Source organism: Coccinella septempunctata, chromosome 3 (assembly GCF_907165205.1).
Source record: "Coccinella septempunctata chromosome 3, icCocSept1.1, whole genome shotgun sequence".
Taxonomy (NCBI): domain Eukaryota; kingdom Metazoa; phylum Arthropoda; class Insecta; order Coleoptera; family Coccinellidae; genus Coccinella; species Coccinella septempunctata.
The window spans coordinates 35,073,743-35,184,686 of NC_058191.1; the positions used below are offsets into that span (position 1 = coordinate 35,073,743).

General features: G+C 35.0%; 10 protein-coding genes across 21 annotated transcripts; 3 read left to right on the plus strand and 7 right to left on the minus strand.

Annotated features, from left to right (window-relative positions):
- The first annotated feature begins 303 nt into the window (after window positions 1-303).
- Window positions 304-9,227, plus strand: LOC123309631 (nidogen). Its single transcript, XM_044892832.1, has 12 exons — window positions 304-578; window positions 3,294-3,781; window positions 4,013-4,095; window positions 4,207-4,353; window positions 4,546-5,211; window positions 5,434-6,222; window positions 6,281-6,532; window positions 6,894-7,274; window positions 7,570-7,932; window positions 7,989-8,160; window positions 8,214-8,498; window positions 8,645-9,227. The coding sequence occupies exons 1-12, from the start codon at window positions 387-389 to the stop codon at window positions 8,925-8,927; spliced, it is 4,101 nt and encodes a 1,366-aa protein (XP_044748767.1). The 5' UTR covers window positions 304-386; the 3' UTR covers window positions 8,928-9,227.
- Window positions 9,228-10,759: 1,532 nt separating this feature from the next.
- On the minus strand, window positions 10,760-57,376 carry LOC123309276 (anaphase-promoting complex subunit 11-like). 7 transcript variants are annotated; one of them, XM_044892300.1, is made up of 6 exons: window positions 57,157-57,376; window positions 56,107-56,352; window positions 47,711-49,005; window positions 32,932-33,202; window positions 11,882-12,169; window positions 10,760-11,076 (listed from the first exon to the last, which is right to left on the minus strand). In XM_044892300.1, the coding sequence occupies exons 3-5, from the start codon at window positions 48,991-48,993 to the stop codon at window positions 11,888-11,890; spliced, it is 1,836 nt and encodes a 611-aa protein (XP_044748235.1). In that variant the 5' UTR covers window positions 48,994-49,005; window positions 56,107-56,352; window positions 57,157-57,376; the 3' UTR covers window positions 10,760-11,076; window positions 11,882-11,887. The 7 variants fall into 7 exon arrangements, with proteins under 7 accessions (XP_044748235.1, XP_044748236.1, XP_044748237.1 ...); XM_044892301.1 differs by having other exon boundaries at window positions 11,859-12,169; XM_044892302.1 differs by lacking the exon at window positions 47,711-49,005.
- On the minus strand, window positions 52,627-54,101 carry LOC123309277 (uncharacterized oxidoreductase YjmC-like). The gene has a single exon (XM_044892308.1). It carries the CDS (start codon window positions 54,011-54,013, stop codon window positions 52,730-52,732), a length of 1,284 nt encoding a protein of 427 aa, XP_044748243.1. The 5' UTR covers window positions 54,014-54,101; the 3' UTR covers window positions 52,627-52,729.
- A 216-nt stretch (window positions 57,377-57,592) lies between the features above and the next one.
- On the plus strand, window positions 57,593-58,198 carry LOC123309108 (protein dpy-30 homolog). Its single transcript, XM_044892005.1, has 3 exons — window positions 57,593-57,646; window positions 57,682-57,795; window positions 57,855-58,198. The coding sequence occupies exon 3, from the start codon at window positions 57,867-57,869 to the stop codon at window positions 58,110-58,112; it is 246 nt and encodes an 81-aa protein (XP_044747940.1). The 5' UTR covers window positions 57,593-57,646; window positions 57,682-57,795; window positions 57,855-57,866; the 3' UTR covers window positions 58,113-58,198.
- A 101-nt stretch (window positions 58,199-58,299) lies between these two features.
- Window positions 58,300-69,247, minus strand: LOC123309107 (UHRF1-binding protein 1). Its single transcript, XM_044892004.1, has 19 exons — window positions 69,035-69,247; window positions 68,759-68,960; window positions 68,492-68,686; window positions 68,186-68,411; window positions 67,923-68,089; window positions 67,714-67,867; window positions 67,414-67,661; window positions 67,108-67,285; window positions 65,162-65,254; window positions 64,787-64,968; window positions 64,429-64,725; window positions 63,978-64,340; window positions 62,834-62,993; window positions 62,547-62,780; window positions 62,147-62,463; window positions 61,955-62,089; window positions 60,676-60,954; window positions 59,933-60,119; window positions 58,300-59,879 (listed from the first exon to the last, which is right to left on the minus strand). The coding sequence occupies exons 1-19, from the start codon at window positions 69,076-69,078 to the stop codon at window positions 59,602-59,604; spliced, it is 3,939 nt and encodes a 1,312-aa protein (XP_044747939.1). The 5' UTR covers window positions 69,079-69,247; the 3' UTR covers window positions 58,300-59,601.
- Window positions 69,248-69,936: 689 nt separating this feature from the next.
- Window positions 69,937-75,965, minus strand: LOC123309570. 3 transcript variants are annotated; one of them, XM_044892753.1, is made up of 7 exons: window positions 75,777-75,965; window positions 75,590-75,714; window positions 72,264-72,353; window positions 71,942-72,007; window positions 71,179-71,265; window positions 70,815-70,961; window positions 69,937-70,226 (listed from the first exon to the last, which is right to left on the minus strand). In XM_044892753.1, exons 3-7 carry the CDS (start codon window positions 72,348-72,350, stop codon window positions 70,161-70,163), a joined length of 453 nt encoding a protein of 150 aa, XP_044748688.1. In that variant the 5' UTR covers window positions 72,351-72,353; window positions 75,590-75,714; window positions 75,777-75,965; the 3' UTR covers window positions 69,937-70,160. The 3 variants fall into 3 exon arrangements, with proteins under 3 accessions (XP_044748688.1, XP_044748687.1, XP_044748689.1); XM_044892752.1 differs by having other exon boundaries at window positions 75,773-75,965; XM_044892754.1 differs by lacking the exons at window positions 75,590-75,714; window positions 75,777-75,965 and adding an exon at window positions 73,857-74,008.
- A 1,849-nt stretch (window positions 75,966-77,814) lies between these two features.
- LOC123309391 (probable protein phosphatase 2C T23F11.1) lies at window positions 77,815-80,031 on the minus strand. Its single transcript, XM_044892492.1, has 5 exons — window positions 79,877-80,031; window positions 79,428-79,730; window positions 78,998-79,182; window positions 78,704-78,842; window positions 77,815-78,523 (listed from the first exon to the last, which is right to left on the minus strand). The coding sequence occupies exons 2-5, from the start codon at window positions 79,720-79,722 to the stop codon at window positions 78,162-78,164; spliced, it is 981 nt and encodes a 326-aa protein (XP_044748427.1). The 5' UTR covers window positions 79,723-79,730; window positions 79,877-80,031; the 3' UTR covers window positions 77,815-78,161.
- A 1,041-nt stretch (window positions 80,032-81,072) lies between these two features.
- On the plus strand, window positions 81,073-85,549 carry LOC123309390 (T-complex protein 11-like protein 1). 3 transcript variants are annotated; one of them, XM_044892488.1, is made up of 10 exons: window positions 81,073-81,225; window positions 81,454-81,580; window positions 82,357-82,630; window positions 82,697-82,840; window positions 83,081-83,200; window positions 83,278-83,401; window positions 83,577-83,740; window positions 84,089-84,273; window positions 84,334-84,500; window positions 84,652-85,549. In XM_044892488.1, the coding sequence occupies exons 2-10, from the start codon at window positions 81,459-81,461 to the stop codon at window positions 84,852-84,854; spliced, it is 1,503 nt and encodes a 500-aa protein (XP_044748423.1). In that variant the 5' UTR covers window positions 81,073-81,225; window positions 81,454-81,458; the 3' UTR covers window positions 84,855-85,549. The 3 variants fall into 3 exon arrangements, with proteins under 3 accessions (XP_044748423.1, XP_044748426.1, XP_044748425.1); XM_044892491.1 differs by having other exon boundaries at window positions 81,145-81,164; XM_044892490.1 differs by having other exon boundaries at window positions 81,164-81,298.
- Window positions 85,550-85,719: 170 nt separating this feature from the next.
- LOC123309392 (glucosamine-6-phosphate isomerase) lies at window positions 85,720-87,717 on the minus strand. Of its 2 annotated transcripts, none has more exons than XM_044892494.1 (6): window positions 87,344-87,717; window positions 87,139-87,297; window positions 86,787-87,071; window positions 86,548-86,732; window positions 86,169-86,342; window positions 85,720-85,878 (listed from the first exon to the last, which is right to left on the minus strand). In XM_044892494.1, exons 2-6 carry the CDS (start codon window positions 87,260-87,262, stop codon window positions 85,831-85,833), a joined length of 816 nt encoding a protein of 271 aa, XP_044748429.1. In that variant the 5' UTR covers window positions 87,263-87,297; window positions 87,344-87,717; the 3' UTR covers window positions 85,720-85,830. The 2 variants fall into 2 exon arrangements, with proteins under 2 accessions (XP_044748429.1, XP_044748428.1); XM_044892493.1 differs by having other exon boundaries at window positions 87,139-87,285; window positions 87,344-87,716.
- A 459-nt stretch (window positions 87,718-88,176) lies between these two features.
- On the minus strand, window positions 88,177-98,899 carry LOC123309389 (golgin subfamily B member 1-like). Its single transcript, XM_044892487.1, has 8 exons — window positions 98,747-98,899; window positions 98,320-98,675; window positions 97,158-98,224; window positions 97,009-97,104; window positions 89,251-96,212; window positions 88,777-89,117; window positions 88,501-88,667; window positions 88,177-88,447 (listed from the first exon to the last, which is right to left on the minus strand). The coding sequence occupies exons 2-8, from the start codon at window positions 98,664-98,666 to the stop codon at window positions 88,368-88,370; spliced, it is 9,060 nt and encodes a 3,019-aa protein (XP_044748422.1). The 5' UTR covers window positions 98,667-98,675; window positions 98,747-98,899; the 3' UTR covers window positions 88,177-88,367.
- Window positions 98,900-110,944: the final 12,045 nt, after the last annotated feature.

Sequence of the window (110,944 nt, forward strand, 5' to 3'; positions counted from 1 at the left end):
TTCCACGAAATACAAAGTAAATATTCATGGAAATTAAAAAACGGCGGAATGACAAATTATCCTTTCGGCAAGCTTGCGACATGTCCACACAGACCAGAAAGCTTTTGAAGCCTTCGTGTCCACATAATTAGGAACATATGCGTGCACCTCATAAAATTTTCTACTCTGCGAACAGAGAATATAAAGAAGGGTTCACATTCGGAAGATTTAATTCCTTCCTGCTTACAGAACAGCGCTAAACACTATTTTTAACCAACATTCACTAATTAAGTCCACTGATAACTCGATCCGTATTTATTCGAGTGAACTATGGCCTTCTTTCGATAGAAGATCCAGCCAGTGTTTGAATTTTGATAAACAGTATAACGGACGGTGCGAGCAAGAACATGGGGAAGTTGCTGATCGCGTGGTGTATTTTCTGCCTGTTTAGTGGTAGTTTTGCGATTCCCGCAGCGCTGCTGTACGGTTACAATGTTAAGGAAGCTGTAAGATTGCCGAAAGGAGATGATGTATCTTCGGCGCCGGTGAATTTGAAAGTGCCGATTATTTTTTTTGGAGAAGCCTACGATACCATTTATGTAAGTTATGCCTGAAAACCTGGGGAGATTCACAGGGTGTTTGAAAGAAAACTAAACAGGGAGTTATTGGAATAAACACTTCAAACGCTTTTTTTTTTTCTCGCTTTGCCATACATTGAAGTATTCATTACTTGAATATGCAATTTGAATTTTGGTTTCTTATTTAAATAAAAAAACTTATAATCTTCGATTTCGAAAAGGAGTAAATATATTTTTTTTATGTACAACGCAAGAGGTCAATTATTGAAATTCAGCATAAAAACCAAGTGCTATCTTTAGTTATTCTTCTGCCTTTTGAATACATTTTAAAAAAGGTTTTTTGTCTGGGCCTCGCTAATATAGTACTTGATAAGAGATTTTTTATTACCTACATTGTTTCAGGTCAATTATTGAGTGCATACTCAAAATTCCAATTTTGTATTACGGCTTAATTGGTCTCAATTGTTCTTAAATATCAGATCTTGCTATCGGAAACAAGCTCTTTCTTTTCAATATAGGTACACATTTTCATATAAGTATCTTCAAGCAACAACACAGATACAATTATACCTACAAGAAAAGAGTACACTAATTGTATACTTCGCAAATATACAATATCAATGTAATTTCCAATGTTTTCATATTCACCATCAATTATTGCTGCAATATAACTGAAATATCTAACGAATATGGGGGAGAAATTCACTGAATTCGAAAGGAGCCGTTTTTTTGTACTATATCGGTAGGTTAGCCGATTTTTTGTCATCCCTTTTGTCCTAAAACATTCACAGCGATTAAAAAATTAACGTTTTCAACTGTCTTTCGTTTTTTATCCCTCTCTAGTGCGAAAAAGTGATACCTACTATAGAAAATGAAATTAATAATGCGGGAATGTTATATCTTCAACATAAAGATTAAGGAAAAGTTACTCTCTTCATGAAATGCTATCAAAGTTGGCATAGAATTTGATATATCTCTACCACAATCAATTGAAATTTCTTATTATTGAATGATATGAGAGATAACACAATTGTCTCATCTTGTGGACAGTTCAGAATATCATTATAAAACTTGATAGTAGAAAATATTTATCACTCTTGTGAGGTTCTCAGGGAATCGTTATAGAAAATGCAAGAATGAATTGACACCGGTGGGTATGGAGAATTTGTCGATATCTATGTGATAATAGTGTTGGATTTGTCACTAAATGCATATTTATAGGGGTTAAAGGCCGGCATTTCAATAGGTTCTGTTTACTGATGAATAACTCCTAAGGTTATTGATCGGTCCCATTTTACGTCATAATTTCATAACTGGAACTAAAAAAAAAGTTCAATTCACTCCTTATTTTATGGTTAAGTGAAATTTCGATTGAGTCTTCATTTACTTAAAGAAATATTTATAAAGTAAAACTGCCAATTCCACAATCTTTTTGAATCAGGAGGTCTAGAAAAACCCTAAGGAATATTTCATCAATTTCATTGGAAGGTAGAAAAAACCTTCCTGTATATTAAAAAAGTATATCTCAGTCATGTTAGCATCAAACACCAACAATTCTGCGATTTTTTAGGATGGGTCCATTCCCAAACACGCCAAAACCATCTATATCTCGACTCATCTGTAAACAATCATGTTGGTTTCAGTTTTTCATAGCAAACATTCTTTCTCACAAAACGACAAACTAATAAATATTCCACTAATCATCGCTCGATATGACGCTACTGTATACTGTTGACTTATTTTTATTTAAGTTTTCTGTTTGACACAAAAAGATAATCAAACATACCTCCTGACATTCCACACTCAAACTGCCTGAATTATTTCTTGGAGATGAATCCTTAATTTTCGAATTAGTTGATATAGGCTTAAATATAAGGTATACAGGGTGAGTCTTTGACTCGTACAAATATTCTAACAGTAGATTCTTGATGTCAGAAAAACACTTTTTTCCTGTACCATTTTTCCGATTTGGCCCTGGTAAAAAGATATAGCCATTCTAAGTTTTCATAATGAGCTGTGCCTTCTATGGAAAAACAAAATGATCTTCAGAATAACTAGCTCAATCTGTGATTCTACACATCTGTGGATCTTTTTGAACAGAGTTGCATTCAGCCAAAGTTCCCAATTTTTCAAATTTCACAAATAATTTTTAATTTTTGACTATCAAATCACTCGAAAACGGCGCATTAAACGAGAAAATAAGAAAAAATACTTTTATTTTACAAAACGTTCAAATATTCATTAGATAAGCGTCCAACTTAGTTTCAAGATTTGGGTTCTGTAAATTTTTGGTATTTTTATGGTACGTAATGGTCATAATGAGAAAACTGGAAGACGTGGGTGATATCTTGTGTTCGTCTAAGATTCATGAAATGAATGAAAAACTATATTCCGAAATTCATTTCATTCGATGAAACCGTTTGTGAGATAGAACTAAAAATAAAATTCTTTTATGGTTCTTCAACAGTATGTATCTTTTAAGCCGAGCTGATTTGGAAAAAATGGTAAAGGAAAATAGTGTTTCCTTTGACCTCAAGAATCTACTATTAAAATATTATTATGAGTCAAATAGTCACCCTGTATATCCAATTTGAACTTGCTGTAGTTACTGAAATACTAATCGACCTGATCGAGGAGGTTTACTGAACTAATTCCAAGCTAGAGACTTGTATAATATTGAATGAATTTTATAAAAGCCGATTTATTTGCATCATATTTTAATTTTTTTTTTTACAGATCAACAACAATGGCCTCCTATCTTTCCGAACAGAAATACCCAATTTTCTGAACTTAGAATTTCCCCTGGACTATCCCTCCATAGCCCCCTTCTACTCCAACGTAGACACAACCAACGCAGGAACCGTATTTTACTACGAGACAGAGGATCCAGGTCTTCTCCAGAGAGCGACAGAAAATGTGCATGACCAATTCTTGGAGTATGGCAACTTCCAAGCCACCAGTCTGTTCATCGCCACTTGGGAAGCTGTGGGCTATCACGACAAAGGAACGGATAAGGTGAATACTTATCAAGTGGCAATTGCAACGGACGGTGCCAATTCTTTCGTCGAGTTTCTCTATCCAGAGAATGGTATACAGTGGATTCAAGGAACTGGAGATGAATCTGGTCTTCCAGACGCACGAGCACAAGCTGGATTTGTTTCGGAGGAAGGAACAGTGTTTACTTTGCCAGCTTCCGGTACTGAGCAGGTCAAAAACTTGGAGAAGTAAGTACAAACAATATTGGATGCATAAGAGTCCATTCCAGAAGGCCTTGAAAGTCCAGACGAAGCTTAATATCTGGCCACAAAAGATCTCTAATAATTTCTATGGACAAGAAAAAAATTAAATTTTGTTCTCTCTTGAATGAACATTGGCCTAGACGCGCTTGTTGCAAGGCCTTGTAGAATCGTATCAATAAGTACCTATTTGCAAATTATTTGATTCAAATTTTCCAGATGGTCAAATATGGATCTGCTTGGACAATGGACCTTTATGATTCACGAAAGTAATATAGTTGAACCAGATCAGAATAATGAAGGTAGGTATTCAAAAAGCTGTCAATCAAGTCTATTTTTTCCTTACTCCTTATTCTGGACCAAGCTTCCTTGATTTCCTGAAGACTAAATAAAAGACTTTCGATAACTTTCAGAAAAACCCAGTAAAGTACCTGGTACCACCTGTGCTTCCTCCCCTACATACTGTCACGTTCATGGAAAATGTATAGATTACGATGAAGGTTTCTGTTGCGAGTGTGATCCTGACTACTATGGCAATGGACGAGCTTGTGTCAAAAAAGGTATGTAAATGTTAATCTTGTAGATATTGTAGATCTACATATAACGTTACGCACAAAAAAAATTCAACCTGAGTTGTTAATCATCTATCAAGTACCTACTGATTAATGCCAATTAATATCCCCAGAGTCTTTTGTTTAAATATTTCGAGTTTTTATTGAATTCTCTAAACATAAGTATTGAATTTTCAACAGACGCTCCACTAAGAGTAAATGGAAAAGTAACTGGAAAAATAAATGGAGAAAAACTAGGAAACTTAGACCTGCAATCTTACATAGTAATGCAAGACGCAAGGGCATATACTGCGATATCTAAAATACCCGAATCCATCGGTTCCGACATCCAATCTCTCCAGATCTTAGGAAGTTCCATTGGTTATCTATTCGCCAAACCAATACGTGGAGCCACCAATGGCTATCAGCTAACTGGAGGAATATTCAACCACACAGCCCAACTCTATTTCCAGAACACAAACCAGAGCATCGCTATCATTCAAAAGTACCATGGATTGGATCTTTTCGACCAGCTTAGATTGGAAGCTAATATCCAAGGAGAAATACCAAATTTGCCCGACGATGCCAAGGTTATCATAGATGAATACCAAGAGGAATACACTGTTACAGCACCGGGTATCATCCAGTCATCATCTAGTCGAGTGTTCAAATATCAGGATGAAAATGGCACAGAAGTTGTCCATCCGTACTCAGTTTATCAAAGTTTTCAATTCGAAGAGTGCAAGTACAGGAATTCTTCATTCGGGAATTCGTGGAAATTGAAGGTTGGGAAGAATTTCATCAGCTATGAGGCGACTGAGCAGATTATTCGATTTGGGTTGAGTAATAAGGTCACCCCCATTGGTGGTAAGTATTCAGTAATAGCTGCCAGATAGATAGTCAATTGAAGGAATGATGCATGTGTTTGAAAACATTTTTAACATTAACCAATCTTCAAAAAAATCTCTAAGACGCAGCCAGATTGTTCTACCTCTGTGAATTTGCGCCCACATTCATTCCGCAGTCCCAAAGAAGTCTCTATGTTTTTGGTACCCCTCTATAAGGTTTAAAATTCTCTCTTTTTTTCAGACTACGATCCTTGTGAGGAGGGTCGATCAAAATGCCAAGAGAATAGCGTTTGCGTAGTGGACAACGACTCATACAGGTGCGCCTGTAGGCCAGGTTTCCAATACCAGATGGCTGAAGGCGGAAACACTATCTGCGTCGACACCAACGAATGTGCCATCGGAATCGCAGACTGCGATTACAACGCCCAATGTACCAACCTCATCGGCAGTTACTCATGCCGTTGTAATCCAGGATTCGAAGGCGATGGCAGAATCTGCCAAAACGCAGTCAGCTGTACCAACGTCACTTGCAACGAAAACGCTGAATGCGTGGAATCAAACGGCCTGGCCTCGTGCAGATGCATAGCTGGCTTCACTGGAAACGGACAGGTGTGCCAACCGAAGGTCGGACACAGCTGTCACATTGCCAACAACTGTTCGCCCTACGGGATGTGTCAAATAGACCCGGCAACAGATGAGTACCATTGCTTGTGTTTGCCTGGTTTCGAAGGTGATGGATATAGGTGTACACAGGTACCAACATCTACTGAAACCCAGATGAATACTGATCCAAATACAATCACTTCCACTGAGGGAAGAGTTCCACCACCAGTTTCTTCTACAGAAGAATTTGAGTATACGTCCGAATATGTGCCAACAGAAACAGTGATTCAAACGACCACTGATAGGGTTCCGAAAAATTGTGATAATACTTCATGTTGGTGCCCTGAAGGTTTCACACTAGACGAAGACGCCCAGTATTGTGTCAGAACAGAGAATTTCAAGAATCCAACTACCATACTTCCAAATGGTAAGTAGCATTTGAGTCCCAAGTCATAGATTATATTAGTGTATTTTTTATATTACAGTCACATGCAATGAACTCAACAACTGCAATGAAAATGCTGAATGCAAATTCGTACAAGCAATTTCATCATATGCATGTGTCTGCATTGATGGTTTTGAAGGTGATGGGACCACTTGCTCCGAAATGAAGGTTTCCTGTCTTGTCGAAAACAACTGCGATGTTCATGCTAGTTGCACCTACGATGAGACAATAGGACGTTCCAAATGTGTCTGCATGAGTGGTTTTGAAGGGGATGGATACACTTGTACCCTTGGTAAGTTGATGTTCACTTAACCAAAGTAATTTTAGATGAGTTAACTACTGCCAATTTATCTATTGTACAAAATAATTGGACTAGCAGAGATGTCAACCAAATTAGCACCTGGCATTCCACCGCTCAAGCTTTTTGCCTTATGGCTATTGGAAAAGTAGATTTTGAACTAGCCATGGATGATGATTCTCTTTGATTACTCTTAACCTGTATCGTTGCCAGTAGTGCCACTCCACTGTCCCAGTTCATTTATACAATTAAATTTCGTAGCCATAGTCTCATGTCTTTGGCTAATCCTAATCTGTGCCAGTCCAGTTCTTTTGTAGTATAAATCAGAGCCATATTACTATTTTTTCATTTCCAGCTATATGTGCAAGTAACAACGATTGCACAGCTACTGAAGAATGTTTATACACCAACGCAAACAGATACGAATGCGTATGCAAGGAAGGCTTTGTGAGGGACTCGCAAAACCTGTGTGTTGATGGCAGCAATACTTGTGGAGGTGGTACCTGCGTAGAAAATGCCGAGTGCTTGTACGATGCTACCTACGAAACCCATTATTGCAGTTGCAAAACTGGCTACGTCGGGGATGGTATAACAGAATGCAAATTGAAGCCTATAGGTTGCAACGTTCTGAACAACTGCGGTCTACATGGTGTTTGTGTCTACGACGAAGAAACCGAACTCTATATCTGTCGATGCCAAGTAGGATTCTACGGAGATGGATTCGTTTGTCATTTGGGTATGTTCATAACTGTAATTGGTAAATGAGACATTTAATACATCTTCTTAGATGTCGACGTTTATTTAGTTAGGTTCCACTCCCTTATTTCTGTAATATTACACGTTCATTTCATTACTTCCAACTTTAACATCCAATCAGATAACAATATATTGAGCAGGTTTCTGTTGGGGAGTTTACTGGCACTGTTAAACCTGGGCTAAGCATCATGTAAAGTTCACAATCTAAAATCATCTCATTTATTCACTTAGGCCTTGTCTTCAGCCCTATTAACATGGCATCATTTATATTGCAGAAGAAAACTGTCTCACCTCCCCCTCAATGTGTGATCCTAACGCAGCCTGCGTTGCTGACGCAGAAAGAAAATACAGTTGCCAATGCAACTACGGTTTTGTGGGCAACGGAACGTCTTGCCGAAGAAATCCAACACATGAAGGCGGTTTCCTCTTACTGAACCAAGGTATGGCCACTTTGAGGATACCCCTGGAAAACTCCAGGGAAAGATATGGAAGAGCAGTTCAGGTGAAGGGTGCCCAAACTTCCGTTGGTCTGGACATTGATTGTTTCGATGGAAAATTCTTCTGGAGCGATATAACCGGAAGGGCCATCCGCACTGCCTTCTACAACGGCAGCTCAAAACAAGACTTTATAACCGAAGGTTTGTGATATTATTCAGTGGTACAATCAAATATAAATATGTAATTTTCATGTTAGGCGTTGGATCTCCAGAGGGTATAGCTGTGGATTGGGTATCGAGAAATATATACTGGACAGATTCCACAAAAGATACAATAGATGTAGCCAGCATAGACGGTAAAAGAAGGGTAACTCTGGTCAACACAGACCTTAAAAATCCAAGAGGTATAACAGTTCACCCCCAGCGAGGGTAAGTTGATCCGATGTGTTATGTTCGAATAACAATGTGGGAATTCTTGACAGGAAAATTTTCTGGACGGACTGGGATAGGCTGCATCCGAAAATTGAGTGGGCTAACGCAGACGGCAGCGAAAGATCCATATTTTTCGAGGGCAAAGAAATTTCCCTTCCGAACTCCTTGGCTATCGATTATGATACTGAAGAATTGTGTTATGCTGATGCCGGAACTAAAAAAATCGAATGTATACAAATTGATAACAGACAAAAGAGGACGATAGCATCCAATTGCACATATCCGTTCGGAATAACGGTGAATGATCGTTATATTTTCTGGAGCGATTGGATAACGTGAGTATAACAACATCTCTTCTTCTGTTTATAAGACATAACCTTAAAACTGATATACGTACATACATTTTGGTTTTGAACATTATCAATAAAAGACTAATCTCTACATCTAAAGTTTTCCAACATTTTCTGCTTTTCTTCCACAGGAAACGCGTGGAGAGGGTTGATAAACAAACGCTCAAGAGACTGGAACCATTACCTCTTCCAATAGTTGGTGCTGGGAGGTTATTCGAGGTGGTTGCTGTGCCAATGAGGTGTCCCCCTCTGCAAAATATCTGCCAGTACAAAGATCAATGTCCTCCCGAGCATATTTGCTTACCAAATGGTAGAGGAAGCAAGACATGCACTTGCTCATACAAGGCTCATTCGCCACTGGAAAAGCCAACCTGCACATTGCCAGTCACGCAAAAACAAGTTACAATTTTCTGAAAGTCAATAGGTTATGGGCCAATATTTCAGTCAAGCATCATTAATAACTTGATGGTCATGCTTGTTCGATTAGATTTTAATTTTTGTAATTCAGTGGATCAATGGAATAAAACTATTAATTATTTCTATTATACATATATAGCTTTTAGATAACTCTTATTTATATTTCCAGATTTTTTTATCATTTTTTCTATTCATACTTACATCACCACAAATAATTCCACATCAAATGTCGCGCGTATTATAAATTAAAAGTCGAACTATGTCTGAATGAACGTATGAATAAAATTAAAAGTAGAATTTGTCTTTTTTTAATATACCTATTTTACAGAAAGTAGTTGAGTTATTCCATGGCAACGCCAATTTTCTGTGCAAGAAGTGGATAGAATTTTTGTTGCTGAATTCTATTTGGTGGTTTTTTCAACACTTTTTCTATTAAGTATAGGGATGAAATAGTTTGAACCCATTAAATTACTCTTCTGCTGAACCTCATTGAACATTTCATTCCTAAAATAAAAACCCCATCAAAAATTAGTTAGGATTAGGGTTGTCCTTCAAAAAAACTACCCTATACATCTAGTAGAGGGTGCATAAACTGATTATAAATGGAAAGTTCCGTGATTTAAAATGAAAATTGGACTGTTCAAGAATTTTTTCACAAAATAATAAGTGAGTTGAAGAATTTACTCACTCTACATTTAAATCTGACATTGCGAGTTTCTGCAGGGGTACATTTTCGAAGATACACACCAACATATTTACAATTAGAGTACAAAGAGTTGTCTTCCTTATGGAGAATTTCTCACCTCCAGATAGTCTTACTCATTCAATTATGTCATTATCTTCTACATAATCATGATTCCAATAATGATAATGGTGTATACCAGATGAAGATTTCGGAAAAAAAAACGGAAACGGTACAAGAAAACAATGTTCTCTATTGTTTTTGCAAATTGCTCATTTGTTTCCGGTTAATGATCTACGCGAATGGTATGCTTAATTCTGTTTAGAATATAAAATAATAACCATAACTACACTAATGGTTCTTCCAAGAGACAATAATGATAATTTCAGATCACTGATGATGGTATTCCATAACCTCAAAAGAAATCCCTGAATAGTTACATCATAATTATTCGTGACTAGTTATCTCAACATTCCTGATATACATTCTTCGCTGAAATTGTCGCAGTGAAGTGATGCATGATGCCATTAAAATTATCATGCAACTCATCGATTTCCGGGTTAAACTGTCTGGTGTTACAATACATTGAGTTGATATCCAAACATTCTTGAAAATTTGGTGTTGATATAGTGTCTGGATCTAATGCCATGCCTTCATGAATTTGATGCTCAAGAAAGCCTACAATTGAAGCATCTCTAAAACTTAATCACCACAAGAATGTCTATCAGTAATCAATTCAGCGGCTATTTAAGATTTCTCCACAATTATACGAAGGGAGTTCAACTTCGCTGTTAGTACACATCCCAAACATTTGCAGAGATCCATTTAGGTGTTCTTTTACTTAATTTCCATCCACACTTGGTTCCATATTGATAACGAAAACATCTCTGTTTTTTCGATGAAACAAATTATTTTTAATCACAGTTAAAAACTTCATAATTTCATAAAATTCTATCACTTCTTTGCCAAACCTACATAGCTATCGTGGATCACTATGATTCGCCCAAAATTCCCTGGAGTATTCTGAATCACATTTTTCACAAAAATTCCATGAGGGATAAGAAAATACTGTATCATAGTTATTCTACTCTTACAGCTCCTAAAATCATTTTGCAGAAAAGAAGGGGTTGAAAGAATATCTATCCGATCGGTCACATATACTTCTTTCTATTTTCAGTCCACAATCAATAATTACAACCTTAAATTTTACAATTCTGAAATACCCACGCGGGGATTTCAAGATTCATATCACAATGAAATTATCGGATTCGATAAAGAAACGAAAAACACATCACGTACAATCAGAATCACAATGTGAAACAGTTGTTCGGTTTTTCAAATCACTCACACGACTTACAATCCTAATTCACTACACAATAACATCCTTATGTTGCACAAGGAATATTAATCAACCTCAATGTGTTCGGACAATCGGTATATACAGGATGTCGGTGGCCTAGTTATCTGAAAAATAACCATAGATTAGAAGAGAAAAACGAAATTCATTGTGCTTTCTCAAGCCGGTAAGATGTCTCCGAGTTGGGTGGGGTAGAAAATAGAATCGGTACTTTCAGATTTCAATAAAACGTTCAGGTTCGTCCGAATGAGGTCAATTTCAAGTGAGGATATCTGAACACCGGCTTATTTAGGCCTTTCCACAGGCAAATGGCAAAATTTATCCATTTGTACTCGTACATTCAACAATTGGGATGTATTCTACCACACGCTCATATCAATATTAACAATTTATAGGAACTAAATCCAACCAGAACAAGAACGCGAAGACTACTCCATCGAAGAAGAATTAATGCTGACCATGGTTCTTATTTGATCTCATCAGATCAACATAACTCCCTCATTCCTAGATGGAGCATGGCACGGAATAGACGGTACCTAAGTAAAGGCTAGTAGAAGCTTAAGAAGTATTAGAAATACCCCAACAAGCAATGAGATAACTCGTGTTGCTCTCCAGAACAAAGATAGTAAATAGCATGTTTATATTTATATCAGCGGGTGGTAGACGTCTGAATCATTAATATTTCTCATACAGGAAGTTGGTCAGTATCTACCTGGTGTGTTTGCTAGTTATATTTAGATGTTAACATATTGTGGCTATTTATATTTTTTATAACAATGGGCGTTATGAATCTCCTCTGATTTCTATGCTAGAAATTTTTATTGAGCTGGAGCTGTAATCTACAACCGATCTTTTTTTTTTTCAAATTTAAAATTAGGCGATTAGCTACCTAATCATATTTCGACAACTCACGTCTAATTAACCACAAGTCGATGCATTGGAAGAATTACTGGACTTCCTGATGGGAGGTGGGGGTGGTGCGGGTCTGAATTTGACTGAAGGAGTTGCCGATGGGGCATTCATGTAAAACTGCTCATCGCAGTCGCCTTCGTCATCTGACGAGGGGGACGGTGAGAGGGAGGGTGGTGACAGCACGCGGCAGTCCTCTTGGTCCTGCAGGATTTGTCGAAAATCTTGGATGGACTCGTTCAGCGACCATAGCTGCGATAGGAGGGAGAGATCCAGCTGGCGAAGGCTATACTGAAAACAAAAATAAAAAACATTAGGTAAAAAAAATAATGAAAATAATTGAAATGATAAACACAAACGCGGATTAGACATATTCACAGTGATGAAACCAGGCTTCATCAGAATAAAAAATGATTCAGAGTATCAATGAATGGATTCTCATAACACATCAATACCAGCCAGTTGGGGTGAAACCCCAACAGAAGTTCGTGAAGCTTCTGCCATATTTTCAACATTTTCTATGGACTCTGGGGTTCTAAGCGAAATTAGTAACCTAAACCTTCTTTCAAAATTTCAAAGTTGATTGAACTTTTTACCAAAGAGTAAGAGTTTGCTTTTACAGAGGGCATTGATTTTGATCACTTGCTTTTTTGTGGGAACAGGCGATAGCATAAAACCACTCTGCAGATATGGTTGAGAAACAGATAGTTTCCTATCCTGACCATTAATACTGCGTGCTCTGTATTCTATGTCACTAAGTATTTGTCCAAAACAACATATCTGATCATGTGATTAATTAGTATAACATTTTGAAGCTGTGTGCAAAATTTTGCTGTTATCTTATGGTTTTGGCGGCGCAGAAACTTTTTCCGATATTTTTTTTCATTTTCTTCTACCAGATTCCTACGCAATGTTGCTTCGTATCGAAAATAGAAAATTAGAAACTTAGTTCCAATTCAATTGGATTTGTATTTCTTCGAATACTGAAAAAAAATCATTTCATATGTCTACAACTCCAACATCATTCAGCAAACTATGCCTTTGGCTCTTTTCTTGAAACAAACCTACTTCGGGATCTGAATCTGGTGTATAAACACAATTCTCTCTCGTGTTTTGCGCCCAATTGATCGGATTATCTGCATCGCAGTAGGTCATGCAGGCATCCACCTGATGAAATTCCTCCAATTGCCCAACTTCAATCTCCAACGAAATCTCGTTCGTTCTCGCGTATTTCGATCTTGACCTATTACTTCATGCCTCGGTGATGCCCCGGAAACCTGCGTCCTCCCACCTTTCGAGGAGATACTGTTATTCGACTTCGGCCTTTTAAATTGCGGACGTTCATTTCATGCATACCTGCCTCGGCAAGGGTTTGCGCCAACGTGCTCGTTCCGACGGAGTTCAAATCTATTTCGCTCACGATCTCGACTTGCTTCACTGAGAATTTTTTTTCATCCTGCGATCCAGGCAGAAAGTCTCTGCCGCTGTTTAATTCTTCACAGACTTATTCAACACTGCTCAACCATTGATAGGTACCACTGACCTTCCATCTTTTTATTTCAGGAATATTTCCTTCAAGATGTTTATTTTGGTTAGATACCATGGTTATCTTAAATATCTCCCTTCCTGTACCTGTAATCGTTTCTGTATTCATTATGGAAGTTGAAGATCATAAAATTCTATACAACTTTTGTCTGAAGCAATTTGACATACTCTAAACCGTTTTCGATTTAAGGGCGATAAGGGCGAGGAGCATAGCCACACATGCGAAAGGCCAAGGTCAATGTAGAAACCCAGTATAACGCACATATAACTTCATTCACTTTTATTTTAGCAGTCGGTTGGCCATGGAAATTTGACACATTTCACTCGGTATAGTACGAAAATGTGGGGTTATGAAGCTTGCCAAAACAATCAACGCTATGTTGCCCGTTCTACGTAAAAGTTTCTGTTATTACGTATTTTATCACAATGTCGAATCTCTTCGGAAAATATGTGACGAACATAATTGAAGTTTATACAAATTGATTGAAGGCATACCAAATCCAGTTGTTTGCATGGAAAATACAAGAGATCAGTATATCATAATATGCACTAGCTTGAGGAGAGTTAATGTTCGTTATCTTCCTTGGCTTACATCATTTGTAGATTTCAAAAATAATAACTCGAAGATGAAATGCATGTGATGCAGTGGTTGGGAATGGGTATCTCCCGAAGGAATTAACAGATAATTTCAAGAATGTTGAATTCTTCAACAAAAATCATCTTGCATCAATATAATTAAAAGGAATTGAAGGAAGTTTCAAGTTAAGATGAAACCTTTTAACAAAAATTTCACATGAATAAACAAGTAACAGGGCAACTTGCGCGTATTTGTGGCTATTCATCTTGATACATTGATGTAATAATAAAAATTAGGTATTTATTAGTACCTTAAGACATTTACATTGTATAGGACAAGTCAAATGAAAAATAGAAAAATCTATTTCAGGAAACTTATTCTCCGATGACATTTATCGAAAATCATGTAGTAAACTTTTCGCATTAATTCAATCAAACATAAAATTCTCAAATGGCACCACTTTTTTGGGTCTCCCAATAGAAGGAAATTCTTTGTCATCCTCTTCATTCACAATCTTTCTGATTGTGGAAATATCCAGCTGAAATATATGTCGTTTAGATTCAGATGAAACATTATATAAATTCTCTTACATTGAATATGTTCGCTACCGTCTGACGTATTGTGGATTTTAAAATATCAGGGTATGACTATTTGAATGGGCGGACCTGAATTCTAAATAGCACTTCCTGAAACCCTGTCTCTTTTTTCAATCACTTTCGGCATTTTCGTAATAAAAATTGATATTAGTTGTGGCAACGGCGTTATGACATTAACGACATTTCATGAGTGCCAACCTAACTTTGTTCTAGTTACAAAAACTTGAGAAAATTATTTCATGGCCAACCGACTGCTAAAATAAATTTGAATGAAGTATACATCGTCATATGTCGAAAACGTTCAAACATAGAAAAAATTGCTTCGGACAAAATTAATAGAAAATGTTAGGCCCTACAACTTTTATAATGAATGCGAAAACAATTTGTCCAGGAGTAGAGATAATTCAAAAAAACTGATTTTCGTGACCTTTATTGTCAATTTTTATTGTTTCGGCTTGCTGAAACTGTCAGATTATATTTTTACCGCAATTCTTGAATCAGAATTCAATATAAGAAAAAAAGTCAGCACGCTCGAGAATGTACACGTAACGTTTTTTTGCAAGTTAGGCGCCCTCCCACACATTTTCGTCACGCTTAAATTGTCAGATTGAGAGTATATATATCTACTTTTTATCATGTAATTAACCATATATATCTTAATCTGACACTCTTAAGTATATACAATTTTTTTTTTACTATGCTGACTGGCTGTCCTAGACAATTCCCTCTATATACATTTTTGGTAGATCCCGAATTTCCCTCTTGGGCTCTCCAACTACCAATAGTAGCAACAGACGATGAAATGATAACACAAGTTATGAAGTTCAACTATCTAGGAATTAGAGAATGAAGTAATACATCTACAGGAAAATACGCATACAAGCTAAGGACACCAGAATCTTCAGAAGTTTGCAGCTACGACCCATATTAACTTATGCAGCCGAAATGACAGCGTACACAAGCAAAAGAAAACAACTTCTTTGAACAACATAGATGAAAACCTTTAGATCAATAGCTGGAGAAACCCCTTGGTACAGAAAACGGGAGAGAAGACGAAAGTGGAAGGAATATGTCGACAGAGTGGGGGGAAAGCTTGCAAAGAAAGCATTCAAGGAGAGGCCAAGTACCAGGATACCAACAGGCAGACCTCCAAAGAGATGAGCCGAATCATGAACATCAACATTCCAAGAATTGGAGAATATAGGGTAAGCCTATTCTTCAAGAAGGAGAAAACCAATAGCTGCCTCAGAATAATTTGTGGTCAATTATCATATACTCACCCTGTATGTATAAAATAAACATCAGAGGCTCTAGAATACTACTCTGAGGTACAGGGTACACCTAAACCTATATGTTAACGAAGAGACAAGGCCAATGTTATTTAAAGCTGACATCGATAATACCAGGGCTTAAGAAACCTATCAGATGAACTTGCCGAAAAGCTTAATCCCAGAGTATACAGAGGAGCTTCGAACATACTACTACGTCTACTAGTACGGCTTGATACGACCACACCTTTATATCTATAGCATCACAGATCCACGGCACTATCAGTATTTAGGTTTGACCTACGTAGATCGTTTTAAGAGAAAAAAAGTTCAATTTGCATGGTTTTCTGGTTTCCCAAATGAAAATATGATTCTAATGGGGCCGTTATCCACCTTTCGATCAAACAACCATTGTTTTGTGAAACCGCTGTTTCTACACCGAAATTCGAGCACACCGCTGAAGATTAAATTCTGCTTTCAATGCCAAAAGGAAGCAAATTAGCAATGACACAATTATCAGAAGCAGGCAGCGATGAATCACCGTCCAAGATAGGTACGTTCGAAAGACCACAAATAAACATAATTCAATTGACTTAATGCGTTTTTTTTCTTGGCCAACGTTTTCAGTTACATCACTTTCTAACTTTTACTTTTCTTCACACTAGATTTGATCTTAACTGAATTGAAACCGTGCAAATAAATGCGTTTCAAATTATGGTCAAGAGCCAGTTTACACGCAGCGGAATTCTGTATTGTTGCATTTTCTCTTGGGAGAAAGATTAACCTCGGACTTGTGGTAAATGGAGCCATTGCAGCATAAACTCTTTTCTCAGTTTTATGCTCCGGTTGATGATCCACAGTTGATTGGCAATTAATACATCATAATCATCAGAAAAACAAATGGTCGGATTACCATTTGTTCGTTCAAAGATGTTAAGAGAAGTTTACACCACGAGACTTTCTTGCCATCCGTATAAGGCGTAAAGGGGGAAAGACTACCAAAATGTGGGTTGTTGCCAGAACACTTGAACAATAAGTAGAAGTTACGAATATTACAATAGTTTCCACTTTCGTCGAAAAGATGGCGGAACTTAACGAACTTCCTTTTTCAATTTCGCCAGGATACGAATTGTAGCCAATGGCTAGACTTTTCGAGAAATTTTTTCATGTGGAAGTTGATAGAAGAGATGCTTTCACCTCGGAAAGTTAATAACATGAATGAATATTTGTTATTCAATGAAAAAGTTTTTATAATTTTTTTTTGTTGGACGAATAAAAAAAATTCTGACTATCCGAGATGACGTAATGATTGAATTGAATTATAATGAAAACCTCATATAAATAAGTAGTTTCTGACGTAAGATTTTCTCTCTTTTGAACTAAAACTTAAACGGTGTAGACCCCTCTCAAGGAGGTAATCAAATAGTGCTATTTAAAGGGACTTTTTTTGGAAAATTTAATATTTCAAATCGAGTAAGGAGTGCATGAATGGAAACGGAAGATATACATTATATATTCGCAAGAATCATGTACACTCTCGTTAATTTCCATAATTCGGTGTACGTACACCTTCCATCATAAATGATAATGGATAATTGCTGTTTTGCTTCTGTGCTGCGATTATTTTCTAGTTTTGAACACCTCTGATGATGACTGATATAGAGCGAACTCATTTTCGTAAAGTCCCGTTTTTAATGACGCCTAATACGTGCAATCCGAAGATAATTTATGTTACTTCACAGTTACACAAAACCTGCCATTACCTTTTTCAATTTCTCGCGATCGGATTCAGTTACGATACAGTTGTGAAACGACGAGACCTGTCAGTGGAAAAATCACTTAAATGACATGTAATTGAGGCTACGGAAGCTACGAGAAGTGTGAAATACAAACTACGAAATGTATTTGTGCGGAACTTGTATGATTATAAAGTTAACTTGAACACTTGTAATGAAGTGAGTGTCTCTCTTTTTTTTCTGCTATGAGTACAGCTCAATGTGGAAAAATTTACCTCCAAGTTCAATAATCTCTGAAATATTTGTGTAATGAGGTCAAAATTTCCAAGGGGTGATAAGAAACATATTATAACTAACATTATCGTTAATGGTAATAGCATAAGGGATATGATATCACATAATTAAAGTAATATCTATTAGGGGCATTCAAGGAAAAACTATTAGAATATTTATTCAGTATAATAACAAAGTTGAAGATTCCACAAGGTATAGTCATGCGTTTATTTGCAGTTGAAATATTGGGGTATCATTCGATCGAACCAAAGCAACAGCGTGATAAACTCGGAAACTTAATTTCCTGTTAATCCTGTTAACCATCTTTATGCTTTTCTAATCAGAGTAAACTAACTTTACCTCGCCCTCAACACTTTATCATTCCTGTCATTAGAAGAAACACGGCATAGCTTCAATTAAAGCTATTTTCAGCTTTCTGGGCATTCATGGCTGTCACCAGAAAGAAATATTATTTATTCAATTGATGAAGATCACAGTATTGTTTAACATTGTCAAAACATGATAAATCGTAACAGAATTCACCGGGGACCATCACTGGAAGTCATTTTATTGAATGGAAATAGTTATTTTTGTTGTAAGTTATTATTGTGAGATAAAATATCATAAAAATATACAACAAATTACAACGGAAAACTTATTTAACAATCACAACATTAGAACTGAATGTGATCAAATGTTGTAAATACCCTACTCCAATCTTAGTAAAAGCTTGTTCTTCTCCTTATGGACCAAGGAACACACTAAGAAAATACCTTATTATTTCAAAGGCGTCTATCATACGATTTCTCAGTTCGTTTATATTATTCACTAGGGATTTCAGATTCCTCCTTGAAAACAAATAATAAATACTATTTAAATCTGTAATCTGGCAGGCCATTACTGTGGTCCACCATCTATTTGGAGATAAGGATCCATAATGATGAAAATCGCTACTTTTAAGTCAGAATCTCGAGATTTGAAAATGAAATACCGGTAGATTCGGGCGACTTGGGACTATCCTTAACTTGGGACAATTACCCCCTTGCAGATTTCTGTGCTTCTTACCATTTATGAGTGACGGGACAAACTTAGAAGATTGTGTAGCGTCTTTTCGGTTAGTTTAACAATTAATTCCTGTTGAGTTTGCCGTGATCAGAGCGTTTGAATTGCCAGGAAAAATTAACGAATTCAGGAGAGTACAAGCGCGATTTTTATGGCCCTTATACTTTCTAGTGTCCTGTACATGTGTTTCTCTTTGTGCATGTGGAATTTTTTTTTCTGGATACGTGGGATATTGCGATATAAGATATGCCATGACACAAGGTTGTTCACAAATCAAAGGCAACACGGATCTCGTTCATTTATTTTGTTGTTTCATTATGTTTTATTATTTACGTTATTTGCACGAAGAAATCACCAAAGAATGAAAGAAATCAAAGTCCCCTTAGTTTCTTTAGTTTTTTTACATTTGAGTTGCAATATATTTATTTTCGCTGTAATAGGGGTTTATCATTTAATTTCTCTACCCAATTTCAACTATATAATCACAAACTATACACCGTCCCAAGTCACCTATTTCATTTGAGAGTTGAGAAATCAATAGATTTTAGCTTGTGAGACAAGACTCTCAAATCGGTGGGTGACTTGGGACAAGAATATTTCATTTTTTTTATATTTATATCCGAATTCTGAAGCATGGTATATATCTTAATCAATAGTCTGAGTCATTAAACATATTCGAACCTCTTTTTCAGATAAAAATAGGTCACCGTTTTGAAAATATGACAAGTTGAATTCAACAATCATCCCAAGTCACCCGAATCTACGGTAATTCCTTGGCCTTCTACGCTTTTGTAGTGAAGTGTCACTCGACTCGTTCGAAATCATAAGGAAGTAGTTTATGATAAAAGCTGAAGTTCATTCCGAACCTTAACTGCACGGATTTGCTTCAAGGGTGGTATGGCAACGAACCATCTGCTCTTCAAATGTTAGAATTGAAAACAATGCCTTCAACCGTCCTTCAACTGCTCCACCTACAGCACCACCTGTCGCTCCAGTTAAATCAGAATTCACGAAGCGTTACAAGCAGCTGAGAAACGAAACCTTTGAATAATACAATACAGCAGCACCCGTACAAATGTGTTGACAACGACGAGCAATATCGATACTACTACACCATTATCTTAAACTCAATTATTCCGAGTTGTTAGGAAGTTGCAGTGAATGGAAAATAAACAATTGAATTACAAGAAAACTGGGCGATTGCATTTCAATCAGTCTAGATAAAACAGAAAAAGTCTGCGGACACATATTCAGTACACAGTCCTTCATTATCATCTTATTTTTATAGGCACATTTAATAGAATGATAACTACGTGATAATGGACAATTATTATAAAAATATACCTAATATAATTATAATGTTTCGGTAGAAGAATTCACTTCAGAAAAAGCACTGAAACAAAACGATAGAAATAGTATAATCTAATGGACTGTATTTCACATATAGTTAAAAAATAGAATGTAACCGTGTCAATGACCTCCGAAGTCGAGATACTTAAACTAAATAAATAAATAAATAATGGACTGTATAAAAAAATTTTTATAGGAAGAGTTTTATACGAGTAGAATGTCACATTCGTTTTGTTCTAATATAATACTAGATTGATTGAAAGTTCACTTTTTCTTACTGAGAAACATTCGAGATAGGTGACAGTCAGAGAACAATTATTATTTCAAAACGGTTTCAATCAGCTTAACGATCTATAAATTGCAACATTACACCACTTTATAGTTTCATCAATCATTCTGGATGTAAACTCTCCTTTTCAATTCCTTGGCTCAGTGCCTCTGACTTTTACCAGAATGCAAATTTTCTAAATAATGATATGTTCTCAGAAATATTAATTGAATTCATGTAAATTATTCGTAGGTGTTTGATATGATGATCTAATGCAGGTAGAAGGGTTCTTAATGGAATATTTCTTCGCGATAAATATATGCAGGTAAATTTTAATAAAATGTGGGACGAACACAGCAATCACACATTTATTCATAATTGCAATTGCACTACCATTATATTCATTCTGAATCGTAATTGAACTTTTTTGTAACAGCATTATAGTTCATGGAAAACAGAAAGGGATAATAGGAGAATATTCTCATGACCATACGAAATTCATTCAAATATCAAGATCTCTCTCATTTTGAAGACAGAAGATAAGCCCAATTTCATAGTGATAGAGTCAACAAAAGGATTCTTCAAAACAGCCAAGCCTTTTAGGAGATAATGCTCAAAAATTAACATATTTTCCTTGAAAAATCCTTGATGTTGCATACCTTCTAATGTGTTATTATTGCATTATTGTGATGGTATTCGAACGTTTTCTATTCTTTTACGGTCCATTTCTTGGCAATAAAATGGATGCTGCTGAAATTAAAAGCAGTAAAATAGACGAAATTGGTTAACAATGCCTTGACCCTGAATGGACAATCAAAAACGAGTCTTTGATGATATAATAATCATATTATAAAGTTTATAGCTCTATTGACACAGATCAATCCAAGTAATGAATTCATTAGTGTCATCAAGCACTCGATTTATTACTTCTCATGATGCCAAGGATACGAAGAGATGAATTACGATAGCTAATTCTTAATTGAATTGTATGATGTTATTGAAAGTATCACTGCGAGAGAATGAAATGAAAAGTTGATTGACAGAAATTAAAATTTAAGGCATCTCTTTGAGAATTCGTATTTTTGTGACTGCATTAGAATAAACAATATATTGGAGCCATATAAAATCTAGAATTCTACTCAATCAACGGGTAAGAAGTGCAAGCTACCGTGAGAATTCCAGAGAATAACGGTATCGACACTAATTAATAAGATTCCGAAGTTCTTTTGATGGACACATTGAATACTCAATGAGGATTGAATTCATTTGGTACCGTCTAGACATATACTAACTGTAGAAGGTGTGTAAACGCTGTAAAATCATGTCATTTCGCAAAAAATTTCTCGCAAATTGAAAGAAGAAATAAGCACCGCAAAAATGTTTTTTCAAGGGTGATAAATTCGTGCAATCTTATATCATGTTTCGATCCTCACAAACTTTCTGTTTCAAATAACAAGAACAAATTCGTCCTCTTGATTATTAACCCTAATCAAGCCTCCAACTTCAAGGCAGAGAATCATTGTTAAAATGGTGAAAATGTTATACTGCAATAAATCACTTCTACCAACTTAACCTAATGAGCATTGTTTCAGTGGGAACCGTGTTTCAAGCTCATTCAGACAAGTTATAATTACGCATTATTCGAACAAGAATAGATCGATGATTGATGAAAGTAGAAGCAAAATTATAAATTACATTGTGATATCTGTTCATGGTTTCATACGCTTTCCTTCGAACAGAGTGAGCGCGTTTCTATCGATACAGATTTCGTTTTCTCAAGATAATAAACGAGGTGACAATATTCTAGAATCTACGTTTTAAAAAATGAGTCGATGGCAATTTGCGAGTTTCACTTCGGATCGAACCACAATGTTAACTTGATTAGTTTCGATTTACTTGCCGCAGCTTTTTATCAACAACTTCGCCCCGTCTGCAAGGCTTTCTTTTGAAAATTAAACGATTAAATTTCAGTGAGCATTGTGTAAAAGTTGAATTTTATTAGTTTTTTAAAGGTATATTTGTTTCTACACTCACTACATTATCAATACCGTGAAACCTAGTATCTTGGAACAGAGGGATAACTAGGAACGAAACTTTCCTTATGTAGTCCAAGTCCAAGATATTGCAACAGTCTTTGTTTACCAACTGTCACTTGCTCTGGCGATACCACAATTCTGAGCACAATTCTGAATTGAATTCGTGTCTGAAAGTGTCTAGATATCAACTTTTCCAGATATGAGACAATATCAGATAATTTGTTTTGTATTGTTAGGTTAGGTTAGGTTAGGTTACCAGATATGAGACAATATCAGATAATTTGTTTTGTATTGTTAGGTTAGGTTACCTTACTAACCTAACCATGTAGTGTTGGCGCGAATTTGTAGCTCCAAAATTCTACACTATTCAAGCGTAGGGACTCCCAAAGAAGTCGAAACACCAAACACAACTGTAGACCGGTTTCGGGATCATTGTCCACTCATCAGTACAGTGTAGTGCAAAATATTTCAACAGGAGGATACCAGATTTAACTCCTACCTGCAGTCAACGAATGTACTCCATATCAACGTTCTACACTTTTGCCAAACTGATTTGAAGATATTATTGAAGATATAGAATCAGATTTTTGTCGTAAAATGGTAGGGGGAGCACGGAAAACTTTCTCAGGTAGGAGACTTGAACCACCTCAAATATTTCAATTCAAATTTCGCGCTACCGATATCATAAATACCTTGCGACCGAGCTTGCGACATACTCGTAACAAAGCACGCTCCATTTTTGCCGCCATCAGAACAGTTCGAGAGTGAGAGGGTTGAACGTGATTTTGTTGTTAGGAAGTAAGAAATTGAATAATTTTTGTTTGTCTGCAAAGTTTACGTGGTGTTAATGAGTTTTATTGCTTTCATTGATTATTATTGTTTCACAAACGATGAGCCTTCTTAATAATAATTGCAAAAGTTTCAAGAAAACATCTGTTGAATAGACTAAAAGGGAGTGCGGAAGACTTGACCCATGCTATGGTCGGGAGACATAATCAGTGGTACAAGTTTCCCGCACTGAGCTTAGATATTAGTCTGCTTCTAAAAAAGAAAATTGAATAATAAAAATCAATATAAAAAGTATAAAGTAAAGTAAAAAACATATCGGAAATAAGTGAGAGTGACTGATGATGAAAACCTAGACAATCGTTGGTCATTGGAAATTGTTTTTTTCCATGTTTTTCCTGATAAACTTATGGTCAAGTCTCTCTTGCCCCCTGTTCAACTCTCCCACGGATAAGAGAGACATGAGTCAATTTTCGGTTTCTGAAAAAAGAATTGCTGTACTCGAAATGTTCATCTCACCATCACTCTACTATTATCTATCGTTACTTATTTGGGCATGATATCTTCACACAAAAAAATGAAATGCTACCATTTACAGATACAACTTAAGAGGCTTGAGAGTGAAGAGGGGTTCAACTCTCCCGGACTTCCCATAAGCGTTCCAATAGATTGCTCCAAAAAAAAGTTCCTTCAGAACTTTGAAACTGCAAGATCCAAAAAGTATCTGGATATTATACATTTTCTGCTATGGGAAAAAAGAAACACTTACGAAATGTTTCAGGGCAGAATAATTCTGGATCTCAGTAAAAATATACTACACCTCCTCACCCGTTTCCCCACTGGACACTCCCTACTCAGAAAGCACCTGATGAAAACAGGTCTATTAGAAAATTATTGATGCAGATTCTTTGAGAAGTAGGAAGAAACTGCTTCTTCGCCAGCCAAAATGGTTTGGACAAGACATAGTCATCTTATATACTCATGGAGTTATTTAGGACTCTATATAGAACTGGAGAGCGAGCTGTAGATGGTGTAGCTATGTTGGGGATACAATAGACCTCGAGGTGCAGTGTAACCACTCAATTCAATCTACAGTCAAAACATGCCTTCGCTTGATTCAAGTGATAAACTCAATTTTTTGAAGAAAATAATGATGGAATGTCCCTATAGCTTTTGAGGCAAGTGTGCACCGGCACTAATCCATTCTTTCCTAGGTCAGAACCATGCTTTCCTCACCGCAAACTGCGTAGTCGAGAGCGTAGGTATGGAAATAATTGGTCGAGGTTGATTGACCTTATTATTTGGTAACATCCATCCGTAAAGTACGCGAACCATCCATACGAGTCTGCGAAGAGATCAAGCGAAGGTTTTAATGAACGTTCACCGACTTCGGAAGTAGGTTAGAAGACGCAAAGGTTCATTCGGCTATTCGGAAGAGCATTTTTTGTTTACTGAAAACTGGAATAGTAATCAGGCGACTGAGCACGAACGATCCATGGTTAATTCATAAGGTGAATGCTTCGCAACGAGTTGATACAGATTATCACACTTTAAGATTGAACCAAAAATATAGCGAAAAAAAATTCTAAACTTATTAGGCATAATTTTTACTGAGATCAATTCCACGATATACAGATGAATTGGTCCCTTTTTGAAGGGAGATTTGAATTTGATAGGAAGCAGTTTTTAGTCTTTAATACAAAGTATGTTTTTTTTAATTGAATCATAAAGCACAGGTTGTCTGTTGTCTGCCACTCCATTATAGGAGTTACAGGAAAAATTGTCAAACTAAATTTGTTCTGGATAAATCAGTTTTCAATAATTTATTGATACAAACCGCCCTACTGGTTTGTATAAAAGGTGACAATCAGTGGCGGTTCCAGGAGTAGTTGTGGAGGGGGCATTATTTTATATTTGAAATTCCCTAAGAAAATCATCGTTAATCTGAATGTGGTATACTCTAAAAGAACAACTCTTCCAGTAATAAATTTTGAAATTTTAGAAATTTCAGAAATATATCTAATTGTGTGCTCTTTTTAAAATCAGAACTTTTCACTCAATTCGGAAACAAAAGAATTGAAGATTTGAAAATAATGAAACAAGAATGCATTTCAAAGAATAAAGTTAATAAGATTTTTTACTTCACAAATGGAGTCAAATTTTGCGACACAGAAATTGGCGTTTATTTATTGCAGACAATTTCAATTGAGCACATTGAGTAATTAGTAATAACTCCTCTCACTGATTGATTTCGACAAATATGCCAAAGGTTAAGTTGACGCAACCTATTAGAGAATAAATTGATGTACAGCTTGAAGAACTGAATTGATTTTCCTATCTGAATAACGAAAGTTTGAAGAGAGTGTACGATCAATTGAAAAGAATTATACTCAACATTTCTCAAACTCACTTGATAACTTGGCTAACCTAATTAAGCAAAAGTAAGTTGATGAAAATTATAATTAGATCATTTTTTTCTTTAGCTTGTTGTTGAGAGTCTTTGATGGAGTTCTTTGTATTATTGCCATGTTAGATTTGCATGCCTTGTAAATGAGTATTTTATTATCAATTGTAGTTCTTCTGATGCTTCGATTGGGTTTTCATGTAAGTACAGCAATAATTGCTTTTTCATCTCCGAAACTTTTAATTATTGTGTTTGGATTCGTTGGTAGATCGTGTATATGCAGCACATAAAAATACCACAATTAATACACCCTTGTATATCAAACACACACATACACACACAGACACACTTACATACAATACAAGGACCTCAAAATTGCCTTTGTTAATATGGAAATCAAAAAGGACATCAAAACCTTCCACTACAGCCATTTACACTTCAAAAAGACTCAGAAGATGTTAACTAACTGACTTGAGAGAAAACTAAGGAAACTTCAATAGATGTTCACCTACCATGTCACCATAGTGCATTAACCCATTAAGTCCCAGAACTATTTTTCATCGAATTTTTTTGTGAAACTTCGCTGATTTCATGTTTTCGGTGACATGTGACTGAGAAAAATATTTAAAAAAATCCTAGCCACTCCTCCGCGTTGATATTGAAGGTTTTATAAACGTGCCATATGGCATCACGGGTACTAAGAGAGTACCGGGTTTCGAGAAGGTGGGAATGAAATGAAACTCGTCAGAAACACAAAGTAGAATTCATTATTACATGAGAAATATATTTATTGAATGGGTTTGTTAAAAAAATCATATTTCAGACATATCACTGGGTGTGGTAATTCGCAAAACAGTCTAAACACAGTCCCACACCACATTTTTGGCATCCCATGCGCGTTTGAGATGTGCACCTTTCCAAAGCACATCTCAGTCTCTTATTATTTTCATTTCTTGTTGCGTTTTTCAATTATCAAGTGAGGTTGAACCTTTCAAGAACGTGTTCGAACGTGAACAAATACAATAGCCCGCGAATCATGGCACACAGAAATAAATAAACGGACTACAGATTGTTGTGCCGTATGACATCACGGGTACTTAATGGGTTAATTCATATATGGTGTACTGGTCATTAAACTGGCTTGTAGATAATATAAATTTGATTTTCAAAAAGAATCATTTAATAAATCAAAAATATTTTTTCTAATGCCTACTTCATCCATAAAAAAAAATTTTTTGGCTTTCGGGTTTTTCCTATCAAAGTGGTCACTGAGACCACTCATTGGAAAACCTTTTATGTTGAACTAAGTCTTGAATGTCTCTGATATTATTCATGGCGACGCAACTGGATATCCCCCCTATAATGTCCATTCCAGAAAGGATCTACGCTCTTGATTCATCGAGCAGGAACTCTGAATCTCGTTGCACAATCCGCTTGCTCGAATGATCAACTGGTTATTATCCTCATTTTTCTCGCGGCTTAGATTACAACTTGAAGCATACTTCCTAGTCGATATTACATCGTGCTGCGTGTGGTTGATCAATCTCCTCTAATAGCACTTCCATAAATCTCGAGCATGGGAGCTAGGGAAGACTTCAAGGGAGTTCTGATAATAGTTCTTCGTTGAGCTCGAATTGCAGGAAATTAGAAATCCATCGGTTATGTTTTTGTGCGGTGGTATAGATTGATCTTTGTGCATAATGATCATCTGACCATTTGAGGTTGTTCAATGGCTCTTAGATGAGATAGGTACTGCGCAAAAAATAAGGTCCGTGAACTTATTCTGATGAAATACTGAAAAACTTGTTTGTTTCCATTGAACTATAAAGATTATGAGAATAACTTTGATTTTTTTTAGTTTATCCACTCGGTGAAAGGGAAACCTATCTGGAAATCCGACAAAAACATATTAGATAGAAGAGTGTTTCACAATTTCTTGGATTTGTGGAAGCTGGAGAGAGAACCAAGAAGGATTACTCGAATGCCATATAAGGATTTTGCACACCTCACGAGGAAGGGCTGAGCAGCTTTGGGTTACCAACTTTCGAACACAGACAACTGCGTGACGATGCCATCCATACCTACCCTAAGGAGTGGTACCTCTGTGTATACTCTGTTATCTGTGTGTGGTACTACTATAACGAAAAAATAAATATGGATCACTGGATCAGGAAGAAGGTGGATGTCAAAACTGAGCCTTGGGGCAGTAAAAACACTTGTGATATGATATGTCTTTTTTGTCACAAGTTCCAATACTGATAAGTCTACTCCTTAAAATGTATCAAACATTCAGTATTCGAGAAGACTTTTACGAGCAACCAAAGTGAGTTTTGTATTAGTAAATAGGATTATGATACCAAGTGTACTGATTCTAAAATGGAATCTTTCATGTTGTCTTTCAAAGTGTTAGATCTCCATATTGATTGAAGTAAAGTCTTGCATACAAGTAAATATTGAATCGCCACTATAATCAAGTTCGCAAATGCATGAATTGCGTTAATGGCCTATTCTATCCTTAGCAGGATATAATACAGGTAATAGCTATCTTCCGAGCCAATAACCTCCAGCAAAATACTCTTAAACATCGTTTAAACAATCTTTCCCACAGGTGCATTATGAACAGTTATTCCTGATAAAAACTGACAAAACAAAGGGAAATTTACTTGCTGTCCATTATAACGTAGAATAGAGATAGACTTTTTGTTTCACTACGGCTGTTAGGTCATGGAGCTTATGAAACGTTGTCAATTTTCGATTATACGCATAATCCTCTGTGAAATAATCCCATTGCTTTATAATATGATATCGAATTACAAGGTGGAAAGAGAACACAACCTTGAGGGTCAGTGGTTCCGTGTAGAATTTCTCTAGGAAATATGAAGATTGGAGATTTGTAACATGTAACTAATGCTGAGAAATGTATTCTAGAATACATACAATATAGGTGATAGACTTTCATTGTTTAGTGATTCCCTGGAATTTGCATCTATACCGACTAAACCGGCTTCAGCTTTAGCTCACATAAGTAATTTGATGAATAAATTACTGCCATGTATTCCTGTACAAAAGGGAAACCCTGTAAAATGTAGTTCGCCACGATCAGCGAACAGGGATGTATTGATATCTAGTTAGCCTAGACCAATTCCATGCATAAAAAAAAATATTGCGTTACCATAGCAACAAACAATAACTCATTAGAAGTGGCAGTGTGAAGTTTTAGGTAAAAAGAAAGAAGATATCCACCGAAATTGTGAAAATCGAAAAATTGGAGTATCGAGCCATCATCAAGTACCTGCTTTTAAAAGGGTTAAGAGGTAACCAGATTTAAGAAGATATGCTTAATATCCTTGGTGATCAATGTCCTTCGTATGCGACCGTGAAAAATTGGACTGCAAACTTCAAAAGAGATCGGGAAGGCCAGTTTCCGTGTCAGTTCCAGAAAATATCGATGCAGTTCATGACATGATTTTATCAGATCGTCGAATTTGGCTAAAACGGATATTCTGAATATTTCATACGAACGCATTCATCATATAGTTCAGGTCAATTTAGACATGAGAAAAATTGCTGCAAAATGAATCCCATAAATGTTAATGTTGACCAAAATCGTGCAAGGGTAGAAGCATCGCGTTCGATCTGTGCTGGATTTGAAAACGATGTATACTTCTTAAACCGAATTGTTACTATGGATGAGACTTGGGTACATTTCTACGATCCAGAAACAGAGCAACAATCGATGGAATGGCGATACTATGGTTCTCCAAGACCTAAGAACTTTCGTGTCCAAAAATCTGCTAGAAAAGTTCTTGCTTCAGTTTTTTGGGATTGCTATGGAGTAGTCATAATTGATTTTTTGGATGAGGGTAGAACAATAACCGGAGATTACTTTTCGATATTACTGACCACCGGGAATAAATTAAAGAGAAAAGACGCGGAAAGCTATCCAAAGGTGTTTTGTTTTTGCATAACAACGCCCCTGCATACAAATCTCATGTTGCCATGCAAAAAATTCTTGATTAAGGGTTTGAATTACTAGAAAACCCCCCTCATTCACCAGATTTGGCACCATACGACATAATCTCTTTCCTCAACTGAAAAAAAGTTCAAAAGGTCGTAAATTTTCTTTCAACAAGGAGGTAATAAAAGCTGTGGAGGTCTGATTTGTAGAGCGAGAAGAAACATTTTTTTTAAAGGTCTAGAGACGTGACAGGTTCGCTGTAATAAATGTGTCCAATTAAGAGGAGAATATGTTGAGTAATAAAATATTTTGACATTGAAATTTTGTTTGGTTCTATAGTAGGCTAATAATTTTTCAATATATCCTCTTAAGTCATTCTCCCAAAGGCTGAAGATTAGGAGAATTAATGAAGCCGTAAGCCTCTGCCTGTCGTGAAAATTCACAACAAGGGTAGTCACCTATCCAGGTACTGAGGTCGATCAACACTGCTGGGCTCCTAAGATAAATATTTATTTTCCAATGTTTCCAAAATACACATCCGATCAAATTGAGAAGAAGTGCTTGTCTCTTCATAAAATTTTCTTCTTCTTTCTCTACTAATAATAACAAATTGGATCTTAATGTTATGAGATAATGTAAATGATTGGAAAGTTTTCACCTTCTGCTAGCAAATTAATGGTAACATTACAGTACGATACTATTTCTTGTTCAATTACACTTTTGAGATCAAATTGAGCGTTCGTTCCGAGTTGTCCTCGCCATTTCATTGGTACCAATCCTGCACGCGATCTTCAGGTCGTGAACCTACGCTCAGCTCAGCAGTTTATGGGTTTGGTTTAATAATAATGTTCTGAAGACAGCATACGGTTAATATATGAATTACATAATGTTATGTGGCGATTTGAATGTAGTCGTGCAGAAAATTATTACATTAATGCAGCTGTACCCATAGCCTTCATCATCTGAATTAATTATTGTTATCGGTAGTTATTTTGGTTCAATTACTTTTATTTCACAAGATATTGTTGAATTCAATAAAAATTTAAACCAAAGTGAAACATATATTATAGCAAATGTATTTTCATCCAGTCTCCAGTGTTCATGTTGAGCAGTAAAACATTCAGATTTAATTAAATTCGCACTAATGTATCAGAGCAAATCAACTTTTCTATTTTTTTCTTTTTAATTTTTGTTGAACCTAATTTAGGAATTTTAATAATCTTGTTTTTATCGACACAGACAAAATTGACTGATGTATCTGCAAAACCCCTGCTTAAACCTAGCTTATCAACTACACGTAAATCGACGATCAACCACACCAACGTGATGAAATGAACCTTTCAATAGACGATAGGTCGTTTATTTGGGTCCCATAAAACACGACTCAGCTCTTCGTGACTGGATAGGGAAAACGCCCAACCGTTACCAAGAATGGAAGTGTCAGTTTTTCGCATCTCTAAATTAAACACACCTTCTATAAATCTTCAGTTTCTTAACCTTTGCCATAGACGGCATGCCAGCTGTACAGCTTTACGTCAGATTGTTATTCAAGCGAAATGGACTTCGTAATCGTGTTTAATTGTCGCCAAATTCAGTTTTGAGTCTCATTGCTGGAGCCATGATTGAGATCTTCCAGAAAAATATGGAGATTGCTTTATTTCCTTGAAGATCTAGGTGCTATAACAGACTTCCCCTCAACCAGTGGTATTTTTTTCATTTTTATTCCTTTAAAGTACTTTACATGCAGGTTCTCATTTTCAAATTATGAAGGTTTTTCGAAGCCACTATTTCGAAGTAAAATCTAAAAGTGATATTTTAAAAAAATTCTAAGCTGAAACTTTCTTCTCGATTGCAAATATTTTTCAATATCCATTTTTCTGATCGTTATTTACTTGATTTATGTAGCTGTGTACTGTAGATCTACCACGGTATTGTTGTATGATTTATTCCAAGTATAAATGGAAGTTCATCACTGAAACAATATTTGCGAAGCCATCTTCAACAATGCCTCTGACTCATTGGAGTTCATATTCAACTCTCACATGACTATTTTGATACGTAACAGTAGGAAATATTGATTCTGATAAAATATTCGTACGAATATATATTTTTTTATTTGAATTAGTTCATCTTTTATTTTTATATGTGACTGAAAAACAAAGAGTTGCGATAGTTAATGAACATTTTTTTATATCTCTGACATGCAAACAATTATCTAATGTTTCTGTTTCCAACAAAGTATTGTTTAAACCAAAATGGCAAGGCTATTTGGCTCTGTGGATTATGAGGATATATTGAAAAATTCTTAGGCGACTATAGAACCAAACAAAATTTCAATGTCAAAATATTTTATTACTCAACATATTCTCCTCTTAATTGGATACATTTATTACAGCGAACCTGCAACGTCTCTAGATCTTTCAATAAAACCAGACCTCCACAGCTTTTATTACCTCCTCGTTGGAAGAAAATGACCTTTTAAACTTTTTTCAGTTGAGGAAAGAGATGATAGTCGGATGGAGCCAAATCTGGTTAATAAGGGGGGTGTTCTATTAATTCAAACCCTGAATCACTAATTTTTTGCATGGCAACATGAGATTTGTGAGCTGGGGCGTTGTCATGCGCAAAAAAACACCTTTGAATAGCTTTCCGCGTCTTTTCTCTTTAATTTTTTCCCGCAGAGTGGTCAGTAATGTCGAATAGTTATCTCCGGTTATTGTTCTACCTTTATCCAGAAAATCAATCATAATTACTCCATGGCAATCCCCAAAAACTGAAGCAAGAACTTTTCCAGCAGATTTTTGGACACGAAACTTCTTAGGTCTTGGAGAACCAGAGTGTCGCCATTCCATCGATTGTTACTCTGTTTCTGGATCGTAGAAATGTACCCAAGTCTCATCCATAGTAACAATTCGATTTAAGAAGTCTACATCGTTTTCAAATCGAGCACTGATCGAACGCGATGATTCTACCCTTGCACGCTTTTGGTCAACATTCAAACATTTGGGGATTCATTTTGCAATTTTTCTCATGTCCAAATTGACGTGGACTATATGATGAACGAGTTCGTATAAATTATTCAGTGCTTCAGATATCCGTTTTAGCCAATTCAGCCATGATAAAATCATGTCATGAACTGCATCGATATTTTCGGGGACTGACACAGAAATTGTGTATGACAAAATGAAACTCACCATTTCTCGCTTCAAAATAGCAAGTTGCGCGTCCAAGTTCGTCGATTTCCTCACTTGTCCAGTGGACGATGACTCTGAAGCTCCATTGACACCTTTGTGATGATGGTACCCCAAGTGGCCACTTACGAAAGGTACTGGCACTCCTTGGTGACTACGCGTGGAAGAAGTTCGAGCAGGGGTGGAAGGGTTGGAGTAATTTTCGTCAAGATTGAACCCGCTCAGGCTTTTCGGAAGGGGAGGCAAACCGTGTAGGGAAGACATCGTTCTCAACCTGGAAATGATAAATATTAAATTATAGAGGTTAAAGCTTCATTTTAGCGTCTTAATACGCTCCCCAAGTCCGTAGCTTGGTGGTTAAAGCGTCGTATCTCAATGAACTCAGTACATTGCGGTCAATGTACTCAGTACATTGCGGTTGCAATATACTGAGTTCGATCACGGGCTGGAGAAGAAATTTTCTAGTCGATACGGGTCACTGTTGGGTTAAAAATTAACAGTGCTGTGCCTAAGGTGGCGTAAGAACACAGTAAACAATACAGTGACTATTACCCCCCACAGTGGCGACATAGGCTGTCTCATTTTCTATTGGTTGATCCGCCATGTTTCGTCGGACGTCAAAATGACTGGTATTTGCATAGAATTTCTAACCTATATCATTATTTCCATGATTATTTGTCTACGTCCTTGACAAAACATGGCGGATTTTTGACAGTTTTATGACCCGTTGTCGCCACTATGGGGGTATATAGTCACTATAGTAAACAAAGCCTACACAGAACACAACTGGTTCTCCGAACTCCTACAAGCTCACAGAGCTTCTTAGGGGGTTCTTCGGTATCCTACGGAGAATCAGGATAGAATAATAATAATAAGAACGGCAGACTTAAATGAATAATAATCTCGAGTGTATTTCCTGTGAGCCTATTGTCTCATTATTGGAAACAACGGGAATCACTTAAAGTAAAAATTTTGATTAGGTACATAATAATAATCTTGACCAGTGTCATCACTCAAAAATAAAGCTACAAAGTACTACTAAGACAATTTTTATCATAAACATTCAAAACAATGAATGAATAAGTTTTCACTGTGGTGTGATATTGAGAACGAGACCAAATTTTTTCTTATCAATTATAAATTGATCATAGAAAAACATATGGATGAAATTATCGTTATGTATAAAAAACTACTGAAATATTCTCGGAAGCTTTCACGGAATCAATTTTATGATAATTCAATCATATTAAATTAGACTGATAATTAGATGAAGTAGGTATGACGTAATCATCTAGTTTAGATAAACACAAGCATGCCAATTATTCCTACAAGTTTTTCCTCCATTGGTTTCATTTTTATTTCTTGGGCAGAATTCCATTTTTCTCGTTCTTAAAAAATACTTTTTCTCTCCATGTCATAGAATATTTCTCTAGGGTAGGAATTTTTTCCATTTTTACTCTACGCCAGAGAAGAAAAATATTACTTCTCTGGCCTAAAAAGTATTTTTTTTTCAGATTCTGAAACATTTGTCCGAAAAATATTTTCTATTAGATAGAAAAATATTTTGTCTTGGCCAAAAAACATTTCTAAGGGTCCGAAAAATATTTTTTCTTAGTCAAAAACTATTTATTCGCGGAATCTGTTATTTTTACTCGGGGACGAAAAAGTATTTTGTAACATAGCGAAGGAGAAAGTTTCTTCGGGATAGAGAAATAATTTTTTCACGAGTAAAAAAAAATTTTTCGAGATCCAAAAATATTTTCTCATTCAAAATAAAAATCACGATAAACTGAAAAAACAAAGTACCCACTCCAATCAATATAAATAACACATGACATGAATTTGCGTATAAAGATGTGCCTAACAGAATTTCCACAATAATTAGCCTTTAGATAAATAAATTGCCGGTACTTTCCCCTCAGTATGTAAATTTCAAACAAAGTCGAATTTTGTGATGATAGGTATAAAATGAATTATGTGTTCAAGAGGAATGAACCAGATATTATATATTGCAAGATAATAACATACTTACTCGGCAATTTCAGTGAGCAAAGAATACGATCTCACTCAAAAACGAAACTGAAACTGCATTTCCATTCTCAGCATGTATGTAAGGCATCAGTGGGAGTGTTGAAAGGAAGAAAAGAAAGTAGAATTCATACAATCAGAAGAATCCGACGAGAATAGACCGTATTAAAATATAATCTCCTGACCTGACCTACCTTCACTAACTTATACTTTTATCTGAGGCTATTCATTAGCAACCGAAACGTGTTCTATCTTCGTAGAAATAGTGTTGATTAAGTGTTTCAGAGATTAAACTCATGCAGTAGGATATGTTTTATAGGAAGGGAAGCTCATAGAAATTATTTTATTTAACCATTCCCCGATCAGACAAAATTATTGAATTTATTCTGATCAATGTTCATCCCTGAAGAACTTAGAAACTGCAACTGCAGTTCTATCATAACTTCTTCTCAGAAGAACAATAGTTCTTCTTAGAAGAATATTATTCTCAAAATACGCGTTTGTAGCGTCATCCACTCACGCCTTCTTCATGTACCACTTTTTATAATTGACATCTTCATGGAGATTTTATGTTTATTCCCTGTTTGTAGTAACGATAATTCTTGTGAGAACACCTTGGATCATTGTCAATGATTGTTAAAAAAAAACATGTTATGAATAAAAATTACACTTGTGGATTGGAAAATTAATGACAGCAAGATTTGCCTTTTTGGTTTCATTGTGATAACTCCAAAAAATGAGAAAAACTCTAAAGGATACAATTTCACAATGAATGAAAATACTTAAATTATTTCTAAGTAGTTGATTTTATGTAAAAGATAAATTCTCCGAAAAGTAAATGTGAAAATTTCGAGTAGAAGAATTCGAAATTGTTCTACGATCAAATTCAATTCTCAAAACTTTTCACCTATTGGTGTAGATAAAAATTAAACACAAATTTCGATTATGAAACTAACAAATACATAGGCATAGAAACTGGTGGCAAGTAAATAAAATGTTTCGTGATAATGATAAATGAATTAGTGGAAACATATATTTGATGATTATAAACCAAGGTTGGTATCTCATTGATGATGGAAGTACCTGTGTACTTGAATTTCTTTATTGGCATGAAACAGCTATTAATTGATTCTTTCATCCATAAATAAATATTGTCAGATAGGTAGGGTGCTTATCAATTATCTCACGATAAGTGCAGCAAATATTGTAACCGGTTTAAAATCATCATTTCCTTCATCGATTCAATTTTTTACATAACATGCACAATGATTTTATAAACATTAAAAATTTCGAAGATATTCCAACAGACACTAAAACTTCTATATTTCAAAGATTAGTGTTAAACTAATAGTTTTATCATTATCATCGATTTTTTCAAATTGAATTAAAATGATTTCTACCGTGAAATTTTACAATAAAACTGGTGAACGAACGACAATATCAAAGCGAATTTCTAACGAAAATTCTAATTTTGTCCATCAGCTGACTGAATCAATTGAGCTTTTATTCTCCACTAACTCAATCCATTCAGGGAACTCATAAACTTTAACAAAAAAGTTAGAAATAAAATTCTCATGCATTTTATGTTAATTATAACTCAATTCAATTTGCAAATTTTATTTCATGGGAATTCCCAAATCAACCAGTTACACAATAAATAATGATGCCCAAATTACGAAAGTATTAATGATAACAATGTGCTGTTTTGTTTTTCGAGACATTCTAAAATTAAGATCGCATAATTCTATACAAATAAACAATTAGAGCCCAACATGAGGCTTTTGTTTCGCGACCAATTCTTAATCACATTTTTTCAGATCAAAATCAATCAGTCTTGAGTGTGTTGAGGTAAGAAATGCGGAAGTACAGCAGCATGTTATCTAATAATAAACGCATTCCGCCAGTTCTTTTGACATCGCTGGACTGTTGAGCATTCACATCGAAGAGAGCTCAGATACACGTTGGTATTTTGACATTTAAATCTGTGTATGTTTCAACTCTGTCGGATCTTTCAGCTGATTCAAATGACCGTCGAGTTCGTTAACATAACTTATTGGTAGACAATCTGAGATAAGTCACGATTAATGCATTCAATTCCGATAATTTTTACGTCATCAGTTGAGCATTTTAATAAATTTTCTAAGCGAAGAATAAATATTCAATTTTAAAGAGTACTGAACATTTTGAAATTTTGAAGCTATTTAAGGCTGAAGTTTGCATATTTTGTCTTGTTGTATTCCTGGCAAGGTAATCAATCCTTCCACGAAGCAAAAATTCTGTAAAATTCTTCTAAATATACGAAAGATAACATATTTTCAACCGAAGGCTATGGAAAATGTTTTGAGCTCAATTTTCTTGTTCTGAAGGCCTCTATAGACACGACATCTGTAGCATTATACCTCTGAGTCATTATAAAAAGATTTTCCAATGGTAAGACCAGGGATTCCGCGAATAAACATTTTTATTATCGATTTATACCATATCATTGTCATCCAACCTTGATCAACTTGTCCATTGCATGGTAGTACCAACATCGAAACAATGTGAGTAGTCTCTTTTCCAAGAACAGACCTGGTAATTCACGTTCCAAATGAGTTTTGGTGAATCCATTCATGGACTGGGAGGTGTTGACCTTCAAAAACTTGATCTATTATAAGGATGAACGTAGGAATAAAAACGGATCAATTTCGAGAATGGCATCGAACTTTATCGACATGAAAAAATTGCTTTAAATGTATTCATTCTGTTACCAAAGGATCAAGATGAAAAAATTTTTCGTTCTAAGTTTAAGTCTTATTGAAATTCCTGATATATTGGCTCAGTTAACGTATAGTTAACATCTCGTGATTACGAACAAACCAAAATATAGGAAGATGGGCCTATAATGGAATGGGATACCGAAATCACTCAAACAACTATCATGAACAAATAACAGACCAGCGTTTTTCGCTTTCACAAGAGCATCTTCAGATAGGTACTACCATAAGTACACGCAAGGTACTTCATAACGAAACATACGTTGTGGTTTATGAAACTCATTAGAGTGAAAACTGCTATTTTGAATTGGCAATCCTAACTATTTTTGAAGGGTTCATCACATTTCATTATACCTAAGTACCAAATATCAATTTCTTATTCTTCGTACAAATATTTTAACAGATTCTTGAGGTCAGAAGAAACACTTTTTTATACTAATCTTTCCGTCTCGGCCCTGATAAAAAGATATAGCCATTTCAAGTATTCATAATGAGCTGTGCCACCCTTGGAAAAACAAAATTACCTTCAGGATAACTATCTGAATACAACTGTTTGAAAGATCCACAGATTTGTATCAATATTGTTTTTCCAATTAATAGATTGAAAATAACACCTACCACGATTTTGTAAGAGAACCATCACAAGATCGATAAGAGATTGCAGAGGTTTGGAATGCTTAATACGTTCACACTGACAAATAATATGTTAGGCGATCAAAAAATTCGTCTTTGTAATGATAATAACCGTTTTTCCGGTGTATTCGTGTATCATTATTCCCGAAATACTAAATCTAGAATCCCACACGCATCGGGATATTCCTATTCAAATGATTACATCACCCCAAATGTATTTTTAGATGAACAAAAGTTTTGAAAAATGTGTATTATAGCTTTTCCAGGAAGTTATCGACAAAAACAAATTTGGCACTTTCAATTGATGGGTTAGATTAAAATGGGCGGGATTCATCATTATTCTCCGATTTCTCAACAAATTTTGGCCAAAATTTTCCCTAAGCCGAATAGTATCGCATTATATAAAAACGATCGCAAACGTAGATTTTTATTCCAGGAGGACTAAGATCAAATTTAAAACCGTTTCACTTCAGCCCTTAGTGTTGCAGCCCCATCGCCTATAATTTGAATAGAGAATATGGGGCGAGTGATACTTCCAGAGGCCTCCATATTCTGAGTCCAATTATTAAATTTTGTCTCATTATAACCGCGAACAACACCAGCTTTATTCGACGAACGACAAAATGTATCCGATGCTTACGTTGTGCAACTGGTTGCGTTGGAAATTTACAGAGTATGCATGAAAGAGACGAAGCGAGGGACGTGACTGTTTCAGGTCATGTAGCAATGTATCCGACCTTTAGTACTAGGAAATTGTCAGATGTATCTGGTCTGGTGTTTCACGCGCAACAATCATGAGAATCCTTAAACAACATAAATTCTATCCTCATAAGACTTTAGCTTAACGGCATTGTTAACCGGCATAACTGTCGGAATTCGTCAGATGAAAATCCTAATCTTTCGTGAGGTGCAGACTCAGCTTCCCCTAAAATTTTATGTTTGGGCAGATATTTATGGAAATCACACAATCGGCCTTTTTTTATAGGTACCCAGTAATCTAACAGACCAAATTTATTTAGATCTATTTATCCAGCCCTCTTGCAAGTATTGGAGAATAAAGAAGACCATCAAAAGATCATTTTCCAACAGATGCCGAACCATCTCATTTCATTCAACCTAAGCATCAGTTCTTAGATAAAAATTTTCCTCACGCCTGGATTGGAAGAAGGGGGCATATTGAGTGGCCACCCAGATCACCTGATTTGGCTCCACTGGATTTATTTCCTTAGGGTCACCTGAAATCCAAGATTAACGCTATCCAGCCGGAGTCACTGGATGTTTTGCGAACTCGAATCATTAACGAATGTGGTCAAAGTACACCAGAAATCTTGAGTAATGTACATGAACGTTTTCAGCAAAACTATATTACTACATGGAAGTGAATGCTGCCCATTTCCAGCATTCAATTTAGTAAAAAAAGTTAGTACTCTTTTACTATTTTACCAGTCATATTTGGTTATCGATGGAAATTTTGAAGCCAATTTTCAGGATCAGATACTACTCGATATGATCTTTAACATGAGGTATCGCAACATCCCTCATCCCTATTAAAAATCAAGGGTTTGTGCTCACCCCCGTTAGGGGGTTGCAGTTACGGGGATGCAGAGAGCGAAAAAGTTGTTCCCCCTCGAATCAGAAATTTTTCACCTTTTCATTTTTAAGCTGGAAAATCAAGGTGTTAAATTTTCTTCTGGACCACACTGTATTTCTGATCTGCCGCTGTTTTAAATGGCCCACTCTGTATGTCTCAAACACATGCTATACCGAGTTTGATGTCCATAAATTTTCTGCTCATACTATACTATTTTTTCATGGCATTTCAAGTTATAAGATTACTTATAGAGTAATTTCATCAGAACAATCTGACATCCTATCTGGCTGTGTTTCGAAATTGACATCTCGAAATGGTCATACGAGGAATTACGTGTGAGTGATAACCATAAAAGTACGTAAAAATCCATAAATCTATCGCTGAAAGGTCAACCGGCAACCACACCTGCTGCATTCACAACATTAACGTGCTCATGAACGAGCATACATGAATAAAAAATCAACCATCGAACAGGTGAATATTTTCACTGGCTGATGCGGTGACGTAGGGGAATTTGATTGATTCCTATGCTCACGTTTATCGGTTCTTGCGCTTTTCCAATCGGAATTTTCATAAGGTGTGTTGGAAAGTCGAATTATAATTGATGATCGCCAACCGTAATGATTCTGCCACAATGGTACACGCTCGAATTTGCATCAGTCGGATTGATGCACATTTAAATAACAAAACAGTTAGATTGTCATGATTTTGTGGCGAAGACAGGCTCAATTTATCATCGAGAAAGCTCGGCCGATTGAACTTCGACAATTATTATTGAGAAAAACCTGTCGGCCGCAATCTACGCGTTATTCTTGGCGATGAATAAGACATGTATGTGCTGAACAAAAAAGGAGGTACCATTAAAATTCAAGATATCTGAAATCTCCATCTCAGGAAGGTAGAAGATGATTGAGGCCCAATGAACCCTGTCGAATGGAGCTACTTCAACAAATTACTGCCCACTACACCTTAATCAAAATACAGGGTGTATTTTAAGGTGAGGCTTTTTTTCAACAGAAGGTAGAACTGGTCAAAATGAAGCGTTTCACCAAAAATCACCTAAACAAAACTTTCAAAATGACAAAATTGAAAAAAAATTGAAAATGATTACTGAAATAGATCCTAAATACTACCCTTGACCGTTTGTTAGCTGAATTATCGCAGAACAGTGGGAAAAAACATATCTCCTGATTCGACCATGTGGTTTTGTTTGGGATATTGGCTCGTTCGATATTTACGTGGTAATGAAATTGGATACTTAGGATTGCCGAATTGTTCTCATTATTATTTAGTAACTTACACGATTTTATGAAATGGCTCATTTCGATACCAACTGACTGAAGAGACTTAGGACACAAGTGTAAAAATATGGAATAATACTTCAAAATCTCACCAATAAAATTCGTCTAAATTATTCACGATTTTTTTCATAATGGGCATCACAATATTCTTGTTCGAACATTCCAACAATCGTCGTAAAAATGGGATGAAGTGGGGAAACATCATAGCACTATTTCAACATAACTAAAATAAGCACTTTCAAGAAACTGCCTCGATTTTCTACATTTTTTTCACCCTGAATAGCACGATGATTCTCTCAAAAGATGGTGCATCTAATCCGATGAACTTGGTACTGAACCATTCATTGTCCAGCCATATGTTTATGTTTTGTTTTTGCCGGAGTAACCTTCGACAGTCCCGTACTTGAAATTCAATTAAATTTTGTCGAACTTCTAGGGGTTGCATTTCAGCCATCTTAGATATTTTATATAGACACTTTTTGGTTGAACAACTTATTTTGATGAGTTCTACCTTCTGTCAAAAAAAAAGCCTCACCCGTGAAAACACCCTGCATTTCGGATCATATTTATCGAACCTTCGATAAAAAATAATCTTTCTACTAATTCAGCCCAATCATTGAACGAATAAATTTCGATAATAAAAACAGTAGAGGCCAAAATAAATAAAATAAACTGGGGAGGAGTAGAAATTGTTCCCACGCAATTCACACTCTCCAAAATGAATTTTCATGAAGGATATCCTTTCCATAGGCGAATTCAATAAAAACATTAATTCATCTAAACTTCACGGCTGGCTGGCCAAAACCAAGTATAAATCGTAAATCATATTAAATTTTCATACAGATCGAAATCTAAATTACTTCCTCTGCTACAATGAAAGTTAACTCTCGTTCTCGTCACAAAGCTATACAATTGTCTAAATAATCATGACCAAATCAAGTGATTCGTTCGTGATAACAGAAGAAAACATAAAGAAGAAGATGGAACACAGCCTCAATTAAACATCTATCTCTGTTCAGATTGTTACATCTACGATTTTCGTTACGTTATGCTTTTCGATTTGAAATGCAAAATTATTCTCACAATTAAATTCTTGTTACTTAACGAGTCTCATCAGTAAATGAAATGAGGTTTCCAGTGTTGCAAAAAAATAATTTCGTCATTTTCCTACAATCTCGTAACTAGTTAACTGGTCGAATAGACAGACCATTTCTGCTTCTTGAGGGGGGGCAAAGTTCAGAGTTCACAAATAATAACTGATAGGTTGGGTGGGGCTGACAAAATTTGAAATATCAGAAATTCAAGGTTTGAAAAACACGTAAGCTAATACTTGGTTGGTAACCCAGAGCAAGTCTTGAATATTCTACTCTACGAGGCATACTATCGCCTATTTGTCAATAGGCATGCAAAAATTTCAAAATGTTTCTGGAAAATGACGATTGAAAAAGTAATATATTGGCAACAAACGAGGTCTAAACTAGGTCTATTTAGCTAAACACTCGGTTGAACAGGTAAAATTTTATACCCCATCAATTATTCATACCTAGAATTAAGTGGCGTTTGTGGGTTAGAACAGAATCTACCTGCTTTATGAAGTACACACAACCGAACCCATAAAATCACCCAATATTAGGTGAAACGAGTGGTGAAAGCTCTGTTCATAAAAAAAATTCACTCACACGTGAATGGATATACTGAATTAATGTGGCTGATACATGGTGGAAATCATTTTCTTAAACTGAAAACGAATTTCCTGATTTTCAATAGGATTCTCCAACCACTGCATGTGTTTTTAGATATAACAATAGCCTCTTCAGTTAATTTAGATTTTAGTATAATGACGAATATTCAAAAAATCCGAAAATTAACTGAAGACTGAATTACCTTGGCATGTAGATGCTATCATTATAGGGAAACATGTGTAGTCATTACTCATCCTAGTGAAAATCAGGTAATTCAGTTTCACTTTAAATTAGTTTCTAACGGTAATAATTCTTAAATTAGTTGGAAATAATGCCATATTTTTATTGTTCATTTTATGATTTGAAGAAAATTAGTTGAGATACAGAAATTAGAGAATCACCTGAGACAGGTTCTTTGAATGATCCATTGGCTTAATATGTTATGAGATATCTCTTCCAACATCTTTAACTTGAGAAGTAATAATGAAAAATTTTATTTAAAAAATACTCCAGCTTTCCAAGTTATGCAATATTTGTCAGACGGTTCATCAAAACAATTTTACCCATCAAATAACATAGGAACAATATAACTGAATGTGATGCCACTATCAGACACCTACCTCGAATTGGCAAGTGGAAGTTATTAAAAAAAAAACACATATTTTCATCAGCCCAACAACGTTGGATATGTGGATCTCAAAAGACTGACATTTTAATGGTCAGTGAATTTAATACGAAGAATAACATGGGCGTGACTATCTATGTATCTGGAACACGAAACTGATGTGACCTGTTCCGGAAGCAGCTTCAAATAAGGAAGACGTGCACGACTTTTTTCTCCGTTGTCAGGTCAGGAAACCTAGTCGTGACTTTGGAAGCTAAGCCAACTTCTTCCTTTGAAGAGTGCCGCTTCAGCTTCCCACGATTTTCGCCATAAAATTCACAAAGAAGTCGGACCTGCACTGAAATCTGATCTTTGGACCTCTAACTACAAGTAAGGAGGTGAAAGTGAAAGATTGAAGGGAAGATTTCGAATCATACTGGGATTTTCTGGTAGCCATAAACGAATTAAGATTATATATGATTTATTTACTATTCTTCCATCAACTAATATTAAATTTTAGAAATCGAACAAAAAACTTATACAGTCGAAAGAAACACTTTTTCCTTTACCATTTTTTCCGAATCAGCAGTTATTTTTAGTTCTATCTAACGAAAGGTTTAATCGAATGAAATGAATTCCAGACTATAGTTTTTCATTTACGTCTTCCAGTTTTTTTATTATAACCATGACGTACCCAAAAAATACCAAAAATTCAAAGAACCCAACTCTTGAAACTAAGTTGAACGTTATCTAATGAATATTTGAGCGTTTTGTAATATAAAAGTATTCCTCATATTTTCTCGAATAATCGCTGTTTTCGAGTAATTTGATGAAATCAAAAAGTATCTGTGAAATTTAAAAGATTGGGCACTTTGGCTGAATACAACTCTTTTTAAAGGATCCACCGAGGGATCCACAGATGTGTAGTGTCACAGATATAGTTAGTTATTCTGAAAGTAATTTTGTTTTTCCGGAGGTGGCACAGCTTATGACACGGTATGGAAGGATGGTTTAATTTTCAAACTTTATACTCATCTGAAGTGTGGAAAGATGGTTCGCTTACTGGAAAATATGCTGTCAGATAGAAGGTTTCGTGTTTTTGTAGATGATAACAGTAGTAATTTCAAAACTTTGAATAACGGTCTTCCACAAGGATCAGTTTTAGCATCTCTTCTTTTCAATTTATATTTGTGTGATATCCCTACGACTTCTTCTGAGAAATTTATTTACGCTGATGATATTGCCCTCGCTTTCCGTCATTCTGATTTTAGATGCATAGAAAATAATTTATCTACGGATTTAGAAATTTTGAGGAATTACTTTTTCGAGTGGCGTTTGTGTCCTAACCCAAATAAAACCGAGATTTCGTGTTTCCATTTGAATAATCATCAAAAATATAGAAAATTGGGTGTAGTTTTCGCGAGAGTTTTCGGTAATTCTTTTTTGGAACATAACTTCAATCCGAAATATCTAGGTGTTAAGCTGGATTCCTCGCTGAATTTCAAAGCCCATTTGGAAAGTCTGCGTCTAAAGTTAAAAACCAGGAATAATATTCTCCATAAACTAGCTGGTACTTCATGGGGTGCTGATGCAGCCACTCTTCGAACGGCAGCCCTAGCTTTGGTTTTTTCGGCTGCTGAATATTGTTGCCCCGTTTGGATTAATAGTGCTCATGTGCAGAAAATTGATGCACAACTGAATCTTTCCATGAGAACCATAACTGAAACTATTAGATCTTCACCTATTCAATGGTTACCAGTGCTTTCAAACATTTTACCGCCTCATATTCGTAGACAGACTGCGGTTATGAATTCCTGGAAAAAATTCCAATCCTATCCAGACTCGTTCCCAATTCTATCCTATATTCCCGAAAATACCATTCCAAGACCTTTATGGTCCAACTCTTTTCTTAATTCGAATATAAGGGACAAAGACCTTTGGCAGTCTGAATGGAATAGGTGCACTATTTTCAACAAAGAATTAGTAACTGATCCTTCGAATAGAGTTCCTGGTTTTGATCTTCCCAGGAAAATATGGTGTATTCTGAATCGTATAAGAACAGGTCACGGACGTTGCAATAGCATGCTTTTCAGGTGGAATTCAGTTGAAAGCCCTAGTTGTGAATGCGGGGAACCAGAAGAAACCATAAATCATCTAGTTAATCATTGTCCAATTTATAAATTTCAGGATGGTTTTAGAGCTATACATGCAGTTTCCGAATCTTTTTTGAATTGGGTTGTCAATTTTAGGTCAATCTGACATATTGAATCTAATTTTATTATTTTACGTTTTTCTGCTTTTGTTTTCTCTTTATTTCAGATAAAAGTTTCTGGTATCTTGGAGAAGACTTTCTGGATCCTTTTTGTTGGAGAAAGAATCAATTTTTGCAGTGCGAGATGTCCTTCAATATGGAATATTTCAGCTTATTTCGTAAACAATTACAATCCACTACACTCACGGGGAGAAAGGGTTTTTTTACTGAGGTTTTTCCCTAAGCTCTTGTATCATACACCAATTTGTATGGTACCCCGTTACGCTAACCTCTGCTAAAACTGTATCTCATACACATGCTATAATTATTGTTTGCTGTTCAAGATTGTAATGCTTTATATCAAAAGAATATATATATATATGAAAACTTAAAATGGCTATATATTTTATCAGGGCTGAATAGGAAAAAAGGTATAGGTAAAAAGTGTTTCTTTTGACCTCAAGAATCTACAGTTAAAATATTTGTACGAATCAAAGACTCACCCTATTTATTATGAGAAATGAAACAGATATCATCTTTCGGTTAGGATTAATCCCCATCAGACAGGTAAGTACTAAGTACAGAATTGAATTTATGTATATATTAATTACATATGCTGAAATAAACATATAAAAATGCCAGCATTCGGAAAATTTTGTCTTGTAGTTCAAGCACAAATTAACTGCAACCCTATATTATGTTGATTTAGGGATTACAATTCATTAACAGATAACCATTTTCGAATTAGAATACCATTACACTGTGAAGGAGTAGATAGTTTCTTTTTCATTCAATTATAATTCGAGAAATTAACGAGAAGTTCAGCCAGTTTAATGAAATAAACGATACGATAATAATAGTTGGGACTTTATTAGTTCATGATTTCCATTCGACCCACTGTATGACTCAATCATCGACCGAAGCCAAGCACTGGATTTAATTCATTTCGTTAACAATCTAGATGTGATAAACACTTTGATCGCATTTTTCATTTCGATGCAGAGAAAATGTCTTTGTTCTGCTCAAACATCGATTTTACGAGCAACATACATGATAGCACAACTTTCTGCGAATCAAGGTTGAATGCAGCTTCATCAAGAATAAGTATACATAATCGATATGATTACCATTAAAAAAAACAGTCTCATTTTGAATTTGAAAACTTCAGGAAATAAGATGCAGCCTCGGATGCAGCTTACAACTCAGCGAATTAAAAATTTCGTGAAAAACTAACAGAGGGTTTCATAAAACTTTGATTGTCTGATCAACGATTTGACAGTCACTCGATTTCAAAAACGAAATTACTGAAACTTTTTAATTTCTGAATATATTGAAGGAGTAGTAATTGAGAATAATTAAATTCACGTATAAACCTCGGTATAAACATCATAATTTGATGCGAGAATGATATTCTGATTGATCATGACTGAATAATCGATTGAAAACAAACTGAGGTCTATTAGTCAATCAAGCATTGATTCCCCGATCAAGCTTTATGGAACCCGGGGTAAGTGATGCAACGCTCCCATATAATGTCTACTTAGTTTCATTTCTATCAGCTTTCTGGTTTCACAGAGGAAAATTAGAAATTGCTCTTCAGGTGTCATCCGAAGTATCATCTTCAGGAGGCTGTATCTAAGCAAATCTCAAAGGCACATTATTTTTTGGCTAGGAATCCCCCATCAAATTTTTTCCCAATTATTCGTTAGCACCCAGTAGATTTGCATTTCAAAAAGCGTTTCCCATGTAGTATTCAAACTCGTATTCAAATAAACGATTCAAAAAACATTGGCATGGGATGGGATTGCATACTTTGAATATAATTCCTTGAAAATGGAACCTTTCCCGTTGCATATTACCAACGCATTTTGCAGAAGCTATGACCTTCTGAGGACGTATTATGATACTCGTTGCGTAAGTTGTGGAATTTCCCTACCTGTCATAATCCAATGTCGCTCCTTTCCCCAAGTTAACAATATTAATATGGTAATTCCTCATGTTATCCTCGTTATCACATTCCTCACTTTTGACACTATCGTAAATATCCAACGAAGGCTTCCTCTGCCTCTTCATTATTTTCTCCTGCTCCATACGCATCGACTCCAACTCCTGGATCAAAAACTCAGCATTTTGCTTGTCGTCGAACTTGACACTTTTCTTCTCCATCGTCGACGAGTTGCTTTTCGCCGTCTGGTCGATCTTCTCCACAGAACCCCGTATCTTGGTCAGAGAATTTCCATGCGTTTCGATTTTTGCGTTATCTCCACTTTCTATAATGAGCACAGTCGAACCATTCGTTTCCACGTTGCAAGTTGACTCATATTTGTTGTTACCAGCGTTTATCGTAATTGTCGTACTATCGGCAGATACCTTATTGGGCTTCGAATTTGTCATTTGACAATTGTTTTTGGTTGTTTCTTCCCCGTTTGATGCCTCCAGAACACCGGCAAACATTTCGTCGATCAGCTTGTTGACGTGGTTCTTGTCTTTCAGCACATCATCCCATTTTTCGTCGGGTTTTTGAGTATCGTCGTTCGCGGGGTTCCCCAGGGTTCCAGTTGGTGACACCGAGAGTTTCTCCACACTGATCGACGGTTTGGGAACAGCGGCGTTTTGATTTGGAACGGTGCATGTTATGATTTGGGAATTAACAGTTACTTCATTCGATTGAGGTTGTGCAAGATCGGGTGGTTGTCTCGCTATTTTCTCCTGCGCTTTAAGTTGAGTTATTTTGATTGTGTTATCATTGGAAACATCGCGAGAGTTCAATTTGTTCATCGAGGTTACAATAACGTCGTTCTTCGTCTCCATCACTCCACTCAGAACTTTGTTATTGGAGATTTTATCACTGCAATTCACGTACGAATTGTTGATCGTCACTTTCTTATCGTTACAGTCCCTTTTCACTAAAACGTTATTGTTCGCACTCTTCATGTTGGACGATTGGAAAATCAGCGTCCTCGAGTTCGATTTCAGCTCATCGGAAATTGACCTTTCGTAAGCTGTCGGCCTTTTTAATGCGAAATTCACAGTCGACTGGGATCTGGACAGGTCTGTTGGTGGCGGTGGTGCTGTTCTTACCGGAATGGTATTGGTGTCTTCCGGCGTTCTCCTTCGTTTGGCCAACGCTTCCGCAACGATAGTTTTCGACGGTCTGGGCGGAACAGGTGGTGGAGGTTTGGTCATTTTGGTCACCGAACTGGAACGCATAGTGATCATCTTATTTGATCTCTGCAAATTAGAAAGGGTTATCCTGGAGGATGTCAATTCATCGTGGGGTGCTTCTTATAACTAGCTGGGATGGATTAATGGTTCTAAAATTTGAGCGCATTTTGGAGCGTGGTACGAAAAACAAATGACAAGCGATGTCGCCTTATCACTAAGTATGAACTGTCAGGTAAAACCACACAGTCAACAACAAAGATCTGTTTGTATGTTCAAATCAGCCAGTAGACGAAGCTTGATGTGTCTGTCGCACTGAACCGCATACGATTAGTTATCGTAGGAAAATTGACGAATTAATCCTCGTTATTCTGGATGAATCACACACACATACACACACAAACAAACGCCGTGAAACTGAACGAGCCGGAATGAACGTAAAAGTAGAATCGGCGCTCCGCAACTACAGGACAGGAAATAACAGAGTGTGGTGCTTTGGACTTTGGAGAACAGATAGCGATTCCACAGGTGAGAGAGGGGATCCGCACACTGACGTAACAGAAGTCTCGTTCGAAATGCAATTAGGATTTTTATCAGCGGGGGTGGTACGCCAATAAGGTGATATTCGCCGTGTAACGACCATTCTGTCTCATTGTTTATTAGTTTCCGCTTTGAAATAGATGAACGAAAGGGAATCGAAATTTTGTTCATTATACAGGGTGATTCTGGAATAGGTGGTCAAAAATTGAGAGCATATAGAGCTATCAAAAATATGACCATAACCTCAATAACATTTTGCTGTAAAATAAATATTAATTATTGATTAATAAATTTTTTCCTTTCCAAGAAACTCTGTGTAAACCCACCATAATAGTGATAATAGCTCGCCACTCAATTTGTATTTTGAAATTCATTAATATGAATATGCTCATATAAGGTAAGTCTCTTAACTAACTCGTACAAATATACAGAATTGGAATTCATGATAGAAGCTGTAAATTTACTATACGTCAGAAATTATATCATAAAAGGAGGAAGTTGGCACTTCAGCAATTTATTTATTTTTGTAAAAACACTACAAATAGTAATAAGGATAAATTCAGATGCATACCACCCGCCGATATTAATATCGACAAGTTTTATTATGATCTGAATTGAACTAGCCGATTTGCCATCGTCAAGGCCCCAAATGGAGTACGCTCCATCGAAGAAAAGCAGATGCTGACCTACAAATAGTATTTTCCAGAAGAGCACATTTATACAGGGTGAGTCTTTGACTCGTACAAATATTTTATAACAGTAGATTCTTGAGATCAAATGGAACACTTTTTACCTATACCATTTTTTCCTATTCGGCCCTGATTAAAAGATATAGCCATTTTAAGTTTTCATAATTTGCTGTGCCACCCCTGAAAAACAAAATTACCTTCAGAATAACTAGCTAAATCTGTGACACTAGACATCTGTGAATCTTTTAAACAGAGTTGTATTCAGCCAAAGTGCCCCATTTTTCAAATTTCACAGATACTTTCTGATTTTTACACAAGAATATTTTTATTTTACAAAACGTAAATATTTCTATAGATAGCGTCCAACTTAGTTTCAAGATACTTTTATGGTACGTAATGGTCATAATGAGAAAACTGTGAGACGTAGGTGATATCTTAAGTTTGAAAAAGATTCATCAAATAAATGAACAACTATATTCCGAAATTCATTCCATTCGGTAAAACCGTTTGTGAGAACTAAAAATAACATTTTTCATGGTTTTTCAACAGCCTGTATCTTTCAAACCGAGCCGATTCGGTAAAAAATGGTAAATGAAAAAGTGTTTCATTTGACCTCAAGAATCTACTGTTGAAATATTTGTACGAGTCAAATCATTGAACTCAAAAAGAACTGGAATGGCATCTCGATGCAGGCAAACTGAGGAAGACTGAAAGGGAAGATGTAGAGCAATCTATCTCTCTGTGCGCTCTGTCAATTGGTTTATAACGATGTAAACAAAAACAACCCGGGGCGTTGAAGTGAGACAACTGTTGCGTCTGACGTCTGATGCGGTTATTCGATTGGTTGCCGAACCATTAGAGAGAGATGGGTTGCTCTACATCTTTCGTCTCAGTTGGACACACTTTTCGTCGTATTTCGGTACCTAAGAGGAGCAAGAGGCCCTTCCAGTTCTTTTAGAGTTCAATGAGTCAAAGGCATACCCTGTATAATCAGTGCGTCATTCGTTAAATAAAAATGTCGAAAAGTTAAGTTACTAGCTCGCCGTCTCTTTTCAAGTTGCCAAATTAGCTCACAATATCGAAAAGGTTGGAGACCGCTGTCAGAGGTATGACAGCTGTCCGTCATACCTATTGTTTGAACTCTTCCCCAGGTATACTCATATTTGACGGTGGGGAGGTTTCTTTTCTGAATATAAGCTCTTTTCTTCAGCACAATGCATAATGTTGACCAGTACCTTTCGTGTAAACATTTAAATGTTAACTGTCAAATAGCAAACAAACGTTAAAATTTTTAGAAGGGTAGACATTATTCGGCCAAACTTCACTTGAAACCGAATGGTTTCATCTCAGAAATTATCCACCAGACAGATAAGTACTCCATTTGAACACAAACGGATCTGTAGTTTCGGAAATATTGAAAAAATAATTTTCCTGGGAGCAGCTCAGAGTTGATCGATATCTAGATGGGTGACCGCACAAGTTCCCGACTTCACATCAGTGCCTTTTTCATTTTTCTCCCGATTCAATCCGAATGTTTGTAAATCTACATTTCCTTCAATTCACGCCTGAATGAATGCAATAGGCATCGAGCAAATGGTTATTTACATCGACCATCATTTCGTATTAGTTTATGTGTGAAGTGTACTTCCTAATAGCGTTCAAGAGAAGTTGAAATATAGACATAAACAAAAGTCGATAATTAGCGCCGGAAATTGGCGGTGTTTTCCTGTTTTTAGAAGGGAAACATAATCGTAAATATGCACGTATGCTTGGTATGATGTAAGCAATGAAAACGTTAAGACTATCATTAATTATAGAATTCTACATCGATATCGGACGAACTAATCGACAATTCATTTCGTTGAGACATACGGAGGAAATGCTACTTGGGTAATGAAAGATCATGAGGGTATAATTTCGAGGAAAAACGATTCAAACTGGTCCTACAGATCCATCACTCTACATGCAAGACATTAAATGACGGGTAAATGTATTAATCAAGGGTAATATGGATCCTTCGACCTCGGATGCAAATAATCTCTCTTACGTAGTTCTCTTCGAGAAGAGGTTGTCCAGAGCCATGCTGCGATTGGATTCGATACTCAAGGCGTTCCACAGGGTACTATGTTAATGACCAAATTTCTTGAACCGACAGTTTTAGGACTCAATCTTCGTTTAGTGAAACGGTTCATACAGCCATAACATAAGACCTTTTCTTTTCATAATATACCTACGTACCACTACCTTCTACAGCTCTATAGACGGCTGAGATAGGTACCTATTGTGATTTTCGACAGTAAGCTGAATTGTCAATTGAAACATTTCGGATCAGATATCTTTGATAGGACGCCATTTTGCCTGAGGTGCATACGATTGTTGAGTAAATTTTTTTTTGTGATTTCGAGTGTTTTTAATAAATCCTTAATTGAGAATTCGTGTCATATCAAACTGAAATGAATCATTAAGTTGTCCTATTGTTTCCATCTTTATTATTACAATAATAGCTTACATTCTAGTAATCTTCACTAGACGTCCATGATAAAATTCTGCATATTCTTGACTTATCACTTCAACATCCAGTCAGAAGGATCTTCATCCAGCTCATACACCGAATACAGGGATATTTTGTCACTAACTTCATCATCCATGGGAACATCCTGGCTTACACTAGCATCCTCCTCCTTCTGCATAGACCTCGACTTCTCTTCCATTTCCAGACGCTGCGCCAGCTCTTCTGAAGGCGTTAATACGATCGTGGTAGGCTTAGGAATTAATTCTACACACTTCACCCTCAAGAATTTGGCAACTTTATTCATAGATTCTATCACGAATTTCGGATATCGTATCCCACCCCATTCTTTCACCTTATTGCCGATATCTTTAGTCATATCACCTGGTACCCTCACACAATTGTCTGGATCCAAAGGTTCCAGATTCCTCAAATGGACCATAAGTTCTGTCATCCTCATTTCAAAGCCAGAAGCGAAATATTTGGGATCGACAATGATGAAGCAGTGACTGATATTGGCCTTTCGCTTCACGCAGTCTGTTCCTACTATGCCTACTTCAGTGCCATAATACGACCCCCCAAGTATGCCGCAAAGTATATCCATCATTAGGGAAAGGCCAGTTCCCTTATAATTAGAATGAATCTCTTCGCTACCCAAAGGTAGGAAATTTTTATACTTAGCAGCTATATAAGAGTCTGTTTCTGCTAAGCCTGAGGGGTTAATTGCATAGCCCAAGGGAAGATATTCGGAACTGAATCCTTTCAGAGCAATTCTGTTGGGAGAAGCCACACTTGTCGACATATCGAGGAGAAAATAATCACCAAATATACCAGGTGCACCTACTGATATAGGATTAGTCCCAATACTGGCATATTTGGCCCTGTTTGGCACCATGTAAGGGCTGGTATTCGAGCAGGCCCACCCTATCAGTCCTTCGTCCAGAGCTAACTTCGTATAGCGTGAAGCAGCACCAAATGGATTAGAATGCTTGGCAACGACAATCGACGCTCCTACTCGTTTCGCCTTCTGGATGGCTAATTTTATGCAGAAATTGGCGACAACAGGACCCAAAGCATTTTTGCCATCCACCCATGCAGTGGCCGATGATTCCTTATCGATCTTAGGTACGGCTCTAGTGTCTATAAGACCTGAAAGAACGTCCGTAACACATTCCTCCAACATGAACAATCCTTGACCGTTGCGACCCATGAGGTCTGACTCGATAAGAGAGGCAGCCATTATTTCGGAATGGTTTTTCGGAACTGCTGCAGCTACGAAGCAATCTGTCACGAATTTTGTTAGATTTTGAAGTGTTATAGTCTCGAATTCGGTTTCCATTTTTTACTCAGACAAAAATAATAAGAGAAAAAAGTTTTTAATTGAATCTCCACATGAAGTTTGAAATAATTTTTTGACGTGAAGGTGCATAGAAGGAGTAACATTTTTTCTAAGATGTCTAAAAACATCTCAATTTTTTCAAAGCAGTCAGTGCTCGAAAATTTATTCCCGCGAAAATTACCAAAATGGATCGCAGTTTTCGTGCCACATTTCATAATGTTTCCAGGAAAAACCTGTGTGCAGGTGGTAGAATTCATCTTCATCCATATAGCAATGTACTATTGAAATATACATAGGTACAAGAAAAAGGCCTCCCCCTATTTAAATAGTTTCAAGTACTCTGGATGATATTGCTGTAATATAATCATGAACTATGTTCAGATCGAAGATCGAAGTTTTTGCAGCGAATGCATCAGCATGGGGCATAATTGCACTGTAATCACGAAGAAATCTATGCCTGCAGGATAACCTGATTGGCCTTCAACCAGCGATGGTAATCTGCACTCCAGGTAATAGGAAAGGTATGAAAAGAAAGCGGAGGATCAATAAATTAACAATTCTTATTTGGTTTCTCACTCCTAGAGATATTATAGTGAATTGGATGAAAAAATGTGTTTTTGTTTATGATGAGAAAGATATACACCTGAAGAGAAAGGTCATTGTCTTTCCAGATGAAACGTTTGAAAAACGAAAAATTGTAAATGAGCAGCTGCCCAAAGTTGAGGATATTTTTGTTGTTTTCTGAGGAGGCATATTTTCTGTATCATTTCAATTTTTTTTCATTTACATAACGATTAAGGAAACGTCGTTCAGTTCATCGTGAAGCTATACAATTCAATTATTTTTTCCAATGTGTTCCAGAAATACACAAATTAACGAATTTAAAAAAAAAATTAAAATCAGGAATTGAACAGGATTTATTCTTTGAAAGATGTACAAATGAAAAAGAAAATGAAAACTACATGAAAATTATGAAATTACCTACCAAACTGAAGAAACATTAAAAGCTGTAAATCAACTCTTTTATCAATAGAAATCAGAATACACAAAATGAACAAAGTCACATAATAAAAAATTAAATAAAATATTATTCAGTCAAAGTTCTCATGTATCAGTCGTCAGACAATAAAATCATCATTTTTTTCTTGTTCTTCTGCAAAATTTCAAGTTACCCTTGTATAATCACCATGTGTCATCAAACAGGCTTGGAAACACAGTAACAGAAGCCTATTAAAAGAAATCTTAGTTTTAATCCCGTCAGGGTTTTTTACAGGGCGTTTTCAAAGGCAAGTCTTTTTTGGAGAGAAGGTTGAACTCATCAGAATGAATAATTTCACCAAAAATCGCCTATATATTATTCAAGATGCGGATTCATCGTCTCCCGAAGTTCAACGCGATTTCAAGTACGGTACTGGACTGAGGAAGGCCAAGTCGTTAGCGGAAAAATAAAAAAGGTGAACTGCCATTGTTTACAATGGTTAAATACAATACATACTATCCGAATAATTGTATAGAATTAGATAGAAGACGATTTTTAACGAAAAAAAAATTGTATACCGTTGCTTTCCGATAACTCAGATCACAAACGATCTATGATTATTTCAATTTCGTCATTTGGTTTAGGTAATTCTTGGTGAAACTCTCTATTGTGACCTGTTCTATTTTCTGTTGAGAAAAAGACTCACCTTTAAAAGCGCCTAATATTCAAATTTTTGTCATAAATTAAAAATTGGACTAATAACTGAAAAAATTCATACAAATTACCATAGTGAAAAATTTTGTAGATATCAAATACCTACAACTAATTGTTCTCCTTCATTTAATTATCACCTACATCAAATGTTTAAATATACTTTCCGTTATTCAATCAGCACTGCTGCTTACTTCCTCAAAATTATCGAACCCATTCATTAAACAGTATAAAGAAAATTAACAAGATAATCAACATAATCTACGCTACAGTTCCAACCTCAATAACAAGATCAAAACAACTTAAACTTTTTGATTCAAAAACTACTTGAAGTAAAAGACCTTCATTCATTCCACCAGTATACCAAATATACTTCTAAACTACTCTGAAATACATCACTAACCTTGAAATTATCTGTTATTGAATTTCCACTCTTGTCTGCACATAGGACACTGCTGATTAACCGGTTGAGACTGCAGCCACTTTACAATGCAATGCATATGAAAGCAATGAGAGCATTCTCCCCAAACTAGAGGACAATCATCACCAGGTTTCTTACAATCTGGACAGCAACCATCAAAGGGCATACGGCATATTCCACAGTTTTCATCATTTGCAACCCATTTCCAGGTTGCAACACCTTTCCAACCTAAGATGTTTGAAAGTATTGTTATAAGAATTTGTTCCTAGAATCTTTCCAACACATCGAATGCATTTTGTCTATTAATTTCAATACTCATTTAACAAGATTGTGGTATCCCAAAGTACAATGATATATTTTCAGTAATATAAAAGACATAATAAGACAGAGTTAGAGACTCAAAGAGTTATAATAATTTTTCTTAATGGTATGGGGTATCGTCATCTCAGAAAGCATCTAATAAGATTATGCTGAGCAAAAACTGAAGAGTGTTGAATGTATAGGGAGGAATTAACTCCTCCAGAATACAGAATACTTCATCATTGCTCGACAACACAAGAAATTTGATCTAATGATGCAAAAGATATAAGCCATCCCAGATACCAAAGTTTATTAGAACTCTGGAACTTGGGGCAAGTCGCAGATGAGAATAGATCTATAGGTTGCAGTGCAGGGTAACCCCCTTGAAACAATCAACAATCTGATTAAACATTTAGAACATATACAACTGAAAAAATCAAATGTAGGATGTATAATGATGAAAGGCTATGATGAAAGGCCTTTTAAATCATAATTATGGAAAAAGAAAATTCCACATGTGATAATATTGATGCATACTACCAGAACAACTAATTGATACAATAAAACCTCTAAGAAATAACATTAACTTCTGTTACCAGTGTAAAAACACTTTTTAATGTGAAAAATAACTAACCTTTGATTTTAACCTTCATATTATTTCCATAGAAATTCTACCAAATATAAATAAACAGTCAAAATCGACAAGCAAGAAAATTTTCAATTAGTTCAAACCTGGTTCAAATATGGGGTCAAAACTAGAAATCAAAGAAAGCAGATCGAAGCAAAGCTTAAAAGAAACTTCCCTTGATTTAAAAAAATCCGCATCTGGAATTACAAAAGAAGTGTCATCACAGACAAGATTATCCAAACAAAACATTACAACTACTGATCAGAATGGGGACACTCAACAAAAAGAACCAGATTTAAAAACGAAAATTTTAAGCGGTAAAGTTTACCTCAAATTTAATGTTAACTCAAATTTTCAGTTACTTTCGCAGGATATTAATTATTTGTCATGTGGAAATTGTAGGCGGTAGTCGTATTCAGTGCTCTTGAATCTTTTTTTCCAGTAGTTCTAAAAGCTAACAATAACGATCCTTGAAAAAAGAATTGAATTCGTTGGACAATACTAAAATAATAAGTTTTCATTTATAATAATCTGATAATATTGAAAACATCAGTGGAAAATAACAAAAAACTGAAGAATTTGTCAGTTGAAAAAGTACAACATAACCTCAAAAAAAATTAAATCTTAAGTTTTTTGTAGGATCACTTCCTGAAAAAGAGCACTGTACACTTTTAACAGAAGAAGCAAGTGCTTCAGATATTTGTAATTTAGCAGGACTTCCAGCTTATTGTAAAATTGTCAAAGTATGTATTTTCACCATTCAATATGTAATTTGTAGGTACAACGTTGTTGTACTTTTTAGGCAGCCATAAAAATGGAAAACCAGGATACACAACCGAGAAAAAGCCGTATCGATTTAGCATCTTTACCAACAAGACAATATTTAGATCAAACTGTAGTCCCAATCCTAATGAACGCCCTCTCCCATTTGGCTAAGGAACGACCACCAGAGCCAATTGCAGCACTTGCTGCTTATTTATTGAAGAATCGATCTAATTTTGAACAAATTCCTTCGGAGAGCAATTCACCCCCAGCTGAGCCAGAAACTGCTAAGAATTGAGTACGATACATTTTAGTTGAATTTAAAATATCTTGAATGATTTACAATTTTAACAGCTATTCTGTGAATAAACTAAATACTTATTTGCTAGTTGTAAGTTATTTTCAAAACCAGTTGACAGTTTTTATTTGAAAATTCATTAGAATGCTCTGTAGGGGTTTTTGAGTTTCTCTTGAAAATATCAAGGTAATAATGCAAAAAATTTTATTTTAAATAACAAAAATGAGCTGTAATACATATTTTCAAGAAATTTCAACATTCACTTATGATTTGTTATAAGTACTAAAGTATGTATTGCATTTCAAAGTCGTAATATCGAAAATTGAATATTTTACATTAACAAAAATTATCAAAATGCCACAACATTGTTACACATTCCACATCGATAGCAATATCACAAAGCAAGACTTAATTTTCATCCAAAAATATCAGATATATAATAAATTTATAGTTACACCAAATTTTCTGCACTTCATAACAATTGAAAATATAATTGAAAAATTTTTAGAAATCAATAATGAAAATCTAATGGTTCCCATATGAAATTGAAAATAATTTTCGTAATTTAGATTTGGGACGGAACAGAGTTGTCTGAAAAACTTAAGTAACAATATAAAAATCTCATTGAATTTTGCATATAAATAAAATCCTTAAATTAATTTTTGTCATCTATTCTCTTGCATTATTCATTCTAACAGCTGATTGAGTTGTTTTGATTGTTATGTTAAATGGGATTTTAAAGGAAATCCAAAAATTCAGAAAAAACAGTTTGACATAAAATTACACATGAATGAACAAAATTTGGCAACCTGAGCATTCCCCTTTTTGTAATTTTAAATGTATCTTGGCTTAATCTCGATTCACATAAGTTTTAATTTTCTTCATGGTCGAAAAACTTGTCTAGATTTTATAAAAAGTGAACAATTCAAGATGAATAAAGTCTAAATGAATTCATGAACTTTATACTTATTGAGGAACGTATAGTCTTACATGCTACGAATTATTTGATATTTCAGAGAAAATTTATGCTCGTTTCATAATTTTCGAGAATCCTGAATATGCACCATATCTTAATAACCCTTCGACATTCGCATTAGTGTCTCTAATCGAAATATGCAGGGAAATTTAAAAATATCCGATTAAAAATCAATGTTGGTAAAAACATAAAAAAAGATTCATACCAAGAGAATATACAGCAGAAGTAATCTCACCGTTTGACAAATTGATTCAGTTGAGTATTCAAAAAGCTAATATTCTTTCTTGTATTCTGAAAGACACAAAATGGAAATAAATATATACATCCTTGAATCAAACGCTCCTAAGCGCCATAGCTATCCAGGTTGTCAAAAATATATTTTTTTGGCAAATAATTTCAAGAGAAGTTGCTGAATTCTGGCAACTACACTAACTTCTACAAGTAAATCCTAGTGACTAACCACTATGATTTTCTTATATTAGTACAGCAACTAGTGCAGTTGAAACAGCATTGTTATCTCTTGCTGTTCCATTGACGCCCTCTCTCGCTCAATTGATCTTGCAATCTCTTCATATCATCCAACAGTTTAATTTTTTCATCTAAAAGTCGCATAACTTCATCTTGGGCAGAAGTAAGGCATGCTTTGAGTGTTTCCTTCTCCTCCTTAGCCTTACGAAGCAACCTATTTTCTTCAGATACCCTCTCAAATGCTACAAGTCTTCGTTGAAGTTCTTCATTTTCCGCAGTTAATTGCTTGTTCACTCTCACTAGCTGCTGCTCCGCTTCTTGTGCTACAATGAAATATACCTCAGCCAAAAGATTGGAGAAATATGATTTTACAAACCCGAAACGATTGACATAGTTGATGAAGCTATGTTAGGTGGTTGTGGTAGAATATTGAAAACTCCATCCCCTTGTTGTGTTATATACAACTGGCATATATTCAAATCTACCGGTACCGGTCCTGGTGAAGTTATGTTGGCTGGTGGTCTATCCTCATTGAGGGTGATATGAACATTATTCAAAACTAGCTGAGGAAATCATTTGCGTTAGGACCAAATTGGCATTCGTCATACTTGAAGGTTTATTTTTAGAATTTTGAAGAAAATCATTAAGGCTCCCCCACATATTCCTGTTTTGCAAATACACCTATACAGAAATTGTTTGAAATTTTGTCCATGTACTCTTCTGAGCGTCATATTATCGAGAACCATGTTGAAATGTTGTAAATTATTGTAAAAAAACACATATATGATAGATCTGGCGATCAAGGTGCATTTAGGATAAACTGTATCTTAAACACCCTGTTAATTCGAAATGCAGCCTTTTTGGCCTATAATTTATTGAAAAAATAGAGATATTTCTCGATTTATAATCCATAGTTGACATATGGCTGTTTACGTTACACTCTGATAGATATTAGAGCCTTTTTATGGAATGTTTGCATTCAAACACTCCAATGCACCAATCAGACAGAACAAATACTCGAATATGTGGGGGCTTTGCAATAGACTCATCAATTTTGTTTATAACCAGCTGAAATAATATGAGAGCACAAACAAACCACCATTATTCATATTTGCTTACCTGTAGTGGAATCGGAGTTTGAATAATTTCATCTTCTATCAAATCTGTGAGACCGGTCACAACACTCATAGATAAAACTAAGGATAAATCATCGACTTTCACGATCAGATTATCTTGGAATAATTTCTTAATGTTCTCTCTATCTGTAAAATCGAGTTCCATCATACTTTTAGAGTTTGGCAAGGTCAGATTGTGATTCAGTCTCAGCTTCACCTTAGGCGTCGTATTTGTATCAGCAGGATCGTCTGACCAACCTCTGGAACGGGAACTGAACTTTCTCTAATTGGAAATGAAAACCAGAAACCAACCAATCAGTTTACACAGAAAAATAATTCATGGAATGTTTTGAAGCATTAATGAACAGAGAATGATAACATGAAAAAAAATTATTTTATTCCAGTTGTTGAAAAGCATTAAATCTAAATAAGCTCATTTAATACCAACAGAAATAGTTGTTCTATTAGTTTTATATGCCTAACTAATGAGGGATTTCATTTTTAATCAATTGCGCTTTTCTTAACGCATGGCAATCTGATTAATTTAAAAAGTTTTCTTTTCCTGCAGTGAAACACCCTGTATATATTGTAGTATTGCTTTACTTACATTCCATATCAGAGTAGAGAAAATATGTAAATTTTGACAAGATAGACCTTTTCCAAATGAAACCTCCTAATTAGGAAACTTTATATTTTTGAAACTTATGTGGTGAATTAACAGAATTTTTGAAACAACTTTACGTGTTTTTTAGCAATTTCTTTATAATCAAAATCTTGTTCAATCAAACCAGTATTTCTACTTCTATAATTCCATGCTAATATATGACACTACTTAATATTTTGTTTTAATACCTTGATCTTGGTCTGTGCCACACAAAACATTCAGATGCATGCAAAAAATTCGAAAAATCGGGTGAAGTTTCAATTTAGCAGGTACTTTGATATTTTGAATATCTTTATAGGAGAATAGTAATTGATTTGATGCTCAAACTCAAGTGAGTTCAATTAACAAGAACAAAGTTTTTGTTTTTAAGAAGATATTTGTGAATAAATCAAACTCGAAGTAAGTTCACAATTTTCAGAGAAATTCCTGTAAAGATATTCGTTCGGAACATCAAAATATAGAATCAATGAAACAGTACCAGGATTGTTAACTTTTAAGGATAAGAAAAATCAACCCCGCAGTCAGAACAATGAACCAATTATGAATATCGGATAAAGTGACTAGCAATATGATGAAAAATTCAATATACTTAATCATGCTCATTATTATCACAAATTACCTGAAATTCATCCCACGGAATTGAGTTACAATCGTCACACTTGATATTGCCAACTTGTAATTTAATTGATGAAGAATAACCCACAGACTGATGGAGAAATTCCACCTTACTCAATTTGAAAGTTGCAACAGATACCTGAAAGCATAACAAAAACATTGATTCCGAAATCGAAGTGAAATTTGATAACCTCACCAAGTCTTTCCTTCGACAACTATCGTGCATAGAGGGTTCACTAAGGGTTGTGACTGTACTTTCTTCCTCAATGACCTCGCTGGCCATTTCAATCAAAGCTGCAGCCCCCGACTCAGAGGAGTCGTAGTTAGTCTTCAGGGAAAACATCAAGTCACACGTGGTTCCCTCGTCTGCGATATTCACCACAACATAATTTTCGGAATCACTCGAATCGCTTCGGATGGAAAGTGTATCACTTGCGTCGTCCCCGCCTGGTTTCAGGGCGCTGTCTATTGAAGACATGAAGTTGGAAAATCCTTTCTTCATGGAGGACAGACCTAGAAACCAGTCTCAAGTGAGGTACTGCACAATATAACTTTTACGTTCACTCAGTTGGACCTACAATTATAACCTTCTTTACCTTCATTTATGTTATTCTGTATAGTCTTCACGTCAGACTTTGCACCAACAGTTGTTTCCTGCCTTTCTTTCGATAAAGCTTTCAAAGGAGGAGCATGATTCATGTAATCCATAGAATGACTGGCCGACATAGTCATCGCAGCGCTTGATCCATTTGGAATAGATTTTTTTGGGGGTGGATGATCAGCTTGTGTGATGGAAAGACTGCTATTTTGCCAGACAGTAGCAGCAGAACCTTGAAAAACGTTGATAAACCGATTTGATCATGATTTTTCGATAATGTTATACCATGTACTAGCATGTCATCCATGATACTTGAAGAGTCCGGTAAGAAAGACTCTGCATCTGCTCCGGATGATTCTTTTCCAGGGCAATGTGAAGGCATAACAAAGGTCACTTCTACTTGTGGTAGTAACGCTCCCACTACCAGTGATCCACTACTTTCCACCTTGAAAATTTTACCGATGAGGATTCAAATTATTCTGCTTTAAATTCTCAACTTCTGATTAATGAACTTATTGAGGAAAATCAAAAATAACCTTAAGATGAATAATGTAAAGACTACATACGTTTCAGAAATTATGATATACCTATACGGGGTGAGTCTTTGACTCGTACAAATATTGAAACAAATTCTTGAGATTAAAAGAAACACATTTTTTCCGAATCGGCTCGGTTTAAAACATACAGGCTGTTGAAAAACCATAAAAACATGTAATTTTTAGTTTTATCTCACAAACGGTTTTATCAAATGAAATGAATTTCGGAATATAGTTCTTCATTTATTTGATGCATCTTTTTCGAAGACAAGATATCAACCACGTCTTCCAGTTTTCTCATTATGACCATTACGTACCATAAAAATACCAAAAATTTAAAGAACTCAACTCTTGAAACTAAGTTGGACACTCATTTGAATGTTTTGTAAAATAAAAGTATTCTTTACATTTTCTCGTATAATGCGCCGTTTTCGAATAATTTGATGTTCAAAAATTAAAAAGTATCTGTGAAATTTGAAAAATTGGGTGCTTAGGCAAAAATGGTATAGGAAAAAAGTGTTTCTTTTGACCTCAAGAATCTACTGTTAAAATAATTGTATGAGTCAAAGACTCATCCTGTATGAATTAATGGAGGAAAATAGTAAACAACTTCTGGAAAAACAAAGTAATGACCAAACATATAAGTACTCCTTAGCAAAAAAGTTGCATTTAAGGTGGGCTATGCCCCAGAGCTTGACGCACTGGAGCTTCACGGCCGCACTGAACTATCAAATTAAAATAACTTAACCTTACTTTCTCACATTGGTCAGTGCTTGTCAACTTCAAGTACTATTTATTTAAATACTCATTGAAGTTGGCAGCTATCAAATTCAAGACACAGCCCTTCTTTAGACCCTTAAAATAATGCTACAGGCGCCCCTTTCATCTCTCACCTTGATTATCCTATTCGAATCCAATGACACGAACGTAGCCAATTCAGCCAGTTCTTCAGCCAATCTGAGTAAAAATAAATATTGATAATGATTGATCTGGACGCTGACTAGATTCGAAATTTGTGTCAATGCATGGATATCGGCAGTTGTCGAAGCACTGTGGTCGTTGTTCGTCCTCAGAGTAGAATTCGGGTCCATTTGACTGTGCAACCATATTGTTACAGGAACTGCGTCTAAAAATGGAACAGGTTTGCTGATGCCTACGGCGCGAGCACCAAGAAATTCTCCCCAAACTGGGTCTAAATTTATGCACCACACATCTTTGGCTTCCGTCCATAGGAGTTCTCTATGAAGTTGATTCATCTGCAAAGTTTTTTGCCGATAAAAAGTTACCCTTTTCGTTTAATATCAGAGATATGGACACAACCAATTTTTTGTAACGATAACTTACCAAAGCATTTAAACTAGAAGTATCTAATTCTTCAGGCACATTCCTAATATTATCACAAGACGATATGTGATCGAGAAACTTTTGAGTAACAATATAAAAATCGCTCGGATCAGATGGAAAACCTGAACCAAAAAACAAAGATCCCATATGGAACGAATCCACGCATTTAGCCAAATCCGCCCTTGATGATTGTTCTAAACTCCTGACATTGGTAACCGTGGCTCTGGTAACTTGGAAATTGAGAATTTTCGGGCGATCCTTCTGATTTACGTGGCTTGTATTACTCTCAAAGCTTATCTGGAATGAAATGATACGCGATAATCGAAATCGTCTTGGGCGTACTTAAAATTTTACTCACACGAGGCAGAATGCATTCTATCTTGACGTCTATGTAAGTGAGATTGGAAGATGGCAATTCGGGCTTGGAAGCCATGAGGGATTGATACAAATTGAGCCCAAAAGAATTGGCCCACAGGATGGTATCAATATCGAAAGATACATGAACGGGATTGATTTGTACATAAAATTTTGGAGGTGGCACTGAAAATATTATGATTCAAATAATTATACCAAGAGAGTGGGAGAAAAATAAACATTTCACCATTAATATTGTTCCCATGCTTTGAAATGAGTATATGAAAACAATTAAATAATCTAAAAACTACACTCATAACTCAAAAAAAAAACATGGTCGTAATATGATTTTGATATACAAAAAGTTTGTTATACTCACATGGAAATAAACTTTCATCAGGGTAGTAATAATATATAAATTCTGCATGTGCAATGCTACTTTCTTTAGGCAGTTGCATAATATCTCTATCTCCTGAAAACACACAAAAATAAGAGTGAATATTTGAAATTAGAAATCAGAATTCATTCAGGTACATAACACCTGTGGATATATCAGTCTAATCAAATACAGGGTGTTATATTTGAAGAAATGGCTCAAGTTCCGGTGTAACCGGAAATTTTCGTGAAACATCCTGTATGTGAAAGAATAGGGAAGACTCCTTCTGAGGAAAATGATGTATTTTTTATGGGATATCTTTGAAACGTCACATTTTGAAATAACCATTTCAACCGTTTCCCAAAAAAAATTATTTTAAGCACTTAAAAATGAAAAATAATAATGGGCATTTAAAATTTGAAGAGTTTCAATTCGATTGCACAAGTTGGCAACATCGACTGAAATATGCCTGGATAATAAAGGACAACAAATACATTATCTTGATGAGACAGACAAAGATGGCGGTCAATGAAGTCTGCGACGAACGAGGAAGGTCGTAAAATTTTATGGGATTTTTATGGCCGGTTGCTGTTGAAGCTCGGCTTTAAGTAGGCGCCTGTGAATCAACAGCTGTTATTTTATAAACAAGCTGATCGGACATTGTTCTTTTCATTGTCTGGTAGGCGCAGTTGCCAAACCGTAAACTCGGAACCAAGCGATTTAAATTTTAAAACCCCATATTTGAAGAATGATTTTGAATAGTTTCCGCGGTGCATTTGAAGAAATCATGAATGAAACTCATAATTATTCAGTTTAAACTTGCACATGCAGTGATAACCCAAATTGAGGAGAATTCCCCATTTCACCATCTGAATAGAACAAAACACACATCATCATTCAAGGTACCATTGTGAAAACCATTCCATCGAAGAAGAGTATATGTTGATCATGGTTTTAGTCTTATTCGACTTTTAGAGCAACACAATTTCCATGAAAAAGGTAGAAATATAGTAGGTCATAAGTAGAAACAGTACATTTTTATAAATTCAATCGTTATTAATCTAAAACTATGACCAGTACATACTTTTAAGGGTAGCAGTTCTTCAAAAAATCTAAAAATCAGGACTCATTCAAACATTTTAGATATTTACTATCATAGTAGGATTGTTTCATTCTACTATGAAGCCTTTTCTTTTACTTTGCTATGGTAAACAACATCCCAGAGCATGAGACGTTTAGTTTTTAAAGCAGCGCACGTTTTTTTTTTTTTGTTATTCGGCATTTTGTTGGTGAAAATTATATTTTGGTCTGAAAAATACCGTTCATGATCAATGTTCCTTGTTAGAAGATAGAGTTGAGCGCTTCATTATGTATAGGGCGAGCGAGAAAATGTCACTTTGACGACCAGAATTCTGAATAGTTATGCATGGCTGAACTACAAGAGAAACGCGCCGTAGAACCGCATATCACTAATATTAAATTTTCAATAGGTAAGAAATGAAATCACACATAAATTGAAAAGCTACTACAACAAAGTTTCCATAATCATAAATTCATGCTTCCATGCTTCTATTTGTTATTCAGATTTTTCATTTTTCAGAGTGACATGTGATGATCTAATCACAATAATGCATAGGCTTTCTAAATTACCATTCCATTGCAAAACTTATTCAAAAGTACCTGAAGAATTTCTCTTGTCCTTCCTTTTGTGTTGCGCTGTGTGAAATTAAATATACAATTCAAAATGCAGATAGGACCGGAATAGAACCTATACTTCAAAATTAAAGCCAGCATACTAAGTCAAATAGGTGATGATATGGTTTTTTCAATAAAATTCACAAATAATTTATATGAAAATCAATAAAACCTCATTCAACTTGAAAAATTTTTGAAGTATAGGACATTGAAATGCACTCCAAGCTTTTTTTGTTAATTGCAATGAAACTCACCACAAACAAATTCCTTAAAAGGCTGCTTCTTTCCTGGACTTGTTACCTTATGTACTGTGAAATCATCCACTCTTATGATTGTACATGAAGTCATCAATTTAGCCAGCTGATTTTCAATCTTCTGTTTGACATCTGTATTAAGTGGGCTTGGCATCTTTTTTGGCTCACTTTGTGATGTCTATATAAAAATAGAATACATCAATTTTTGGTCCAGAAATGGACCTCCTTCAGATGAAAAGGAGGGTCATTTCAAATAACCATATCTTTATACGGCTTTATACAATTCATCAATCAATTCCTACCCACCTTTGCTGTTCTGCTCAAGGAAGCATGGGGTGTCCTATTTTTATTGATCAGATCAAGAAATTTCGTTTTGAAGGAACTCAAAGCTTGGTCCTGCCATTGTGTATGAGGAAAACTGGCGTCATTGTACTTGGGCCAATGTTTCCTATTCGCTTTGGCCAAATGGTAAGGGTAAAAATCAACTTGGAATTTGGAAACATTGACCTGAAGTGCTCCTCCTTCCTTCAGATTAGGATGACTAGACCTACCGGCTGAAATATTACAAATTGCAACAATTTTTCTTTTCATTTTTGTGAAACTTACTTCCTGGGTCATCACACAAGTGAAGAACTACCTGGGAACAAAGGAAATGATAGGAGGTTTCGACAACATCATTCATAGCAAAAGGTCTAGATGTGGAAGTTGATTCTTTTGTACGAGCCTCCTGTTGTAACTGAGCTTGATATTCGGGTAGTTCCTATTAACACCAATTAACATCTCATTCAATGATTCATTAAAATGTTTTACCTCACCTCTAATTTTCTAGCAGCTTTTGTTTTACGGGTTATTTGCGTGGCTTTCTGGATGAGTCCAGTTAAAGAATCAGCAAAATGAAGAGCAGCTTTTAGCTGCGAATCGGTTAACACCCATAGCAAATCCTCTAATATAATGACTAACCTCGAACCCATCACAAAACAATCTAGAAGAATGGGAACAATGATACTATCAATAGTATGATATTAGAGTGAGAAGCAGTATAGTAAAAATCCCATCTGTACATTTACAACTAACTCACCTGACAGTCTTTTCTTTATGACAATTCTACATGTTGCTTGGTTAGTTATCAGTCTTAAAGGTGTAAGATTAGTATCTTTAGTTGACTTAGCTTCTATTTTAAGAGTTTGCCATTCTAATTCCTTGAAAATCAGCAACTGCCCCTTGCTTGGCTCCTTCAATCTTGTCATCCTCAAATCTGCCTTTTCCCATTTTGGGGACTTTGATTCTAATAAGATGCGTGAGATCTGAAAGGAAACATAGCAACATGAAAAATACATTTCGGTTGTTGATTTCTAAAGACAAAATGAGACAGTTTGAAACCTACCTGTATAGTTGCTGAAAAAGCTGGACTATTGAAAAGAATATTAACATGATTCACTGTTACAGTGATTCCATCAATGACCTTATTGATGTATCCGTATTTTCCCTGAGCCATAGCATATTCGGAAAGTCCAGACTGAGCTGACATAGATCGTAGTTCTTCGCATGTTTCTATAGTAATGTTTACTTCATCAAGGTTCTATAAAGAAATGAACATAAGGCATCAGAAATCTGCACATTGCTTGTATACCAAACGCCCAAAGATCCTTACCAAATGTATAGGAACGCTCCTCAATTTAGTCCAGGGTATTCGAAATGAGACTTTATTACACCAAGCTTTTGTTAATCTCAAAAAAGATGGCAACTCAAGAAGATCTGTTAAAACTATTTCATTCAATTCCAAGTTAGATAGTTCACCTTCTCCTTTGAAAGTGCTGAGATTTATTTTATCAGCTGATAAATTTTTGGTGAATCTATACAAGACAAGAAATTAGGAAAAAACATAACGAATAGGTACACAGATATTAGTGTTCTGTGAGGTACAAACCTTTGAAGATGTTTTAATAACTGATTTTTCAATATTGATACCATTTTTATAGATTTTACAATTGTTTACTAATCTACGAAAAATTCTATCATGTCTATTTTACATGACTGGAGAAAATATTTAAATGATCTTTGAACGTAGAAAAATTACTGCGATAAAGAGGGAATCACTAAAGATAAATTTTGGAAGGCTCCTGTCAGATTTGACAACTAATGACATTTTATCGATTGTTAATTGACATATAGAAGCTGTCAGCTGATGACCAAGTTCCATTAAGGTCGAAGACTCTGGGCGACTTAAAATGTTTCAGTTTATTGAGTCCAATGTTTTGTACATGATGGTGTCTTCAAAACCTTGATAGAAGGAAGAACTCATCACGTAAAGTAGGGTTTATAAGATATTCAAGTTGGCGGAGTTATCATCCCCTCAATTCCAATGCGATTCCATTTTTAGTACGGGAATCAAAGGTGACGCCAGGAAAACAGATGAACTGTTTCTCAGATTTATTACTAGAAGAGTTGCTCTTTCAGAATATGTATCACATTTCCGTCTACGGTTACTGTAATTGAGAGATAAACGACTGGAAAACCTTCGAAAAATCCAGAAAAAGCTGGGTTCAGTTTAAAATTCGTCAAGATCGAACGGTTGCACCGAGCACCATGATATTTCAACATTCATTAGGTACTAAAAAAGTTTCTCTTTCAGAATATGTATCATATTAAGCTCTACGATGATTTTTCTGGGAGATACGTATCACGCCTAACTGTTGACCTTCGAAAAATTCCCAAAAAGATAGCTTTGAAAATTAAAAATAAAGTTACGAGACAAAAGTATTTTATTTCAATATAATAACCCTGATGAATGCATGCATGCTACGCTGTTTAGTGTATATAGTAATACAAAAAAATATATAGCTATATTTCAAAATTCACAACATCACAAGAAAATTTTCCAGATTTCCTATCTCTAGTTGAAGTTAGAACTTTCTAAGAATTCCAGAATAAATATAACTACACTGTAAATGAACTAGGTATAAACATTTATTTACATTTTACATAAATTTTCAATAAATTAAGTTGAGCAAATCACCATATTCACCAATTCTCAAAAAATATTTTTGGGGGAATTACAGGAACTTCGAAAATTCTATAGATGCATTCCTGTTGAACTCTTTGTCAGTGATTCGAGATTGCTGCAACAAATGAGGGTAGTGAGTTTCAATTAGAAACTGAAAATTCAAGGTGATTATACCATACAAAATCAAAGAAAGGAAAAAAACACCAATTAGGGACTTCATGGTTTAATCTACCTAAAAATCCGAATCACTCAAAAACGGAATCTTTAGAAAAAGCGAATCTCTTTGAAAGAAAAATTTCTTTATGAACCGAATCTAGGCGCAAAGGCGATTAAGTTCCTGGCTGCATACAACCTAAACACTGCTGTAACAATTCAGAAAAAAGCGTGAAACTCCGAAAATTAATTCCATTGTTCAGTTGTACAATAATAATCAATTGTGTTGTTCAATTGTACAAACAATTGACAAATTGTACAGAGCCTGGCCTACGGTTTGGTGAAAAGAGTAAATATCATGCAACGCATATGAAGCTGTCTTCTATTGTATATACACACATTTTATCAATTTTTCGAATTCTTTCTGACCTATTTTCATAGTTTAATCTGAATAAAAGTGTTTGAATATTCGAGAGAAGCAATAATTTATTGTGTTCTGGGAATAGAAAAAAAAATCAACAAGAAGATAGTCCAACTGGTAAATTATTACCTTGAGTGCATCATCCAATTCTAAATTGAAAAGTCGAACAAGCCCTTTCACATTCCTTCTCAAAATCCTTCCCAATTCATTTCTGGAAATTCTGTAGGGTGCTTTCGTAGTCGTTGCATTTGGATCGGAACTTTCTGTTGTTACTACCTGTCACCAAAATTTCAAATTTAATTAATTACATAATAAAGTATCTCATGATGTTATTCATCATCAGAAATGAATACCCAAATAACGTTCACATTCATAATTCATCCGTAGATATATTTTTGACTTCAGATTTTTTAGACATCTGCAGTCGTAATAAAAAGAGCCAAATAGTGCCTATTTGCAGCTGATGAGTTTCCATCAATCCAGAAAAACTTACCGTTGCGGCGGCAGCACCTTCAGGTAAGAAATTATCATTGAGCATCGTATTGATTTTTCCAAGAGTATTTCTCGTATCTGTCCATTGCTAAAAAATAATCGAGACAATGAGATAATTTGAATGATGAGTAAAAAAAGATGCTGTTAGTTTGCTTCAGATTTTCAAACAATTAATAATTCGATACTCCTACTCTAAAAGCCCAAAATGAAATAGTCAAAGTTTAAATAAATTCATCAGTATGTACAATCTAAATAGAAATGAGAATGTTGAAGAATAGAAAATACTACAAATAGGCATATCCCAAATTCGGGGTCTATTCAAATCCAGTCGTTTTCTTTTTATATTCTCTCTCATTGACTCTGCAGAATCGATAATATCCATCATGTGCACATTTGTTGATTTGACAAACACCAAATAAGGAAAAATGTTCTTTTCATTCAAAGTATAGAAGCAATATTTTCGTTCACAATTATAAGATAAGAATATAATACAATGATCAGGAAAAAGATGATATTGCGAATACTTCTCGTTCCATGAAGAAATCTACGGCGATTTTCACATGTCTACTTTATCTACGAAAGCAGCCTGTTGAACATGCGTTGCTGATGGAAAATAATACATTGAACAATTTGAATACCTCATCTAAAATTGTGAAGAAATTATTACACAAAATGACCCCTTCGTAAATAATCTCTAATGGCCATTTGATATAATTAACTGCCTGAAATAGAATGGAAAATATTTTCTTAAATATTTTGAGTACCTCATATCCCACTTGAAATAAAGTTTTAAAGAATCCAGTTCTAGGAGTTGTTCTTTTAGGTGGTGCCTAAAACATAAAGCATTAGTATAATAAGATACCTGAAGATAAAATATGATGGTATGGAGGTATATAGGTATGTCAAATTTATATGTACATATATGCATTTTCTCTCCTGCATGTATGTGTACATTATACTCCTCTGCTGTATACCTACATGCTCTTCTGGAATCTGTCGATGAAAATTTCAGTTTTGCAAAATATATTTATACGTGAAACACTTATCGAAATTTTAATACTTTCGCTACTTAATTTTTAGTCTCACCTTTGTTGTGGAACTCTGCATATTCACACAAATGCAGGATGTGATAATCAACAGGAGACATGTTCGGAGCAAAAAATTTCCCAACATAATCTGAAAAATAAAGTACCATTTATAAGAAAAAAATGAGTTATTTTCCCTATAACTTGATAACAAAAGAAGATAGAGGGATATGCGGTTTTGGCTATTATCCATCTTTAGAAAATCTAGTTCGAAAACGTGTAACCCTTTTCCAGCTCTTATGGTTACAGAGCTGCCATTTCATCCCATCGAATTTTGCCCATCCTGTACATATATAGACCAACAAGGCTGAGGTGACTCTAATAATATCGATTTCATGTAAAATTATTCTTGCATGTGAATAGGATGTTCTAGTAGAATTTTCATAATTCGACCGTGTTATAATAAGAAGAAAGTGGATGTTGATCTTAATTGTTATTCGCGAGCGCACCAGCCATAGTCATTCTTGAATAGAAATGGGTTAATTTTAGCTGTTCAAGAAAATCTATTTCACATAATATGTTAATAACTGACAAAAAAATTGCGTAATTCGGGTAATTTCGACCCTGTTCAGTTTATTTATTCGACTTGCAATCGTACTTTCACGTCCAAATAAATATTTTCTCATGAATGAGGTAATTATTTCGTTGTCAAGGCTAATATTTTGATTACCTTTTTAAAGATAAATACCGCAGTAAGCAACAAAATAGAAGATTCATTATAGAATTCTGAATTATTGAACGTTAATAGTTTGATGCATCTTGATCACAATAAAACTAATTAAATAAACCCGCACCAATTAATTACGAAAATGTCACATATTTTCAAACTAAACCAAATTACAGCTTTTTTCCTCAGACATCTGAATGAAAATATTTCTAGAAAAGTTCTCAAATGGAGGTTCAGAATGCGTGAGTTGAGTTTGGTAATGCCGTGTCTGATATATGCGGTTTCAGAATTAGAGGCATCTCATTTTTTTTTCTCAATACATAATTTAAGAATTACCAGCCCAATTAACGATGCAAAAAATTGTGCAGAATTTCGTGGGTAGAAAATAAAACAAATGCTGTGCCTTAAAAAAGATTGTCCTGATGCACGCCGAGACTTTGGAAGATTTTTCTCGATCGAGAGGCAAAGTACTATGTAGTTCTTCATACTTGATGGGGTCTATGTTGGTATAGGTATGTATTGCCGTGTAGTATTCTATATTTATACTTTTTTATTATTTTGCTCATTTCGCATTCTAAAAAATCACTTTTCCGAACCAGTTCGGGAAAAAATCACTTTTCCGCATTATCGAACAGCACATTCATTGCAATAAAGTCATATGAGTATAGCTAGTGACAAAACTCAAGAAAAATTACAAATTTCTTCGGAATTTAACTCAGGCCCGAATGAAAAACTAGTAAAAACCCCTTGCCTGATGACCTTTAAGAAGGGTAAGTTGGTAGGTATCCTCTATATAGGGTGGTTTTAAAATAATAAGCAGGCCACTCATGAATAACAATATAAATTTACTGATAAATCGCCTTCAAAATGAGCGACACATGCTTCAAAATATTCAAATCGATATTTTACATATTTAATTTTACTCACTCTCTAAAACATTTCATTGCGTAGATTTTGTTCATGTGGCCTTTAAATTTTTTTCACATTCTGATGGTTGATGCACCCACGAATTCTACGCGCGGTTATTCTATTGCTTTCTTCTATCTACTATCTGCTCAAAACAAGAGTTCGACTCCGGACTAAGTTGAATAAACCAGAGCTATCAGTGTAACGTTGCTGTAACACTCTCACTTCTTCAGTTATGCGATTGAATAATAGGTGCTCAATAATTTTACTAACCTAAAAAGGATACGGTGTCATAACGACCGACGAAGGAATTAATGGTCTTGCACAATAATCTTGAAATTTTTAATGCGTTTTACCGGGTCAGAATAGCTTCATTAAGTGCATAGGATGTCCCAATTAGAATTAACGATATTTAGATAGTTACATGGTTCAAACAGAAAAATTGGTAGTTAACTTGTTGTTGATTGTATAGTGATTAATCTAGACTCCCGGTTTTTCATTTCACGAGGATACTAAGAAAATGTCTTCATTCTTCATATAATTTAGTCCAGCACCGATGAAGAAGCGATAATTTGGAAAAAAACGAGCCCATAGGGCAGGATTTGAGCTATAATCGTTGCATATCATGTAGAGAGTAAAGTAATTTTGAAATTTTGCTGATAATTTTAAATACTTAATTATTCAGGTCAACCATAACACAATCTCACATTCCTCCTATCGAAGAAATGCTTAAGGATTATAGATATATACCTATACCCTCGCCATAGTTTCCAATCCAGGGATTTCAGTATTTCACAAAGGTAATACACATTCATTATTCTGAATGAATTTTGTTCCCCCAAGGGTCGCATAGCAGGCATATAGCTCATCGTGAAAACTCAAAATTGCTATTTTATATGGCCCAAATATTTGAGCGTTTCATAAAATAAAAGTATTCTTCATATTTTCTCGTATTATGCGCCTTTCTCCAGAAATTTGATGTTCAGAAATTAAAAAGTATCTGCGAAATTTGGAAAATTGGGTACTTTGGCTGAATGCAACTCTGTTTAAAAGATCCACAGATGTGTAGTGTCACAGATTTAGGTAGTCATTCTGAAGGTAAATTTGTTTTTCCAGGGGTGGCACAGCTCATTATGAAAACCCAAAAAATGGTATAGGAAAAAAGTGTTTCTTTTGACCTCAAGAATTAACTGTTAAAATATTGGTACGAGTCGAAGACTCACCTTGTATAGTTCAGTGGTGGATTGTGATTTTATACAATCATACTTAGAAGTTTTTCTGTTTGTTTTTTTGAAAGAATGCTACCAGAAAACAATCCCTCTCGAAAACTTGTTTAATATTAATTATATTGCGAAGTGGATCCATCAGTCGATCCTATGGGATTATAATAAGGCTCCTCAATTTAAGGGCTTCAAAATGATCAGAATTAAAATTATGAGTGCATAATTATCAACAACAAAATTGAAATTATTTGCGCTCTTCAAATTGGAATTTTTTTCGTTAAAAATTTAATCACTTTATTATTAACAAGAACTTTTACAAAACACAGTATATGTAAATGTACATGTACATGTAATTACTATTTCGTTAATAATTCTTCGAAACGTATTCAATGAAGAGCAAACTAGCGATTCCAAACGAAAAAAATCAGTTCTCCTCACTGAATTGTTAGTGTATTGGCGCTACAAAAAAACCAAAATTCCCTCTAATTTTCAGACTATACCTCATGATAAAAATTGAAAAATTAGACTCACCTTGGAAAATTGTAGAACGCAAGCACAAGATACTTCAAACACAAACTATCCCAGCAATTATACTGAGTAATAACAATAAGTTCCTTTCTAAAATGCACAAATTACCATTAATCGAATTCCAGTTTCTGCAAAATATCGGAAAACATTAGTCTAATGGGCTCAGAGGAATAAATTCTTCCTCACCTACTTATTCGCCATTCAATATGAAGAGAAATGTCTTGTACATACAAACTTCAACTGCGTTTGGAGGAAATTAAATTTAAAAAAAATGTGAATTTTGAGTCAAGGCTGATTGAGTAACATTTCTTACGTAAAGATAACGAGAATACGATGTTGAAAAAGTTCTCGCCAGAGCTCTTCATCTAAATGAATGAAAGAGTTGTATGGAGGAAACCCAAAGCAGACCAATTCCTTTTCTTGCATTGTTGAATATTTAGTAAGAATAATAGGTCGGAAAGTCCTATGACCCAATATTGGGTACTACGTAAAGATCTGTCTGTGTCAATGGGAATTTTGCCGAATGGTTAATCTAATAGGGTGTTTAAGTAGCGAATATAGTTTTACGATACAGCCTAGAAAAGATACAGGGTGTACCATAAATTACAAAAAAAATTACTGCAGGACGAAGAATACGTTTTGTATTTTAATTTTTCGCGTGAAGCTATAGAACAAATCGATATACCGATATATAGTCAGCAATTGGAAACGAAACTGCGACTCTGTAGGTCGGCATAACAGAATTATACAAAAACTCCCGGACACGTTGATTTTTTATTCCAGGGGGACAACTTTTAAGTTCAAATTCAAAACCGTATCGCTTCAACCCTCAGTGCTACAACCCCCAATCCCTATCTTTTGAATAGGAAATATGGGGTAAGTGATACCTCATTTGAAAGACCTTTCTATTCTGAGTGTTCAGCATACTTATTTTTGTTCCATTCAACCCATTCGTTTTTCCAATATTTAAATTAAAATTTTGTACAGAATTGGTCATTTCGTTGAACATGCTGTGTGAATCAATCAAATTTTCATTAACTAATTGTATTACACTCATTATTATCACAATTTTTTTACGCAGATTCTACCTGACCAATAAAAAAATGAGTTTTGAGGTCTTTGTCATGGCTGACTGTGACGTTGAAATCGAAACACCCTGTATTTTCATTTGAATTTTTTATTAACGGAGAAGAAGCATTTTGGTTTGTGTCCTGATAGAAGCTAGAAAATTAGAAATTTTCATGCAAAACTCAAAATTCGATTGGAAGGAAGCCCTAGCTAAGGAAAAGATAAATCTGGGGAATAGGGTTGATGCGGAAGCAATTCAAAGCCCATTTTGCGCAATTTGGCCATGGTAGCCAATAATTTGTGAAACGGTGCATTTTGTCTTAGTGAAAGAGCCCTTTTTTCTTCATTTTTGGCAATTTTTTAGAGATCTCATCCTTCAAACGCACCAGTAATAACGATATATACATTGAACTCTAACTAATAGAAGTTCTTTTAGAGTTCAATGGATATATATATTATTCGATATTGCATGGTTTCGCCTTTTCCAAGTTAGTCGTCCCAAAATACGAAATTATTTTTTCCATTCTTTTGAAAATCTCAAAAGTAGCGTCACTTCAAGAGCTGTTACTTGTAAACAAATTATTGAAATGATATGAAATTTTAACGAGTATTATTGGAAGGTTGGTACTTTCTAAAAATCATGAGGATTTTGTATCTGTGGCGCCACCTGTGGGCCAGACCGGGAACTGGAAGTTGCAATTTCCTCTAAATTTCTGAACACACTGTGGAGGTAATTAGTGACGCAATGATGGGTCTTTAAATGAGTTTTTAAAGTGTGATCTCCTCTTAACATTTTTCTGTTTGATTCACGTCAATGGCTCTTTCATAAAAGGAAAAGCTAACACTTCAAGTGTAACATAATAATCGAAATTAGCGTCGTAAATTTGTTTCTTGATTTCTTTGAGTATTTTGACTGAGATAATATTAAGAAAAATAAACATGGATTAGACAGCCACTGTAAGCATTGAATCACGATGTGAAATGCCTTTTGCAGCATAAATTTTCGATCAAAGTTTCCAAAATATTGCGCGTTGGGTTATTGCCAATTCTGCTAGATTGGTCCTTCCTTTGAAAAAACAAATTCGTCACTGGGGATGCAGCAAGTATTCTACAGCTACCTTTGAAAATTTTCTGAGTAAAAGATTACACAAAAAAGGCAGTTTCATAAGAAGAAATAATCTATTGAAATAAAAATTATACATTACAAAATAAATGGGTTCACAATGACTGGAAAACAATAGATATATAACAGTTAATTTCACACTTAAAAATTGATGATAACCACATCTTATTATAATTTTGTGCACAAACTTGTACCTATATTCTCATAAATGCTCATTAGAATCATTGGTACTAATAAAATAGATGTTGCAGAAAATGAGGAAATGGAGAGAACTATGTAGAATATCTTTGGATTTATGAAAAGTTTTTTCACTAACTCAACTTGAATTTTGTGAAACCACACAATATGCTTTATCCTCATTTGTTCCATATGAAATTTATTGAATTACTCAGGTTCATCTATTATGTCCTCTTTAGTTTCTATAACCTGATTAGTACCTTCACACTCTGTATTATTCGTAACACCAGAACACTTTATTTTTAATTGCTCGAAGGGTTCATTGTGCAGGAGTCCTATAATTAGCACAGTCATATTATCGCATCCAAGTCCAGCCATTTGAAGGTCTGGCGCTAAACAACGCATCATGATATTCTCGCATATTTTCTCTGGTTCTAATCCCTCCGCTATTTCTTCTCGTATGTAGTCCACGACTTCTTGGTTACCCATTACATCCCAAATTCCATCACAGGCCAGGACAATAAATTCCCAGTCTTCATTCATAGTGTATTCTGTCACGTCTGGTAATGCTACAATGACAATATGATAAAAAATATTAACCGCTCAATTAGAAAGTCAGTCAAAAAGACTGTATGTTGAAGTATCAGAAGGACTTGAAAAATGAGCCATTTTTCTGAAGAAGAATCAATATTGTTAATCTGTCGAGACTAATGGTGGGTTTATTACAACCAGACACAGCTAGTGTTTACCTGACACAATTTGCTCCTCTGCTTTTTTGTTAGGATTTTTCTTGTAAATGTAGTCACCGAGAGCCCTTGATAGGGCCAAATTTCCATTCACTCTATCATATTCTACCCATCCACCAGCTGCTGTGATTCTATCATGTTCCTGATGGAAATTGAGGCAGAGGATGAAATTCTAAGACTACATAAGTTGCATTTCAAATATTGATCATGTTACAATATTAGTGAATTTCTGTTCGTAATTCAGTGAAAATAGATATTCAATGATTATTTTTCTTTCTATTTTTAAATTACACTCACTTCTTTCTTATTGGGCTTGTGGTCATTAGACAAGGGTACAGCTTTACCACCAATGCTAGCTACTGCTCTCGAGTCACCCACATTTGCACAATATATTTGATTATTTTTCACAATAACAGTGATTGCAGTGGTGCCAGAACGTTCTCTTGTTAGAGATTCTTCCAGTGCCATTGCATCATCGATCTCTAAAGATATAAGATATTAATGAGAATACTTTTATCAGTATAAATATTAAATAGTTTTTTGGCATTACAGCAGCCAGTATCTACTCAAATTCTTCGACTTTGGCAGTTATGAAAAAATAACAAATAGTACTCACTTCTTTTGAAATTAATCTTATTTCACATGTTCCAAAACAGAGTTACCAATTAAATTTCTTCTCATAAAAAGTTATATGATAACAAAATAATTCAGAACTTTCAAATCTTACCCAGAAAGCCTTTTCTCATTGCTTCAGGAATATTTCCTTCACTATACTCTCTTTGATTAGTGACATACTTGTGTAAATGCTTTCCTACATACTCTGCTATCTTGCCACCTCCATGACCATCAAAAACTCCAAAAAATGCTGTATTTGGATCATTTGGCATTGACAATATATGAGTATGGAAATCTTCCATATTTACTCGCCATCTTTGCATACAACTCGAACCAACTTTGAAATTTGAATTCTCACAACAAGCAGTTGCTTTTACAGTTACAGGTTCACTCATAGTTTGTCCCATTTTGACACCTCAAAGAGAACATGATAATCTCAGAGAAAATAATATTTCATTAATAATAATGTTTGTTTGTGTGCAATAACAATAAAAAAATGATTTGATTTGTTTATATGTAATTTATAAGTTTCATTCATTCTTAACATTTCCAGTATCTTACTTTTAAATATCTATATGTTGAAAACATCAGGCTATAATTATAATAATATAATTAAAACAATTTATAGAATAGACTGATAATAAAAATTGACAGTACTTCAACAACATAACCTTTTCGTCAGTCTAAAAATAAAAATAAATAAGTATCATAGATAATCGAACTACTGACATACTAAACATAGAGACAAATGTAAATCCAAAAATTTGAGGTCCTCCTAGCGGCGAAACCACCAACCTTCCATTTCCTTCCATTTAAGGGAGTGATATTCTTTCCTACGGAAGGTGAGGTTTTGGCGCACTAATGCGGGAAAGTGATATTTCAGAAACTGAAACGGGTGGACGAAAATGGAGAAGAAAATGTTGTAGAAAAAATAGTGTTCTCATTTCATGAGTGATTCAGCTTCGGGACGTTCGGACAACAGTTGTGCGAATCACTTTCCACACTTGTTGGAAAAATAACCAGAAAAAATTGAACGGACATTCTATGGCAGGGAAAAGGCAACAGAAGAACAACAATCAATTATAATTAATAAAATTAATACCTATCATTTAAGGAATTATGCTAAATTTTTAAATGGCCCATGTCATTAACAAAATGTATTATTATTGATACTTATTTGTTCGTTCGATAATTTTTTACAGATTTATTTTTACTTTCCATCTTTTGATTTTCTCATATTCAGGGACAAAAGAGGTTGTTTCTTTGATTGCATGGTGCAAAAATCGCATACTACTTGGATACTCACTGTTAACTCTAGAATAAGAATATTGCTTTTGGATGTGGGACTTAAGAATCTAAAATGTATTTTATTGCAATCTATTGTGGGGTATTTAAAATGAAGAATCATATACGAAACTTCTTACTCAAATTAGAATTATTATGGTTAGTTAGTAAGTTTTTCATCTCGAAAATTGCTTATTAGACAATTCGGCCTCGACTTTAAAAAAAAAAGCAACTGAAAATCAAGACATGTAATAATATTAGTCTGAAACATATTCATTTTATTCTATTTCGTATGACTCATTATTTCCATTGCACATAACTCCTCCTTCAGCTCTTGCACTTTCTTTGTTTTCAACCCCAGACAGGTCGAGGAACTGCAGTTGAATGCGTCATATTATCATTTTAATTTTCTAGTCTTACCATTTTCGGAATACACAAGGAGAGAAAAGCAGGAAGATCGCACTTTTGAATCATTTCAAGTTTGAATTTAACAAGCACAGGCAGAACGGCAACCTTAAAAAAATAAAACTCCCATTGGCTGACAATTGCGTTGTCAAGTATTGAGGTAAATAAACATTGGTCAGCTGGGAGTGTAACAGTATTTGATGATAAATATTGAAATTTCTGTATGTAATTATGAATTGTTGAATCCCTTTCTACGCAATAAGTTGAAAACTTAATTTTCTCTGTTCATCTACTGTAAGCCCGTTAAATTTTTTGAAATTCTAGTACACATTATTGTCCAAATTCCATCTTGTAATTTCCTGATATCTAAGTGCATTCCCTTCAATTTGTTACTGCTTATTCTCAGTACTAGAATTATTTCGTTTCTTATGATTTATTTTAACGAATAGGTACTATGAACAATAACAATGAAGACGGGCAAATTAACCCCGAATCAAAACAGCAAGAAGTGTTTTCTAGGGTACGAACCCAAAGTGAGTGCTCTGCTGGAAGTGAAGATGGTAACACAGGGAAAAGGTGAGTAAAATTACTCTCATTTAATTAAAATAGAGTCTTTGCGTTGAAGTTGCCAAGACCCAAAAAATGTCAGTGCCAATTATGTACAATGTACAAATTGACAAGAATATTTTTTCAAATATTATATACATAATTCTACCTAATTTGATTGAGTACTCTGAGGTTGTAAATTTTATGAAGAATTTATGAATTAATTGAAAATGTCTTGTTAAAGTTGCTATATATATCTATTCATATGTGAGAAAACTTTTTTGTATTTAAACTGAAACTTGTATTGGAAACTTGTTTACCTACCATCACAATTTTGAAATTCTGCAGTCTGAAAATTCTTATTTTCTAATGTTCCCAAATATAAGTAACATCAACATAATCTGCAGTTGTTATTTTTAGATTATTACCCAATGGCTTCTGTAATTCCAGGATAGCTTTAAAATAACTTCAATTTCATACAGCTAATAAATTCTTTTCTGACTCTTATACGAATCTGTTAATGTTAAACTCAAATTAATAGCTTTACATCAATTGCATTTATTACAATAACCCATTGTGGCATATTGCATTTCTAATTCATTAAAAGTGAAAGTGAATCTAAGAGATCTGTTATAATTCGAACCAGTGAACATGAAATGATTTCTATTGTTCACTCTATATCTCACTTTCTTTGATACCTTCTACTGGTTGACCAGTGAAAAATGGAGAGGTCAGTTTTTTCAATATGGGACATTTTTTCTTTCATTGTTTAGTTTTAAGTTGTAATAATTTTTATTTCAAATAAGGCAAAGAACAACTTCCCAACAATTCATGGTGATGAGTGGTCTTTCCGCTGCTTCTCCACCAAAATTCGTAACACTGGAAGAAATAATGCAAGCTGCTAACAGTATGAAAGATATGGCTCTTGTGCATCAGATAGTTGTGGATGAAGAGTTTAAATTACAGCGGGCTGAGCCTGCACCAAACACCATACAAAAAATGATCAAGGATACGATGCACAGAGCCTTTTGGGATTTACTAAGGACAGAATTAGCTGAAAATCCACCGAGTTATAGACAGGTAAATGATATTCTTCATCTTGGTCCTCGAAAGTTTCAGTGAAAACTTTTATAAGTATTATTCTAGGCCCTTGTTCTCCTGGAAGACATCAAAGAAGGACTTTTCAATGTGCTTTTACCTCAGCATACTAAGATTAAACAACGCATTTCTGAAGTATTAGACACTGCCCTTATAAAACAGCAAGCTGAAAATGGGTCATTACAATTTGAGGTAATTATCTCCATGTTAACATCTTTTCATCTGTATATTAGTCGACTATCCATTTTCCTTACAGACTAAACTAAATGCTTTCTAAGTAGAAATTATCAGTATAGTATCTAATTTTGTTAATTTTTCACAATGATCCTAATATAATAATTCAAAGCTAAGCAAAAAGCTACGATTTTCTTTCAGCGTTTTTTGATGATTGTATTTATTTATTTATAACACTAGATATGTTATTTTTTGTAGCATTATGCTCATTACGTTTTGTCTGTGATGGAAAAGCTTTGTGCTCCGGTTAGAGATGAGAAAATCAAGGAACTCCAAAATGAAACAGATGTGATTGAGACCTTCAAGGGTATTTTAGAGGTGAATATGTTGGATATTAGTGAAATAACAAGTCAATTGACATATTAAACTTAATTTACATTGAACTTTTTCTCCAGACTTTAGATTTGATGCAACTTGATATGGCAAATTTCACTCTACAACAAGCAAAACCCGACATTATTGCCAGGAGTGTGGATTTAGAAAGGAAGAAATTTGCAGATTTTCTGAGCATACAGCCTGGTCAGTTGTCTGATTTTAAATAATTAAGGGATGAATTGTTTTACATTGTGTTTCTTGATTGTACTCAGATTGGAAACGAGAATAAAAAAGGACTAGAATATAACAATATAGATTTACGTAGTTCGATTTTTGTTTCTGAAATGAATAATTTTTACATTTACATTTTTTTTTCCAGATGGTTTGGAGTTCACAAGAAAATGGTTACTTAAGCATTTAGAGGTTGAGAAACTGCCTGAAGGTGAAGATTATGACACTTTCATTAAGAAGAAAGTCAAAAAAGCTTTCAGTCGAGCTTGTCTTGACCTTTTGGAGTGGGATGAGAAGGAACCCTATCCTGAGGTATGCTTGAAATTGTATTTTGAGCATTGCGATGAGATATAAAATTTCAGATTGTTTATTAATGCCTTTTATATCTTTCTCAAACTATTTTCTTTCAATTTTACTGCACCTTTAAATATATCAAAAGTTTTATTATTTTCCAAACAACTAAGTTAGAAAAATAGTTATAAATGAAAACAATCAACAGCAAATTGAGATGTTGCACCATCATCCAGCGAAATAAATAAATAAAAGTACTGAATATGATCTATCTGACATGCGCAACAAAGAGAATTGTATCAATTGTGAATTTTGATTTATAACCTGACCTCTTATTGTTTGTAATACTAGGTTATAACAATTTTTCAGACCTTCATGTTGGATGTGGGAAGATTGCAAGATTTGCAAATGAAAACAAACCGAATTGTTGTCATGGGTACAATACTTCTCATATCATTGGGAAGTGCTGGACAGGACTTACAATCAATAAGTTCCTTTAAAATGTCTCTGAAGGACCATATTTTCGTATTGTTACAGTCGATGACTAATGATGAGTAAGTTAAGAGAAGTAAACAGGAGTTTCATGAATTCAAACAATTTTTTTGTTTCTCTAGAGATTGCAAGAATCTTCTGCCAAATGTTGCAGAACAGGTTGTCCAGGATATAAGAAATGAACAGAAAAAACACCAATTTGCAGAGTTGAACGAATCCTCTGCTGATGCTTTGAAACAACAAATTTTAGATGTTGCAAAATCAGATAATCGTATAAAGACTCTTATCAGTGAGTATTGCACAGAATAGTGTAGGATTTTCAATAAAGCTGGAGGAAATGAATCGCTTCCAATCCTTTTTGTACTGAATTAAAATGCTATTTTCTAGTTCAAACGGGAAAAAGATACATAGATATATTCCCATAATTTTTTCTTTCATAGGACAAAGAATACATGATTTCTATCATGAAATAATCGAATCAGCTACAGCAGCCCCCCAACAGGTTCCATCAGGACTTTCGTCTCTCCAGAAGGAACTCACGCAAATTGTTGGTCAGATGTTGAAAGTTGTCTCGCACAACTGTTCCGTCTTCAGTCCGTATTACTACGATATTGTCGCAGCTGCTATTCCAAAGCCCCAATGAGAATCTTATTTTTATTAATAAGTACTTCAAATCTCAACCCCAGTTGGCACAACTTATTTAATTTAAAAAAAATTGATTTTTCGAATTGTTTGATATACCAACTTGTAGTTTGAATTTATAAATTTTTGTATTTTTATATAGAAAGATTTGAATGACACAAGAGTTTGTTTACTGTTCTTCTCGATTTCGATTTTATTTCTCCAAAGATTTGGATCTATTCACAAAGAGAAACTGTAAATTTTTCAACCCAGTTTATGCTTTTCCACGAGATTGTTTAGAATTTCGTTTTGAAATATTTTCAAAGTTTCAGTAAAAAACTTTCTGTTGTTATGTCTTTTGTGTTATAAATTAACATATTTCTCTGTAACGAGGTGCTTTAGTGAATTGATTTGTTATTATGTTTGCAAATATTTTATTGTTGGTTTCGGGTTTCCTTATTGTGATTTTTAACTGATGACTAGTATAGTCATGTAATTCAGAGAAATTTTAACAAAGTTTGAAATTGTGTTGTGCTCTTAGATGATAGTGATAATATTTAATTTTAATATGAAGTAAATAGTTTCGTGATTTGTAACTTATTGTGCCTCAAATATCAGTTTTTTATTAATTGAAATGAATATAATCTTGTAGTTGAACCTAATGATAATTATATATGGATGTGATACGGTTTGTAATGAATTATACATTCAACCAATTATGTTTTTTTTTTCATGCACTCTAATGAATTGTCAAAATTGTTGGTTACCAAAGGGCAGGCAAATTTCAAAGCACACTAGTTCTAAGAGAAGCTTTGCCTGCCCTATGGCTACTAAAAATTTTGACAATTAGTTAGAGTGCCAGAGTTTGGTTATGACAGAAAGAAAGATTGGAGAAAACTCTTTAATTTTAATATAAAATAGTTTGAGAATATAATCGCATAATTTTTTATAAAATATGAATGTGTAAATAATTCACAGTAAAGAATGTTGTAGGTCATTCAAACAATGTATTGCCCTATAAGTTGATTATGCAAAGCACTCAGTCCCTGAAAAAATGGTAAAATCATAAATGACTATTTTTATTGTATTATTTCACGTAATACAAAGAGAGGGAAACTGATTACAGAATTATTTCTTCAATTTCTATTCCCCTGATATATTTCAATATTCTTCAAGTGATCTTGCAAAGCCATCTAAAAAAAATTTTTGATTTAGAAAAATGATGATGTGAAAAGCAGTGTCCAAGGTTATCTGTAATAAATTCTTCCACAAAAATAAAAAATTTAGAAATATCAGTTCGCTCATAGACATTTTATATTTTAAGTATGTTACTGACCTTGAAATATTTAACTGTTTTAACCTTCAATTCTAAGGTTGCGTCTTCGTCACATACCATTATTGTATTGCGATGTTGTTGGAAGGCAGAAACAGTCCACATGTGGTTAACACCTTCCTCTATTGCCTTATATAGAGCAAAAGATTTTGCAGTGCCAGTTACTAAAATTAATACCTGAAAATTCAATGTAAGTCGTGAGGATGCAGCTAGATGGCGCTAGTAGCTAGCTTAGTATATCACCATCTCCAGGGATATAATATCAACAACAAAGTATTTTCTGCTCATGAAATTTCGGAAACCAAGAAAAATGTGAAATATATTACACAGAATTGTAGTAATAAAACTGAACAGAGCGTTATATTTAAACAATACGAATTACCTCTTTAGCATCCATGACTGTACCAACACCTACAGTAAGGGCCTGCTTGGGAACTTTACTCATATCATTGTTAAAAAATCTAGCATTGGCTTCTAGAGTATCTTGAGCTAGAGTCTTCACTCTAGTTCGAGAAACAAGGGAAGACCCAGGTTCATTAAAAGCAATATGTCCATCTGGTCCAATACCTATTAAAAACACATTCATAATGGTTGAATCTGGTTAGATGAGAAATTCTTCACCTCCAATAAATAGTTCTATGCCTCCCGCTTCAGTAATTTTTTTCTCATAATTCTCACACTCGACAGATAAATCTTCTGCATTTCCGTCTAAGATGTGAGCATTCTCTGGCTTGATGTCGATATGTTTGAAAAAATTGTTCCACATGTAGTAGTGATAACTTTCTGGGTGATTTCTTTCTAATTCAACATATTCATCCATGTTGAATGTTTTAACATACTCGAAAGAAACCTTTCCATCTTTCACAAACTCGATCAGTTTTTTGTACATACCCAACGGGGTGCCACCTGAGAAAAAGATAATAATTTTTTATTTTTAAGCACTTCAAGGGTTCAACGTTCATTGGTATTCTACCTGTAGGTAAACCTAAAACAAAATATTTATTTGGGCCTGGTTTAAAGTCATTTATACGTTTCATAACATATTTTGCTGCCCATTCTCCCACTGCAGCAGCGTCATCAAGAATAATCAAACGCATTCTTCAAACTTGAATAAAACCACCTGCGAATAGTGCTATTAATAAACAATTAAAGTTGAGAAAAATCCGTTCATTACTCACCTTGGTTGAAAATGATGTATTAAGTCAACTCGAATTTTTTTCAATAAGTGCAGAAAGATTAAGCTTTATCTTAAAAAGTGATATGCTATCTTTCCAATTAACAATGAAATGCAGTATCAAGTAACAAAACAAATTGATTTGGGGTCAAAAACCTAGCGGGTAAAAGTTGTCATGAGCACAAGTAACCCACTTTTCACAATACTCTGAAAACTTATTGGAAAGAATTAACGCCAGACACTCAGTAACGCCCTTTTCAGATTTGAAGAAAGCCTCTAATTTTTATAGTTTGATTTGAAAAATATCGCATTTTTCCTTCGGTTGGATTGAGTTAGGTTAGGTTGCGGAACATACATTTCTTTACACCAAGAACTTCACACATTTGAATATTGATTCATTTACAAACCAATTAACACTTCTTTGCTAAAAAACACATTTAAATATTTTCCCTTGGTTGTTTTCGATTCAAATTAGTAGGTAATTAATACCTCCTTTGACCAATCATTATATAAACTGAACAAATTTCAATAATATTCACTTTTTTGAAAATATAGGTTGTCCATATTTCAAAGGAATCCAATAAAGATCTCTAATCCTTCATTTATCTGTGTAAATTCGAAAGAAACTCAGAAAGATTTCGAAATTTATGTAAAAAATTTTAATTATTAGTTTCTTGTACTTTTATCCACAAAAATCTTCTTGCCCAAGTTCAACATCAGTATAAAAATGTCCAGATTTAGATTTATTTCACAGCTTTCTGCGAGGAATTGATTTTTCAAATAAGTTTTTTCCTATTTCCCATCGAAAGATTCCTATGTTGATAGAGAAAACAGTAATTCCATTAAAAATTATATTTATTAACATATACACATTTTCGAAAGATAAATGCTCTTATATTACAATTTTAAACAAGGCATAAAAATTTTTACAAAATTTTTAATAGCTTATCTAGGTTTTTTTCACTCGCACATTTTCACTAAACCACATTTATAAAAGTTAGGCACGAATTATATATATTATACACTACTTATAAATCATTAACTTTTGGAGTGCTCCGCCCCCACAACCAATTCAGAAGGACTTTGGAAGGACTCTGAACATCACGAGCTGAAAAAAAAAACTATTGAAAGACTGTTAATTTCACCTTCGGTTTGACTTACATAGGGTATAGTTGGCATCAACTAATCGAGCGGCTGCTTCAGGAGGCAACTTAGAGGCTTCATCCATGTGTTGTTGCATAAATGACAACTGTTGCAACCTTCTTTGTTGCTGTTCATCCAGTAGAGTTTTATCTCTTCTGTAACCTATGTTTTTGAGCTCCGATAATCTGTAAAAACGATATTTTATTACACAACGTAATAATTATCATAGAGATAGAGCTCCCGATTTTCCCTTAAAGACGACTGAAAGTAAATTTTTAACTAGAAAATCCTTACTTATTTTCGAGTTGATTTTCCGATATATTCACGGAGGATTCTTGTGCTTCCATGGCTACTTCAGCCCCACTAGCGCTCAGAACAATATCTGATACTTTTCCCTTGGGTATTGCACCTTTAGATGGCGAGCTTTTTATATCACCTGAAATTATGTCAGTCTCTTTCCCGCCATCAGACATAACTCTTTTGTACTCTTCTTTTTCTCTCAAAGCATTCGAAAGCCGAAGTTGAAGGGTGTCTCTTTCTTCCAACAGTTGAGTCAACTCCACCGTCAATTCTTCACATCGCACATCCCTCTGATGTAACATATAGAGAGCGATGTCCAGTTCTGATCTAGTTACCTAGTTGATCAATTAATTCAGCGTTAACAACATTGATGAAGATGAAGAAATAATAGATATAACAAAAAAATGCGTTTAAATGAAAAAAAAATAAGGATTTGATTGAGAAATTATACTAAAAAATTTTTCTCACCCATTCATTTAAATCATCTGAGGATGAAGGCCCTATAAGTTTTCCCTGGCCCATCGGTGGCCTAGTTCCTTCAGCCGCGACCGTGAAATCACTCTTCCTAATATCCAGTTCCGCAATCAAAGAATCATAATCATTGCTCTTCTCGTACAGCTTCTGTTTCAGGTCTTCGATTTTCACTACTTGATTTTCGATGATTGCTCTGAGTTCGTCTATTTGTTTTTCTTCCTCATTCAAAAGAATATTTTGCTCTTCGTATTTCTTTTGAAGTTCCTCTAATTCGTTCAGGTTATGACTCAGCTCATTATTGAGTTTTTTATAGGATTCTATTTGAGAGCTTAATTCTACAATGTTCTTACTCTGTTCTTCAATTTGCGACTGCAAATAGTCAACAGACTCTTGGGACATCTCTTTCTCTTTTTTAAGTTCATCATAAGATATTTGCGACTGACTCAGTTGATTTCGTAAGTTGCCCAATTCCTGATCTTGTGCAGCTATTATTTCATTTTTAGATTTTTCTATTAAGTCTTTTTCACTGGTGTGTGTGTTATGTAATTCCTCAACATATGACTTTAATTTCTCCATGGTAGTTTCCCGTTCCACATGGATACTGTGTTGTTTTTCGAGTTCCGCATTCATTACATCAATTAGTGAACATTTTTCATCTAAAGTTAATCTCAACTGATCGCACTGCATCCGACATTGTTGAAGACTATATTGCAAATTTTGAGTATTTTCATCGTCACTTGCTCTCAAGTTTCTAGTTTCCTCAAGCTGATAGTTCAAATTTGAAATAATGCCTTCTTTTTCTGCTAATCTATCACTTAGTTCTTTAATTCCTTTTTCATTTTCTTCCAAAGCTGATTTATATCTTTCAATAAATAGCTGAGACTCTTCCAGTTCTTTCGTTTTTGTACTGAGAGCTGTTTGTATATTCAACAGGTGTACTTCCTTATCCTTAAGCTCATCATTCAAATACCTCAGTTGATCTTCTGAATTGGAGTTCGCAATGTGTTCTTTCAATTTTTCAATTTCCCTCGAATATCTATTTATTGTTTCCTCATATTTAGCAATTTCTTCTTCTTTCGCTGATAATTCCTTTTTTATACTAGAAATCATGGAATCTTTTTCAATTAAGTCTTTCTGCAAGCTAGATAATTCACCTGGACTAATAGCACCATCCAATTGTTTTCTCAGTTCTGTTTTTATACTTTCAAGGTCAAATAATATAGGGGATGAACTCTTTTCCTCCAAGATACTAACGATGTCCTCGACGATGATTCGTTTCTCATTGAATTGTTTTTGTGTGGTTTCAATTATAATGTTTAATTCATTTATTTTAACATTTTTTTCTTCAATCACAGCTTGTAAACTACGTGCATCATTCTGAAGTTGAAGAATTCGTTCTTCCAAATTTTCAACATTCAATTGTTTTTCCTTTAGGGTTTGCGATAGTTCATTGATATACTGTTGACGATCGTTAATTTGTTGCTGTAATGCAGATATTCGATCGACTTCATTTCTGATTTCTGTGTCAACATTCTTTCTCAGTTCGTTATTTTCATTTACCAAACTATTGCATTTTTCTTCCAAATCGTTGATTTCCTTCTTCAACCGCTGTTCTATTTCACCAAATTCAGTTTCTCTCATGTCTAAATGAAGTTTCCAACTTTCTGCAACATCACTTCCACGCTGATCAACTAGAATTTGCCATTCCTGGTTAAGCTTCTCTAATTGAATCTGATATTCTGATTCTTTCATCTCAATTTGCTTAGAGAGACTTTCAATTTGCTGTTCCAATTGTTTCTGACGAGATGTAAGCTCTTGATTTTCTTGAATCAAGTGTTCCATATTTTGAATCTGGTTACTAACTTCGGACTTCAGAGATGAAGATTCATTCTCAATTTTCAATTTCATATTTTCTATTTCACGATCCTTGAAGTCCAGTTCATGCAACAAATTTTCTTTCTCCTTTCGTAACGATTCAATGATATCGTTCTTGTCATTTATTTCTTCCACTAGAGTTTTTTGGTTGGAAATGTGAGCATCAATTTGGGACATAACTCCATGTTGATTTGTTTCTAAATTATTTATTTTTTCTGTCAATTCTTGGATTCTAAGTTCGCTTTCAGTTTTTTCCTTCTCTAATTCATTCAATTTATTGGTTTTGTCTTTACTTTCCTCTGAATTGAGCATGAGTTGTTCCACAATACTATTTTTTTCTGCAATTAATTTTTCCATTTGTGATTTCTCTCCCAAGAGATTTTCCAATTCTACGTTCTGTTCCTTGTTTCGTTCAATGATGTTGTTGAAATCTTCTTGGAGTTTCATCTTTTCGATTGTAACTTCTTTTAGTTCTTTCTCAAGTATTTGTTTTTGATTTATAACTTCCATATATTCTTCTTCACTTTTCATACTTGTGATAAGTTGGTTGAGCTCACTCTGCAATATTTCATTTTCGGAACTAATTCTTTTGAGTTGTTCTTCTATATCGTGTTTTTGATTAAGTATCTCCTTGAATTCCTCTTCAGTTTTCATATGAGAAGATATACGGTTGAGTTCTTCATTAAGGTTTTCTTTCTCAGCCATAACCTTGTTGAGTTCAACTTCAAGTGTTTGTTTCTGATGGACCATTTCCAAATATTCACTTTCAGTTTTCATGTTATCTGGAATTGGTTCAACAGATTTCGCTTTTTCTGCAGTTATTCGAAGGGTTCGTTGTTCTTCTAACAAAGCCTGCAGTTCTTCATTGTCTAAGGTGAGTTCTTTGATAGTTTCATTCATTTCTGCTATCGTATTCTGCAGTTTCAGTATATCTGTTTCATTCACCTTATCTGAATTCATACTTCTTTTTGATTTTTCTGGGGTTCCTTCACTCTCTCCCCACTCAAGTTGATCTAACTTCGATTTTAATTCTTCCGTTTTCCTCTGCCACATCAACATTTCGATATCTTGTTTTTCTCTCATTTCTATCATTCTTTGGTTCGTAGATGATAGAGTCTCTAATTTCTTTTGTAATGTTTGCTTTTCATTTTTTTCTTTGGTCAGTTCATTCACCATTTCACCAATCCTTTTTTCCAAAATTTCGATCTGAGACTTCAATTCTTCTTGTATGGCACTTTCCAAATTGAACATGTCACTGTCATCTTCCTTCTTGCCCTTTTTGAGTGTTTCATTTTGTACCTTCAACTCTTTTAGTTTCTTAATTAATTTTCCAGATTTGACCTGCAACTCTTGAAATTCTCTCTGTTTATTTTGGCTCTCAGCATCCATAGCTTTGATTTTGTCTTCCAGTTCGATTATTTTCATTCGAAGAGGATTACTTTCAAATTCTTGATTTTGTAGTTCTTCTAATTTGGCCTCTTCGGGGCTCCAACCCCAACCGTCATCGTTTTCACCGAAAGTATCAATGTTGATTTCATCTGGACTACTTCCCAATGGCTTCGAAGATTCTACTTGCACGGCAGAAGCTTTGGTATCATCAGGGTGGCACAAATAGGCTTCCTTCCTCTGAATTGGATCCTCCAAGAATGGGTTTGTAGAATCGGTTAAATCTCTGGTTCTTGTGAATTCGATATTTTGTAGTTCATTTAGAGAAGGTTCAGAAGTTTCCTGTGAAACAACTTGTGTCTCGATTGAATGTAAAACTTCTTCTTTTTCTTCGACACTATCTTCAGGATAACATAAATAGGCAGTTTTCTTCTCGAATAGAGGCTCATTTACCGGTTCTAAGTTTTGGGAAGCAGCTGGGTTTTGACCCAAATATACCATATTCATGAGTTCGTTTGACAAATGCGTGCACTGATGCATTATTTCATCTCTTTCATTTTCCACATTTTTCAACATGAATTCAAGAGTTTCAATTTTTTGCTGAAGTTCTGCCTCGGTATTTGGTGGATTGTCTATGACCAGTTGCTTTTCTTCCTTCGGTTTATCTTGAACAGTCCCCAAAGAATCACTTGGTTGTTGAAGGATCGATGCTGTTTGTTGTTCAACAAAACTGAATGGATCTTCATGGCTCGTCCAGGAAAATAGAGGGTTAACACTTTGCGTTTCTTCCTTGTTTGAAGGTTCGGTCGCATCAAGTCTCTGTTTTTCACTGACTGATCTGAGTTCGTCTGCATCTTTTTTTGTTTCTTCAAGTTCGCATTTGATAGCATTCAACTGTTGTAACAGCTCATTCTCTTTCTCTTTCAAAAGCTCATTTTCTTTCTTTATCTCATTCACAAAGTTAAGCTCGATTTGTTTTGAAGTCTGCAAATGTCTTATTTCAACGATATGATTATCTATTTCTTCATTCTTCCTATCTAGTTCATCCTTCAGAGCTTGAATTTCATTCCTTTGTGATGACAGTTCGAAATCACTGGATTCTTGGAGTTCAAAACTTTTTTCCAGTTTGGATTCTAACTCCTTTACTTTATCCGATAAAATTTGTTCTGTTTCTGTTAGCTCAGTAATTCTTTCATTCAGTTTTTCACAAAATATAGAGAGTTCTGATTTTTCCTTCATCACCGAATCGAATTGAATTTGCCAATCGTTATCCAATTTCTCGATATCCGTTTTTGCAGAATCCTGCAATTCAACTTTTTCATGTTCAAGCTTCCGGATATCTTGTTCGAGAGTTATTATATGGTTTCTTGATTTATTGAGTTCCTCTTCGATCTGCAAAGAGTTTTCTTTCACCAATAATAGTTCGTTCACTCGTTCTTGAGCAACGATGAGTTTTTGTTTGAGTTTCTTTGCGGATTCTCTGAGTTTATTATTTTCGTTCGTTAATTTTTGATTATTTGCGGAAATTTCTCCAAGTTTTTTCTCTAATTCTTCATTGTATTTCGACAATTTCGTTATTTTTTCTTCTAGTAAATCTTCAGTCTTCGATATTTCTTCAAAGCTCTGCGACTTTTCGGCCAACTGCACACCTAACTCATTGGTTTTCTGTTCTAAAGTTTTCTTCTTCTCATCCATTTTAGATAACATTTCTTCCAATGCACTAATTCTATCTTTATAACTGCTTAAGTCATTTTGTTGTGTCTCTACTATGAGTTCCAATTCTTTAATTTTGTTGTCATCATCCTGTTGTGCGAATGTTTCTTGAACAAAATTACTTCCCAAAAGTTCATCATGAAGACTCATTTCACTTTTAACTGGATGTGATTGACACTGAATATTGTCTTTTTCTATCTTTTGCTCCATAGCATGTTTCAAATTGTTTATTTCTGTTTGATACATTTCTATCTTCGACTTCAATTCTTTAATTTCTTCTTTTGCCTCATTTATCCATGAATCCTTCTCCTTTAATTCCGTTTCCCATTTTTCTTCGGATAGTTTCAACTGCTTCTCAAGTTCCTGACAGTTTTGAGTTTTCTTTTTCAAGTTGGCGGCAAGTTTTTTCATTTTTTCCACAAGGGCATTATTTTTGTTAGTGAGTTCTTCTATTCTTTTCTGTAAAGGTTCTCTCATGTCCTCCAGTGACTCTGTGTTGGAATCAGTTTGTTTGTGAAGAGAAATGAACTTATTCTTCATCTCGCTAGATACTTGGTGGAACATTTCATCTTTGGACCTTATTTGCGACTGTAGTTCTTGTATTTCCCCTTGCAATTTTTCAATAGTCTTTTCTTGTTCCTCATTTCTATTATGCAAAATATTCTGCAACTCCAGATTTTTATTACTGAGCTCCTTCATCTGTTGGTTGAGATTCTTTATTAGATTTGAATTTTCTTCTAACTCATTTTCATAATCTGTGATTTGTCCTATGTTTTCATCCAAAGCTTTCTTTAAAGTATGCAGTTGTTTTTCCATATTTTCGATAGTTGTTTCTTTTTCTTTTCCACTATGACATTGGTTCTCTAGTTCATTTATTTTCTCATTGAAATTATTGATTGTTTTATTCAGATTTTCAACTTCAGACTTGAATCCTTCTATTTCAGATTCTTTTTTAGCAATTATTTCTTTCAGTTCGTTGATTTGAACAGCAGATTTTATAAATTCTTCTTTATTCTCTTCTATCACCGATTGGTAAGTTCTTATTTCTTCCAGATTATCAGACAATTGCGTCTCAAACTCCGAGATTTTATTATTTGCTTCTTTGAGTTCGATTTCTAATCGATTCTTTTCATGAATCAGCTCCGATTGGCGTTTGAGCTCTTTGTGTAGATTTTCATTGTCGTCTCCTAACTTGATGTATTCTCCCTCTAAATCAAACAGTTTTTCCTTCAAGTTGTTGAATTCACTCACATTATAATCTTTATTCAATGTATCAATTTTTTGTTTCAACAATTCATTCTCCTTTTCTAAAGAATCTATTTTTTCGTCAAGTTTTTCTTTTTCGCTTTGAAGTTGTTCATATGTTTCAGTTAATAGTTCACTATTATTTTCAACTTGTTTAAGTTTAAGAGTTAGATGAGAATTTTCCGTTGTTAAAGAATCCATTTTCTCCATAACTTCACGCCTTTCTATAGTGAACAGCTCAATTTTTTGTAGAAGTTCCGATGTTTCTTCCGTTAAGCGGTTCACACTATCGTTTAAGTCGGGATTTTCTTCTAGATGTTCTTCGCTCATTTTGAGCTTTCCACTCTGAGGATCCAGATTTTTTTGATATTCTTCAAGTTCTAGTTTTTCTTGCATTGTCAAATTTTCAACAATTTCAATAGATTCGGCCGAAGACACTTTTTCAGCACTCATTTTTTCTAGTTTGTCGATCAATTCCATATTTTCCTGTATATACTGCTCTAGTTTAGATTGAAGTTCAGATTTTTCCTTCATCAACGTTTCAACTCTATTTGTCAACTCAACGTTTTCAGTTTCTAATTTTTCTTTAGTTGCTTTCATTTCCTCCATTTCTTTATGTAATTTTTCTTCATATTGGATGGATGACATTTCTGAAGTTACCTTTTCGTTCTGAATTCCGGAGTATTCTAACAGTCTTTCATTTAATGATTCGATCTCTTGCTTCAAAGACGCATTTTCTGCGAAAGTAGAAGAGAAATGAAAGAAACTGAAGTGAGTTTAGCAAATTTCGTAACTGATTTAAAAAGGGCCATTTATTCACAAATGTATCAATTGTATCGCAAAAAATTATGAAAGGCAGAGAATTATTGGATTCTTTCTCAGTAAGAGTAGAGACAAGAATTCTTTTCAGAAACCAGCAAACTGACGGAAAGACCAGACATTCTATGGCAAGAAAGCAATAATAAATTTTTTCCTTGTTGTTCTCCTGTGGGGTGCAAGAAGCCAGCCCTGAAATTGGTTTCACCAAAAAACTTTTTTTCTTATATTATACCATTGAAGAATAAATTTTTGATAGCTTGACTTGGTACATATAAGGTCTGCTGTAATTTTTTCTGAAAGTAATGGTTTATGCGAAAAAATATTCATCAAACGGTTAGGTCATATAGGGTGGAACACCATCAAATTTCATTTTATCGTCTTCTTGCTCCCATAGAATGTCTGCTCAATTCTATTTCAGTCAGTTTTTCGGTTTTTGTGTAAAAAAATTGAAAATTGCTTTTCAGGTGCCATCTCCTGTGTCTAAGCAGGGGATGCTCGAAAAAACTCTAAAAGGAATAAATGTCCAAATTGCTTTGAATCGATATACCTGACTCATGATTGATTGAATGCAACCCAGGAACAAAAATATTATGAAGTCTCCTAAGAACCAAGAACTAAGGAATTAATCTAAAAGTGCGGTGGCATTCACACAGTTTCTTAGTTATAGTTATTAATTAAATTTTCAAGCGCTCATCAAACAACATATCCTCTTACCTGAAATCAAGCTTTCTATTTTAGAAGATTTTTCCAGCAATTTCTCTGACAGTTCTTTCACTTTCACTTCCATTTCCTCTGAACTGATTTCAGATTCTGCAAAAAAAGATAATGAATTTATTGAAAAACAATAAAAATATTCAACTAACCTCTTGGAGAAACTTCATCTATCATCTTCAGCTGATAATTTCCTTTTTCTTCTTCAAGTTCAGCAATTCGTTCATTTAAACCATCGTTTTCTTCACTTAATTTCACAATATGGGCGTTCAGATCACCAATTTTTTTGAAACTGTCAATTTTCTTGTTCAAATTTTTTATTTTTTTTTTATGTTCAACTTTTACTTTTATCATGTTCTTGTTTAGGTCATCTAATTCTTTTCTGAGTTTCTCCACTTCATTATCCTGCTTCTTGTCTTCATCTAGATTTGGTTTTTTTAAAATATCGGATTTTAGGCCTTCAATAATTTCTTCAAGTTCGGAAATTTTGTTCTGCTTTGCTTCTAAATCAATCTTACTACTTTCTCTCGATTCTTCAAGTTGAGATTTGAAACCTTCTGCTTCATCGATTACTTTTGAGAATTCTTTGTTTTGTTTCTCTAAATTGGAATTTGTAGCTTCTAAATAATCTATTTTATGTAACAAATCTTCCATGTTTTTCTTCAAATTATTAGTATTATCATCTGAAATATCGGTTCCTCCTGATTTCTGTAGATTTTCATTAATTTCTTGTAATTCAGCTATTTCCAAGTTTTTCAATCTTAAATCATCAAGCAATTTCATTTGCCTAGCTTTCATCTCATTTTCCAACTTAACAAAATCTTCTTGCATTTTCCTCATGTGTTCTTTGGTTTCATCCAAAGCATCTTGAGTGTTTTTGCTTTTCTTAGAAAGACTTTCAGACATCAGAGTTATAGCTTTAGTTCTGGCATCTATAACACAATCTTTCTCCTTGAGATTTTCTTGTAAATCAAGTATCATTGTCTCTAATTTCTGAACTTTAGAATGTAGGTCAGTTATTCTCTTTTCTTTATTCACCAAAATATTATATAATTCCTCTGAACTACTACTTTTATTATATTCAGTTTTAGGTTCTAGAATAGAAAAATTTGAGGAAGTATCGTGAATAAGCTGAAATGAGTCATCAAATTGTGCTTTCAACTGAAGTACCATTTCTTCAATATCTTTTTGACTCTTTCCCCGTTCTGCTAATTTAGCTCTGAAAAATAATTTTAGTGAGGCATTGCTGATATAAGTTTTTTGCATTCCCAAATTCTTCTATTGTACAGATGACATTAACAATATATTTCTTACTTGTTTTCTTCTAGTTGCCGTCTAAGTAAGGATATTTTCTCATTAACAGGCGTCTCCATTCCAGATTTAGTAGTACTTTTTTCACTACTTCCTCCGCTGCTCTCCTTTTTCAGTTTACTCTTTTTAGCTCTCATCGTCATCTTTGATAAGGTTGAAGCATACCTATCAACTTTTTCTTGCATACTACTGCTTTGATCAGTCTTCTGCAACATCTCCTTAAACTGAGCTATAACAACTTGTTGATGTTCAAGCTGATCTTTCAAATCTGGGGATTCCGACCTCTGTTCTAAGGAACTCCCTTGGGGAGGAGGATCCTCTCCAGGGTCCTGCTGGGGACCCCTATGCATTTTAACTAGCTAAAAAAAGAATTACATTTATAATTCAATAAGGTGTCACATATTTTATTAGAAGTCAATAAGGAACTCACCTAATGATGTCTGAAATTATATAAGCAACTGAAAAATAGATTTATTCATAGGAATATGGACAATTTTATTTACATATCAAATTTCTTATGTTTTTTGTCAAAACATCATTTCTGAATTTCCACGTCAACTTGAAATCATAGAAATTTACCAACATCTGGAGTTGACACTGTTGACAGAAGTTGGCCGAAGGAAATGGAAATCAGTGGCGTAGACCTTAACTCTATTTGGAAAATCACGATTTAAAAAAAAAAAAAAAAAATGACCAAGGGATTAGACCCCCCTAAAATGACCTATATGTTCCCCTGCCTTAAAATCAGGGTGTCCTACTACCGTCCTAGGATATGGAATGGAAAAACAATAAATCTGTTCTTCTCCCTCCTGAACAATGTCAGATATCCGAAAGTTGAAATGAAAATATAGGTTTTCGAACACGCTGAATCTATTGCTGGCAATTTCGGAAGCCTATCTCCGTTCGTTTAGATTTTCATCTTGGAAATGGCATTTTTTCAAAAATTGCAATTTTCAATCTGCGATATCTCCTGTTATATTCGTCTGATCCAATTGGGAATTCCGGCTATATAATCAGCGTTGCCTAGGCTTCCACCCTGGCACAAAAACTCGATTTCGAAAATCTAGATTTTTTGGGTGAAAAATGAGCAAGGGGTTAGACCCCCCTAAAATCACCTATCTGCTACTCTGTCTAAAAATCAGGGTGTTATATTACTGTCCTAGGGTATGGAGTGCATAGAATTTGTTTTGAAGATTCTAAAAAACCAAACAGATGATGATTCAATAGAGAATTGCACTCCAGAAAGCTCTTCAAAGTCAACTCCAAAATGAAAAGTGGAAAATCAAAAAAACTTATTTTCTCCTAAACAGGGCCAGATAGTTGAGATTTTGGTATGGAAATATAGGTTTTCGAACACGCTGAATCTATTGCAAGCATTTTCGTAAGCCTATCTCCCTTCGTTTAGATTTTCATCTTGGAAATGGTATTTTTCAAAAATTGCAATTTTCAATCTGCGATATCTCCTGTTATATTCGTGGGATCCAATTGGGATTTCCGGTTATATAATCAGCGCTGCCTAGGCTTCCACCCTAGCACAAAAACTCGATTTCGAAAATCTTGATTTTTTGGGTCAAAAATGAGCAAGGGGTTAGACCCCCCTAAAATCACCTATTTGCTACTCTGTCTAAAAATGGGGGTGTTCTATTACTGTCCTGGGGTATGGAGTGCACAGAATTTATTTTGAAGATTCTAAAAAACCAAACAGTTGATGATTCAATAGAAAATTACACTCCAGAGAGCTCTTCGAAGTCAACTCGAAAATGAAAAGTGGAAAATCAAAAAAAATTATTTTCTCCTAAACAGGGCCAGATAGTTGAGATTTTGGTATGGAAATATAGGTTTTCGAACACGCTGAATCTATTGCGAGCATTTTCGTAAGCCTATCTCCCTTCGTTTAGATTTTCGTCTTGGAAATGGCATTTTTCAAAAATTGCAATTTTCAATCTGCGATATCTTCTGTTATATTCGTCTGATCCAATTGGGATTTCCGGTTATATAATCAGCGTTGCCTAGGCTTCCACCCTTGCACAAAAACTCGATTTCGAATATCTAGATTTTTTGGGTCAAAAATGAGCAAGGGGTTAGACCCCCCTAAAATCACCTATTTGCTACTCTGTCTAAAAATCGGGGTGTTCTATTACTGTCCTGGGGTATGGAGTGCACAGAATTTATTTTGAAGATTCTAAAAAACCAAACAGTTGATGATTCAATAGAGAATTACACTCCAGAGAGCTCTTCGAAGTCAACTCGAAAATGAAAAGTGGAAAATCAAAAAAAATTATTTTCTCCTAAACAGGGCCAGATAGTTGAGATTTTGGTATGGAAATATAGGTTTTCGAACACGCTGAATCTATTGCGAGCATTTTCGTAAGCCTATCTCCCTTCGTTTAGATTTTCGTCTTGGAAATGGCATTTTTCAAAAATTGCAATTTTCAATCTGCGATATCTCCTGTTATATCCGTCTGATCCAATTGGGATTTCCGGTTATATAATCAGCGCTGCCTAGGCTTCCACCCTAGCACGAAAACTCGATTTCGAAAATCTAGATTTTTTGGGTCAAAAATGAGCAAGGGGTTAGACCCCCCCTAAAATCACCTATTTGCTACTCTGTCTAAAAATCAGGGTGTTCTATTACTGTCCTAGGGTATGGAGTGCATAGAATTTGTTTTGAAGATTCTAAAAAACCGAACAGTTGGTGATTCAATAGAGAATTTTACTCCAGAGAGCTCTTCGAAGTCAACAACTCGAAAATGAAAAGTGGAAAATCAAAAAAAATTATTATAGTTTCTCCTAAACAGGGCCAGATAGTTGAGATTTTGGTATGGAAATATAGGTTTTCGAACACGCTGAATCTATTGCAGGCAATTTCGAAAGCCTATCTCCGTTCGTTTAGATTTTCATCTTGGAAATGGCATTTTTTCAAAAATTGCAATTTTCAATCTGCAATATCTCCTGTTATATTCGTCTGATCCAATTGGGATTTCCGGTTATATAATCAGCGTTGCCTAGGCTTCCACCCTTGCACAAAAACTCGATTTCGAAAATCTAGATTTTTTGGGTCAAAAATGAGCAAGGGGTTAGACCCCCCTAAAATCACCTATTTGCTACTCTGTCTGAAAATCGGGGTGTTCTATTACTGTCCTAGGGTATGGAGTGCATAGAATTTGTTTTGAAGATTCTAAGAAACCAAACAGTTGGTGATTCAATAGAGAATTACACTACAGAGAGCTCTTCGAAGTCAACTCGAAAATGAAAAGTGGAAAATCGAAAAAAATTAGTTTCTCCTAAAGAAGGCCAGATAGTTGAGATTTTGGTATGGAAATATAGGTTTTCGAACACGCTGAATCTATTGCAGGCAATTTCGAAAGCCTATCTCCGTTCGTTTAGATTTTCATCTTGGAAATGGCATTTTTTCAAAAATTGCAATTTTCAATCTGCGATATCTCCTGTTATATTCGTCTGATCCAATTGGGATTTCCAGTTATATAATCAGCGCTGCCTAGGCTTCCACCCTAGCACAAAAACTCGACTTCGAAAATCTCGATTTTTTGGGTCAAAAATGAGCAAGGGGTTAGACCCCCCTAAAATCACCTATTTGCTACTCTGTCTGAAAATCGGGGTGTTCTATTACTGTCCTAGGGTATGGAGTGCATAGAATTTGTTTTGAAGATTCTAAGAAACCAAACAGTTGGTGATTCAATAGAGAATTACACTCCAGAGAGCTCTTCGAAGTCAACTCGAAAATGAAAAGTGGAAAATCGAAAAAAATTAGTTTCTCCTGAACAGGGCCAGATAGTTGAGATTTTGGTATGGAAATATAGGTTTTCGAACACGCTGAATCTATTGCAAGCATTTTCGTAAGCCTATCTCCCTTCGTTTAGATTTTCATCTTGGAAATGGTATTTTTCAAAAATTGCAATTTTCAATCTGCGATATCTCCTGTTATATTCGTGGGATCCAATTGGGATTTCCGGTTATATAATCAGCGCTGCCTAGGCTTCCACCCTAGCACAAAAACTCGATTTCGAAAATCTTGATTTTTTGGGTCAAAAATGAGCAAGGGGTTAGACCCCCCTAAAATCACCTATTTGCTACTCTGTCTAAAAATGGGGGTGTTCTATTACTGTCCTGGGGTATGGAGTGCACAGAAATGAGCAAGGGGTTAGACCCCCCTAAAATCACCTATTTGCTACTCTGTCTAAAAATCGGGGTGTTCTATTACTGTCCTGGGGTATGGAGTGCACAGAATCTATTTTGAAGATTCTAAAAAACCAAACAGTTGGTGATTCAATAGAGAATTACACTCCAGAGAGCTCTTCGAAGTCAACTCGAAAATGAAAAGTGGAAAATCAAAAAAAATTATTTTCTCCTAAACAGGGCCAGATAGTTGAGATTTTGGTATGGAAATATAGGTTTTCGAACACGCTGAATCTATTGCGAGCATTTTCGTAAGCCTATCTCCCTTCGTTTAGATTTTGGTCTTGGAAATGGCATTTTTCAAAAATTGCAATTTTCAATCTGCGATATCTCCTGTTATATCCGTCTGATCCAATTGGGATTTCCGGTTATATAATCAGCGCTGCCTAGGCTTCCACCCTAGCACGAAAACTCGATTTCGAAAATCTAGATTTTTTGGGTCAAAAATGAGCAAGGGGTTAGACCCCCCTAAAATCACCTATTTGCTACTCTGTCTAAAAATCAGGGTGTTCTATTACTGTCCTAGGGTATGGAGTGCATAGAATTTGTTTTGAAGATTCTAAAAAACCGAACAGTTGGTGATTCAATAGAGAATTTTACTCCAGAGAGCTCTTCGAAGTCAACAACTCGAAAATGAAAAGTGGAAAATCAAAAAAAATTATTATAGTTTCTCCTAAACAGGGCCAGATAGTTGAGATTTTGGTATGGAAATATATGTTTTCGAACACGCTGAATCTATTGCAGGCAATTTCGAAAGCCTATCTCCGTTCGTTTAGATTTTCATCTTGGAAATGGCATTTTTTCAAAAATTGCAATTTTCAATCTGCGATATCTCCTGTTATATTCGTCTGATCCAATTGGGATTTCCGGTTATATAATCAGCGTTGCCTAGGCTTCCACCCTTGCACAAAAACTCGATTTCGAAAATCTAGATTTTTTGGGTCAAAAATGAGCAAGGGGTTAGACCCCCCTAAAATCACCTATTTGCTACTCTGTCTAAAAATCGGGGTGTTCTATTACTGTCCTAGGGTATGGAGTGCATAGAATTTGTTTTGAAGATTCCAAGAAACCAAACAGTTGGTGATTCAATAGAGAATTACACTACAGAGAGCTCTTCGAAGTCAACTCGAAAATGAAAAGTGGAAAATCGAAAAAAATTAGTTTCTCCTAAAGAAGGCCAGATAGTTGAGATTTTGGTATGGAAATATAGGTTTTCGAACACGCTGAATCTATTGCAGGCAATTTCGAAAGCCTATCTCCGTTCGTTTAGATTTTCATCTTGGAAATGGCATTTTTTCAAAAATTGCAATTTTCAATCTGCGATATCTCCTGTTATATTCGTCTGATCCAATTGGGATTTCCAGTTATATAATCAGCGCTGCCTAGGCTTCCACCCTAGCACAAAAACTCGACTTCGAAAATCTCGATTTTTTGGGTCAAAAATGAGCAAGGGGTTAGACCCCCCTAAAATCACCTATTTGCTACTCTGTCTAAAAATCGGGGTGTTCTATTACTGTCCTAGGGTATGGAGTGCATAGAATTTGTTTTGAAGATTCTAAAAAACCAAACAGTTGGTGATTCAATAGAGAATTACACTCCAGAGAGCTCTTCGATGTCAACTCGAAAATGAAAAGTGGAAAATCAAAAAAAATTAGTTTCTGATAAACAGGGCCAGATAGTTGAGATTTTGGTATGGAAATATAGGTTTGCGAACACGCTGAATCTATTGCACGCAATTTCGAAAGCCTATCTCCGTTCGTTTAGATTTTCATCTTGGAAATGGCATTTTTTCGAAAATTGCAATTTTCAATCTGCGATATCTCCTGTTATATTCGTCTGATCCAATTGGGATTTCCAGTTATATAATCAGCGCTGCCTAGGCTTCCACCCTAGCACAAAAACTCGATTTCGAAAATCTTGATTTTTTGGGTCAAAAATGAGCAAGGGGTTAGACCCCCCTAAAATCACCTATTTGCTACTCTGTCTAAAAATCGGGGTGTTCTATTACTGTCCTAGGGTATGGAGTGCATAGAATTTGTTTTGAAGATTCTAAGAAACCAAACAGTTGGTGATTCAATAGAGAATTACACTCCAGAGAGCTCTTCGAAGTCAACTCGAAAATGAAAAGTGGAAAATCGAAAAAAATTAGTTTCTCCTGAACAGGGCCAGATAGTTGAGATTTTGGTATGGAAATATAGGTTTTCGAACACGCTGAATCTATTGCAGGCAATTTCGAAAGCCTATCTCCGTTCGTTTAGATTTTCATCTTGGAAATGGCATTTTTTCAAAAATTGCAATTTTCAATCTGCGATATCTCCTGTTATATTCGTCTGATCCAATTGGGATTTCCGGTTATATAATCAGCGTTGCCTAGGCTTCCACCCTAGCACAAAAACTCGATTTCGAAAATCTAGATTTTTTGGGTCAAAAATGAGCATGAGATTAGACCCCCCTAAAATCACCTATTTGCTACTCTGTCTAAAAATCGGGGTGTTCTATTACTGTCCTAGGGTATGGAGTGCATAGAATTTGTTTTGAAGATTCTAAGAAACCAAACAGTTGGTGCTTCAATAGAGAATTACACTCCAGAGAGCTCTTCGAAGTCAACTCGAAAATGAAAAGTGGAAAATCGAAAAAAATTAGTTTCTGATAAACAGGGCCAGATAGTTGAGATTTTGGTATGGAAATATAGGTTTTCGAACACGCTGAATCTATTGCAGGCAATTTCGAAAGCCTATCTCCGTTCGTTTAGATTTTCATCTTGGAAATGGCATTTTTTCAAAAATTGCAATTTTCAATCTGCGATATCTCTTGTTATATTCGTCTGATCCAATTGGGATTTCCGGTTATATAATCAGCGCTGCCTAGGCTTCCACCCTAGCACAAAAACTCGATTTCGAAAATCTCGATTTTTTGGGTCAAAAATGAGCAAGGGGTTAGACCCCCCTAAAATCACCTATTTGCTACTCTGTCTAAAAATCAGGGTGTTCTATTACTGTCCTAGGGTATGGAGTGCATAGAATTTGTTTTGAAGATTCTAAGAAACCAAACAGTTGGTGATTCAATAGAGAATTACACTACAGAGAGCTCTTCGAAGTCAACTCGAAAATGAAAAGTGGAAAATCGAAAAAAATTAGTTTCTCCTAAAGAAGGCCAGATAGTTGAGATTTTGGTATGGAAATATAGGTTTTCGAACACGCTGAATCTATTGCAGGCAATTTCGAAAGCCTATCTCCGTTCGTTTAGATTTTCATCTTGGAAATGGCATTTTTTCAAAAATTGCAATTTTCAATCTGCGATATCTCCTGTTATATTCGTCTGATCCAATTGGGATTTCCAGTTATATAATCAGCGCTGCCTAGGCTTCCACCCTAGCACAAAAACTCGACTTCGAAAATCTCGATTTTTTGGGTCAAAAATGAGCAAGGGGTTAGACCCCCCTAAAATCACCTATTTGCTACTCTGTCTAAAAATCAGGGTGTTCTATTACTGTCCTAGGGTATGGAGTGCATAGAATTTGTTTTGAAGATTCTAAAAAACCAAACAGTTGGTGATTCAATAGAGAATTACACTCCAGAGAGCTCTTCGAAGTCAACTCGAAAATGAAAAGTGGAAAATCAAAAAAAATTAGTTTCTCCTAAACAGGGCCAGATAGTTGAGATTTTGGTATGGAAATATAGGTTTTCGAACACGCTGAATCTATTGCAGGCAATTTCGAAAGCCTATCTCCGTTCGTTTAGATTTTCATCTTGGAAATGGCATTTTTTCAAAAATTGCAATTTTCAATCTGCGATATCTCTTGTTATATTCGTCTGATCCAATTGGGATTTCCGGTTATATAATCAGCGCTGCCTAGGCTTCCACCCTAGCACAAAAACTCGATTTCGAAAATCTCGATTTTTTGGGTCAAAAATGAGCAAGGGGTTAGACCCCCCTAAAATCACCTATTTGCTACTCTGTCTAAAAATCAGGGTGTTCTATTACTGTCCTAGGGTATGGAGTGCATAGAATTTGTTTTGAAGATTCTAAAAAACCAAACAGTTGGTGATTCAATAGAGAATTACACTCCAGAGAGCTCTTCGAAGTCAACTCGAAAATGAAAAGTGGAAAATCAAAAAAAATTAGTTTCTCCTAAACAGGGCCAGATAGTTGAGATTTTGGTATGGAAATATAGGTTTTCGAACACGCTGAATCTATTGCAGGCAATTTCGAAAGCCTATCTCCGTTCGTTTAGATTTTCATCTTGGAAATGGCATTTTTTCAAAAATTGCAATTTTCAATCTGCGATATCTCCTGTTATATTCGTCTGATCCAATTGGGATTTCCGGTTATATAATCAGCGCTGCTTAGGCTTCCACCCTAGCACAAAAACTCGATTTCGAAAATCTCGATTTTTTGGGTCAAAAATGAGCAAGGGTTTAGATCCCCCTAAAATCACATATTTGCTACTCTGTCTAAAAATCAGGGTGTTCTATTACTGTCCTAGGGTATGGAGTGCATAGAATTTGTTTTGAAGATTCTAAAAAACCAAACAGTTGGTGATTCAATAGAGAATTACACTCCAGAGAGCTCTTCGAAGTCAACTCGAAAATGAAAAGTGGAAAATCAAAAAAAATTAGTTTCTCCTAAACAGGGCCAAATAGTTGAGATTTTGGTATGGAAATATATGTTTTCGAACATGCTGAATCTATTGCAGGCAATTTCGAAAGCCTATCTCCGTTCTTTTAGATTTTCATCTTGTAAATGGTATTTTTCAAAAATTGCAATTTTCAATCTGCGATATCTCCTGTTATATTCGTGGGATCCAATTGAGCTTTCCGGTTATATAATCAGCGTTGCCTAGGCTTCCACCCTAGCACAAAAACTCGATTTCGAAAATCTAGATTTTTTGGGTCAAAAATGAGCAAGAGGTTAGTCCCCCCTAAAATCACCTATTTGCTACTCTGTCTAAAAATCGGGGTGTTCTATTACTGTCCTAGGGTATGGAGTGCATAGAATTTGTTTTGAAGATTCTAAGAAACCAAACAGTTGGTGATTCAATAGAGAATTACACTCCAGAGAGCTCTTCGAAGTCAACTCGAAAATGAAAAGTGGAAAATCGAAAAAAATTAGTTTCTCCTAAACAGGGCCAGATATTCGAGATTTTGGTATGGAAATATAGGTTTTCGAACACGCTGAATCTATTGCAGGCAATTTCGAAAGCCTATCTCCGTTCGTTCAGATTTTCATCTTGGAAATGGCATTTTTTCAAAAATTGCAATTTTCAATCTGCGATATCTCCTGTTATATTCGTCTGATCCAATTGGGATTTCCGGTTATATAATCAGCGCTGCCTAGGCTTCCACCCTAGCACAAAAACTCGATTTCGAAAATCTCGATTTTTTGATTCAAAAATGAGCAAGTGTTTAGACCCCCCTAAAATCACATATTTGCTACTCTGTCTAAAAATCAGGGTGTTCTATTACTGTCCTAGGGTATGGAGTGCATAGAATTTGTTTTGAAGATTCTAAAAAACCAAACAGTTGGTGATTCAATAGAGAATTACACTCCAGAGAGCTCTTCGAAGTTAACTCGAAAATGAAATGTGGGAAATCAAAAAAAAATAGTTTCTCCTAAACAGGGCCAGATAGTTGAGATTTTGGTATGGAAATATATGTTTTCGAACACGCTGAATCTATTGCGAGCTTTTTCGTAAGCCTATCTCCCTTCGTTTAGATTTTCATCCTGGAAATGGCATTTTTCAAAAATTGCAATTTTCAATCTGCGATATCTTCCGTTATATTCGTCTGATCCAATTTGGCTTTCCGGTTTTATAATCAGCATTGCCAAGGCTTCCACCTAAGTACGAAAACTCAATTTCAAAAATAAAGGTTTTCTTGGTCGAAAATGAGCAAGGGGTAAGACCCAACTAGAAGAGTTGCTCTTTCAGATATGTATCATGTTTAGATCTACGTTCAATTTTCCTGGAAGATAATCGAAAAGATGACCTTCGAAAGCTTTTCAAAAAGTAGGATGAAATTTCTAGATTTGTCACTAGTAAGTTTGCTCTTTCTACTATGATTATTCTGCTAGATACAACCTGACTAGAAAGTTGAATAATGGAAAAATTAAAAATTTGATATTCTGGTAAACATTGTTAGATATACGAAAGTTTGGTAAGCAAATTCAGGTTTCGAACATGCAAATTCCATTCCGCTATATATCTCCTGCTATATTCGTCGTTGTGTTCTATTTAATCCTTGCTCTCCTGCAACCCAACTGTGTACGTATTTAATTATGTGCATATCTTCTTAAAAGTTTGTGTTTAAACTGTATGCTCACACTATGGACGTTGCATGATTCTTTACATCTTATGTTTTTTGAATAATATTCGTACCTATTCTCTCCGATAACAGTTCTGATTAAAACGAGGTTTCAAGAACTTACTGAATAACATCTTCTATTTGATAAGAAGACGCATTCAGAAGAGAAGTCACAACAGTTCGTGACATCCAAATGCATACGTCACGGTCGTTCAACGTCAACTCAGGCGGAAAATGTGAATGGAAAAAGATTTTACTTACGCAGAGAGGTACAAACTGTTGATAGCTGTGATAGCTCAACTTACGTCCCATCGTTTACTCTTTTACAACGGGATTTTTGATTAAATATTCCGTTCCAGTGAAGAGCTGAATCTATGAAGACCAGTTTGTTGTTCGAATGTGGTGATCAATCAACCACACTAGTGAGTGAATTAATTTCCATGAGAACTGAACTCCTGTACAGCCAATTGCAATAATCTTAATAATTCTAAGGTACCTACTACATATTGCAGTTCAATCAAAATCTCCATCGAATGGTCTGCATTCAAAAGGAAAATTTTAGAATTTTCAATTTATACCAGATACAAATTCCAATAGCAAAAAATTAAGGTAATAGGTTGCGAACAATAGACAATATACAAATATTATATATAGGCTTAGTCAACGGTGTTCGATCGGTCGATTACTTCAAAATTTCTAAAGAAATTTTGGGCTATACTCTAGCGATATCGATTTGACTTACTAACTTAATTTTTTACTTCATAGGGTGGTCCCTGCTTTTACATACGAGAATACCCAATTTTTATATCATATTCTGAATTTACATGAAATTCTGATTTCAAAATACCCCAAATGTCATAATTCTACTTTGTGCCTCTTTGAAGTAGGCCATCTGAAGAAACTCATCATAACTTGAGCTTGCCATTCCATTTTTGAGGTCAAACATAGGGTGTTACATTTAAAAAAGTGTAACATTGGTCTATATCTTTATTTCCGAACACCCTGTATGTATGAAAATAATTTTAAATTGTGCTTTGCGACATTCTACACACACCACAAGAAAAGATTTTCAAAATATCTTCACTTACTCCCTCAAAATGAGCGCCGCGTCTGGGGTGGGCCACCCGATATATATACATATATATAACATGTTCTTCCCTTTTCCAACATAAGAAAACGGGGTTAACGTAACCCATTTTTCGATCTATCCTATATAAAACAATTAATGTTAATTGATCTCGATCAATATTGGGGAAGTTCATCTAGGCTAAACTCAACCCTCATTTCTCTTCAGAGAACACTCAGAGTGGTAGGTTTAAAATAAATCGAATTGAATTTTTTCTTGTTCATCCTTGTAATAAAACGAAAAATTATAATAGATTTTTTTCCTTTACTGCATAGGCGTTCTATCAATTCTCGAAAATTGTGAATTGTGAGCCGAAACACTTCTCTTCATCTTTGACAGTGTTTGACAAAACATAGTCGAGAATTACCCAGTGAAAATCTTACATCCTGTGTGGCCACCACTACTTTTAGTAATCTGCATTCGAGGACTTGTGCATTTGTCCGCTGTGAGAGATTTGATGACAGCTTCACTGTCCGTTAGGATTTTCATTGACCCCCCGTCCAACCCCTGTGAAGTAGAGGTCGTTGCCGTAAAGGTTAATGGCAAAAATTTCTGCCTGAATTGCTGTAGCAAATTTAACAAGACCAGAACTTGTGGCAGAGCCAGACATCTCTGGAAAGCAGAGCACTGAGTGTTCTGATCGGGCCGGTTTTTGAAACCTTGTTACTACCAGGATATCCCCCATTTTGGCTGAGAGCTGGTTGGGCACGAAAATCAGTTAGTCAGGATTTTCATAGCTAGGTTATGGAGCCTGTATGTTGAAAATCTCGCCTCCCCTTGCAAAAAACTAGGAAGCATCTTCTGCAGTTTTGAGTCATGCCGTTCTTTGGAGTCTCACAAGTCTGTTTTTGATTTTTTTGAGCTACGTGTACTGTGTAGGTCCTTCAGACAATGCTACCGTAAGTAACTATGGGGCCAGTCACCGTGACATACAGCCAGCGGAGCTACTTCGGCGTTATCCTGGAAGATTTTCCACAAATTATTCAACAGGCCCAAAGGGAGT

Excerpts from the sequence above, each read along its gene's own strand:
- LOC123309631 (XM_044892832.1), top strand. The coding sequence starts at position 387 with ATGGGGAAGTTGCTGATCGCGTGGTGTATTTTCTGCCTGTTTAGTGGT. Across the intron at positions 3,782-4,012 it reads CAGGTCAAAAACTTGGAGAA|ATGGTCAAATATGGATCTGC; the intron begins GTAAGTACAAAC and ends CAAATTTTCCAG. Across the intron at positions 4,096-4,206 it reads ACCAGATCAGAATAATGAAG|AAAAACCCAGTAAAGTACCT; the intron begins GTAGGTATTCAA and ends GATAACTTTCAG.
- LOC123309276 (XM_044892300.1), bottom strand. The coding sequence starts at position 48,993 with ATGATCACTATGCGTTCCAGTTCGGTGACCAAAATGACCAAACCTCCA. Across the intron at positions 33,203-47,710 it reads GCGACATTGGATTATGACAG|GTTGAGAACGATGTCTTCCC; the intron begins GTAGGGAAATTC and ends TATCATTTCCAG. Across the intron at positions 12,170-32,931 it reads CTATTTTGAAGCGAGAAATG|TATAGCCTTCGCCAGCTGGA; the intron begins GTGAGTTTCATT and ends TTTTGTTTTCAG.
- LOC123309277 (XM_044892308.1), bottom strand. The coding sequence starts at position 54,013 with ATGGAAACCGAATTCGAGACTATAACACTTCAAAATCTAACAAAATTC.
- LOC123309108 (XM_044892005.1), top strand. The coding sequence starts at position 57,867 with ATGGAAAACCAGGATACACAACCGAGAAAAAGCCGTATCGATTTAGCA.
- LOC123309107 (XM_044892004.1), bottom strand. The coding sequence starts at position 69,078 with ATGGTATCAATATTGAAAAATCAGTTATTAAAACATCTTCAAAG. Across the intron at positions 68,961-69,034 it reads TTATTAAAACATCTTCAAAG|ATTCACCAAAAATTTATCAG; the intron begins GTTTGTACCTCA and ends TGTCTTGTATAG. Across the intron at positions 59,880-59,932 it reads AACTATGTCAATCGTTTCGG|CACAAGAAGCGGAGCAGCAG; the intron begins GTTTGTAAAATC and ends ATTTCATTGTAG.
- LOC123309570 (XM_044892753.1), bottom strand. The coding sequence starts at position 72,350 with ATGTTGGGAAATTTTTTGCTCCGAACATGTCTCCTGTTGATTATCACA. Across the intron at positions 70,962-71,178 it reads AAGGTGCTGCCGCCGCAACG|GTAGTAACAACAGAAAGTTC; the intron begins GTAAGTTTTTCT and ends TTTTGGTGACAG. Across the intron at positions 70,227-70,814 it reads AATTGGATGATGCACTCAAG|CAATCTCGAATCACTGACAA; the intron begins GTAATAATTTAC and ends CATTTGTTGCAG.
- LOC123309391 (XM_044892492.1), bottom strand. The coding sequence starts at position 79,722 with ATGGGACAAACTATGAGTGAACCTGTAACTGTAAAAGCAACTGCTTGT. Across the intron at positions 79,183-79,427 it reads AATGAGAAAAGGCTTTCTGG|AGATCGATGATGCAATGGCA; the intron begins GTAAGATTTGAA and ends TTATATCTTTAG. Across the intron at positions 78,843-78,997 it reads ACAAGCCCAATAAGAAAGAA|GAACATGATAGAATCACAGC; the intron begins GTGAGTGTAATT and ends AATTTCCATCAG.
- LOC123309390 (XM_044892488.1), top strand. The coding sequence starts at position 81,459 with ATGAACAATAACAATGAAGACGGGCAAATTAACCCCGAATCAAAACAG. Across the intron at positions 82,631-82,696 it reads ATCCACCGAGTTATAGACAG|GCCCTTGTTCTCCTGGAAGA; the intron begins GTAAATGATATT and ends GTATTATTCTAG. Across the intron at positions 83,402-83,576 it reads TTTTCTGAGCATACAGCCTG|ATGGTTTGGAGTTCACAAGA; the intron begins GTCAGTTGTCTG and ends TTTTTTTTCCAG.
- LOC123309392 (XM_044892494.1), bottom strand. The coding sequence starts at position 87,262 with ATGCGTTTGATTATTCTTGATGACGCTGCTGCAGTGGGAGAATGGGCA. Across the intron at positions 86,733-86,786 it reads CATAGAACTATTTATTGGAG|GTATTGGACCAGATGGACAT; the intron begins GTGAAGAATTTC and ends TGTTTTTAATAG. Across the intron at positions 85,879-86,168 it reads AAACAGTTAAATATTTCAAG|GGACTGAGTGCTTTGCATAA; the intron begins GTCAGTAACATA and ends CCATTTTTTCAG.
- LOC123309389 (XM_044892487.1), bottom strand. The coding sequence starts at position 98,666 with ATGCATAGGGGTCCCCAGCAGGACCCTGGAGAGGATCCTCCTCCCCAA. Across the intron at positions 97,105-97,157 it reads AGATGAAGTTTCTCCAAGAG|AATCTGAAATCAGTTCAGAG; the intron begins GTTAGTTGAATA and ends CTTTTTTTGCAG. Across the intron at positions 88,448-88,500 it reads TGATGCCAACTATACCCTAT|CTCGTGATGTTCAGAGTCCT; the intron begins GTAAGTCAAACC and ends TTTTTTTTTCAG.